This window comes from Chiloscyllium plagiosum, unplaced genomic scaffold, assembly GCF_037043375.1.
Source record: "Chiloscyllium plagiosum isolate Xiang-an unplaced genomic scaffold, Cpla_swu_hap1 HiC_scaffold_14, whole genome shotgun sequence".
NCBI classification, from domain to species: Eukaryota; Metazoa; Chordata; class Chondrichthyes; order Orectolobiformes; family Hemiscylliidae; genus Chiloscyllium; species Chiloscyllium plagiosum.
In genome coordinates this window covers 126,574,348-126,718,526 of record NW_028270152.1, presented here as the reverse complement: position 1 = coordinate 126,718,526, position 144,179 = coordinate 126,574,348, and positions in this window count along the sequence as shown.

The window sequence follows — 144,179 nt, the reverse complement described above, 5'->3', positions numbered from 1 at the left end:
AGTCCTGGTCCCTTGTCAGATTACTGAAACGCTGTGTATAGGCTTTGGGTACAAGCTCAAATTTACTTAAGATGGCTTTTCTAATCTCCTCATACTCCCCAGATACCTCCTCTGAAGTTCTGCGAACACCTCACTTTTAGAACGGGCCCCTCCTTAGATTTCTGAAATGCTGTCTATAGGCTTCTGGTACAGCTCATATTCAATTAAGATAGTTTATTTCATCTCATAATCCTAAGATATATCCTCTGAAGTTCTGTGTATATATCACTAGCCCGACATACCAGGTTGTTTTGGATGAACAAGACCCACATTGCCACTGGACAACTGCATTTGCTTAGCCAACTATACAATTAAGATGAAAAAGTCTTCCACATAATTCTCGTCAATTCTAACAAACCTTGATTATACTTAAACAGTTTCTCACTGGGCTTCAGACTACCAGGGCTTTGTTCATTCTCACTCTCTTCCACAGTGAGCCTACCCTTTGCATTTATCTACAGCCTTTTTAAGCTGACTTTCCTTCTAAAGTGTCGATTTTCGGAGTTCAAAAGCTCTGTTTTTTCTCTTCTCTCTCTTCCTCCCGTTCTCCTCCTCTCTCTTTTTCAATCTGTTCTGCTGCTCTACCAGGTTACCCTCCCTTCTGCTTTAAATCATAACTCTAGCTTTTTTCTTTCCGCTCTCCTTTCCTTATCGCTCACCTCTAACTCAAGCTGTTTCATTTATAATTGAATTCTTGCCAATGTTGTGGATTCTGATGGTTTCTCCAACAAGTGTAAATGCAGTGCTACTGCTGTAATTATCTCAAGTTTCCGCACAGACGCAGGCAGTTCCAAATCCATCTTCTCTTTTAGTTCTTGCTACTGGGTCAAATTCACCGCGTCCTCATCTATGAAACATTTCGCGACTGAAAGGGCCATTCATATCCCAAGCTTTGTCTACTCAACCAGACCAACACCCTAAATAAAGATGCTAACACCTACCAAGCGTTGTTTAAAATCCCGGAGGAGCCCCCAGTATGTTATAAACCAGACCAGACCATTCAAAACATTCTTTAGCCAGCTGCCCACATCATAACTTTGCAAGTTATGTCAGCATATGTACAGAGAAACTTACCTAGAGTAAGTTAGCGAGGTTGACTACTTGGTTTTAAAACAGACAAAATTTTATTCCCAAAATTACACAACGAAACATAAAGAACGAGATAAAGAAACACAACAGATTAATTATGCTGGGCCAACAGCAGTCTCAATAGTAAAATTCCCTCTCGAAATAAGTATAAAAGCAGCACGTGTTTAAAGATTCAAATTTAAGAGCAAGAAGAGAGATGGTGATTTTCCACGCAGCTCAGTTTTGAATTTGTCACCAGTGCTGATCATTTGCCTGTCATTATACAGGAGGAGAGAGTGAGGTCTGCAGATGCTGGAGATCAGAGCTGGAAATGTGTTGTTGGAAAAGCGCAGCAGGTCAGGCAGCATCCAGGGAACAGGAGAATCGACGTTTCAGGCATAAGCCATTCTTCAGGAATGAGAAAAGTTTGTCCAGCAGGCCAAGACAAAAGGTAGGGAGGAGGGACTTGGGGGAGGGGCTTCGGAAATGTGATAGGTGGAAAGAGGTCAAGGTGAGGGTGATAGGTCAGACTGGGGTGGGGGCGGAGAGGTCAGGAAGAAGATTGCAGGTTAGGAAGGCGGTGGTGAGTTCGGTGGATTTGACTGAGACAAGGTGGGGAGGGGAAATGAGGAAACTGGTGAAATCCGAGTTCATCCCTTGTGGTTGGAGGGTTCCTCGGCGGAAGATGAGACACTATTCCTCCAACCGTCGTGTTGTTGTGGTCTGGCGATGGAGGAGTCCAAAGACCTGCATATCCTTGGCGGAGTGGGAGGGGGAATTGAAGTGTTGAGCCACAGGGTGGTTGGGTTGGTTGGTGTGGGTGTCCCAGAGGTGTTCTCTGAAACGCTCCCCAAGTAGGCGGCCTGTCTCCCCAATATAGAGGAGGTCACATCGGGTGCAGAGGATGCAATAGATGATGTGTGTAGAGGTGCAGTGAATCTGTGGCGGATATGGAAGTTTCCTTTGGGGCCTTGGTGGGAGGTGAGGGGGGAGATGCAGGCGCAAGTCTTGCACCTCCTGCAGTTACAGGGGAAGGTGCCGGGAGTGGAGGGTGGGTTAGTGGGGGGTGTGGATCTGACGAGGGAGTCACGGAGGGAGTGGTCTTTACGGAATGCTGATAGGGGAGGGGAGGGAAATATATCCTTGGTGGTGGTGTCCGTTTGGAGGTGGCGGAAATGATGGCGGATGATGCGCTGTACATGGAGATTGGTGGGGTGGTAGGTGAGTAACAGTGGGGTTCTGTCCTGGTGGCGGTTGGAGGGGCGGGGCTCAAGGGCGGAGGAGCGGGAAGTGGAAGAGATGTGGTGGAGGGGCATCGTCGACCACGTCAGGGGGGATATTGCGGTTGTCGAAGAAGGAAGCCATCTGGGTTGTACGTTTTTGGAACTGGTCCTCCTGGTAGCAGATGCGGAGGAGATGAAGGAATTGGGAGAATGGGATGGCGTTTTTACAGGGGGCAGGGTGGGAGGAGGTGTAGTCCAGGTAGCTGTGGGAGTCAGTCGGTTTGTAGTAGATGTCCGTGTTGATTCCGTCGCCTGAGATAGAAGTAGAAAGGTCGAGGAAGGGGAGGGAGGAGTCTGAGATTGTCCAGGTGAATTTGAGGTCGGGGTGGAAGGTGTTGATGAAGTGGATGAACTGTTCAACCTCCTCGTGGGAGCACGAGGCAGCGCCGATACAGTCATCGATGTAGCGGTGGAAAAGGTGGGGGGTGGGGCCAGTGTAGTTGCGGAAGATGGACTGTTCCACATATCCTACGAAGATGCAGGCATAGCTGGGGACCATGCGGGTGCCCATGGCTACTCCTTTCGTTTGGAGGAAGTGGGAGGATTGGAAAGAGAAGTTGTTTAGGTTGAGGACCAGTTCAGTCAGTCGAAGGAGGGTGTCATTGGAAGGGTACATGTCAGTCTGGTGGGAAAGGAAGAAGCGGAGGGCTTTGAGTCCTTCGTGATGGGGGATGGAGGTGTACAGGGACTGGATGTTCATGGTGATGATAAGGCGTTGGGGACCGGGGAAGAAAATCCGCTTCTTCCTTTCCCGCCGTACCGACCAGTACCCTTCCACTGACACCCTCCTTCGACTGACTGAACTGGTCCTCACCCTGAACATCTTCTCTTTCCAATCCTCCCAATTCCTCCAAACGAAAGGAGTAGCCATGGGCACCCGCATGGGCCCAGCTATGCCTGCCTCTTCGTAGGATATGTGGAACAGTCCATCTTCCGCAACTACATTGGCCCCACCCCCCACCTTTTCGTCCGCTACATCGATGACTGTATCGGCGCCGCCTCGTGCTCCCACGAGGAGGTTGAACAGTTCATCCACTTCACCAACACCTTCCACCCCGACCTCAAATTCACCTGGACAATCTCAGATTCCTCCCTCCCCTTCCTCGACCTTTCCATTTATATCTCAGGTGACCGAATCAACACGGACATCTACTACAAACTGACGACTCCCACAGCTACCTAGACTACACCTTCTCCCACCCTGCCCCCTCTAAAAACGCCACCCCATTCTCCCAATACATTTGTCTCTGCCGCATCTGCTCCCAGGAGGACCAGTTCCAAAAACGTACAACCCAGATGGCTTCCTTCTTCGAGGACCGCAATTTTCCCCCTCCCCGACGTGGTCGACGATGCCCCTCCACCGCATCTCTTCCACTTCCCGCTCCTCCGCCCTTGAGCCACGCCCCTCCAACCGCCACCAGGACAGAACCCCACTGGCCCTCACTTATCACCACACCAATCTCCATGTACAGCACATCATCCGCCGTCATTTCCGCCACCTCCAAACGGACCCCACCACCAAGGATATATTTCCCTCCCCTCCCCTATCAGCATTCCGTAAAGACCACTCCTTCCGTGACTCCCTCGTCAGATCCACACCCCTCACCAACCCACCCTCCACTCCCGGCACATTCCCCTGCAACCGCAGGAGGTGCAAGTGTTGCGCTTACATCTCCCCCCTCACCTCCCACCAAGGACCCAGTGGAAACTTCCATATCCCCCACCGATTCACCTGCACCTCCACACTCATCATCTATTGCATCCTCTGCACCAGATGTGGGCTCCTCTATATTGGGGAGACAGGCCGCCTACTTGGGGAGCGTTTCAGAGAACACCTCTGGATCACCCGGACCAACGAACCCAACCACCCTGTGGCTTAACACTTCAACTCCCCCACCCACTCCACCAAGGATATGCAGGTCTTTGGACTCCTCCATCGCCAGACCACAACAACACGACGGTTGGAGGAAGAGTGCCTCATCTTCCACCGAGGAACCCTCCAACCACAAGGGATGAACTCGGATTTCACCAGTTTCCTCATTTCCCCTCCCCACCTTGTCTCAGTCAAATCCACCGAACTCACCACCGCCTTCCTAACCTGCAATCTTCTTCCTGACCTCTCCGCCCCCACCCCAGTCTGATCTATCACCCTCACCTTGACCTCTTTCCACCTATCACATTTCCGACGCCCCTCCCCCAAGTCCCTCCTCCCTACCTTTTATCTTCGCCTGCTGGACAAACTTTCCTCATTCGTGAAGAAGGGCGTATGCCCGAAACGTCGATTCTCCTGTTCCCTGGATGCTGCCTGACCTACTGCGCTTTTCCAGCAACACATTTTCAGCTATCATTTTCCAGGTCACGTCTGAAATATGAACACTTTTGCCTGAAGTCCCATCTGTTTTCATGTGAACCAAAGAACACTCAAAATCATTTTAATCTCTCAACAAAACAAGACCGATTGGAGCCCGACTTGGTTTATTAACCCTTTGAAAAATAATGAAGGACAGATTATCCTTGAGCCAAGTTAATGCTTTTCTAAAATAGGGACATGATTTCAGACAACATCGATTGTGTCAATCTCCTTTAGCATCCTTTGGACCTTAGTGAAATCTCCTCTCATTCTTCTAACGTGCAGAGAGTACAGGCCTGAACTGCTCAATCTCTCTTCAGAGGAAGTACTACTCATTACTTGAATCAATCTTGTAAACATCTTCTGAATTGCCTCCAATTCAACTACATCCCTCCTGCAATCAGGACATCCAAACTGTACAGAGTATTCAATTGCGATCTCACAACGACCTTGCATTTTTGCAGCAACACCGCCCTCCCTTTATATTCAATAGTGTTAGAAATAAATGACCAAATTTCACCTGCCGTTCTCATTAACTGCTGTGCCCGCGTCTGAGTTATCTGTGATATGGCCGAGGCCACCCAGATTCTTCTGCACTGAAGAACCCTGAAGTTTCTCTCTATGTCTATAATAAGTTGACTTTCTGATGCACTGACCAAAACGGATACTCTCATACATTTCGTTGTTCAGTTTGAACTGCCAAATGTTGGCTCACCTATCCATATCCATTTTCAAATCTCTGACATAGAACATAGAACATAGAACATAGAAGAATACAGCGCAGTACAGGCCCTTGGGCCCTCGATGTTGCGCCGATCCAAGCCCACCTAAACTACACTAACCCACTATCCTCCATATACCTATCCAATGCCCTCTTAAATGCCCATAAAGAGGGAGAGTCCACCACTGTTACTGGCAGGGCATTCCATGAACTAACGACTCGCTGAGTGAAGAACCTACCCCTAACTTCAGTCCTATATCTACCCCCCCTTAATTTAAAGCTATGCCCCCTTGTAATACCCGACTCAATACGCGGGAAAAGGTTCATACTGTCGACCCTATCTAACCCCCTAATCATCTTGTACACCTCAATCAAGTCACCCCTAAACCTTCTTTTCTCTAGTGAAAACAGCCCCAAGTGCCTCAGTCTTTCCTCATACGATTTTCCTTCCATACCAGGCAACATCCTGGTAAACCTCCTCTGCACCCGTTCCAATGCCTCCACATCCTTCCTATAGTATGGCGACCAAAACTGCACACAATATTCCAGATGCGGCCGTACCAGAGTCTTATACAACTGCATCATGACCTCAGGACTCCGGAACTCAATTCCTCTACCAATAAAAGCCAGTACGCCATATGCCTTCCTCACCGCACTATTTACCTGGGTGGCAACTTTCAGAGATCTGTGCACATGGACACCAAGATCCCTCTGCTCATCCACCCTACCAAGTATCCGACCATTAGCCCAGTACCCCATCTTTTTGTTATTCTTCCCAAAGTGAATCACCTCGCACTTAGCTACATTGAATTCCATCTGCCACCTTTCTGCCCAGCTCTGCAGCTTCTCTATATCCTGCTGTAACCTGCCACATGCTTCCTCACTGTCAACAACTCCTCCGACTTTCGTGTCATCCGCAAACTTGCTCACCCAACCTTCTAACCCCTCTTCCAGGTCATTTATAAAAATGACAAACAGCAATGGTCCCAAAACAGATCCTTGCGGAACACCGCTAGTGACGGCACTCCATGAAGAAACTTTGCCATCAACTACTACCCTCTGTCTTCTTCCATCCAGCCAATTCCTAATCCAAACCTCCAACTCACCCTCAATGCCATATCTCCGTATTTTCTGCAGTAGCCTACCATGGGGAACCTTATCAAACGCCTTACTAAAATCCATATATACCACATCTACCGCTTTCCCCTCATCAACCTCCTTCGTCACCTTTTCAAAGAATTCAATAAGGTTTGTGAGGCACGACTTGCCCTTCACAAAACCATGCTGACTATCCTTGACCACATTATTCCTATCTAGATGTGCATAAATCCTATCCCTTACAATTCTCTCTAAGACTTTGCCCACAACAGAAGTGAGACTCACCGGCCTATAGTTACTAGGGCTATCCCTACTCCCCTTTTTGAACAAGGGAACCACATTTGCTATCCTCCAGTCTTCTGGGACTACTCCTGTAGACAAAGAGGACATAAAAATCAAGGCCAATGGCTCTGCAATCTCCTCCCTTGCTTCCCAGAGAATCCTAGGATAAATGCCATCAGGCCCAGGGGACTTATCTATTTTCACCTTTTCCAGGATTTCCAACACCTCTTCTCTACATACCTCAAAGCCATCCATTCTACTTATTTGTGCCTCAGTATTCTCATCGACAACAATGCCCTGTTCCTGAGTGAATACTGAAGAAAAGTATTCATTCAGTGTCTCCCCAATCTCTTCCGCCTCCACACGCAACTTCCCCCTACTATCCTTGACTGGACCTATTCCTACCCTCGTCATTCTTTTATTCCTAACATACCTATAGAAAGCCTTAGGGTTTTCCCTAATCCTATCTACTAAGGACCTTTCATGTCCCCTCCTTGCTGCTTTTAGCTCTCTCTTCAGGTCCTTCCTGGCTACCCTATAACTCTCAATCGCCCCAATTGAACCTTCACGTCTCATCTTGAGATAGGCCGCCCTCTTCCATTTAACAAGGGATTCCAATTCCTTATTAAACCACGGCTCCCTCGCACGACCCTTTCCTACCTGCCTGACAGGTACATAATTATCAAGGACACTCAATAGTTGCCCCTTGAACAAGTTCCACATATCATTTACACTCTTGCCTTGGAGTCTACTTTTCCAAGCCACACATCCTAAGTCATGCCTCACCGCATCATAATTTCCCTTACCCCAGCTATAATTCTTGCCCTGTAGTACACACTTATCCCTCTCCATCACAAGTGTAAAAATCACCGAATTATGGTCACTATCCCCAAAGTGCTCACCTACCTCTAATTCTAACACCTGGCCTGGTTCGTTACCCAGAACCAAATCCAGTATGGCCTCACCTCTTGTTGGCCTGTCTACATATTGTGTCAGGAAACTCTCCTGCACACATTGAACAAACACTGACCCATCTAACGAACTTGAGCTATAGCTTTCCCAATCAATATCAGGAAAGTTAAAGTCCCCCATAACAACCACCCTATTACTGTCACTCATCTCCTGAATCACCTTCCCAATCCTTTCTTCAATGATTCTAGGACTATTAGGAGGCCTGTAAAAGACTCCTAACAGGGTGACCTCACCTTTCCTATTCCTAACCTCAGCCCAAACTACCTCAGATGGCAAGTCCTCCTCCATCGTCCTTTCCACCGCTGTAATACTATCTTTGACAAGCAATGCCACACCTCCCCCTCTTTTACCCCCACCTCTAAACCTACTAAAACATTTAAATCCCGGAACCTGCAACAGCCAATCCTGTCCCTGTTCTAGCCATGTCTCCGTAATAGCCACAACATCGAAGTCCCAGGTACCAACCAACGCTGCAAGTTCACCTACCTTATTTCGTATACTTCTTGCATTGAAGTATACACACTTCAAGCCACTTCCCTGTTTACAGGCACCCTCCTTGGAAATTGATGCCATGTTCCTCACCTCCCTACACTCCAGGCCCTGCACCCTGAAGCTACAATCTGGGTTCCCATGCCCCTGCCGAGTTAGTTTAAACCCTCCCCAAGAGCACTAGCAAACCTCCCCCCAAGGATACTGGTTCCCCTCAGGTTCAGGTGTAGACCATCCTGTTTATAGAGGTCCCACCGTCCCCAGAAAGAACCCCAGTTATCCAAAAACTGGAACCGCTCCCTCCTGCACCATCCCTGAAGCCACGCATTTAATTGTTCTCGCCATGTTCCTTGCAATTTCTCGCCAGAGTTAGTGTCAATTGAAAAAATGGTTATAACATGTTCTATCTCCTCAGATAAGTAGTAATACGGATTGCAAATAGTTGTGGCCCGCCGACTGAGCCCTATGGGTTCAAAAAGGTTGTATCACCCAAACAGAAAGTGACCGATTTATTCGACCTCACTGCATTTTGTTGGTTCGCCAATCCTGTATCCACTCTAACAAATTATATCGAACCTTATGCGGGCTTATCTGCACATTAACCTTTTGTGCACAACTTATTCAATGCCCCTGGAAATCCAAATATTAAATCTCCAGGGTCGCCATTACCAAACTTGCTTGTCACATCTTTGGAGAGCTCTAGATAATAATTGAAACGCGATTCAGTCTTTCTAAACTCATACTGATTCAGAAAGATTGTGGATTGACTTGCACATGTCCTTTCATTAATTTCTGACTTTCTGAATCACTTCGTTCCCTCCAATCCTATAGAATTGGCATGTAAAGCAACCTGCTCTGAATGCTGTTTGAGAAGCATGAGTGGCTGAATGGACTCATCCACTTGCTTTTGGAAAAGACTGATGCGCTGATATATTTCTGGTGTTCCCACGTTATCATCTAGATGGCCTGAATGTCCTCTTTCTGTTGATGTGTAGGAGGCTGAAGGGCTCATGGATACTTCCTGTTGCAATGTAACAATTTGAATTACTGAAGAGCCTCACACGACTTCATAACAGGCAGGAGATACTGAAAAGTCTCCTCCTGCATCTCTGAAATTGGACCGAGGGAGTGATTGGTCTTCTCGAGATCCATACAGTAGGCACTTGAGGTGAAGTTTTCCTCAAATCCCATAATGGTTATAATATAGTTTGCATCCTTCTCAAATTCCCGTGGGACTGAATGCCCTCCTGTTATCCTAATTCCTGAAGAAGGGCTCATGCCCGAAACGTCGATTCTCCTGCTGCTTGGATACTGCCTGACCGGCTGCGCTTTTCCAGAAACACATTTTCAGCTGTTATCCTTGTGTAGCAATCTCCAGTCACTATATGACTTCTTCCAGTTCCTGAATTACACATTTCAGAAGGCTGCTTGGACTGATCCTGTTGCGGTGAATCAGGGTACTGGTGCAACAAGGCCTACTGTGGGCCCAGTGTTGCCGGCACGAGAGGCTGATTGGCCTCCTTCTGTAACTTTTTATCAGGCTGCAGGGACTGACTAGCATCGTCCTGTTATGGTGTAACAGGGTCGAAGGCCTGAATATACCTTTGCTGTTCCTGGGTAACAGGTGGGAGAAGAGTAATGGATTACTCCATTTGCTGTGTATTTGGCTTCTGTTGCTGCTGACTCCTTCCAGTTTTCGATGTAATACGAATATCATCTGTCCTTCCTGTAAACTCAAGTGGATATTGGATTCAACCTGATAATCATTTCCTTATGAACTAATACCTTCATTTCTGAAATCAGTTGAGGGAGCTATCAATGAGCTGCATCCAGTGTCAGAAGATCCTGTCATCAATCATGACACTAAATCTATTCACAAGACTCCAGATGTGATCTCACTAAGTGACTGTACAGCAGCAGCTACACTTTGGCACCCTGATATAAGGTTCCAACCCAGGTTGGAGCAGTAACAGCTGTCTGGAGGAACGTCCATCATTGTTGACAGATCATTGTCCTTCCGTACACAACCAGCATAACGGGAGATCTGGTGAAAAATCATATTGACACTTGGGAAGGACAGATTAGATACAGAGGGATGATCTCAAAACAGATCAAAATAGGTCTGGTTGAATATCTCAGCTCAATCCACCATTCATCTCCATACAGTCCATGTTGCTCAAATTCTACTGAATCTTCAAACATCAAGAACAGACTAACTTTGTTTGGAGTTATATGTCAAAGTGAAAACTATAATACAAATGCAGGGCATGTCAAAAAAAAAACAGGAAATTGGATACACAAGTCTCTGGGTATAGCAGGAATAATTCAAAACAGAAGACAAATTCTAGTTGTTTCTAAACGCAAATAAATGCTAATACTGTCTAAAATAGATTGCGTGAGTGCATACTGAATGGTTTGGTTTAATAGTATGCTCACCACCAAGCTAGAGATCAGGCTCTTTTGGTAATGGTGTTGAGCGATCAAAAGAGTTAATTGAAAAACATGCGGTAAATGAGCTTTTGCTAATAGTGATCTCAATGTATCAGTTTTCTTTTCATGATGTTTACATACACGGCTGTTTTTGTTTTTGCTTTTGACATTATATTTATAATCCTGAATCGTACAAGCCATAAAGTCGTGTCGGCAAGCTGGCTTCAATGACTTGGAAATTTACATGAATAGGTATTTTTAAATACAGACAATGTCTGATATTTACGGAAACACCCTAAGGTTTACTATGTACATTTATCCCTCCAAGGCGAAAACAGCAAAACGGAAAGGTGACCAATCATAGTTTAAACAAGTTAATGTGACATTAGATCGAAGGAAGCAGATTTGATAAACTGGAGATATTAAAATGAAGCCATGGATTCAGATAAATGTAGGTCTCTGTAAAGGAGGAACAAGAAACTAATACGCAAGTTATAAAGAAGCAAGATTGCAAAGTAACTAAAAACATAAATACTGCAAAAAAGCTTCTTACCTGTATTTGAAAGGAAACTGTAACCGGGTTAATTGTGGAATGGCGAGTGTGCGGACAGGATAATCTACTGCTGAGAATATGGAAATTAACATGACAGTTGTGCAACTAAATTAATGGAGCAATACATAGAATCATGTGACAGATAAGCAACAAAGGAGCACAGGCTCAGAATAATAGTAGCACAATTTGATAGGTTAAGAGTAAGTTAGCAGACCAGTGTAGCAGAAGATGATTAGTTTAGAAAGACAATGCAAGTTAATATAATTGGTTATGCTAACGGCGCCAGATAAGTGTGTCAACTAGGAATGTAGAAACAGTAGCGATCCCCAAGAATAGGGTAGCAGTTGGGAAGGTATTTTCTGATTATCGCTTCTTTTGATTGCAAATAAAACTTTAACTTCAAGAGGAACTGTCTTTGTAACCTAGAGTTTCTCACAGAGCATCGAGAAAAAGTCTCCACAAGAAATCTGGCGCTGCGAGCAGGGGCGGAAAGAAACCTATACAAAAGAGGTGGCAACCCGACGGAACAACCCGGTCCATTGGGGACCCTCCTGAGCCTAACAGAATCAGGGCTGGCCACACACAAAGAGATATAAGCGTGTTGCTGATAATTCAGATTAATTCTGTTAAGTGGGGGAGGTCCTTGGGGACACAAAAGTGCAGAAAATCTTGCGAAAAACTCTCTGATCCAAAGAACCAAGAAATCCAGTAACAAATTGAAATTTGAGGAGACCCAAAGGATTAGTCAAGAAAACTGTGCAGCGACGTAACGAGGAATAGAAATTAAACATCGTCTGAAATAAAATGTCACGTGTGTTAGTAAGTCTCTCTGGATATCGTCTCGCTGGTCATGATGGTGCGCATGGGAGGGCCGATTTAGTCACTGCGGATACCACCTCAGCGGTTTGCATTAGCAGGGCAGAGTAAGACCATGTTGATACTGCCTCTACCGTTACGAGGGTCTGTACAGGCAAGGCAAACTAAGTCCCTGTGAACGCTAACTCGCAAATTGTGGGGGTCTGCTGGGAAGGGCAGAGTAAATCCCTGTGGATGCCGCCCCACCAGTCAGGAGCGTCTGCACGGGCAGGGCTGATTAGTCTCTGTGGACACCGCTTCGCTAGTCCAGAGTCTTCACGGGCAGGGCAGATTATGTGCCTGTGAATACCTCCTCACCTGTTGCACAGGTCTGCGCGGTCAGGTCAGAGTAAATCCCTATGGATACCACCTCGCTAATCGCGAAAGGCTGCATGCGCAGAGCAGAGAAATTCCCTTTTGATACCGACCCGGGCGTTTTAGGAAAAAGTCCTCGTACATCCTGCGGATATTGCCTGATTACAGTAGGTGTCTGCACAGATGGAACGAACAAGGATAGATTGTCTTTAATAATTAATTGAAACCAAGCTGCCATAGAATAATAAAAGACAAACTTCCTTTTTATCTAAATTGGTCAGGTCCCCAACCTCCTCAAACACAGAATACATGAAGCAATATCCTTTGATAAAGGGAACGGTGGAAATAGAAGGATAAATTTTATCGTTGCTGATAAAGTTAAACTGAAAATGAGAAGGGAAGAAGTGAAGGGGTTAATCAAGGGAAGGCAGAAGGAAAGGACAATATCAAGAGAGGCAGTGGAGAAAATAAAAACAAAAACACGAACGAGAATTTGGAAGAGGAACTCGGGCTACTGCGGACAGTACGAGAACAAAAGCAGTATGAGGAGATTCTAAACAATAAACAGAGAGTTGACTGGGTTCAGAGAAAAGGTGAACCATGGTAGGGGCTAAAGGAAGTAGAACAGCGTGTTCAGAGGAGGCTCCTAAGGCGGCCAGCAGGAGACCAATGGGATGCATTGGAGATGGAATCAGGGTTAGGATCGGTTGGGGACTCCCTGGAGGAGGATGACAGCAGGGACACAGAGCTACCACATGTAAAAAAATGATGCTTTTGCTCGTAAGAAAAGGGGGTGTCGGACAGTCACACTATGTTCACTGGGGGACCCAGGATCTGGAGGGGTTAGAAATGCATTGCCCCAGTATGCAAGAGGGTACAGGAAACTGGCTTAGAGCCTTTGAAGATAAGAAGAATGTTGGAAAATGTTCATCTGTGTGTGCGATGCGGAGGGAGAGAGAGAAAGAGAGAGAGAGAGAGCTGACTCAGCACTGATTCCCTGAAGCTTGAAGAAAGTATAACATTTAGTGCTCTGGATTGCATGCACACTTGTTTGTTGGTGATTGAATGTTTATTATTTGTTCCTGGATCCAGGAGTGTTTTGTATTTAATTTGCACTTTGGAAATTTGGGATATATTTTAAGAGATGTTTAAGTAACCATCGGTGAATATGAAAATAAAACATTGCAAAATAATGCAATATTAATGAAATATTAACCCGCCAGTTCTTCTTATAGACCCATGACTGCTGTACTGTTCATTTCGAACTGGTCATATTTTAAGTTTGCATGAAACCAATCTTATTTAAACTCGAATCAGTTTAATATGGAGAAAGGCGCCATTACAATTTGACATTAGTATAAACCTGCTCTCAAATCCTCATTATTTATTGCAACAATCAAAGTTCAAGTTCAACCCTTTCGACCTCACTGGACTAATCAATGATTTGATTAAGGGCAGTTATCGCAGTAGCACTGTAAATCCTGTCCTTAGCTCATTTTTTTTTTAAATTAATAACTCTGAAGTAACATAGGGGAAAATCATTTCAGGCTTTAACATTTGAACATTGAGTGGAGGTACTACATGAACTTTATAGAGAATAATTTTTGAAAAATTTCGAACTGAAAGAATAACCATGGATCCCAAATATCTCAAACTAATCAAAGCAGATTTGTTTATACTTTGTTTGTTTCGGACTGGTATGTCTCCACCCAATTTTAAGACGGTTTTGGCTCATTTGTGTTTATGAAGCGCCAGTTGTTGTTTTATTCTACATCAATTTTCCTCCCTCACTGAGAATTGATGTTTTGGTTGATCGTTGTGTTTTGAAATTCATGTACAAATCTTAATATCTGTGTCTTTAAATTCGGCCATTATTTGTGCATGATAAATATTTTATTACCATGTGAGTAGACAAGACCTTTTAATGCAGCCACAGTCATTTCACAGCCGATGCCACTGCAAATGTGAAATGACTGGTCAAAACTGCCAAAAGGTACCTAATTTGAGACTAAAATTAAGGGACTAGAACCAGGTAATTATCATGGTTTTCAGAGTTGGAAATTATGTACTTTTTTTAATCAATAATTTTACACTTTATATTCATGACTTCTAAAATGTATTATTCACTTTTTCAGTTTCCACCTCCGAATTAAAGGTATTTTTTTTAGTATATAATTATATTAACCCCTGAATCACAATATCAGAATTCTATGGCAAGACTGATTGGTTTTATATCTTTTCACACTGCCGTTGATCTGTGTCATTGCCTCGTGGTTACTTTGAAGCATTACTGCATTGATTGATTATTAATAAATAAAGGAAGGATAAAGCCGCCCGTAGACTACATGATACTTTCCTGGCCAGTTAAAGGAGTTATGCATGTGGTAGGGGAATAGTGGTATGTACAGCAGATGGAACTCACAAAATCTGGGAGATGTTAAAAGCTGAGCATGAATGGCAAGATGAAAACAAAGGGACAGTAGGAACAGTGTAAGACCACTATTTTTGAGGAATATGAAAAAGGGTTAAAGCAGCAACGCTTGAAAAAAAGAATTTGCATTCTACTCGAAATCCCGAGTCTATGTCTGGCATACCAACCCTAACTGAGGATATGGATGAGAGATTTGGATTTTATGTCCGGATACCCAATGAGCCCCGAACAATTTCGGATTCTCCCCAGCATGCCTCCCTCGTTATAAACCTTTCCTTATTTTGAAAGTGAAACGTTCAGACTTCATAGCCGATATCACTGGGGTGAGTCGCCTGAGTCATCCTAAACAGGGGCCATCCCAGATATCAGAGTAAGGTGCGTGAGCCCAATTTGCTCAATATTTTCAAAGGATGATACAGATGTACAGGCAACAAAATTCTTGGAGTGGCCTGAATGGAAGTGGCTTGTGTTATGAGATTGAAATAAGTGACCATCTCTCTCACAGAAGTGGTATACAGCCCACGAGTGAAAAATAATCGTAAAGTTGACACACCTTTGTTTAACCCTACGCTTTTGCTGTGGCTTCCTTCTTGTGTTGCCGACATGATCCAGAAAACAACATTAACTAGTTGAGGACATTACAGTCACAAATGAGGTGAACGCTGGTTTCCTTTTGGATTGTCCAGAACCAGACTGAAACACGATCCAAATGGCAGTTGAAACTGAATATGTCCATCCCCCTTGCGATCCCACAAGCCATGTGCCAGCCCTGGTAGGGTAAATTGGAACCAAGATATCCATGGTGAGGAACAAATATAAAATTCACGCCCAGCGATCATTGCTGAGCAACCTTTTCCTGAGGAGACCTTGCATGTGTGGGCAGGTAGTCCCCAGTGCTACACTTTTGGGACTGGAAAGAAGACATAGGTTTCTTCCTGTCACAATGCGATGTGTGCTCTCAGAATAATGTTAGAAAGGGAATATCAAGCTTTATAGTTCACAGACCAGTGCCCGAAGGACCGTTCAAACAGTTGCTGATCGACTATGTGAACATGATAAAGACAGTGAGAGGGAAAATATATATGCTGGTGTGTGATTGATAGATTCAATGGATAGGTAGAGGCAACACCCTCTGAAGACTCAGATGCTGGAAGGGTTGGGACATTTTTAACAAATGAACAGAGGTCAATGGAATGGGAACGGCCCAATGTAACTAAATCTTGCAGAATAAAACGCTGCCTCGTAAATGAATAATTTTACCTCACCTCTACTACCAATACACACGATTGCCCAGTTTGGTGTATGCTGTACCAGATATCTTCCCAGTATGATCAAAGTTAACCCATCTGAAAATGTATTTACAGTATTCATTGCTCTACCTTCAAAGTCAAATGTACATTACCAATACAGGCTCTTGCCCTCGGTCACCATTTGGATTTTGTTTGTTTCATGCGGCGTGGTAACGTCCTGATTGGCCAATGTGTGGGAAAGTGCACCTGGACATGGGACATCACACGTGATGTAGTGCCTGTTGCAGGCGTCTGACACCCAGATCCTACTTTCGATGCCCAGCTTATCTCGTTGCCAGATACTTGGTTGTTGTGTGGCAATGAAGAGAGATTGAGGCTAACACTTCCCCTGCAATGGGGAGGTACCTGACCTGAGTTATGCTACTACAGGAAATTGTCATCTCCCTGAAGGTTCGGTTTGATACAACACTTCGACAGATACTGCATCGCCATAGAAGACAATATGTCCCTGTCCCGACGATTCGCATTGTCAGTATAGGGCAGCCACGAAGCATCCCTAATGAATTCAAGGCCAGAAACCAGATGGCTGCGACCAGGGAAGCACTTATCCCTGTCACTGGTGTTACCAAAAATGCTGAATGGAATAATTATAGTTATTATAGCCAGAAGAAATTTACTAATTACACCGATGATGCCCTCTCAGCATTAGTTGCGCAGTTGGATGCAACCAGCAGAATGGAGTGGAAAAAATGGGCAGGCCTTGGATTGGCTGTTGACTGAGAAAGGTGGTGCCTGTGCAATGTTTGGGGAACATCGCTGAAACTTCATATCTAATAATACTAGTCCTGAAGGGTTGTTTTCTAAGGCAATGGGTAAGCGGAGAAGTCTGAGACGAGAGCTTAAGGAAAATTCAGGGATCTCCTCATCAATTCTCAGACTGATTAGCTAGCGTCTTAAATGTTGGGGCTGACTTGCTTCGCCAACATTGAATCGTTGCTGCTATAGTGTTACTTGTACATGCCATTGCGCTGTGCTGTGCTGTGCTTTAGCTCTCATTGAGTCTTCTTGAGGGTGTATCACTGCAGAGCAACTCCTGGTCTGTCCTCAGTTGTATCCCATCGCAGAAAGAGTTTCAACGCTCGATTGTGATGATCCGATCTCCACTGAAGTGCACACGTCATATGACCGTTTTAAATTTTATTTTGTTATTTTTTTCCTTAAATTATGTCTGTAAGGGTTTCTGGGTATTTTCCAGTTCGAGACAATGGGAGACGAGTGTTTGGCCCGAATATTCCATGGATCGAGGAAGAACCATTTGAGAACTGAATCCATATTTTTTCTGCCAACTTTCGAGCCAGCACCTACGTGCATTGCGTTCTGAAGATGGAGCCTGATTGCATTCTTTCTTTGTGTGAGACCAATAAATCTCAAAGGAGAAACGTATGGTAAATATGAATATATGACTAAAAAGTCGTGCATGTTCGGAGGTTGCGTATATAAAATATCTGGGTTGCAGGATCGAGTCGGCCCCCTATAACTACGGCCGGTTAGGTGACAAAAAATGAAGAAAGATGGCCATGTCAGAACGTAATGTTCTGCAGCAATCCAGAACACAATTGAGGCAGTGTCTGATTGGTGAAGGAAATGTAATGTCGGTTAGCGTGATTGGTTATGCTCACATAACGCCTGGCTTTTACTGTATTCTCACTGTTCGGAGGCTTTCGGGTTTGACTGCTCTACTGAGCACAGCATTTTTCACAAACAAAGGCTTATCATCCTCTCTGCGTCTCCTGGTCAATCCACATAGCTGCTTTCAACAGCAACACCTCTCTCCTGGTCTGACACGTTCACTCATTCTCTCACAGCCAGGTTCGCTATCTCCATCCCAGTCTTATTCGTTGGATCATTCCCTCCCACCCAAGCTTGTTAACTCTCTCCTTCCTGGTACCTCTCGTTAGATCCCTCCCTCCTGGCCTCAATTGATTACTCGCTCTTTCCCACCCATGCACACTCGGTCCCTCTTTCATGGTCTCCCTAGTTCAATCACTCTCTTCCACTCAGGCTTGCTGGCTCTCTCCCTCTTGCTTACGCTCGTTCGCTCGCACACTCCCACACAGGTTTGCTCCCTCCCTTCCTCAACATCTCACTCATTCACTCACACTCTCCCAAACAGACTCGCTCTCTCCCTCCCTGTTTGTCTATCTTTTCCGCTTACTCTCTCCCAGTCAGGTTTTCTCCCGCCATCCTGGTCTCAGTCGCTCGCTCATTCTCACCTACCCAGGCTCTTTCATTCTCTCCCTCCTGGTCTCTCTCATTCGCTCGTTCTGTGCCTCCAGGTGTCATTCATTCTTTCGCTCTCTCCAACCCAGGTACAATCGATGTCTTCCTCACGATCTCACATCGTTCATAGGCTCTCTTCCATTCGGGCTCACTCGCGCCCTCCCTCCCCATCTCACCCTTTCGCTCACAGTCTCAAACAGGTTCACTTGCTCCTTATCTCCAAATCGGATTTGTTCAGTCGCTCATTCCAAAGCAGTCACACTTCATCACTCATTCTCTCTTACACAGGCTTTTTAGCTCTCTCCCTCCCAGAATCTCTCATTTCACTTGCCCCCTCCCTCCTGGTCTCACTGATTCGCTTCCTCTCTCCTACCAAATGTCATTCACTCCCTCCGGTCTCACTTGTTCAGTCGTTCTTTCCCACTCAGGATTGCTCGCGCTCTCCCTCCTGGTCTCTTTCATTCACTCGCTCCCTCACTCCCCGTCTCAATCATTCACCTGCTCCCACCCAAGCAACGTCTCTTGCTTTCTCTCTCCTCGTCTGACTCGTTTGCACAGTCCATCCCACAAGGCTCACACGTTCCCTCTCTCCCATTCTCACTTGTCTGCTCGTTCTCTTACACCCAGTCTCATTTGCACTCTCCCAGCAAGTCTCTCTCATTCGCACACTCGCTCCCACCCAGTCTCACTCGTTCGCTCGTTCTATCCCACGCAGGTTCACTCGCTTTCTCCTTCCCATGTGCCTCTTTTGATCGCTCTCTACGATCCAGGCTCGTTCGTTCTCTCTCTCCTGAGCTCATTCGTTTTCTCACTCCCATTCACACAGCCTCGTGTGCTCCCATCTGGTGTTACTAGTTTGCTCATTCTCTCCCACCCAGTCTCACAGCCTGCATCCCTCCCAGTCTAACTCGTTCGCTCTTGGTCTCCAACCCAGGCTCGCTCACTCTTTCCATCTTGGGTTCTCCCGTTGGCTCGTTCCCTCCCTCTCTGTCTCACTCATTTGCTCTTGCTCTTCAAACACGGATCGCTTGCTCTCTCTCTCTGTCTCTCTTTCTCTCTCTCCCAGTCTCTCTCGTTCACTCAATCCTTCCTTCCTGGTCTCACATCTTCACTCGCACTCTCTAACCTAGGCTCGTTGTCTCTCTCCCTTCCAGTCTGTCACGTTCACTCGCCTTTGCACAACATAGGCTTGCTCACTCCCGCCTGGTCTCAATCTGTCTCCTTGACCCTCCCTCCTGGTATGAGTCGTCTGCTTGCTCTTTCCCACTTTGGTTCTTTCCCTCCCTCTCCTCAGTCGGTCGCTCGTTCTCTCCAACCCAAGCCAGTTTTCGCTCTCCCTCCTGGTCACTCCTGTTCACGCAGTCACTCCCACCCAGTCTCACTCGTTGGCTTGTTGTCTCCCACGCAGGCTCATTCACACTCTCCCACCAGACCTCCCTCATTCTCACACTCGCTCCCACCCAGTCTCAATCATTCGCTCCCTCTCTCCTACCCAGGCTCATTCCCTCCCCACCTCCTGGTCTCACTTGATTGTTCGGTCTCTCTCACCTAGGTTCATTCGCTTCCTCCCTCCCCAGCTCACTCTTTCACTCGCTCTCTCACATACAGGCTCCCTCCTTCCATCCGTCACGATCTCACTTGTTTGCTGTCTCTCTCCCACTGAGGCTCACTTACTCTCTCCCTCCCAGTCTTGATGTTCGTTTGTTCTATCACCCAGTTTCGCTCGCTCCTTCTGTCCTGATCTCGTACATTCGCTCACTCTCTCCTACACTGCCTAGCTTGCTCTCTCCCACCGTTCAAATCCATTCCCTCGCTTCCTCCCTTCCTCCATTCCCTCGCTTCCTCCCTTCCTGCATTCCTTCCATTCTCACCTGTTCGCTCGCTCTGTTCCACCCATGCTCGCTCCATCCCCCTTGTGTCGCTCACCCTCTCGCTATCTCCCACATCGTTTTGCTCTGTTCCTGGTTTCGCTCGATTACTCCAACCCACGACCTCTCCCTCCCACCATTCTAACCTCGTTCGTTTGCTCGCTTGCTCTCACCCACACAGGCTCGATCACTCCCTGCCAAGCTCGCTCGTTCTCTCCCTCTCTGCCTCCCTTTCTCAGTGGTTCACTCACTTTCTCGAACCCAGACTCGCGACATTCCTTCCTCCCGGTCTGGATGTTCGCTTGTTCTACCCGCAGCTTAGTTCGCTCCCTCCAACCTGATCTCATTTGCTTGCTCACTCTGTTCCACCCAGGCACTTTCGCTCCCTTCGTCCTGGTCTCGCTCGTTCTCTTGCCATCTCCCACCGACTTTTGCTGGGAACCTCCCTCCCGGTCAAACGTATTTGCTCGATTAATCTCACCAAGGGTATCTCCCTCCCTCCCTCCTGATCTCGTTTGTTCGCTCGCTCTCCTAGCCCCAGTCTCACTGACTCTCACCCACCAATGCTCGCTCGCTCCCTGCCAAACTCACTCGTTCTCTCTCGCCCTCCCAATTTCAGTTGTACGCTCACTCTCTCTCACCCAGGGTCGCTGCCTCTCTTTCTCCCAGTCTCAAGTGTTTTCATTCGCTCTCACCCACCAGGCTCGCTCCACCCTCCCTCCTCATTTCACCCGTTTCCTCGCTCTCACCCATCCAGGCTCGATCACTGTTTCCTTCCTGGTCTCACTCATTCACTCGCTCCCTCCCACATAGGCTGACTTGCTCCATCACGCCAGCCTCACTCTTTCCCAAACGCTCAGTCTCACTCATTTGGTCGGTCTCTTCCACTCAGGCTCTCTCCCTCTCTCTCTGCCTTTCTCGCTCGCAGTTTCACTCTGTTCCACTCAGGCTTATTCACTCCCTCCTTTCCCATCTCACTTGTTTGTTAGCGCTCTCCGACATTGTCTTTCGCGCTCTGTCCCTCCCGGCTTCACTTGCTTGTTCACACTTTCACATCCAAGCTCGCTACCTCCACCCCTCTCGGTCACGTTGATTCTCTCGCATTCTCCTCCACCAGGCTCACCCGGTCTCTGCCACCCACACTACTCGGTCCCTGCAGATCTCTTTGTTCACTCCCACCCTCCTGGTACCACTGCTTCGCTCGCTCTTTGTTTTCCAGCTCGCTCATTCCCACCCTGCCAGTGTCACTTGGTCGCTCACTTTTCCCTACCAAAGCTCACTCGCTCCATACTACCTGGTCTCACGAATTTGCTAGATCTCTGCCACCAAGGCTCGCTCGCTCCGTCCCTCACAGTCTCAATCATTCACTCACTCTCTCCAACCAATCTCACCTGCTCCCTCCATCCTAGTTTCATCCATTTGTTCGCGCTCTCCCACCCAGTTTCGTTGGGTCCCTCTTTCCCGGTCTCACTCATTCGCTGTCTCACTCCCAGTCAAGTTCACTGGCTCCCTCCCTCGCGGTTCTGCTGATTCTCTCGATTCATTGTCACTCTCACACTGCTTGTACACTCCTCCACCGTCATGCTCACTCCCCTGCACATTTACTCGCTGTCTCGCTCAATTCCTTGCACACTCCATACCATAACGCTCACACTCACCACACACTCCCGCAATACCATGCTCACACCGCATCACCCTCCCTTACCATCACGCTTCCTGTCCAACACACTCGGTCACCGTCACACTCACTGTTCTGCACACTCCCCCACAGTCACGCTCACTGTCATGCACAATCTCTACCATGAGCACTATCCTGTGAAGTCCTTCCCAGCTAATCCCCTCGAAATTGCCTTGGACTACATCCCTACTCTGTTCCCTGAATATTAGACAATGAGTCCCAAACAATTTGTCCCATGTGTTACAGTCGATTGTCCGTCTCCCAGTCTTTAGCCGCAGCCACAGCCTATGGCACCACGTCAGCTATTACACCCTCGTAACGGCGAGTGCTCCACTAGCAATGGTTTGGCTCAAGCCCAATGCTTTTAAAATAACAATGGACTGAATCGCCACACCAATCTCTATTCATCTAGTATCAGCCCAGAAGATCCGCACCCGTCCTCTGTTCCACCAGCAGTGGCAAGTGAGACAGGATTCGAGGAAGAGAGGTGATTGGGAGGGAGTGCAGGACAGAGAGAGAGTGAAATAGAATGTGGAAGTTGGAGTAGGAGAGAGACAGACAGAGGGACATGGTGAGAGCGAGAGGGAGTTACGCGGGGAGGAAGACAAGGGAGACAGATGAACTGTTCGAAGGCCAGATCGGATTGGGGAACTAAGAGGTGAAAGCAAAGAGAGAGTGATTTAAGCCCAACTCCTGAGCTCACGCCCGGTACCTTCACCTCCCCTGAGGACCAGGACGTGCAGCTGAGTCAATATCTCTGCAGCTCAGCTTCCTCAACGCAAAGACAGATAATCAATCTGCTGCTCAGAAGTTCGTAATGAGCATTTTTATTGTTTACAAATTAAAGTGATCAATATAGTCACTGGATAGTACCTTTTCTCATTGGCCGCTGAATTGCGAGAAACATTGAAACGTGTCCCTGAATCCTCTTCTGGTGTAAGCATGGACAAACCTGCACCACCCTCAGTCTGCTACCATAGCGACAGGCTGCTTCATCGCTGAAACATTGAACGGATGTAAGAAAATCCCAGATGCATTGATTAATGAAGGAATTTGATTGTTGATGGATTTGAGTAAGGGGGTATTTCAGCACATCCTTCAGCTGCTGTCTGAACTTAATCTGGGTCACGGCATAAATCTCGGTGTTCGTGCATCAACCGAGGAGCTGCAGCATGAAGCCCGATTCCCGCACAAAGGCATGTGGATAAGCAGAGTGGTACCCAGTATCCCACATACTATTCCATATGGAAAACTCCATTCACGTTCACCATAACAGGATGAAATTAGTTGAGATCACAAATAGTAAAACAATGCTTTTTTTTTTCCATTTCTGATTTCATTGTCAGTGTGAGTGTCCCGATTGGTGTGAGCCTGGAGTCTCAAGCGGGCTCTGTTGGTCACTAAAATTTGTCGGACGCTAAACACATTTAGCCGCAGAATCATGAGAAACGGGAGAAGCCGGGGTTAGAATGTGGTGGAGGAAATCGATTATTGTTAGTCATGGGAGAAATAAACAGCAAGTGTCACATCACAGAAGAAGGGGGCGTTAGTCAGTCGATACTATTCTGTTAGCATAAAATACCAGAAAATGTTCTCAGCACAATCAATGTCACCAGAACCACAGCCGCCATTTTCTCAATATTTACTTTGCAGCATCTGGCAACAAATGGCCACAAACCAATCAAACGTGAAAGTGACGGTGAAACAGACAGAACAGTCGGCGGCTGCATAAATACAACTGCGTGTATATTACACACGGGGATGTCCTTCAGAAGAGAAAACTGTTGCAGATAAAAAACGGGAATGTGTCTCAGAATTATTTCGAGGAAAAGGACCAGTAGATCTACCAGGCTACCAGGTAACATCTGACACATGGATACAATCCACAATCTTTACAGAGCAGGACGCAGATTGTCACAACGTTCACTGTGAAGAAGGAAAACAAATGCGTTATACATCAGCCTGGAGGCAAAATGACCAGTTTGCTGAGGGTACTGTGAAACTTTCAAATGTATCATTGTATTCATGAATTTATTATAACAATTGGAGTCGAAATAATAAATGGCAAGTTCCGAATTAATTAAAATTTGTGAAATAAAATACAAGAAACCGTCCCTCCCCAAACACAACCATCAGATCAGATATTTTTTTAGAACATTGCCACATATTCGATCAGTCGATAGCCAACACAGATCACTTCTTTCCAGTTCCTAACACCGAGGATGCAGGATGCAAACGTTTCTCTCAAGAAGGATTCTTTCCCAGTTCCTTGAAAATAAACGGAGTTTGAGAATTTCTGTCTTTTTGTCTAAATTGGGGTCGATCTTGCATCATGAAGAAATGTTAAAGCAGGGAAAATGTATACATCAGTTTAACTGCTTGAGGGAACTTCGGAACAGTGTCCCTCTGTCCCTGGAACCGGATCTCTTCCATCTTGATCTTTTGTTTAATTCACTGACGTCCGGCCGTTGACAAAATAAAAATCAGGGAAATAATGCTTTGGGTAATTTCGATTATAGAAGGTTCGAGGGAATGTTGGGTAAATTATGTTCCAGGGAATGTCGGATACAGAATGTTCTGGGAAATGTTGGTTTATAATATTCTGAGGACTGTCGAGTATAGATTGTTCTAGGGAATGTAGGGTACAGAATTTGATAGAGTCATAAAAACCTACATCACAAACACACTTCTGCCCATTAAGTTTGGTGAGACAAACTCAGCCTCACGGTGAGAATTGCTCCACAAACTCAACTCAACTGGCACTTTGTTCACAAAATGAATAAGGCAAAGATAATAGCTCAACAACTTGATGTAAGATCCTCTTTAATGTCCATGCAGTTGTCAACCCTAATTCTGCTATTTCCTCCCACCTCCTTCTCAGTTCTGTCTAACACTCCCAGCTGTAAAATGTTCTGGTATTCGGTTCTCAATATTGTTGACTCTGGAGCCTGTCTATTTAATGCCATTAAATCAGACCCATTTCTCTCAATGTATACAGTGATTTCCTCAGTCTGTTTTGAGAATATGAAACACATTCAAATAGAGTGCCTTTCAGTCAGCTTTTTAACCCATTGCTCCCTGACGCATTGTTACCTTTTTTTCTCACATTGACATGGTTAGGAAAAAGTCAGATACCTTCATACTCAAAGAATTAGACTTGATGGTTAATGTTTCGTGAAGCCCCAGCACCGTCTCTGGGTATGCCCTGTCCCAACGGCATGGCAGACTCACAAGTAATGGTGGCACCGTAGAATGCAGTTAAGAAAGCGGTTACCCTGGAATTCCCAAAATGTGATTGCAGAAACCGGAAAAATCACATGGTAACAGATCAGAGATGGTCAAAGACATCTCCTGATGGTGGACATCTACTGCCCTCCACATCACCCCTCGCTTATAATACCCCTCGATGTTGAAAACCAATCAGTGGAAGTACTCAGGGTAACAAAGACACAGGACGTATTCTGGGTGTTGTTCTTCAATGTCCATTATCAAGAGTGTCTCCACCGGCCCACCACTGACTGTGCAGGGCAAAGTCTCAGTACAGAGCAGACAGACTGTGGGAAGTGACGGAGGAACCAAGAAGACGGAAACACACTCACTAAACCACGTGTCACAGATGGATCTGTCCCGGATATCATCTGTTGGAGCGCCCAGCACACAATCCTGATAGAAGGAAAGTCTCAGCCTTATATTGAAGATACTGCCCACGGTGTGATGTGTCACTACCTCCTTTGAAGTAGGACACACTTCCAAAGGACCGAGCAAATGGAAACTGCCCAGCTATAAAGCACAGTGTTCTATCAGCTGCTGCAGTATCAATGGCTTTCCCTCCACGGTAAAATCAGAAGTGGGCTGTTCATTTATGTTTCCAAAATAGTTCTGCACCATTCACAACTACTATTCAGCCCATCAAGAGTTTTAACCAGTAACAGAATGCCATTCGAGGCTGTTACTCAGCAACTGGAGCAGATAATTTCCTGTCCCAAACCTGTTACAGAGGAAATGGAAGGGAACAATGATTTTTTTCAAAGCTGCTACACAGGAATACGGGGAGGACTGGTTACTAGACGGAAGCAGGGATAAATTAGGAAAAAATAATCTTTATCAGTTTAACACAAATTAACAACTGCAGTGGCACAGTGTCCAGTGCTGCAGCCTCAAACATTTGCAAAAAAATCACCGTTATAGATGAATGGAACAAACGTATTCTAAATAAGATTGGCAGGATGAAGTTATGAAGAGGAGCTGTAGAGCCTCTAATTGAATAAGCAATGGACAACAACTGGGCAACTGGCATACAATGTTGGTAAACGTGAACATGTGTTATTTTCCAGGAAGAATAACAGATTGTATGTTATTGAAAGTGAGAGGGAATACAGGACATGGTGAAACCGTGTGTACTGGAAGGTTTACTCTGTCCCGGTCAGACATGGGAAGTGTTACTGCATCTCACTGATGGTCTGCAACCTGATGTTCTCAGTGTCTCCATTGCTCACAGTACCCACAGGATGCGATTGCATGGCCATCGGGAGTTGTGTAGGGGACGGTGTATCAGGGGAACGCCCTTTATCCGAGGTGCTATCCTGTGTTTCTACGTGGAGATATGTAGACGATTAGAAAGGTTGACTGCTTCTGAATGCAGAGTCTGTGGCTGCTGCCAGGACAATGGTTTGCACCAGCATGATGTCATGTGCATGAGCACACTGTAAAATTTATGGAGTGAGAGACGGAGGGTACAATCACAAGAAAGAGAACTAACGGCAATGCCAGATCAGCTGAAATGGTTAGTTACATCATATTCTTAATTCCACACAGAGAACCATGAACCTTGAGGACATATCTGTTCAGCACTGGTATCTACCCAGGAATACTGGATAGATCATTGTGTGCCCGGTACAACCCAGCAATTTGTCAAGTGTGGAACAATGTGCAGACGACAGCAATGCGTTGATCTATAAACCCGAATAAGACATCTACAGTACTGGGAGCTGTGCCGACAACAGCAGTGCATTTATCTATACATCTGGACGAGATATCTGCTCAGCACGGGGAACTCTGCAGTCCACAGCAGTGCATTGATCGATAAACTCGGCCTAGATATCTGTCCGGCACGGGGTGCTAAGCAGTCCACAGCAGTGCATTGATGTATAAACCAGGATGAGATATCTATCCAGCACAGGAAGCTATGAAGACCACACTAGTGCACTGATATATAAAGATGAACTAGATGTTTGTCGAGCACAGGGAGCTTTGCAGACGACAATAGTGCACTCATCGATAATCCCAGAGTAGGTTTTGGTCTGGCACCGTGACCTATGAAGACCCCAACAGTACCACTGTATTCAGGCCAGTGTCAGTGAAGGTCTACGGAAGAGCCTACTTCTACACTTGTAAGAAACGTGTAAAGCTGCAGCTCTTGCTTGACTGCATGACGGCTCTGGAGCTGCGGATGGACTCACTGTGGAGCATCCGCGTTGCTGAGGTGGTCATGAATAGCGCGTTTAGTGAACTGGTCACATCGCAGGTTACAATTGATGTGGGAGATAGTGACTGGGTGACTAAAAGAAAGAAAAAAGTAGGAAGGCAGTGTAGGTGTCCCCGGTGGCCATCTCCCTCCAACACAGACATACCGTGTTGTATACTGTTGGGGGAGAATGCTCACAAGGAGAGCGCAACAGTTGACAAGATCATGGCACCGTGGCAGGCACTGCTGTTCAGAAGAGCGGGAAAAAGACTCGTAGGGGCAAAGTCACGGGGATTCTATTGTGAAGGGCGTAGATAGGCGGTTCTATGGCCGAAAGCGGGACACACGAATGGTATGTTGCCTCCCAGATGCTCGTGTCAGGAATGTCACCGATCGGCTGCAGAGCATTCGAAGAGGGGAGGGTGAACACCAAGTTTTCTTGGTGCCCAGAGGCACCAACTATATAAAGTAGAAAACGAGATGCGGTCCTAAAAGAAGAATTCAGGGCGCTAGCAGAGAAGTTAAAGAGGAGGACCTCAATGGTAGTGATCTCAGGATGATCACCAGTGTCACTTACCAGCCAACGTAGAAATGATAAAATAGGCAGGATGAACACGTGGCTTGAGAGATGGTATCGGAGGGAAGGTTTCAGGTTTGTTGGATGTTGGGAATGTGGGACTATTACAAATTGGACGGTCTCCATCTGAACCAGACAGGAACCAATGCCCTTGGGGGAGTTTTTGCAACTGCTGTTGGGGAGGCTTTAAACTAATGAGGCAGGGGAGTGGAAACTAGAAGAGAAAGCAAGTAGGCAGCGAGGTGGAGAGTAGAGACTGTAAGAATCATGAAGATAGCATTAATGAAGGGAAGAGTAGGCAGAGAGCAGATGAGTGGAAAAGAACTGATGGCCGGAAATGCATCTACTTTAATGCAAGAAGTATTGAGTGGAAGGCAGATGAATGAAGGCTTGGATTGGTGCCTGGGAGTATAATGTTATTGCAGTCACAGAGACTTGGTTGAAGAAAGGGTATAATGATTGCCAACTAAATGTTCACGGATATAGACATGTCACACAGGACAGGGAGGGAAGTAAAAAGGTGTGTGGAGTTGCATTGCATGTTAGCGACGATATCACGGCTGTGCTGTAGGACGATGCTATGGAGATCTTTGGTTGTGAGGCATTATGGGTGGAGCTGAGAAATAAGAAGTTACATTGAGTGTGAGGTAGAAGAACAAATACGTCAACAGACTATGGAAATTTGTAGATGCAACACGGTAGTGGTGAAGGGAGATTTTTATTTTCACAACTTCGACTGGGATACACTTCGTGTCAGAGGTCTGGATGGGGCAGAATTTGTAAGAAGCGTCAAGAAGAGCTTTCTAGAGCAGTATGTCAATAGTCCAACGAGGGACGGTGCCATATTGGACATGGCACTGGGGAACGAGTCAGGATAGTTGATAAAACTTGCGGTGGGGGATTTCTTTGCGAACAGTGAACACAATTCTGTAAGTTTTGGAATATGCGCAGATAAAGAACAGAATGGTCCGAAGAGCAGAGTACTAAATTGGGCCAAGGTCAATTATATCAAAATTAGACAGGAGCTCGGAAATGTGGATTGGACGCAGCTATTTGAAGGAAAGTCCACATTTGAGATGTGGGAGACTTTCAAAGATATGTTAAGGATAATGCAGGATAGGCAGGTCCCGTTGAAGGCAAAGGATAGGAAGGGAAAGACTCGTGAACCATGGATGACAGGAGAAATTGTACGACTAGCCAAGAGGAGAAGGAAGCGTACATAAAGTCGAGGCAGCTAAGAACAGAAAGGGCACTGGAAGAATATCAAAACAATAGGACAAGTCTTAAATGAGGAATAAAGCGGACTAAAAGGGGTCATGAAATAACTTTAGCAACTAGAATTAAGGATAATCCCAGAACATTTTATTCTTATATAAGAAGCAAGAGGGTATTTAGAGAAATGATTGATCCACTAATGGATAAAGAAGGAAGGCTGTGTGTCGAACCTGACAGAATTGGTGAAATTCTGAATGACTACTTTGCGTTAGTGTTCGCTGAGAAGAGGAACATTATGTATCTTGAGATTAGAGTTGGAAGTTTGTTTTGTCTGGATCACGTTGACGTAACTAGGGAAGATGCGTTGGACAGGCTAGAGACTATTAAGGTGGACAAATACCAGGTTCTATCTCACGTTGCTGAGGGAAGAGAGAGAGGAAATAGCTGGGGCCCTGACAGGTATCTTTGGGGCATCCTTCAACACAGGTGAGGTGCCGGAAGACTGGAGGGTTGCTCATGTTGTCCCCCTGTGGAAGAAGGGCAGTAGGGATTTTCCGGGTAACTACAAACCAGTGAGCCTGACGTCGCTGGTGGGGACGTTGCTGGAGAGGGTACTGAGGGATGGGATCTATTTATATTCAGGAAAAAATTGGGCTCATCAGCGATCGGCAACATGGTTTTGTGAGGGGGAGTTCGTGCCTTACCAACTTAACAGATTTCTTCGAGGAAGTGACCAAGTTGATAGATGAAGGAAGGGCTGTTGATGTCATATACGTGGACTTTAATAAGGCGTTTGATATGGTTCGCCATGGTAGACTAATGGAGAAGGTGAAGTCAAATGGTGTGCAGGGTGTTCTTTGTACGTGGATAAAGAACTTATTGAGTAACAGGAGACAGAGAGTAGCAGTTAAAGGGAGTTTCTCGAAATGAAAAATGGTGACCAGTGGTGTTGCATAACGGTCAGTGTTGAAGCCACTGTTGTTTGTAATCTACATAAGTGATCTGGAAGAGGCACTGTTGGTATGATCAGGAAGTTTGGACATGAGACGAAGATTGGCGGATTAGCAGAAAGCATAAGGGAATGTGAGAGAATGCAGGAGGATATAGATAGACTGGAGAGTTGGGCAAAAAAGTGGCACATGGATTTCAATCCAGCCAAATGTGAGGTGGTGCATTTAGGCAAGACTAATTCTAGAGCGCATTATGCAATGAACGGAAGAGCCTTGGGAAAAGTTGCTGGACAGAGAGCTCTGGGACTGCATGTATCCTGAAGGTTGTTGCACAAGTAAAAAGAAGGCATATAGTATGCTTGCCTTCATTGGACGGTTTATTGACTCTAAGAGCTGGCAAGTCATGTTAAAATTGTACGAGACATTCGGCCGCATTTAGAATATTGTGTACAGTTCTGCTTCCCACATTACCAAAAGGATGTGGACGCTTTGGGGAGGGTGAAGAGAATGTTTACGAGGATGTGTACTTGTACGGAAGGTTCCTGCTGTGAAGGGAGGTTGAGTAGGTTAGATTTATTTTCATTAGGAAAAAGGAGATTGAAGGGCGACCTGATTGACGTTTACAAAATCATGAAGGGTGTCGACAGGGTGGTTAGAGAAAATCTTTTCCCAGGGTGAAGGATTCAATAACGAGAGGTCACGCTTTCAAGGGAGAGGTGGAAAGTTTATGGGGGATACACTTGGCAAGTAATTCACAGAGAGGACGGTGTGCGTCTGGAACGCGTTGCAGCAGAGATGCTTGAGGCAGGCGCAGTAGATTCATTTAAGATCCATGTGGACAGATGCATGAGTAGGTGGGGAGCAGAGAGTTACAGGTTCTTAGGAATTGACGGACAGGTTTACACAGCACGTTGGGATCAGTTCAGGCCGCAGGGCCTGTTTCTGGCATGTAAATTTTCTTTGTTCTTTGTTTTATAGATTTTAATGTACTTCCTAAAAGTGTCAATACTTTTTGATCTACGCTTCCGAATTACAGTGAGAATTGATTGCAAAGTCCTAAAACAAACGGACTGAGGGTATACAGGCCAGCTTTGGTCATGTTCAACTGCTTCTGCTATTATCTCAGGAACAGCATTGCAACGAATCCGACAAAACTGCTCCAAATGTCCACCGAAATACTTTGAAGAAGGAAACAGCATGCAATGTCTTCAACTTGGCGGCAGGACTGGAAAATTCCAGGCTGAACTCCTCTTTAACTCTGTTTACTGAAGTGTTTTCCCTGTCCGAAACACTTAACATTAGAAAGTGACTCCGTCGGTTATTAAGGAGGTGATAGCCCGCTGCAGTCTGGGGTCCGGTGCCATCTGGAGACTGGTCCCTGTGTGGTCTACAGATGGAGACTGGCGCAGCCTGGAGACTGGGCCCTGTGTAGTCTGGAGACTTGGTCTGGTGATGGGTCGCTGTACGGTCTTCAGACAGGGAACGTTGCATATGGAGACTGGGCCCAGTGCCGTCGAGAGACTGGGCCCAGCGCAGTCTGGAGACTGGCCCCGGTTTGGTCTATAGACAGGGCTTGGTGTGATCTGCAGATTCGGTGCTACACGGACAGTAGCGTACAGATTGTAAACCGAGTCATTTTTTTGTCATTTTTTGTTCTCTGCTGAACTTTGATTTGTTACCCTTCCCATTTTGTATCTCATACTTAAGGATCTCTACCTCTGTATCTTGTTTCAACGATCGTGCCATAAGCGAAGATATTGCAGACTTTTTACTTCATTTGTTTGAGTACACTTGACAATACAGGCAATTCAATTCAAATGTGAGAGTGTCACTCACTTTGATGCCTTTTTGAAACAAAGCTGCTGCTTGTGCTGTGGTGTGAGCTGGCCAGCATGCATGGTATTACATCACTTTAAGCAGAAGACGAAGAGACAGACGGAGAGGGTGTGTGTGAGAGAGGAGGGACGTTGAAATGGATTCACTTCCAAAAGAACAGAAACTCAAATGCTCAGTGATGAAGATGTAGAGGAATACGCATTCATACACTGAAGCATACCCACAAGTACACAGGCAAACGCATACTCTCTCTCTCTCACGCACACACACACACATACGCACACACAAACACACACAGAGACACACACACACGTAGACGTTCGGCCCCTCATGTTTGCCTTGCCATTCAATATGACAATGGCTGAACTGATCCTGGCCTCAACTTTATTACCTCATGTGAAATAACACAGGGAAAGTGACTGAGCTGTTACACTGAGAGCATGTTGTCAACAGTGACTGCAATTGGCTGAGTTTGAAAATATTTCTGGCAAAGAATAGTCCTGGTCTACAAGTTAGCGGTATAAATTAAGGCAAGTCCCGCTTTGATGGAATACAGCAGGGACTTTCAAAATACGATTTATGGGAAGTTGTTAGCAGATCAAGGGAGATCAGGCAAGTGGGAGTCTTTCAAAAGCGAGGAAATTAGAGTTCAGGGAGAGCATGTTCCTGTTAGTGTGAATGGTAATGCGAGCAGGAGTAGGGAACAGTGTGTGACAGGGGACATTGAGGCTCAGGTCAAGAAAGGAGGATGTTTATTTCAGGTATAGGCAGCTGGGATCAAGTGAATCCCTTGAATGTACGGTATGTAGGAATACACTTCTGATGGAAATTAGGAGGGAAAAAAGGCACATGCTGTAGCTTTGAGCAGCATCTAAGGAGCAGGAGAATCGACGTTTCGGGCATACGCCCTTCTTCAGGAATTCCTGAAACATCGATTCTCCTGCTGCTTTGATGCTGCCTGACCTGCTGCGCTTTTCCAGCAACACATTTTTCAGCTCTGATCTCTAACATCTGCAGTCCTCACTTTCTCCTACATGCTGTAGCTTTGTCTGGTAAGGTTAAGAAACATTGAAAGACAATTTACAGCTTGTTAAGGGTAAAAGGGAAACTAGGGAGAGAATAGCGACTCTTAAAAATCGAAGAGCCATCTATGTGTGGAACCTGAAGAGATGAACTCGGTTTATGACGTTCATTGTCACGTGTAATCACACAACAGTGAAAAGTTAACAAGTCGCCACATGTGACACGATCGTACGTACAAAGGTAAGGACAGACACGCAGATATGTGATAAACACTTCAATGTTCCCTGAAACAGCCAGGCAATAATTTTCTCAAACTGCTCCAAAGTCTTAAAGGATAAAACCGGCCAGAAAACACAACATCAACATCGGTATCAGAAAAGGGAATAGGAAACACAGTCCTTTCGACCCTGAAGAGACATCCTTCCTCACATCTGAGAGCTTGTGACAACATTTAGCAAACTTCCCCAGGGACTGCACAGAAACATCAGGAAAGGAGTAGGCAATTAAACACATGAAGCCTCTCCCATTCTAGCCCATGGCTGAGCATCTCTCTAATGCACTTCTTCCGCACAATGGCCATACCCACAAATACCCTAAACAACTATTGGAAAAAAAAATACTTTAAATTCAGCTGTCCCTTCGATCCATCATTTTCTTCCCTCGTTCAATATGATGTCTGATCCTGTATGTTCACGCCAGAGTCCTACGCTATCTTTATCTCTTTAGTATCGAGAAATCCTTATTTATATTCAGTACCTTGGCTTCCACGGTCTTACGTTGCATTGAATCCCACAGGGTCACCAATCTCTGAGTGCAGAAATTTATTCTCATCTCAATGCTGAATGGCCTGAATGTTCCTGACTGCCTGTTCGAGATTGGGTGTCAACAAGGCTCTGTACAGCTATAGTCAGCCACGCTTACTTCTGTACTCAAATGCCCCTCAAATGAACTCAACACACTATTTATCTGCCTAACCGCTTTCTGTTCCTGCAACATTGCTTTCAGTGACTGGTGTACAAGGAGATCAAGACGTTTTCCATTTTGCAGCTCCCCAATTGTTGGGTATTTGTAAACTGATCGGTGTACCAATGCCATTCCTAAATTAACTTCTGGTGGAACTGCATGAACATCGGAGATCTGCAAAGAAGCAAACAAAAGATGCTTTTGGTTTTTTTTTTTGTTTTTGTTCTTTGTTTTGTTTTGTTTTTGCTTTTCAAATATGTCAGGATAAAAGAATGACTAGGGTAGGAATAGGTCCAGTCAAGGATAGTCGTGGAAAGTTGCGTGTGGAGGCTGAAGAGATTGGGGAGACACTGAATGAATACTTTTCGTCAGTATTCACTCAGGAACAGGACATTGTTGCCGATGTGAATAGTGAGTCACAATTAATTAGAATCGATGGCTTTGAGGTATGTCGGGAAGACGTGTTGGAAATTCTGGAAACGGTGAAAATAGATAAGTCCCCTGGGCCTGATGGCATTTATCCTAGGATTCTCTGGGAAGCAAGGGAGGAGATTGCAGAGCCAGTGGCCTTAATTTTTATGTCATCGTTGTCTACAGGAATAGTGCCAGAAGACTGGAGGATAGCAAATGTGGTTTCCTTGTTCAAGAAGAGGAGTAGGGATAACCATAGTAACCATAGACCGGTGAGTCCCAGTTCTGTTGTGGGCAAAGTCTTAGAGAGAATTGTAAGGGATAAGATTTATGAACATCTGGATAGGAAAAATGTGATCAAGGATAGTCAGCATGGTTTTGTCAAGGGCATGTCGTGCCTCACAAACCTTATTGAATTCTTTGAGAAGGTGACTAAGGAGGTGGGCGAGGGCAAAGCGGTAGATGTGGTTTATATGGATTTTAGTAAGGCGTTTGATAAGATTCCCATGGTAGGCTACTGCAAAAAGTACGGAGGTATGGCATTGAGGGTGAGTTGGAGGTTTGGATTAGGAATTGGCTGGCTGGAAGAAGACAGAGGGTAGTAGTTGATGGTAAAGGTTCATCTTGGAGTGCAGTTAGTAGCGGTGTTCCGCAAGGATCTGTTTTGGGACCTTTGCTGTTTGTCATTTTTATAAGTGACATGGAGGAGGGGTTAGAAGGTTGGGTGAGCAAGTTTGTGGATGATACGAAAGTCGGAGGAGTTGTTGACAGTGAGGAAGGATGTGGCAGGTTACAGCGGGATATAGATAAGCTGCAGAGCTGGGCAGAAAGGTGGCAAATGGAGTTCAATGTAGGTAAGTGTGAAGTGATTCACTTTGGTAAAGTAACAAGAAGCTGACGTACTGGGCTAATGGTCGGATACTTGGTAGTGTGGATGAGCAGGGGGATCTTGGTGTCCATGTACACAGATCTCTGAAAGTTGCCACCCAGATAAATAGTGCTGTGAAGAAGGCATATGGCGGACTGGCTGTTATTGTCGAGGAATTGAGTTCCGGAGTCCTGAGGTCATGTTGCAGTTGTATAAGACTCTGATGCGGCCGCATCTGGAGAATTGTGTGCAGTTTTGGTCGCCATACTATAGGAAGGATGTGGAGGAACTGGAACGGGTGCAGAGGAGGTTTACCAGGATGTTGCCTGGTATGGTAGGAAGATCGTATGAGGAAAGGCTGAGGCACCTGGGGGCTGTTTTCATTGGCGAAAAGAAGGTTTAGGGGTGACTTGATAGAGGTGTACAAGATGATTAGAGGTTGACCATAAGAACCTTTTTCCACGTATGGAGTCAGCTATTACGATGGGGCATAGCTTTAAATTAAGGGGTGGTAGGTATAGGACAGATGTTAGGCGTAGATTCTTTACTCAGCGAGTCGTGAGTTCATGGAATGCCCTGCCAGTAGCAGTGGTGGACTTTTCCTTTTTATGGGCGTTTAAACGGGCATTTGATATTCATATGGAGGATACTGGGCTAGTGTTGGTTAGGTGGGCTTGGATCGGCGCAACATCGATTGTTCTCTGTTCTATTTTCTATACCTTTTTGTACAACTTGTGATGGAGCCTTCCAGGGATCAGGCTATACTGGAATTAGTTCTGTGTAATAAGTTAGACTTCATAAATGATCTTAAAGTAAGGGAACACCTAGGAGGCAGCGTTCAGCATATGATAGAGATCATTCTGCAGTTTGAAGGAGAGATGGCAAAATCGGATGCAATGGTGTTACAGTTAAATAACTGTAATTACAAGGGCATGAGCGATAAACTGACGAAAATAGACTGTAAGCAGACCCTCGTGTGCAAGGGAGTAGAGCAAAAATGGCATGAATGTCTGGGTGTAATTTAGGACATTGTACAGAGTTCCATCCCACAGCAAGGAAAGATGATTCGGGAGGCACTAGACAGCCAACGCAAGTCAGGAAATGTATCAAAGAAAAAGACAGTGCCTATGAAATGGCCAAAAGCCGGGAAAATCAGAAGATTATGAATACTACAAAAAGTAACAAAGGATAACAAAGAGAAAAATAAGGATAGGGAGAATCAAATAAGCAAGCCAGCAATTTTCGAAATGGTATTAAAATATTCTTTCAATTCATAAGAAACAAACGAGAGTCAAAAGTAGAAATTGGGCCACTCTAAATTGATGGTGGAATGCTATTGCTGGGAAATAAGGAAATGGCTGAAGATCTTAACGAGTACTTTGCGTCAGTCTTCACATTAGAAGACATGAGTAATATACCAACAATTAGGGAGAGTCGGGGGCAGAGTTGAGTGTGGTAGTCATTGAAAAAGAGTAAGTGCTGGAATAGCTGAAAGGTCCAAAGATTAAAAGATCTCCTGAGCGTGAGTTCTGAGCGAAGTGGCTGAGATTGTAGCAGATGCACTCACTGCGATCTTTCAAAAATCACTGTAGTAAGGGAAGTCCCAGATGATTGTAAAATTGCTTTTGTAACCCCTTGTTCAAGAAAGGATCAAGAAAAAAATCGAAAATTATTCACGGATTCACCGAACATCAGTAGTCGGTATCTAGAATCCATTATTAAGGATGCGATTTCTAAGTTCTTGGAAATGCAGGGTCGGATTAGAACAAGTCAGCATGGATTATGTAAGGGGAGGTTGTGTCTGACATTCTTTGAAGAAGTAACAAGTAAGTTAGACCAGGGAAAAACAGTAGATGTTATCTATCTAGATTTCCAAAAGGCCTTTGATAAGGTGCCTCAAGGGAGGATGCTGAGTAAGAAAAGGGACCATGGTGTTCGAGGTGGATCTACTGGCATGAATTGGGGATTATTTTTCTGACAAAGAGCAGAGATTTGGAATCAAAGGTTCTTTTTCCAGAATGACAGCTGGCGACAAGTGGGGAACCGCAGTTTTTTTAATGTTGTGGACGCAAAAGTTTACTTTATATTTTAGTGAACAGGATAAAGGGACTGGGGGGAATTCTGGCGTAGTTTGCGGAAGACATGAAGTTAGGCGCACAGGCAGGTCGTTATAAGGAGGTGTGGAGTCTGCAGAAAAATTCAGACAGATTAGGAGAGATATCAAGGAAATGGCTGAAGGAATTCAACATCAGCAACTGCGAAGTCTTTAACGTTGAAAAAAAGCGTACAGGCATGGAGTAATTTTAATGGTCAAAGTTTGGGAGAAGATTTGTAGCTCGAGAGGTCGTTATTGTGGTTTTGTTCGCCGAGCTGGGAATTTGTGTTGCAGACGTTTCATCCCCTGTCTACGTGACATCCTCAGTGCTTGGGAGCCTCCTGTATTTTTAATGGGTTAGAAAATTCATAAAGCCAAAGTACAAGGAGATCTGGGAGTTCGAGTCCAGGATTCTCCAAACGTTGATTTGCAGGTTGAGTCCGTGATTGAGAAAGCAGATATAATGTTGTGATATATCTCAAGTGGGTTGGAATATGAAAGCAGCGACGTGCTTTTGAGAGTTTATAAAGCTCCAGTTAAGCCCCATTTCGAATAGTGCGTCCAGTTGTGGGCCCCAAACCTCAGGAAGGGCATACTGGCACTGAAGCGTGTGCATCGGATATTCACAAGCCCGATCCCTGGATTGGCAGTCCTAGCATACGATGAAAGGCTGAGGATCCTTGGAATTGTATTTATTTGAGTTTTGAATGTTGATGGGAGATTTAATAGAAATTTACACGATAATCCACGGCTTTGAACGCGTGGACGTTGGGAAGTTGTTTCCATTAGGCGGGGAGACGAGGACCCGTAGACACTGCTTTAAAATTAGATCGAGTCAATTTAGAATGGAAATGAGGAGATACTTCTTCAGCCAGAGAGTAGTGGGCCTGTGGAACTCACTGCCATGGAACACAGTGGAGGAATGATGTTGGGTGTCTTCAGGGCCGAAATTGATACATTCTTGGTCTGGCAAGCAATTAGGGGCTATGGGGAGACTGCGGGTAAGTGGAATAGAAAAGCCCATTAGCTATGATTAAATGGCAAAGTGGACTCGATGGGCTGAATGGCTTTGTTTCCACTCCTATGTCTTCTGGTTTTATGGAGCTAGACTCTCAAATATAGAACAACAATCTCTCTGAGTCTATACTGTGAATCTCCTGCGAATTCGCATCTTTCCATAAGGTTTTCTTACATCTTTTGAGAAAATTCTCCTATGCCAGGGATCAACCTCTTGAACATTCTCTAGACTGCCATTGCTATAATAGGTAGATGGGACAGTCAACAAGGTACAATAACGTTTCTTCCTGAGGCGGCTGAGGAAATGCGGCATGTCCAACATGACCCTCGCCAACTTTAAAAGATGCATCACTGAAAGCATACAGTCCAGTGCATTATGGCTCGGAATGGCAACTACTCTGCCAAGGGCCGTTAAAAAAAAACCACCACAGTCGGTGAGCACAGCCCAGACCATCGAATAATCCAACCTCCCCTCTCTGGACTCCATTTACAAGGCTGGCATGGTAAGGCAGCCAACCTCATCAAATACCCCTTCCACCCGGTAATAGTTTTCAACATCCTCCTCCATCAGGAAGAAGTTACAGAAATGTGAACACATTGGCGAGAATATTCAGGAATAGCTTCTTGCTTGCTGCTATTAGACTGACGAATGTTGATCCTTCTTCGCACTCGGCCTGTCTATTGTCTTCTGAATGCCTTTCTCTATCCAAGTATTTTATGTTATCTCACCCGATGATCTGCTAATTCTGGTTGCAAGCAAAGTTTTCACTGTGCTTTGTTATATGTGACACTAAAGCATATCAATCAATCAATAAAACTGTATTCCAGCTGAGATCGGAATAGTGTCTATGGGAGTTATTATGGCAGTAATGCAGTTACCTTAGTGTTGCAATGTATGCTCGGGATCACGTTACAGGGCTTCAATAACAATGGTAGTGCATTGTCATCGGTTAATTAAATATCTGGGAGATGAGCTAATGCTGAAGCTGATGGCGTTATAATATAATAGGCTAAGTGTGCTGGAGGAAATCACTGTGAAAGATAATGATAAGGTTAGAAAGACAAAACAAGTCAGCATTATTGGCTGTGATAATGTTTTCTGATAAACGAGGGAAGAACAACTGTGTCATTTGAAGAAGAACAAAGAGCTTGTCTGGAGTGTGAGAAGACATTTTTCTGGCTCTCACAGCTTTGACTTTGCAAGATTAAAGTTTAATTTCGTGTAGGACTTTCTGCATCTCCTGGTAATTTTTATAAAACATTGAGTAGTTATTCCACAACAAATATGTCATTCCAGATGGGACCTGGAAGAGACCTTTTCCACAGAAAAGAGGCTGAAATTCCCAAATATACCGATAGCTCTCATCAGACAGAAATTCTAAAACGGTTGGCCACCCTGAAAAGAAATGATAAGCGAGTTTCTGCGAATTTAGACCGCAATCTGTCAAATAAAGGCGATTATCAGGAACGCAGGAGTGCAATGAAAGCTGCTGGTGAGTCTCTCCGATCCAAAGAACCAGGAGATTGATGGTTTCCGAACGTTTCAGGAGGCACTGAGGATGATTCTGAAAATCTGCGTGGGTAGGGATGGGTGGAAAATATAGAATAAAGAGATTGAGACAAGACTTCACGTTAGCCCCTGGGGTTACTGCGGCACGAGTCGTGTGCAGGTTTCGCCGACTTTATTGTAGTCTGCTCGAGATTTTGAATCAAGTTGAAAGTGGCAGGTTAGTAGTTGATGACTGAAAGTGAAATAGTCAAGAATTGTCACACTTTCAAAGTTTTATTAGACTGTTGAATGTTTAAGGTAAGGCATGTACTTGACTTTATTGTAGAAAGGAACAAAGAGTCTGTTTAGGCTAGGTTGTGTGTGTGTGTGTGTGTGTGTGTGTGTGTGTATGTTTGTGTGTGTGTGTTTGTGTGTGTGTGTATGTATGTGTGTGTGTATGTGTGTGTATGTGTATGTGTGTGTGTGTGTGTGTGTGTGTGTGTGTGTGTGTGTGTAGCTCTGGTTTTCCAAAAGTCTTTGTGTGTCTGTGTGTGTGACAGATAGGGCAATTCTACAATTTAACCATTGTGATCTCGTGTGCATTTGGAGGGAAAGATCGGGAACAATTAACTTTTCAGTCACCAGTTATGATTAGGGGAATGGCAGAGAGCTGAACGAGCAGCTTTTGAAACCGAAGACTTTGGAAGAGAAAATCCAGGAAAGAAGATGGGAAGAATTGCAAGTTAGATTGGAAAAGGAAACTGATGAGGAATCACAATATAGCAATTTTAATCATAGAATGAAACTCACATAGGGAAGATGCTGTCATTGTTTATAAAGAGGGGAGACGCACTACCTTCTTTGGGAAACCCAGGTTCTGGAAAGGCTGACAAATGTGCTGTCCAGTTTTCAGGAGGGTGTAGGAAATTGGAATAGAACCTTTGAAGCCGAAACTACGTGACGGTTGTTGGCCATGGGCGGTTTGAAGACACTGCTAATGCTTATGGTGGGATGCCTGAAATTCGGAGACATAATGGCCTGAGCCCACCTGAAGAATGTTGTGGACAATCCGATGATTGATAATGCTGGTTTTGATCAAGTAAGACAAAGGGGTATTATACTGTTACACTTAAGGTAGGTCCAAAAGCCCTGAGCGGGGATCAGTTGGGAGATATTGAAAACCAAACAGTCTATTTCGAAAATTAGTTGAAATGGTGGAGAACTGAAACAAATCTGTGGAAGGCAGTCAACTGTTAACCACAATGTTCTGGACAGCTACTGTCGTATCACTGCCCCTCAAGTCAAACCTAAGCTCGAGGAAGCAGTGGGTGTAACGTCCGTGGCGAGCCAGGAATTCTGACGTCATGGAGTTCACGCGGTCATAAGACAATGGAAATCAAAAAGAAGCTGGCTGAGAAAAATGAGTGGTTGCAAAGACAGTCGACACAAATGCAGCTCGGATAACTTAAAAAGACAGAGAGAGTGAAAACCAAAATGCAGTTGCCAGTGACTACTCGGTTGGTTGGCACTAATGAAATGAATGACATGCTGGTGCAGGGAGAGCCCTTGCTCGCCACCTGGCAAGGGCCAGATAACCCCATGCCAAGGATAACTGTTTTTGGAGGTACTTTTCCACAGATAACATGCCAATGCAATATGAAAATAACAAACAGCCTAGACAGAACCGGTGTCACTAAGGACATGGACAAAGAGGTGCGGAGGGGTCACAGGGTATGGTGAGAAATCAGATTTAAAAAGCATCAGGAATGGTGTGTTGGTGTGTTACCAACTAGGCCACTTGAGGAGAGATTGTCCATATTAACCCTGGTGCTCCTGGCCCCAGGTTAGACCTATGAGTCAAAAACGTCTGGCTGTCCCCCCACAATTCCCTACAGGCCAACGGAGACTCTAATTTCGTACATGATGTCTTAGGGGTTCCCAGAGAACCCAGGTTGGAAGGCGCAATAACTTATGATGTCCCAGGATGCTGAACAGAAACCTATTGTAGAGGTTAGTGTAGAAGGACTTTTCACACCCATGGTGATGGACACCGGAGCTAGCTATACTTGTGTTCTACCGCATTATGCCTCCCGCCTTCGCATTTCAGTTAAATTGATTGAAACTGCAGGGTTTGTAAGTAGACCACAGTTGACGATGTTTATATATTCAGTAAGTTTGCAATTGGTAGTAAAATAGCCATTATGACTTTATTATTCTTTAAGGAGACACCAATTAATTTACTATGTAGGGACCCTTTACTGAAGTTAGAATTAGAATTGCAGTGTGCTAAAAATGAATTTAATGTGGATAGAGCGAATTCTCATTTGATGTTGCAGGACTCCGGGAAAGCCAAGTATATTGGACAGGCGACACAGATGGAAATATTTGGGAAAATGGGGAATAATGAAGGAAAGAAGATTTAGCATTCCTGCCTTTGGCTGAGATACCCTAGCCTGAGCTACATTGTACAGTGATTTTTGGCAAGATTCAGAGTGACGTCTTCAGCGACCAGTGGCACTGTGAGGTTGTCACTCTGCAGCTTTTACAGAGTACAGCGATAGTGATAGTGAGGCAAACGGGCTTCGGGAAGAGAAATGGGTCATCGAAACAGCATTGTCAGTGGATTGTCGAGTTGAGTACTGCATTGATGATGCCTGCAGAGTGAGCTATTATAAAGGGTTGGGCATACGTCATATGTGGTGATTTGTTGGTCACGGGTAATCTTGCAGCAGATGAAGTGGCTAGACTGAATTCTGGGAGTGCTTTAACTGTCATTGCGCCTCTGCTCTGTTTAGATCCGAAGCCAACCTTATCCGGCATCATTGCAATGCAAGCTGAGGCCACCTTAGCTGAGCAGCTCTTGTGCGGACGAAGGGTATTACAGATGTAACCAGGAATGCATGTACTGCTCAGATGAAGCCTTGTGGATGACGCCTACGTTTTTGTTGATCTTTCTCATCTCAGATGCACATCGATAGGATCACTGTGCAAGAGGCGAAATGCTGAGGAAGATAATGGGGGATGGCATTTGGCCACATTACTTGCAGACTTTGGTTGTTTGCACATTATGATAATGTGATATCTGTGCTCAAACTAATGTCAGAAGGGGCTGGTGACCCCTATAGGAAACATATCTGTATCTAAGTGACCATTTGCACATTTGGTGTTCGACTCAGTGGACATGATAAGGACGGTGACGAAGAAGAGATATATGTTGGTGGCTATTGATTGGTTTACGACATGAGTGGAAGCGAACAAATTGAAGGATTCAGGGGGAGGCACAGTGGTCAAGTGCTTAACAACTGAAGTTATTCCGAGGTTTGACATACCGTCTGAGATCAGTCCAGAAGGTGGTTTAGGTGGTGCTGCAGACTTTGCGGATTAAGCAGAGGTTTGGTTGTGTGCATCATCCCCAGTCGCAGTATAATGTGGAACGGTTTTATTAGCTGTTTGAAGCTGAGTTAAACATACTTTTTGCAAGTACCTATCGTACCTGTTTCAATGCACTGTTGGTGGCACAAATGGGCTAATGTGTGCAGACTAATCGCATGGCTGACATCGTGCCACATGTATGCCTATGGGTTGAACCATGCCAGTGTTTGAGAGGACGGGGCCGCATGACGGACGGAGATTGGAACAATAGGAACTTCAACATAAGCAGTGCATTCAACAGTAAACTATGATTCATGTGTCTGTCCACACACAGGAATTACTGAGGGAGCCAGTGTCTGGTAACAGGAAGGGGCCTCGAGGACTTGAAGATCAGGTGATTGTACGGTTTTCTGGAACAAAGTGGAACGAGCCGAGGGGAGAAGGTCGCTTTGTGGTAACCAGGGCGTCGCTGACTGCCATTCCTGTGTTTGGTACGATCCTCGTAATACCATTTCAGTCACTGTACCAGGGTGTTCCCACATGCACAGTTGGACTCCGGGGTTGAGGTGTGTGAGGGCTAAGAAGGGGGTACGATGATTGAAAGGGCGTGCTGGGGGCCGTTGCATCTTTATGAGGTCATGAGCAGTCGGCAAGTGCGGCTTGTCGGTTTGCTGGTGCCGCTGTGGCAGTCGCTGTTGCGTTTGTGAAAGGCGAACTTACCTCTGATTGTGTAGTTGAGGATGGGTTGGGGAGGTTACCAAAGCTCACTCCACTGTCCTGAACCTTGCTGTTCCTGTGGTGAATTGGGGGTTACTCGATTTGGCGGACCTGGCGGATTTCATTTAATGTCCTACCACAACCGAATCTGCATCGCTCTAAACTTCCCTGATCTGGCAATACACATTGCTAGTATAGGTTAGGCAAGGCGTTTTTCCACTGTATTCAAGGCCAGTAATGCGATTGCCGCGTTCTGGGTGTTGCTTATTCCTTTCATTCGTGTTAGGAAGAATGCTGAGTAGATTAGGTATATCTAGAATAATCAACAGAGATTTATTAATTACTCTAATGATGCCTGATTTGTGTTGGGTGAACAATTGGATGGGACCAGTCGGATGGCGTGGCGGAATAAGCAGGCCTTGGACAGGGTTCTTGGCTGATAATGGTGGGGTCTACGTACTGTTTGGAGATTATTGCTGCAACACTATTCCCAATAATACGAGCCCAGAGGGATCTTTAACTCAGGCGTGGGTAAGTAGCGGAACTTAAAGGGAATAGCTTACGGAGAATGTTCAGTCCGGCATTTGGGTTCTTGGCTGGTTGGATTGTGTCTTGGTTAGATCGGGGGCTTGGTTTGTTTAGATTGGGATGGTTGCGGGTATTGTGTTGCTTGTTGTTGCCTCTGTATTTTACTGTGCTATACTTCTCATTAAGTCAGTTTTTATTGCGTCTTGATGCGTGACAATTCCCTGTTGTTGCAGTGGAATCTGGCGAACTCCCCTCTTCTGCGACGGGTTTCCCACTCTACTAATACGATCTGACGTCTGCTGTATCACTGAAGATTTGTTTAGATGGAAGCGCCTAACTGGCATCTGTTGCATGCGTGTTTAGATTGTGCGGGGACTTTGGGCAATTTTTAATGTTCCAGTTATTTTGAGACGGATTCTTTGCATGTGACTCCACGTGTAGAGGGACAATCATTTGAAGATTGTATCCTGGAAAACGTTATTGCCCGCTTTTGGGGCTCGGTCCATTGATTTGGCCTTTGTGCGTCCTGCCTCTTTGTATGATTTCTCTGTGTTAGATCTATTATTCTGGCAGTTATGAAGTTTTCTTCGTGTTCCAATGTGTTCGAGGGATCATGTTACAGGCCTCCACTAATAGGTAATGGTAGTGCACTGTGATAGGCAAGTCAAAACACTGGTAGATGCGTTAATGCTGAAAATGAGCGTGTTGTCATGTGATAGGTTAAGTGTAATGGAGGGAACCAGTGTGGCAGACGCTGTTTAGTTTAGAAAGATAAAGCAAATCACCATGTCTGGCGATGCAAACGTCATCTGATAAGCGCGGGACCAACATATTTTATGAACTGGAGGAGAACAAAGAGCTTGTGGGAAAAACATTTTGCTGGCTCCCACAGCTTTAATTTTGCAATATTAAAGTTTGCATTGGCGAAGAATTTTCTGTGCCTCCCTTTTATTATTGAACATTGAGTGATTCGACCACAACACACTCACTCACACACCGTCACTGCTCCCCTGACCCCCTTACACTCATACTGTCATTGTCACGCTGCCCCTCTCACACTCACCCTCTCAGCATCCACCTGACCCTATCACATTCATTCCATCAGCCTGACACCCTCACGCTCACTGTATCACGGTCACGCTAACCACTCACAGTCATTCCGTCATTGTCTGCCTGACCCCCCAAACGCTCATTCCGTCACTGTCAGCCTGACCAGCTTAAACCCACTCCACCACCCTGACCCTGACCCCCTCACTGTCACTGCGTCTCCATTACCCTGACCCCGTCACGCTCACGCCATTACCATCACCCTGGCACCCTCACAATCACTATCGCACCGTCACGCTGTCCACTCATTCTCACTCCCTCACCGTCACTCTGACCCGCCACACTCACTCCAACACCATCACGCTGTATCCCTCATAGTCACCCTCACTGTCACCAAAGCACCCTCACACGCACGTAGTTACCGTCTCTCTGAACCCCACACTCTCACTCCATTACGGTCACCATGACCACGTTGCACTCACTCCCTCACAATCACCCTGACCCCCCACACATTTACTCACTCACAGTCATGCTGCCCCCTCATTCTCGTTCCTTCAACATCACTCTGACCCCCTCATACTCACTCTCTCTCCGTCACCCTGACACCGTCACGCTCGTTTTTCACCATCACACTGACTCTCTCACAATCACTCGCTCATTTGTGACAAGGGACTGACTCGGAACTGGCTTCCCATATCCGGTGTGTATTGCTCCTGTTGGTTTCTGTTTGTTTTTGGAAACGTGAATCCTGAACTGGCTGAACTACAAAGCCAGTTTACTTAACTGGTATTCATTTCTTTTTATTGAGCATTGATTTCAAAAGTGTCTGATCTACACAGTCAACGTGTTTCAGTTGTAAATCAGTTATCAACAGGGAATTATTGTTTCACTGGCTGGTTATAGCCTGTGTGCTACGCTTTTCTCTTTTACTTTTAAAAAAAATGTTGATTTTGTGGCAGGCGTTACCCCTTACATTCTGGTTTTCTTTCTCAAAATGTTTTCACTTTTTTGTGTTTGGACTGATCCGCTGTGAGTCAATGATAATGCGTTGCTCCTGTATGAGAAGTACTGGTCCGTTGTGGATGTCTAGGACTTTGTAATGTGTAAACACGTGTGTGTGTGTGTGTGTGCAAGTGCGCTAGAAGCCAAGTAAAGGCGGCATCCTGGAGTCGACTCTGCCTTTGAGAGTGGACTCTGTCTTTAGGAATGGACCAAAGTCCTGTGAGTTACCTGCAACTTCAAAATGTAACGTGATTCTGTGAGTGGACCTGGTTCGGTATGGATATTGAGACCTTTGTGGAGACTGAACACCTGTGTGCGTGTTTTCTGTGCGTGTATATTTGCTCCCATCAGGAATAGATGCTGCATATCAAAGTGGATTCTGTCTTTGCTTGTGAAGTCTCTCTCGGAAAACGTACTCTGCAGACTGGGGTGGACCCTGTTCCTGGGAACGGACTCGGCATTTTTAAGATAATTGCTTATGGCAATGGATCTGTGTACCAGAAAGGGCTCTGTGCATTGAATATTGACAAATTCGTGTTGCTTGTTGAGTTTGTCGGCTGTACTGCTGTGTACTTCACTGTGTCTGGCAGGACTCACTGTGAGTTGGGAAGCTCATAGGTCATCCTTAAAGCTGTAACCCCGAGAGCCGGAGGGTGGGTAGGACGTCCTGTGAACCGAAGGGTAGGTAGGTTGCCTGAAGGCCAAAAGGAGGGTAGGCTACCTTGATGCCTGTTAGCCGTGAAACCGAATGTGGGTAGGCCGTTCTGAGCACTGTCGTACCAAGAAATGGTAATCCTAGAGGTGCTGTAAAATGTGTTGCTGAAAAAGCGCAGCAGGTCAGGCAGCATCCAAGTAGCAGGAGAATCGACGTTTCGGGCATAAGCCCTTCTTCTGAGGTGGCTGGAAGGTGTGTTGCAGAGGCCAAGAGACTGAAGGTGGGTAGGGACAGGCTGAAATTCAATAGGCTTGTGGGCTGCTCTGTGCACTGTCGCCCCGTGGAGGGGTCTGGCTGCCCTCGAGGTGTCTGGAAGGTGGTCAGGGTCGTCCACAGGACGAATGTTGCATAAGGGTGCGCGATGTGCTGGTGGTACATCGGGGCGGACTGAGACCTTGAAGGCGGGTACGCCATCCTTAACGCTGTCACCCAGGGCAGGTAACAGTGCGGGCTGTCCTAGGGATGCCCAAAAGGCGTGAGAGGGCAGTTAGAGAAGCCAGAAGATGAGTAGCCATCCTGATCGTTGTAGTCTTCATGGGAGGGGTGGAAAACCAGGTCAGGCTGTCCTCGAGATGGAGGGAAGTATGTCAGGCTGGAGCGAGAGCCAGAAGGAACATGGAGCAGACCGAGAGCCAGAAGGGGCATATGGGAGAGCTGCCTTAAAGTGGGTGGTTTGCTGCGTTGCCAGCAGTGTCTTTGATACATGCACTGTTTTAGTTTTCGGTTTATTGGACTGTCTATATGTGATTGTGTTTACTGTTTCCTTCTTGACTATGTAAGGCGGGATTCGAGGTTTGTCCTCGTTTACCTGCGAACTGACTGGACGGTGGGGTCTGAGGTCTGCCCTTGCTGTATCTTTCCCCTGTCAATTGTAACTTCTTGTATTCAGCTGTTAATGTTAACTGCCTGATTGTTTGAAATTTGTACTGGCTAATAAAATAAAAATGAACAGGAGTGTAAAACGTATTGCAAGTTGTTCGCCCACGCCATCTGATTCTGATTGAATTCTTCAGCTGCATTATTCACGTAGCATTATCCTTTGATGAGAAGGGCTCTGCTTGTCACAGGCCACTTGAGTATTTCCTTTCTTCTTGATGTTGGAAATTCAATATTGCTGTATGCATTTGTTGTTTTTCACTGTGTCTCCTAGCTGGACACACACAACTTGGGGAAAAAAGAACTACGACTGTTAGAAGGTAGTGCAGGGGAAAGAAAAAGAAAGAAATATATAAATCAGTGAAACCAGAGAGTCAGGGATTTCGACCAGTTTGAAACCTGGTGTTGGCTTCTGCTTTTTTTTGAGGGAAAGCCTGCTTCCTGAACTGGCCGAATTATACAGCCAGCTTGTTAACTGGCTTTACTTTTGATTTAAGGCTGAACTGACTGATCGAAAGACAATGTGTTCCAAGTGTATTTCAGTTCTCATCAAGATACTTTTGTTGAACTGGCGCGTTTTAGCGTGTATGTTAATCTTTTATTTTACTTTGAGTGAAGAACAATGCTGGCTTTGTGACAAGGCTAAGCCCAAGCACTCTGCTTTTCATTAATTTTCATTCATGTCTTTTCCGTTTTTGCTGTTTGGACTGAGGCCTTGTGAGATAATGTACCTTTGCAGACGAATTGTTCCTCTGTGGGAAGTTTTGCGTCTTTGCGATAAGACTAGGCTTCTCCAAATGCTGTGCTTGGAGATTAGCAATTTCTAAAAAAAAACAAAAACAAATATGACAGTTAGGAGCACTGTTTACTTTCGGAACTGGCTCTGAGCAAGCGTGGGTCACTGCCAAATGTGATGCAAATAGAAATAAAATGTGACTTTATACCTGCCTCGGTGGATTTATTTCAGTTTTAACTCTGTCAGAGATAGTGATGGGGAGAGTTGGAGGTGATTCCACAGATCGGGAGGGATTTAGAAAATGGAGGTTGCACAGAAAGCGAGCTGGATGGGGCAGTATGTGCTTGCAGATTCGGGAGCGCTGTCGGGACTTGATGTACACAACAGGTTAGGCATTGGAGTCGATTACACAACGGGGAAAGCTAAAGAAAAGAGATGGTTCGAGTTATCGGTGCTAGAGAAATTTTCAGGTATAATGTTCACTGTTGTGGCTGCAGGGATTTATGAAGCAAATGTGATTTATCAGGGCAGGAGGGAGTTAGTAATGTTGTATGAACTGGAAGAGATTGCAAAGATTAGGTTTCTCTGGATGTGAGTCGTTCGGGAGAACGGGAGAGTTGTAGAGAATCGAAAATATATATTTAGAGAGGGACGATTAAATGGGCTAGACGGGATTCCAGAGAAAAAAGTTTTATATGGCCTATCTGAGTTAGAGATTCAGGAGGGCTGCATTATGGCTGATCATGTTTACATCAGCTCTTCAACTGAACTGATTACTGAGTAATGATTTCCTGCGTCGCCAATATCCTCACACATTTTATTTAATCACAATAATTCCAATCCTATCTTGCAAGTGTCCATTGAAGATTGTTACGATAGTCGCAAAGGATATCCCAAGAAAAATCGAGGAGCTGCAGGAGAGTGCACAGCCTCCGGAGGCGCTGGGTATGGTGTTAGTGCCTGATCTCGTGAAAGAGTTCGCCTCTGTAGGTAATGTTTACTCAGACAGAAGAGGGGGCTCAAGAAGTTATAATTTTCGGAGATACAGGAGCTAACCAGTCTCTAATAGTAAGGGATCGACGAATTTGCATGCTTTCTGATCTGTCACCCGTGAGAGTGGTATTTGTTGGGTTAGATGGACAGAAGTTTTACGTTCCCCCATCTGAGATCAGGTTGGACTGCCGACGAAAGACTGGGGAATTAACGTTCGGAGTGATTGACAGTGTAAGTTCCAGAAATGCAATTTGTTCTAAGGAGAGATTTAACAGAGTAGAATATGGGACTGACACACCTTGTTGTGAAGAAACCCATGGAATACCAAGAAGCTGAGGAGTTAAAACAGAAATATTGCGGAATTTCCCAGACTGTGTAGTAACGAGATTTTGCTATTGTAAGTCACAGCACAAAATAAATATGAAAGAAAAAGATAGAGATGAGATTTAGTTAGCAGACATCCTGTTCATGCAATAGTGCAGCAAAAAAAAAAAACTGAACAGGCACAGTTTCAGACAGAAGTGGTTAGTCCCGAAAAGCTAATGGACATGCAAATGAAGGACGAGGCAGTAAGAGATATATATGTTCATGTGTACTCCGAAAAGGAGGGACAGACTATTCCTGAAGGTCATTACTTGAAAGATGGCTCCTAAGATGAAACCGGAGACCACAGTTGGTTAGTGCAGAGGAGAAATGGACCGAAATGCACCAGATTGTGTTGCCATTAGCATACAAATGAAGTGTTACGTTGTGTTATCTGTAACTCAACGTAAACTCAACGTTACATGAACTCCTGTAAGAGGTCACTTGGGGCACGGAAAACTCTGGTTAAGGAAAAAGAAAAAAAATTCTAATTGGTTGCAATGCACAAAGGTGTTGTTAGCTTTACTGTACGTGTCATAAATGCAAAATGATATGTAGGTTAGAGGCAGAAACACAAACAGCACCTTCCTTAGTTACTGCCCCGCAGAATGTGGAATCAGATAGAATCACAGAAATATATAGCACAGAAACAGAATCTTCAGTCCAACACGTCCAAGCCATCCAGATATCCCAAACCCAATTAATCCCACATGAAATCCCCCAGACCATATCCCTTTAAAGCTTTCCTATTCATATACCCATTTAGGTGACTTTTAAATGTTGCAATTGTACTAGCCTCCACCACCTCCACTGGCAGCCCAATCCACATGCGCATGACCCTCTGTGTGAAAATGTTGTCCCTTCGTTCTTCTCCATATCTTGCCCCTCTCACCGTAAGCTAATACTCTCTAGTCAGAGAATCACCCACTCCAGGGAAAAGACCTTGTCTATTTACCCTATCCATGCCCCGCATGATTTTATAAACCTCAGTATGGCCACCCCCTCACTACTGGGACTCCAGGAAAAAACACCTTTTCAACCTCTCCGTGTAGATCAAATCCACCAACGATGGCAACGTCCTTGTAAATCTTCTCTGAACCCTTTCAAGTTTAATACCATCCTTCTGATAGGAATGGAACAAAATTTCACGCAATTTTCCAAATGTGGGTGAACCAACGCCCTGTACAACCACACTTGACCTCCTAACTCCTGTACTCAATACTCGGATTAATTAAATAAAGCACATCAAACGACTTTTTCACTCTCCTGAAGCTGCGCCTCTACTTTCAAGGATCCATGAACCTGCACTCGAAGATGTCTTTGTTCAGCTACACTGTCGAGGAACTTTTCATTCAGTGTAGACATCCTCCGAAGATTTGCTTTCTCAAAATACACCATCTCAAATTTATCTAAATTAAACTCCATCTGCCACTCAGCGCATTGGCTCATCTGATCAAGAACCTGTCGTAATCCGAGGTAAACTTCTTTGCTTCCAATATTGGTGTCATCTGCAAACTTACGAACTATACCTCTGAGGCGCACATTCAAATCATTTATATAAATACGAGAAGTATTGCACTCAGCATCTATCCGTGTTGCACTCCACTGTTTACAGGCTTCAGATTTGAAGAACAATCCTCCACCAATACCCTCTGTGTTCCACATTTGAGCCAGTTTTGTATCCAACTAGCTAGCTTTTCCAATATTTCATGAGATCTAACAGTGCTAACCTGTCTCCATGGGAAACCATGCCGAACGTCTTAATAAAGTCCAGAAAGACCACATCTACCGCTCTGCCCTCATTTATCCTTTTGGCTACTGTTTCAAAAAACACAACCAAGTTTATGAGACATGATTTTCCATGCACAAAGCCATGTCAGTTTTCCCTAATCAGTCCTTGCCTTTCCAAATACCTGAACATCCTGTCTCTCAGGATTCCCTCCAACAACTTGCCAAATAGCGACTTCAGACTCACTGGTTCATAGTTCCCTGGCTTGTCCTCACCACATTTCCAAAATAGTGTCACTACGTTAGCAAATCTCCAGTCTTCTGGCACCTCACCTGTGACTATTGATGATACAAATATCTCAGCAAGAGGCTCACCAATCATTTTCCTAGCATCCCACTTTGGGCATCCCTCCAAAGGCACTGTTTCAAACATCCAGATGGTATGGAACAGGAGGTACCTCAAAATATATTAAACAATGCAGATGTGCTTAGGAGTGGGATCGGTCAGTAAGATACCTATTCAGGAGCAAAGACCACAGTTGAAATGTTTGTTACAGCAGTGTATGAAGATATGCAAGAATAAGATTGCGAGAACTAAAGCACTTGTGCAGGAGGTCGATATAGGGAATGCTGTCCGGCAAAATAACACCCCTATCGGCTTAATCCTTTCAAAGCCAGACAGGTCCAGAAGAAAGTGGAGGCGATTTTCAATGAGGATACAATCGAACTGAGCCAGAAAGGCAAATATCACTATGTTGCCTGTGGATCCTGTTCAAAAAGGTACCTGTTATATGAAATGAGTGCAGCAAAAGACTGAAGAAAAGGTGACCCAGGAAAACATCCATAGAGGAAGATACAAAGGGAAGAAATAACTGACTGGCGTTGAACTTCGATTTTTTAAACAACATTTTGTCAGGGTTATTTAATGGGAACAGTATATTTTTGAAGATTGGGAGGTAGATAATCCAATCAAGCAAAGGAGGCTGACAGTACAGGCATCTTTTGTTTGATGTTTTCCTTGTACCCCTGGAGTTGAAGAATAACTTTTTTTAGTTGGATTTGATATTTCTTTGTCACTCAGACTTCAACAAGTTATGAGACACGTTGAGATTTTCCATATGTCTGGTTTAAATTAGCAGGAGGACTTAACTCACGCCGTAACAAATTGCACCTACAATGGATCCAAGAGTGTTCTAAGTATTCGCAGAGAAAGTTTTCCATGTATGCATCCACTTTCTAGTTTCGAACTAGCTTTAATCCATCTTTGAATTCACAAATCTATGAGGTATCCACAGAAGATTCTGGGACAGCTCAATTTTGACTCTCAGTTTTCTCATAATTGTAGTCTGCGATGCCATTTCCACCTCCCCTACAGCGCCTTTGCTTTCAGAATGCCTCCTGGGCTGCAATTCGGTTCTCTATCTGACACCAATTCTATTTTATTTCTTCGTCATCCAGGTAGCGTTGGAATTTACTTCCACAGCCTTTCCTATTTGAGGGACCATTCCTCGACTGGACTCAAACCATTGTTCAGTTCTTTTCTTTTCTGAGTAACTTGATGTTCCAGTCAATCCTTCCCAGCGTCATTCTTGCCCAATTGAAGGCTGTTCTAAGTCAACTATTTTTTTCCCACTCTCAATTATTGCATATCATTGTCAACCATCATCAGGAATATTACAATGAAATGATCGCTGTGCCCCAGAACGTTCCCCTATCGATTCTGCATCCACTTGTCCCACCTCTTTCCCAACTACCAGGTCCAACAGTGAATGACCTCCATGTAATCTAGGAACACCCGGCCCTCATGACCTTGCACCACCAGTATACCAAACCATATCAGTATAAGTTAAGTTTCTCAATATACCTTCTGTGTACTAGTACCATCGCTCTCATATGTCACTGCAATTTTATCTCTCCAACCTTTCCAATGGTTAGGAGCCGACGGACTACACCTCACAATGTAACAGTACACGTTTTGTTCTGGTACTCCAGCCAAATTCATTCTGTCCTTTGACGTATCCTCTGACTCTTGGACGCCTTAGCTAACGCTAATCTGAAACAATATGTATACTCTTCATCTTTTCCCGTCCCTTCCGTTGTTTCGGAGTACTTTCTATCCAACAATATTTAACAGCCAGACCTGCCATTCCTTAAGCAAGCTCTCAGTTATCAGTACATCAGGTTTACACACAGCAGTCTGCATGTGTAACTCTCCAGAAGCCAAGCGTTCACGTCCATGCAGAGTACTGAAGATTTAGAATTCCTTTCTAACTCCATCTTCCACTGAAAACTTGGTATTATAAATTAATACCAGCGGTATATCCAATTCTTTTGTGAATCCTTATCGTCTCTTCTACTATTCCTTTTCGGATCCCATTCACACGATAACTTATTTTCAAAAACTTCCACACATCATGCAACGAATACAGTCACAGCTCTGCCGTTTGTTACGCCACCGAACTTCTACATTTACTGCCTTCCGCAGAACAAGGCACAATGTCCCAGGGGTCTGAAGAACTTCCTGCTACATCATCATTCAGGTCACATTCGCAGCTACCTAAAACACCGAGTTCTGTTCTTACCTGTACACGCACTGAGAGTATTCCAGGGATTGCTACATTTGAGGCCCTGCTTGCTAACCATCCACCTTGCTCCCTAAATTCTGATTCCCCGACAATTTCACTCTTCCTACCCATGTCATTTTTACCATCACGGACATGACCTTTGACCGTTCACTGCACTCAAATGAATGTCCTGCAGACACAGTGACATTCTTGATCCCATGACCCTGGAATTACACTGACAGTGACAGAAACATCTTCTTAAATTTACTGAAGCCCCTCTGACAACTGCTCATACTTCCTTCTTTCTTCCCTTCTGCACGGTCAAGGGGCTTGAGGTCGCAGAGGCAGAGAACCTGAGAGCGAGCAACACAGAGCGGGAGCATCTAAAACAGTAACGGGAGTCGAGGGCTATTCGGACTTGGAGTTTGAGAAGCAGCAGGAAGCGCATCTAAACTAGTACAGAATCATCGAGGCTCTGACTCCATTCCCCGAGAGTCCCGCACCTTCATCAGCTTCCAAAGTGGAAAACTGAATTTTGAGTGAGAGATCAGATTATTTCTGTATTATTTGACTATTCCTCTTTGATTGACTGGACACCCAGTCACCTTCCTTCTTCCAGGCCGTCAACTCTGCAGGATAATCCTTTTTTTGCGTGTGCTATCCACACAACTGTCAGCATCTCAGATGTCCCACAGAGTCTCCAGTCACTTTGTGAACTCCAATACCCAGTGTTTATACAAAGCATCAGCAGGGGCTATGACAGACCACATTTCACATTTCACACATGCTGCTAAGTCTTATAAATACCTTAAACAACAAGTTACCTCGTCTTACTTAATTCATTACTTAATATAAATTTAATATAATTTGTTTTGCTCAGTACAAATTTAACATCAAGGAAATAATATTTAAGTCCCGCTCGAACTGTGGGTGACTCTGACAAGTTTATTATATTGACACAGACTTTCACTTATTCCTTTTATTCCGGAGGGCAATGCTTCTTTCAGTCGTTCAAAAACAAGTTTGCGAACTTATAGCAACTTACTTTCAGTCGCAAGCAACGGTATATTATCAGCCAAATATTTTTAGCGTTTTCTGTGATGTATCTTACACTTCTTTCATACTTAGTGCAGGAAGGTCCGAACAGCAGAAATGTATCTGTGCACTCCGGGTACGTGCAAGCCTCCCGCTCTCACTCCACTCGACCTCCCAATCCACCAGCTCACTCGCAGGTTCACCGTTTCTGTGACTCCCGGGTGTAACTAGACGTCACTTTGCTGCCTCTATAACTCCCAGGCGTGAGTTAACGTCAAGCTCACTCTGCCTTACATGGACAGTCCGTCTGCAAGTCGGTAGTGATTGAAAGCCAGTCTCCCCTCTTCCCCCGCTGCTTCTCCCACTACAAGCGCCAGTCTTTACTTTACTTTACTTTACTTACAGTGTGGAAACAGGCCCTTCGGGCCAATAAGTTCACACCGAACTCGCCGAAGCGCAACCCACCCATACCCCTACATTTACCCCTTTAACCTAACACTACGGGCAATTTAGCATGGCCAATTCACCTGACCCGCACATCTTTGTGACTGTGGGAGGAAACCGGAGCACCCGGAGGAAACCCACGCAGACACGGGGAGAATGTGCAAACTCCACACAGTCAGTCGCCTGAGTCGGGAATTGAACCCGGGTCTCTGGCGCTGTGAGGCAGCAGTGCTAACCACTGTGCCACCGTGCTTCGACCCTCGCTGCTGATTTATATTCTCCAGTCTTTTCTGCTCCCTTTCAGGTTCTCTGCCTTTGTGACTCCAAGCTAATGGCAGGCCTCAAGCCAAAGCTGCGATTTATAACGTCTCATTTCCCCCTGCTCCATCACAAGATCACCGTTGGAACGTGAAGAGAGCAGTAAAGTTTTGAGTAGAGGTGACAGAGGGTGTTATAGTGATTGATGGGTTGTAGCGGAGGGAACAGTTAATCAGCACAGGTCGGCACACTTGTAACGCCTAAAGGAGGTTACTGTAAGTTGCAGAGAGAGTTTCAGGCACTAAAGAAGGAAGCAGGATTAGGAGATATGGTCTCTTTCGGATGATAGAGTTCTGTAGCAGTCTAAAGGACATTTTTATGATGTGCTTATAGTGATGTGAACACGTCAACAAATGTAAAAGGAGGAGTATTGCAGGTGCTGGAGACTGTTGGATGTTACAGAGTTAGAAGACTTACAATAACTGGAGGGTCAGAGACATTTTCTCCAGCATTGGTGGTGTTCAAGGGCCCTCAGGACATGAGGAGGAACCGAGAATCAAAATATTGGAATTGTAGCGGCTGGAAGACCTGGGATTCATAAAGAGGGTGAAAAGCAACTATTTAACACATCTAGCCGCTGTAATGCATAGACATTGAAGGAGGGAAACCTTTGAAATGTTTGGTTGCAATGATAGAGAGGGTTACGAATACACAGGGTGATATATTTAAAATGAAAGATTTTGCAGGTGGTCAGAAATTTAATCAGGAATAAAAAGCATTCGAGAGATAAATTAAAAGGGAAATGAGGAGATGAGATATTGTGAGAAAATAGAAGAGTTGTAGGTAGACGAAAATGTCACATATAAAAGGAAGAACTGCATTGCCTGTACGATGTTACAGACATAAGGAATGTTGTAGCACCTGCAGGAGCGTACAAAGATAACAAGAGGTCAAACGGCTGGCGTAGTGACTCAAGAAGGCAGCTCTCCAACAACGTCTCAGGGACAACTCAAATTCAGAAAACTCATGTTGGCTCAGCCCGCAATGCTCATGTCCCATGAATAAACAAATAAATAGAATACCTGCAAAAAGACCTGGACTCACTTAGGTTCTTTCAACAGCGCTTCACAAACCCGGAAGCACGCTCACCTGGAAGGCCAGGAGTGACAGGCGCACGGGAGTACCAGCATTTCCAATGTCCGCTCCAAGCCACGCTCCATCCCACCAACACTGTACCGGCCCCGTCACCCAAATGATTGCAGTGGGTCAGGAAGGCAGCTCCTCATGTACTTCTTCATGTACTTACAGTTAGGTAAGATATGATGGCCGAGTCAGTAATGGCCAAATTCCATCAATGAATTTTAAATAAAGGGAAACCCATGGACTCTTCATGCCCTTTTCCTTCCTCCAAACAACCCGCTTTCCTACGTAGTTTGTGTCACCAAGAAATATGGAAACCTTGTTTTTTGTCCATTCTTTTAATTTATCGAATCCATTTATGAATATTTAGGGGTGAAGCTCTAATCCATTTATTCCCAATTAGTTTTCTGTCTGCTAAAGAATTCTCTATCCATGTAATGACATTTCCTGCAAACCCACATGGGCCAATCTTACTTATCCACATCTTCAGTGGTACATTGTTGATCAGTTTCTGAAACTCCGAATAAACCATTCCTCCCTTTTGTCTGTTCTGCTGTTTACAGCAGATAGAAAAATAAACAAATCCAACAGGGTGTGTAAAATGAAATCTTGCTTTCATAACAACATGTTTGGCATGTAAAGAGGGTTGGCTAATTTGCAGAAAACAGAGAGTGGGCATAAAGGGGCCCAATTTCAGGATTGCTGCAGGGCTTAATGTTGGGACGATACTGTCCATGTTATACATTAACAGTGTGAACAAAGGATTTGAGGGGAAAGGGAAACAGAGTTCCAAGAAAAATCCCAGGGATGAAATGATTGTCATGTGGGAAGCAGTTGAAGATACGGAGTCTGCACTCGAATTCAGGAGGCAGTGATGGAATCTCATTCAACCTTAGAGAATACTGAAGGACCTGGATAGACGAGACATGGGGAATACAGTTCCATTGGTAGGAGGGACTAGGGCCCAAGGGTACAGGTTCAGCGTGTCGGAGCGGCACTTCAAATAGGAGGTGTGGAGGAATTTATTCAGTCAGAGAATGATGAATCTGTGGAATCCCCTGACTCAGGGGACTGTGAAGGCTACATTTGTCAGTGTATTTAACGCAAAGGTAAATTGGTTCTTGATGAATAAGGGAATGAACGAAGACGCGGTGCAGGAGTTAGACAATAGACAATAGACAATAGGTGTAGGAGTAGGCCATTCTGCCCTTCGAACCTGCACCAACATTCAATATGATCATGGCTGATCATCCTTAATCAATATCCTGTTCTTGCCTTATCTCCATTACTCTTGATTCCACTATCCTTGAGAGCTCTATCCAACTCTTTCTTAAATGAATCCAGAGACTGAGCCTCAGCTGCCCTCTGGGGCAGAGCATTCCACACAGCCACCACTCTCCAGATGAAGACGTTTCTCCTCATCTCTGTCCTAAATGGTCTACCCCGTATTTTAAAGCTGTGTCCTCTGCTTCGGCACTCACCCATCAAAAGAAACATGATTCCTGCCTCCAGAGTATCCAAACCTTTAATAATCCTATACATCTCAATCAGATCCCCTCTTAGTCTCCTAAACTCAAGTGTATACAAGCCCAGTCGCGCCAGTCTTTCAGCGTAAAGTAGTCCCACCATTCCAGGAATAGACCTCGTGAATCTACGCTGCACTCCCTCAATAGCCAGAGTGTATTTCCTCAAATTTGGCGACCAGAACTGCACACAGTAAATTTGGAGACCAGAACTGCACACAGACTGGGTTTCAGAATGAATTCAGACATTATCTAATGTTGGAGTAGATTCGATGGTCCAAATGGCAGACGTCTACTTCACCTATGATGGTCTTAGGGACCGCGAGTATTCCCTTGGTTTTTAAGAGTGCAGTAAACACTGCTGGCATATTGTTTATCATACATTCCAGCACTTTGCTGATTATTACTGTCAACTCATGGTTTCAGATCGACGGTAGAAATCTACGCCATAGAGTAGATAACTTGGGAATCATTAGGTACAAATCTCAGAAAGGTGGCATGCAGGGTCAGCAGGTCATAAAGAAGGCAAATAGGGTGCTGGTATTGAATTCATACAGAACGAAGAAGAAAAATAGGGAAGACTAGCAGCAATTCGTGAGAGCTTCAGTCAGCCCACAACGAGAATACTGTGAAAAGTTTGGTCCCGTATCTGGAGGGATAATGTTCTTGTGATGGAGGCAGTCCAGAAAAGATTAACCAGAATGATGCCAGAAATGGAGGGATAATGATGAGAAGAGCTGGAGAATATTTGAAATTGGACTCATTTGAATTTTTAAAACGAGTCAAGTTCTTTGATTCATCGAATATTTGTGTGTTCTTATTGGTTTGTTGCTGAGTTTTTGTTTCACTGAGCACTATTCTATAACCAGATATGAAGGGGAATACAAACATTACAGAAGATTAGAGAGAAAATAAAGGTTGTAGAGACTGGAGTATGGCACAGGTTTCGAATTTTTTGAGATCACTGATGGTGATTAGAGGTCGTTGGGAGGAAAGGTTTCACGAAGAGGTACAAGGTTATCAGTCCTGAAGGTGTTACAGAGATAGGGAGGATTATAGGGACTTATGATTACACAAATAGGGGTCGTAATTGGCGCCGCAAGAGTTACAGTGAAAGGGAGAAATATAGCAGTTGTAAATTACACACGGGTGGTAGCTGGAGCTGCAGAACTTACAGACATAGGGAGGAATGTGAGGACGAGAGATTATGCATGTAGTTTTGATTGTTGGAGTTGCAGGAGTTACGGAGGTAGAGAGGATTATAGGGACTAGAGTTTACACACATAGGAGCAGTGTTTGGAGTTACAGGAGTTAGAAATAGAGATAGTTATTTGGGATTGGAAATTACAAATATATTGTTTAAAGTTGGATCTACGGGAGTTACAGTGCAAAGAAGTAATTTAGGGACAGGATATTACAGATAGTGGTGGTAGTGGAAGCTACACGAGCTACAGAGAAAGGGGGGAATTTAGGGGCTGAATATTACACAGATAGTGGTGGTAGTTGGAACTACAGGAGTTACAGAGGTTGAGAGGTCTTTAGGGACTGCAGGGTGCACAGCGAGGGGTTGTAGTTGAAGATGCAGGATTTACGAAGAAATTTGGAAGATTGGGCTGGATATTATGCAAGTAGGGATTATAGTTGCAGATATGGGAGGTGAGTTCACGAGGATTGTCGTGATGAGGGATTGGAAATGGGGTAATAGCGGTACATGAGTTAGAGATAGGAAGGGTTGTTTGGGATTGGATGTTAAGGATATTGATGATAGTTGGAGCTGCAGGTGTTACAGAAGTAGGAGCCGTTTTAGGGAATGGAGAGTGAACAGAAAGGTTTATAGTTTTGGCTGCAGGATTTACAGATAAAGGGGAGAATAAAGGGGATGGATATTACACGATCACGTAATAGTTGCAACTACAGGAGTTGATCTCGCGAGGATTGGCGTGATGAGAGATGAAACAAATAGAGGTGATAGTTAACGGTACAGGTTTTCGAGGTTGGGAGGTTTGTGTGGTGTGAATTGTACAGAGATAGGGACAGTAGTCGGAGCTGCAGGAGATACAGATATAAAGAGGTTTGTAGGGGCTGCGGCTGATAGAGATATGTTTTATAATTGGAACTATAGGAGCAATGGAGATAGGGACGGCTTGTCAGCAGAGAATATTACACAGATGGGGTGGTAGATGGAGCTGCAGGCGTTATAGAAGTAGGGAGGGTTTTAGGGACTGCAGATTTCAGAGAAAGGACAGCAGTTGGAGCTGCAGGTTTTCCAATATTGGGATGGTTGTAGGGTCTGAAGACCAAATGTGTTAGTTGGAGCTGCAGGACGATCAGAAATAGGGAGAATTGTAGAGACTGAAGACTACACTGAGTTCACAGAGATAGGGAGGTTCGAATGGGCTGGATCAGTTCACTGATCCAGGGATAACTTTAGGGAATGGAGGAGCCAGAGATACTAAGGCTTGCAGGGATGCAGGAGTTCAGATAGTTAATGATGGCTGTGAAGGCAGGTTTTCAGCATTCCGATCAGTTATACAGAGATGTATGGTGCTGTTGGGGAGAATGGTACATAAATCTGGAGGGTTTCAGATGCAGAAAGATAGTACAAAGACAGTGAGTTGGAGATTTTCATGGGGGGAGAGAATGTTTCATCAAGTTGAAGGATATGGGGCTGAAAGAGGTTACACAGATGGCGATGGCGGTAAGGTCTGTAGGCGATTGCTAAGAAAAGAAAGCTTTAATGACTGGGGACATGTAAACAGATAGAGAGAGTCCGAGTGGCAGGCAGAGTTTCCAGAAATGGGAAGGATTGTAGAGGCGGCAGGCGATTATAGAAATGAGGAGGGTTGGATCAATTGAATGGTGCACACAGGCAGCTGAGTTGCAGAGTTGACAGTAGCCCACCATGATATGATTCTGGAGTAGGTTATAGAATTTATGATAATCTCATTTCACTGAAGGCATTCAGAGAGAGCGAGAAAGATGTAAAGTCTCGTGGAGGTTCCACAGATTTGGAGTTTGTCTGAACTTGATAAAATGTCAAGCGGTTTGGCGTGACAGTAAGTCATTACAAAGAGAGCGAGCCTGTAGTTTGTTTTGCGGAAATTGCTCCCAATTTGGTGTCCAGAGGATGTTCCGCAAATAGGCACGATTGTTGGAGCTTCGGAGATATGGAGTTCACCAAGACAGGGAAAAATCTTTCGACTGGAGGATACAAAGTTGGTGATGTTCGTAGGCAAATACAAGAAATTCGGAGCACTGTAGACGCTTCAGGATTTCATAGAGATGAGGCCGATAGTAGGAGTCTGTGGAATTGCCAGAAGTAAGAAATTGGGGAGCATTCCGTGGAATTCGTAGTTTACATTACTGTTCAGTCTCGGCAGGTTTCAGAATTAAGGAGTGATTGAGCAACAGAAAGTGCTTGCACAAACATAGAGGAATATTCACTTGAAACCTTGGATGCTATGCTCGTTGAGGGTCATCAACATGAGAGTTGACCTCATTAAAATGTACGGACTCCCAGAGGAAATGTTAGAGTAGATGCCGAAAGGATGCTTCCTTCCTCTTCTGGGAGAGATAACAACGGGACTCCATTTGACAACGAGACTTCCCATATCAGATGGAGAAGGAAACTGTTTTTTTCAGTGACAAAACGAAATATACTGCAGGTCTGTTTCTCTACAGCATCTAGGAATTTGACAGTACAACCAAGATCAAGGTTTTTGTCACTGCAGGAGATAAAAGACGAAGGCCGGGCTGTAATGGCTGGAAGTGGTTAGACAGATGGGAGATTTTCAGCAGCAGAAGCGGCTTTCAGTGACGGTGTCCTGTCAGCACTAGAGAACGGAACAGGCTCATTTAATTACAGGCAAGGACCTATATGGCACAAGGACAGACACAAAAAGAAGATAGCAAGCTCGCTATCTGTCATTTACTGAGTGATCTGCTCCTAACCAGTCTGGTGCCAAGCCCATACAAAGAGCATGAGTTTTCCCTGCTCCTGGTGCTGAGGTTCCAGTGTCACTAACCTCTGATCGAGTTAGAGAGACACCATCGGATAGGTATTTATACTGTTACAGCCTGATCACAAATAAAACATCACTGTTGCATTCACATGATGAATAACGCAGAACAGAATCCATAAAAGCTCATTGCAGGGGTCAGGGTGATTGAAAAAGGTTTCAATCTTTCCACTTGGAAACCAATTCCTGCACCTCACAAAACTGCCACTTAAAATAATGAAAAAGTTCCAATCGAAGGACTCGATGAGTTGAGCACTGGTCAGTCATGCAGATTTGGCGCTGACATGAACAGCACCAAGTCATTTTCCAACATCCATACATAATGGAAAAATAGATTCACATCTGAACTCACATCCCCCAGACCGTGAATCTGAAGCTGTCGTCACACATTCTAGTAAATATCTCCAGAATCACGTCAGCAAGATCCCAAACTTGTGGATTTACAGTTACAAACTATCTTGCTGTTGAATCCCATGGTCCAATCAGAAAATTCGATGATTAGGATTGCAACATCCTGCAGGTTCCATAACTTTCTGAGTCCCGTCCTGAAGGTTCCCTGAATGCCGCTGCCATTAACCACCTGCAGGATCCATGTCCCTTCCTACATCTGTACCATCCTCCAGGTTCTGCAGCTTTTCCTATCTCCGTAACATGGCCCGGACTCGACCACTCTTCCTTCCTCTGCAATGTTTCCCAGAAGGACACTGGAGGATGGAGGAGGTTACAGAGATAGGGACGAACACCAGAAAGGGCGGACTTTGAAGATATTTGGAGAGTTTCAGTGACAAATTAAGCTTTAGTAATTGTGCGGTTTCACGGTGATGAAGGAGGTTCCTGTGGGAGGCCGTGTTGTCGGGGATGGCGGCGTTTACACAGGTAGGTGGCTAAGAGCTGGAGATGATTATGGAAATGAGGAGATGATTAGAGAGACAGGGGGAGCTTACATTGACAGAGTGGGGCTAACTATAGGAGGATGCTACATAGATAGAGTCTTGCAGGAACTACACCGGGAGAGTCACAGTCATTGGAATGAGTTATACAGATCTGGCATATCGCAGGGACAGAAGAGGATTACTCAAATTGGGAGGATTGTGGGGAAATGCACAGATTGATACTTTTATACTGAAGAAGTTATACAGATTGGGTACGATGTCGGAGCCGCAGGAGTTTATGCAGTTAGGGAGGTTTGGATGGTTTTGAGGAGTTTAGAGAGCGAGAGAGGCTTTCAGGCAGTCGCAGGTACAGAGAGAGAAGGTTGAGTGGCCTGAGAAATGTAAGAGAGTTTTTTAAGGTCTGGAAGAGATTATATAGATCGGGACTGCTCAGGAGCCTGCGACATTTCTCAAAGATAAGGTGATTTGATGAGTCCGGACAATGCACAGAAAATGAAATATGTAGGGATTGAAGGCAAATACACAGGCGTGGCCAGTTGTTTGGGAGTAATGATCTTCCAGGAGTAGGGAATGCTAGAGGGGGTTTAGGTGGGGAGGGAAGGTTGCATTCACTGGAGTTTTACGCTGACGGAGGCAGTGTCATGAACTAGCGAAGTTGAAAGAATTAGCATATGTTCTTCGTAGTAGGGGAGATTGCAAACAGAGGGTTATATGAAGTGGAGCAGTTTGCAACAATAGGCCGGGCTGTGGGTTTGGGAAGAAGTTATTGGATAGTCAGCGTAGGAATGGCGACTGTTATAGTAATATGGTGCTTTCGAGGGGGGCTGAGAAAGTGTGAGTCAAAGGTACGTTTATATAATCCAGATAATTTATCACAGGTATATGAATGGTTTTACGAATTGCAGGCAGTGACTGTGATGGGGAATGTTTGAAGAATGCCAATGCAACGATTTTACTTCATTTCTCTATTCTGAAATTAGGCATCATCCCGAGGTTTTCTCTACATAAGACGACACCCTGTGTGGGTAACGCTCTTGCACTGCAGCCGATTTTGTTACCTAGGTGTTCAAACCTCGTTAACCTTATGAATCTGATCGAGCTATAAGCGGCGAGTTAAAAGAAATTCACTCCACTCTTTGGAGTACATGTGATAATGAAGTTAATTCATTTATTCATTCGAAGGTTAGAGTTACAGGGACAACTCTAAAGGCAGGAAGATTTGACATCATATGAAGCTTTGTCAGGACTGCCGAAGCTCACCAGATGGCAAATTAAGGTTCCTGAACATTAAGGATAGGTGTTAAATGGTTTCGCAGGCATACGTGTTGGACAAATCCCCACTGCAAATCGAATGTATCCCAGGCTGCTATGAGAATTAACGGAGGAGATTGCTGGGGTCCTGGTCGATCTATATAACACTTTGCTAGCCGCAGGTGAAGGGCTGCATGGCTGGAGGATCGCTAATGTGGCTCCATTGTTCAAGAAGGGCAGCAGGGATAGATCAGTTAATTATGCAGCAGATTGCCTGACAATAATGGGATAGAAATTATTGGAACCAATTCGGAGGGATACAATGACTCAACATTCAGAAAGGCAGGAATCTGACAGAGATAGTCAGCACATATATTTTTTTAGCGGAAGGTATTTTCTGACGAATTCAGTCGAATCTTATGAAATGGTGTCGAAAAGTATGAATGACAGCACTGCGGGTGATATGGATTACAGCGGGTGCATTAAGGCTTTTAGCAAAGTTTCACGTGGAAGGTTAGTTCAAAAGGGTTGAGCCCATCGGATCCAAGGCAATTTGCAAATTGGATGCAAAATTGGTGGATGGACTTTCTCAGGTTTGAAATACTTTCATCAGCATGTGTACCAGAGTGATCTTGCAGGAAACTTTGCCGTTTATTATGTACACTAATGATTTGGCTGTGAAAGAAGACAACAACATAAGTAGGTTTACAGATTAAATGAAAGGCGAGGTCGCTGTCCACAGTGAGGCAGATAGCCTCATGTTACAGCCTGATATAAATCTAAAGATAAACTGAGCAACGAAATGGCAGATGCAATTTACATCTGATCAGTGTGGCAGGTATGAATAGCAAAGGACAGACATAATGAACGGCAGATCCTTTTGGAGTACTGAGGAATGAAGGGTACTCGGTGTACCAGTCCAGAGATTGCTGAAAGGGTCAGCACAAATAGATAGGGTGGGGAAGACACCTGAAATGCGAGCGCAGGAATCAATATCATAGATGGGAGAATTGCTGGAGGTTCTTGAGAGGAATTAAAGTAGTCTGCGAGGGTGACGCCAGAAAGAAGTTTGAGGCAGATAGACGTGTTGAAGAGAGTGATTTGAATAAACAAGGCAGGCAAGACCCCTCAACCAATGAGGAAATGTGGGCCTGACAGCTAAAGCAGTTAAATTCAGTGCATGGCCGGAAATTTGGGATTCGGTTACCACAATTATTGAAGAAACACAGCTGAGGGAAGGACAGGACAGGTAGCTCAATGTTCCAGGGTAAAGACGATACACGAAGGATAGAACGGGAGGTAAGAGAAGAGCAGGGCGAGTGGGTTTCATCGGATGAAACACTATAGCACAACTTAGAAAGGATACACATGCAGGATGGTCCAGTGAAGCTACGTTACCTGAACTGAGGAATAAAAATGGGTCTTTGTTAAGATTGTACGAGTGACTCCTAATATTTAGTGGCAGATTGAGGATCAAGCATGTCAAGAGACCTCAAATTTCTCTAGGAATAATATGGCTGTAATGGTAGAGATTTTTAAACTTTCCAAACTTCGACTGGGTCTGCCACAGTGTTAAGCGTTCGAATGGGAGGAATTTGCAAGGTTTGTGAAAGTTAGTAGCTTAGGTTGAGGTTTCGGGTGTAGGCTTGCTCGCTGAGCTGAGTTTGATATCCAGACGTTTCATTACCTGGCTAGCCAAAATCATCAGTGGCGATTCCAAGTAAAGCGAAGCTGTTGTCTCCTGCTTTTTATTTATAACTTTCTCCTGGATGGGGTTCCTGGTGTTTGTGGTGCTGTCATTTCCTCTTCGTTTTCAGAGGGGTTGATAGATGGCATCAAGATCTATGTGTTTGTTTATGGCACTGTGGTTGGAGTGCCAGGCCTCTAGGAATTCTCTGGCATGTCTTTGCTTAGCCTGTCCCAGGATAGATGTGTTGTCCCAGTCGAAATGGTGGTGTTTTTCATACATGTGTAGGACTACGAGGGAAAGAGGGACGTGTCTTTTTGTGGCTAGCTGGTGTTCGTGTATCCTGGTGGCTAACTTTCTTCTTGTTTGTCCCGCATAGTGGTTGTGGCAGTCCTTGCATGGACTTTTGTAGATGACGTTGGTTTTGTCCATGGATTGTACATGGTCTTATAAGATGGTGGTGCCACTGATGATGTTACCTAGCCAGGTAATGAAACGTCTGGATATGAAACCTACAGCTCAGCGCGCAAACCTCCACCCTAAACCTCAACCTGAGCTACAAACCTTCACTAACCTTGCCATAACCTATGGGCGCCTCACGTTATAACTTGCCCGAATATGGGAAAGGAATGCCATCTGAGAGAGTTCCACCCGTGAACAACTGTAGTTTCTGCATGAATGTTTAAGAAAACAGGTACTGCCAAAATGTCTCCACTATAAACCGCGGATAAAAACACCTCAAGCCAGAGGTTTAACAGAACAAAACGGCCGCAGAATGCTCCGGGAACTAATCAATGACGCCCACCACAGACTCCGATACTACAACGGGAAATTGCGCGCCAAAAACCGTTATTCAAACAAGCAACAAATCAAGAATGGGCAGACGTGGTAGAACGAGCCATAAACACCAAACAACGACAAACACAGATAAGAAAAATCGGGACCTGAAGAAAAAAACTTGACAAACTCACAAAAAAGACAAAACTGATAACACAGGACCATGGATAAAGAACTTATCAGACCGGACTCTATCAGACACAGAAAAAGCGGTAGTAGTCAAAGGATTAAGTTTCAATTACCGAGACGCTGACAAGAAGGATTTCGTAGCGGCATTAGAAACCACATTGAAGGATAACATTCTCACGGAAGGAACACAACCAACGATCAGACAGACAATTGCACCTACTCTGAGCTGAAAGAGGGAAGGAAACAAACTGAACACATAATAAAAGAAACCCAAGAAAACTTGAAAAAAAGACAAAAACATCGTTATATTACTTGCAGACAAAGGTCGGCTCACAGTCATAATGAACAGAAGGGACTGCATGGAGAAAGTCAATGCAAACTAGCAGCCACCAACACCTACCAACAGGTGGCGCTACACCCGGCCCAAAACTAGGAAACAAAATTGCATATCTCCGAAGAAAATTACACAATTCCGGACAATTAAACAAGACAGAATTCCAAAAAATGAATACCGATGGGCCAACAACTCACGATTGTATGGACTACCAAAAATCCATAATCCAGAAGCCCCCATCAGACCTATAGTCTCACGACCCGGAAGAACAACTTACGGACTGGTCAAAGACCTACACGTAAGACTTAAATACCTAGTAGAACAGTCACAGCACTCCATCCACTCCTCCCAGGAATTCCTATAAATCATCAAAAACACCAAAATGGAGGAAGACGAAACAATGATCTCATTCGACGAAACAGCACTGTTCACCTCCATCAACAACGACCTGGCATAGGAAACACCATTTAGAAGAGACCATCACACACACACCAACCACCATCAATCACATTACCAACGAAAACATCATGAAGCTAGTGGACCTGCGCCTCACCACCCACTTCACTTGCAACAACATAGTTTACAAACAAACAACGGCACATCGATGGGATCTCCGCTGTCAGGATTCATAGCAGAAGCAGTAATGCAAAGACGAGAACAAACAGCCCTATCAACAATCAAACCAAAAATCTGGATCCGCTACGTAAATGACACCTTTGTCATCACAAAACGACACAAGATAGAAGAGACATTTAACATTATCTACAACACCCTCACAGACATAAATTTCACAAAGGAGAAAGAACCCGACAACAAACTCGCATTCCTGGACGTCACAGTCGAAAGAAAGAACAATGGAGAAGGACAAACCTGCGTATACAGAAAACCGACAAACACTGACCAAATACTCAACTACACCAGCAACCATCCCAACACACAGAAAGGAAGCTGTATCAGAACACTATTCCAATGAGCCACCACACACTGCAGCACAGACGAACTTAAGAAAACAGAGGAGAACCAGCTAAACAACGTATTCAAGAAGAATAGATACTCAAAAAATACAGTGCGCATAATCTTCAAGAACAAGCCACGACAAGCAGACCAAAAACAGTCAGATACCCTAATCACCTTACCATACATCAAAGAAGTTTCAGAAATGACAGCCAGACTACTAAGACCCCTCGGAATCCTAGTAGCACACAAACCCACCAACACTCTCAAACAGAAACTAACAAACTTAAAAGACCCAGTACAACCCATGGACAAAACCAACGTCATTAAAAAAATTCCATTCAAGGACTGCCACAAACACTACGTAGGGCAAGCAGGAAGAAAGTTAGCCACCAGGATACACGAAAACCAGCTAGCCACAAAAAGACACGACCTTTTCTCCCTCGTAGCCCTCCACACGAATGAAAAAAAAACAAACCATTTCGACAGGGACAACACATCTATCCTTGGACAGGCTAAGCAAAGACATGCCAGAGAATTCCTAGAGGCCTGGCACTCCAACCACAACGCCATAAACAAGCGTATAGATCTAGATGCCATCTGTCAACCCCTCAGAAAACGAAAAGGAAATAACAACACCACAAATCCCAGTAACCCCATCCAGGAGAAAGACACAATTAGAAAGCAGGAGACAACAGCTTCGCTTCACTTGGAGGTCGCCACTGATGATGTTACCGAAACGTCTGGATATCAAACCTACAGCTCAGCGTGCAAACCTACACCCTGTGAAGAATTTGTTAAGTGCTTTCAAGAAGATTCCCAATCAATGTGTAAGCGGCCCGAATGGGGAAAGCGGCAAAACCTGCCCTCCATTTAGGAAACAAAATATGGAAATGGACTGAGGTGTCATTGGGAGAACACTGGAAGACTGATCACAGTTCTATGAGTTTGAAGGTACTAAATGAAAAGGACCAGAATTTAAATTATAAATTGGGGCAAGGTCAATTTTGATAGTATTGATCATGAACGTTTAGAGATTATCTGCAGGTAAAGGGAGGTCGTAAGTGAGAATTGTTAAAACTGAGATAAAAGGAGTGTTCAGAGCCAGCATTTTTCCTGTTTTTCTACAGATCAATGCTGATAGAAAGGAAACACTGGCTGACAACTGAGGCTTTGGTCAAGGAAAAGAGGGCATACGTGACGTAAAATGAGCTGGATCAAGTAAATGCCTTGAGAAGTATATGGGCTGTGCGAACACACTTTGGATGGAAGTCAGGAATGCAAAAAAGTGACATGAAATAGCATCAGCAAAGAAGGTGAACAAGTATCCAAAATGATTGTACAAGTACATTAAGAGCAACCAATAACCCGGGAGAAAATAGCAGTCTTTAATAATTATTAACGCCATTGATGTGTGGAACCGCAGGAGACTGTTTAAGATCGTCAACAAATTTTTTTCACTCCAGACGTTACTGTGGGGAAAGACTGGAGAACCCAGGGAAATAAAGATGATAATTTTGGACACTGTTGGGAAACTGAGTGCGATTCCCTGATATCAGAAGGATGCGATGAATGCAAGAAATATACTAAAAAAGGTAGGTGAACTTGCAGCGTGGGTTGGTACCTGGGACTTCGATGTTGTGGCTATTACGGAGACATGGGTAGAACAGGGACAGGATTGGCTGTTGCAGGTTCCAGGGTTTAAATGTTTTAGTACGGTCAGAGTTGGGGGTAAAAGAGGGGGAGGTGTGGCATTGCTTGTCAAAGATCGTATTACAGCGGTGGAAAGGACGATGGATGAAGACTCGCTATCTGAGGTAGTTTGGGCTGAGGTCAGGAATAGGAAAGGTGATGTCACCCTGTTAAGAGTTTTTTACAGGGCTCCTAATATTCCGAGAAACGTAGAAGAAAGGATTGCGAGGATGATTCAGGAGAAGAGTGAAAGTAATAGGGTGGTTGTTATGGGGTACTTTAACTTTCCTGATATTGATTGGGAAAACTATAGCTCGAGTTCGTTCGATTGGTCCGTGTTTGTCCAATGTGTGCAGGAGGGTTTCCTGACACAATATGTCGATAGGTCAACAAGAGGTGAGGCCAGACTGGATTTGGTTCTGGGTAACGAACCAGGCCAGGTGTTAGAATTAGAGGTAGGTGAGCACTTTGGGGACAGTGACCACAATTCGGTGACTTTTACTCTCGTGGTGGAGAGGGATAAGAGTGCACTGCAGGGCAAGAGTTATAGCTGGGGGCAGGGAAATTATGATGCGTTGAGGCATGACTTAGGATGTGTGGCTTGGAAAAGTAGGCTTCAAGGCAAGGGCGTAATTGATATGTGGAGCTTGTTCAAGGAGCTACTATTGAGTGTCCTTGATAAGTATGTACCTGTCAGGCAGGGAGGAAAGGGTCGTGTGAGGGAGCCGTGGTTTAATAAGGAATTGGAATCCCTTGTTAAATGGAAGAGGGCGGCCTATGTAAAGATGAGGTGTGAAGGTTCAATTGGAGCGATTGAGACTTATAAGGTAGCCAGGAAGGACCTGAAGAGAGAGCTAAGAGCAGCAAGGGGGGACATGAAAGGTCCTTAGTTGGTAGGATTAGGGAAAACCCTAAGGCTTCATATATGTTTGTCAGGAATAAAAGAATGACTCGGGTAGGAATAGGTCCAGTCAAGGATAGTAGTGGGAAGTTGCGTGTGGAGGCTGAAGAGATTGGGGAGACATTGAATGAATATATTCGTCAGTATTCACTCAGGAACAGGACATTGTTGCCGATGTGAATACCGAGTCACAATTAAGTAGAATGGATGGCTTTGAGGTATGTAGGGAAGACGTGTTGGAAATTCTGGAAAGGGTGAAAATAGATAAGTCCCCTGGGCCTGATGGCATTTATCCTAGGATTCTCTGGGAAGCAAGGGAGGAGATTGCAGAGCCATTGGCCTTGATTTTTATGTCCTCGTTGTCTACAGGAGTAGTGCCAGAGACTGGAGGCTAGCAAATGTGGTTCCCTTGTTCAAGAAGGGGAGTAGGGATAACCCTAGTAACTATAGACCGGCGAGTCTCACTTCTGTTGTGGGCAAAGTCTTAGAGAGAATTGTAAGGGATAGGATTTATGAACATCTGGATAGGAATAATGTGATCATGGATAGTCAGCATGGTTTTGTGAAGGGCAAGTCATGCCTCACAAACCTAATTGAATTCTTTCAGAAGGTGACTAAGGAGGTGGACGAGGGGAAAGCGGTAGATTTGGTGTATATGGATTTTAGTAAGGCGTTTGATAAGGTTCCCCATGGTAGGCTACTTCACAAAATACGGAGGTATGGCATTGAGGGTGAGTTGGAGGTTTGGATGAGGAATTGGCTGGCTGGAAGAAGACACAGGGTAGTCGTTGATGGTAAAGGTTCATCTTGGAGTGCCGTTACTAGCGGTGTTCCGCAAGGATCTGTTTTGGGACCATTGCTGTTTGTCATTTTTATAAATGATCTGGAGGAGGGGCAAGAAGGTTGGGTGAGCCAGTTTGCGGATGATACGAAAGTCGGAGGTGTTGTTGACAGTGAGGAAGGATGTGTCAGGTTACAGCGGGATATGGATAAGCTGCAGAACTGGGCAGAAAGGTGGCAAATGGAGTTCAATGTAGCTAAGTGTGAGGTGATTCACTTTGGTAAGAGTAACAAAAAGATGGGGTACTAGGCTAATGGTCAGATACTTGGTAGTGTGGATGAGCAGAGGGATCTTGGTGTCCATGTACACAGATCTTTGAAAGTTGGCACCCAGGTAAATAGTGCGGTGAAGAAGGCATATGGCGTACTGGTTTTTATTGGTAGAGAAATTGAGTTTCGGAGTCCTGTGGTCATGTTGCAGTTGTATAAGACTCTGGTGCGGCCGCATCTGGAGTATTGTGTGCAGCTTTGGTCTCCATACTATCGGAAAGATGTGAAGGCACTGGAACGGGTGCAGAGGAGGTTTACCAGGATGTTGCCTGGTATGGTAGGAAGATCGTATAAGGAAAGGCTGAGGCACTTGGGGTTGTTTTCATTGGAGAATCGAAGGTTTAGGGGTGACTTGATAGAGGTGTACAAGATGATTAGGGGTTTAGATAGGGTTGACCATGAGAACCTTTTTCCACGTATGTAGTCAGCTATTTCGAGGGGGCATAGCTTAAAATAAAGGGGTGGGAGTTATAGGACAGATGTTAGGGGTCGGTTCTTTACTCAGCGAGTCGTGAGTTCATGGAATGCCCTGCCAGTAGCAGTGGTGGACTCTCCCTCTTTATGGGCATTGATGCGAGCATTGGATAGGCATATGGAGGATAGTGGGCTCGTGTCGGTTAGGTGGGCTTGGATCGGCGCAACATCGAGGGCCAAAGGGCCTGTACTGTGCTGTATTCTTCTATGTTCGATGAATCTCAAAAGGGGCACGAGAGATTGACACGATCTATCTAGGGTTGGAATGTTTGAGCTGTCGTGAGAGGCTGAATTGGCTGTGGATATTTTCCCTGGAGCATCAGAGGCTGAGGGGTGACCTTACAGATGTTGATGCAACATGAGGAGCATGGATAAGAAAATAGTCAAGGTATTTTCCAAGGTGTTATGGAGTCCAAAACTCTTGCGCATAGTTTTCACGTGGGAGGGGAAAGATTTAAAACGGACCTCAGGGACTTTTTTTCACGTACATCGCGATGCGTGTATGGAATGAGAGAGGAAGTAGTGGAGATTGACACAATTGCAATATTTCTTGTGGTTATATGAATAGTACTGGTACAGATGGATATTGGCCAAATGCTGGTATATGGGACTAGATTTATCCAGGTTATCTGATCAGCAGGAACGAGTTGGACTGAAGGGTGTGTTTGCATGTTGTACACCTATGTGCCTTGAAAAGAGTTCATGTTATAGAAGAGGTAGTGCTGGAGGTTTTAAAACACTAAAGTAGATAAATGCTTAGGACCGGTTCAAGGGTATCTCAGGACATTGTGGTCAGCTGGGGAAGAAATTGCGGGGACCCTAGCAGAGATAGTTGTACCATTGACACTATGTATGATGTGCTGTAAAGCTGGAGTGGCATAATGGACAGTGAAGGAATCTTTCTAAGACTACAAAGGGATCTTGATGAAATGGGTGAAGTAGCTGAAAACTGTCGATGAAGTTCAATCTGGATGAATGCGTGGGAAGGCATTTTGGTTCAACCAGCAAGCATCGTGCTTATACATTTAATGATAGGGCCTTTGGTAGTGTTGTAGACCAGAGGGACGTCGGGTATCAGATACATAATACATTGAAGTTTACATCACAGGATCGATAAGATGGTGCTTCGCATGGGTGACGACTTCGATCTTCCCATTGTGTAAAGGAGTTCAGATCTCAAGTTGAGGGTGTACAGGACGTTGAATCGATCTCTTATGTCATACTAAGTCCAGCTCTGAAGCCCAGTTATAGGAATAATATTATTAAGTTGCAGAATGTTAACACAAAATTTACCAGGATGTTGCTGGGTTTGGAAGAATTGAGTCATGATGAGAGTCTGAATAGGCGAAGTATTGGTTTTCAAGACAACCTGGACATTGAGACACGACCATATAAAAGTTTATAAAATTATCCGTGGTATAGATAGATTTAATTTCAGTTGTCTATTTCCCCAGAATAAGTGTGTTCAAGAGGAATAGCCACATTTTTTAAGATTAGAAGAGAGAGATTTTTTAAAAAAGGATATAAGGGTTAAAAGTTTTACACAGTGGGTGGTTTGCGTGTTTAATTACATTCCCAAAGAAGGGATGGGTGTGAGTACAGCTTTTGCAAGACATTTGGTTAAGTACATTAATTAAAAGGGTTTAGAAGGATTTGTACCAGGAAGAGGCACAAATCGACCAAAGTGTGTGTTTCCATGCTGAATGCCACTTGACTATGTCTGTGGTGCTGTTCCATTTTCTAAGAAAGTCTGTGGATGTAAGCCAGGGAAGTAAAGATCAACTGGCCAGATATCAGTGGTGGTAAGTTGTGGAAGTAATTCTGATGACACAAGTTATATGCATTTGGAAAGGCAAAGATTGATTAAGGATCGTCAGCACGGCTTTGTGAATACAAAGTCATGTCTAACAACGGAATTGAGTTTGTTGAAGAGGTGACCGTACGTTGCCGTACTGACTTCAGCAGCGCCTTTGACAGGGTTTAGCATGGTACACTGGTTAGCAAGGTTCGATCATATGGGATCAGGGAGACCTACCAACTGGATTTAAGAATTGGCTTGAAAGTCGGAGACAGAGCGTGGGGGTAGATGGTTGTTATTCAGACTGGAGATCCGTGACCAATGGTGATTCGTAAATATCGGTGCTGGGTTACCATTGATGATCATCAACTTCAGAATTGATTTGGTTGAGAATACAGGATTCCTTGTTAGTAAGTGTGTGCGTGTCAAAATTAATGGCATGGTGGGCAGTGCATACAGTTATCAAAGAGGATCTTGATCAACTCCAGCATTGACCCAAGGAATGAAAGATGGAGTTTAATTCACGTGTTGGATTTTGTTAAGATAACAAGGGAAGACTAACACCTTTAATGGTAGCGGCCGGAGCAGTCTTGTCGAACAGAGAGATACCAAATGGTGCAATTACATTGTTCCTTGGAAGTGACATCACAGGTGTTTAGGGAAACGAAAACAACATTTGGCACACTAGGCTTCATTGGTCAGAGCATTGAGTACCTGAGGTGGAGTTTTACGCAACTTTGTCTTCCATATTTCCCGTGGACATAGGAGATTACGGGGTGACATTATAAGGGGTTTTAAATCCATATGGGGCCTAAGTAAGGATAATGGACGAGGAAAGGTGAGTCAAAAATTAGAGGGCATATAAATGAGATGAGAGAGCAAAGATTGAAAAAAGGACCTGAGAGGCAATATTTCACACAGCGGATGGTGAATAGATACAATGGACTACCAGAGGAACTGTTTGAAATAAGTACAATTCCAACAGGTAAAATAAATTTGGACAGGTCCATGGAGATGTGAAGGTTTGATGGGATATGAGCCAATCAGAGGCAAGTGCGACTTGTTCAGTTTTGGAAAGCCAGGCAGCATTGATGAGTTAGACCATTGGTCTGTTTCTTTGCAGCATGACTATATGTCTCGAGTTATTGGAGGAGGAGACTATCAAGGTAAGGCTTGTTGTAGAAACTGAAACAAATTACAGAGATACGGATGGTAGTCTGGATTGGAGCAAGTATGAACTATTCGTTCAGACTGTAGAGAGGGGAGGATACTACCGAGGTAGGAACTGTTGCAAGAGTTAAAATGACTGAGGGCACTGATCCATTAGACATGCCATTGATACAATGTTGGAGAGGGAACGGAGAACAGAAAGATGTCAGGCTGCATTAACATCCTCTCATAGGAGGCCTGCTTTTACCGCTGTGAAAAATATGCTCACTAAGACAGCAGAGTCCTGAATTGATACTGTCAAATACCTAATATGTCATAGTACAACAAAACTTGAAATTAAGGTGGTGATTCAGCTTCGGGTATGTCTGCACTGTGCTCTCATCCAGCATTGTATCTATGTCATGTCTTATTATCCGATGATTGGAACCCTCCCATTGCTCTGTGCTCTGTTCAGCTGAAGTGATCTTACTTCTCTGAAGGATTTATTAAAGGCTCCAGATCTCCGTGCCCTTTGTCTCTCTGACTGACCAACTATCTTCAGTGAGGTGATGAACGAGACAACCAGCGGTTGGGACTTCTATTGAGTCAGGAACTTCCGAAGTACCGACAGGAGACAGAGAAATAGACAAAATTGGAAATTAGCCTGACCCAGTCAGCGTTACACATGGAGAAAGGCATGAAATCCAACAGAGGTCTAGAAAATCCCAGTGTCCATTGTCCTGTGGGGCCTCATCTCCCTGGAGTGGAGAATACTGTTGGCTCTGGATCGGACGCAGCTGCACAATGTGCTTACAGAGGCAGCAATTAGACCCAGACAATGAGGGATACCACGTGGAGCGTTACTGAGTGATATCACCAGAGTACAGGAGGATTTCAGAATCAATCAATTGTGTGGGAACAAGATGTTCAGATTCATGTTGCAATGGTATCAGTGCTTAAAGATGGGAAAATTGTGCGCAGACGAAGTGATGTTGTTACTATAGGATTTATCGAAACCTCAACTGATTTTTGATTCCCACGATTGCAAAATTAGTAAATTTTAATTAAACGCTTCGAAAACCCTATATAATTAACAATTAACAAAAAAATAAAGAATTAAGCAATTGCAAAAGTTAAGAAAAATCTACCTGACGCATTCATATCTTTAGTAAAGGCTACCGCCCAAACTAACCTAGTGTGTGACTCCATACCCTCAACAATGGAACTGCCTCTTTGTTACCCAATGAAGCAGCCTAGCAAATCACTCCGTTAAAGGGTGGGCATGATGTCCTGGCAAGCCAAAGATTCCACATCCCACTAGTGAATAAAAAGATTCCTGTTGCACTGGGCGCCAGTGGAATCGTTAGGTTCAGTGTCCTGACCAATCTTGGAGGTATGGTTATGGGTAGGGCTTCAAGCTGACAGCGATGATATAGGGGCAAGGTTCAGGTGAAAGTATCTTTCCAAATCTAAAGAAGTTGCAAAGGTAATGCATTGGACCAGAATGTAGATATAGTTGAAGCTTAGCAGAAAGGATCCGGATGGGACAGAGTTTAGCTAAAACTGTACACCTGTACAATAGGTTGTACATCAGAATAGGTTTGTGACAGGAAATTCTGGTCAAAAAAGAAAATTTCCATGCTCTCTTGGAATGTACAAAATATGTGGAATAAGATAGATGGAGTTGTCACACAAGAGACATAGAGTGTTTGTTACAGTTTGAACAAAACGTGAAACACAAATATTCAGTTGTTGCAGAGGTTCAGGCAGAAAGGGATTGCAGGATGGATAAACCTGGCAGGAATGGATAGAAAAAGCATTACTTAGAAAGTATTTAGTCTCCTATTGTGCAACATAATCAGTCTGAATGCAAATCTTGGGTAATACGTGTCCTAAATTCAAGCAGGTAACTATTTTTAGGCTGCCTAACTACACGTCAGTGCTGAACACTGCATTAACCATGAATTCATTGGAATTTGTAACAAAGGCAGTATGATAATTTTTGGGAAACGTAAATTTTATATGGTCAGGGACAGTCACATTGGAAAGGGTCATATTCGAAGAGGAGATCTAAGAGTGTTTTTGCCCGTGTTGCTTTGAATGACACATCATGCAACTGGCTAGTGACATACCTATCTCAGTTCGACGTTTGAATGATGAAGCTGAGTGAATTAGTGATAGCCCACTGAGGGATCCTCCGGGAAATTGTGATGAAGTGAAATTCAAATTGAATTATGAGATTTCAAAGTGACTGGAGAAAGGACAGACCACATTTGGAAATAAAAACTAAGCCAATTACATGAGTTGGTGAGAAGGACTGACCAAGTTAAACAAGGTAAATCAACTGAAATCTGTGTCTGTAAGTGAACGCTGGAAAACATTTGAAGGAACAGCATAAATCATTCAACAAAAGAGCATTCCATTGTTACAGTCAAAATCTCAACCAGAAATTTCCCACTTGGCCTTCACTCAGGACGGAAAGAATCACATTCGATTCAGAAAGGCTAAGAAGTCATTTTAAAATATGCCTAAACAATTTAAAAATGAAATTCTGTTTTATTTTAATGGACAACGGGGGACCAAAGTATGAAAATCGTTGCAAAAGGTAGTGCAGGGTATCTCCAAGCAGGAGAAGCGCAATAGGGAGATGAAACGTTATCGGATTTAATGTGATGATAGGAACAGGGAGAGTTGAAGGTGCTGGAGAAAGTCGCAGAGAGTGTCTTAGAGTGGTAAGAGCCTGAACAATGTTACAAAGCCAGTACAAATTGCTACAGCTGGAGGTATTTACACGGGTAGCGATGGAAATATGTCCTTGTATATATTTATTCATAGCGTGAAGTTATTAATGGATGGACCAGAAAACATTGCTCATCACTAATTGCCCAGAAGCATTTCAGAGGCAGCCACATTGTTGTGGTTTGGATGTCACGTGTAGGCCAGACGATGTATGATTGTCAGATGTCGTTCACTAAATGATATAAGAGACCCAGTTGAGTTTTTGTTTCCCACAAAATCAACAGTGCATTTATGGCGGCCTTACCGACATTTTGTACAGGCAGAACATGAAATCCCAGCATTTATTCTCAATTCTCTTACTGAAGGCAAGAATGACAAATGTCTTCATCACCTCCCTGTATAACTATGACGCTCCTGTCAACAAACTACATACCTGCAGCTCTGGGCCTCAGTATCTAACAACACTAGGCAGGACCAGACCATGAAAGATTGATGGCCTGCCCTCTTTTTATTTCCAGATTAGAATGCAAAAATGTGTATTTCTCTCAAATAAGCTTCATCTGCTTTCCCCAGCTCACTGACCCAGCTCATCAACATCCCCTTCGATTCCCAGAGAACCTTCTTCACTGTCTACTATTCCATCATTTTTTGTGTACCCCACAAACTTAGTGACCATGCCTGATATTCTCATCCAAATTATTTATATAAATTTTGAACAACACTGCACACAGCACTGATCCCTTTAGCACATCGCTGGCAGATGTCTCATATCAATACAACAAACCTATCCCACCACCCTCTGTCTATTACAAAAAAACTAAATTTTGTACCGAATTGGCGAGCACTTCCTTGATCCCATGTGACCTAACTTAAACAATCAGACTGATGTGTAGAATCTTGTCAAAAGCCTTGCTGACGTTCATGTAGACAACGTCAACGAGTCTGCCTTCATCTATGTCTTGACCACCTCCCCAGACACATGAACAGGTTTATGAGACATGACTTCCCAAGCACAAAACAGTGCTGACTGTGCTGAATCAGGCTTTCCATTTCCAAATGCATGACAATCCTGTCTCTTAGAATCCCTTCCAAAAGCATCCCCACACCTGAGGTCAGTCTTACTGATCTGCAGAATTTTTTTTCGTTTCGTTGCAGCCCTTGAGCAATGGGATAACATTGACAGTCCTCCACACGTCTGCTACCTCAAGGTGATTGTCAGTGATGAAAATATTGCTACTGGAGAGCTTGCAATTTATTTCCTAGTTTCCAACAATGGCCTGGGACACACTTAATCACAGCCTGAAAGTTTATCTATTTTTATGTATTGCAATACCTGCAGCACCTCCTGTTCTCTGTTGAGGACTCTGTTCCAAGACATCACTATTTATTTGCTCAATTTACAGGTCTTCCACGTGTTTCTCCAGGGCAAATACTGAAGCAAAGTAACTGTTCAGGATTTTACACATCTCCTTGTCCAACACATGGGCTGCCTCCTTGATCTTTAATGAACCCTGTGATCTTCCCAGTTACTCTTTAGCCCTTGTTGAAACTTATCCAAAGATTTCTGAAACTTCAAGTAAAACACATCCTCCATCCACCGCTCGCCTACCCCACATTCATGTATTTATAAATTTAGATTAGATTTGATTAGTTTAGATGACCTACAGTGGGGAAACAGGCCCTTCGGCCCAACCAATCCACACCAACCCTCCAAAAAGTAGTCCACGCAGACTGATTTCACTCTGACTAATGCAACTAACACAATGGGCAATTTAGCACGGCCAATTCATCTGACCTGCACATCTTTGGGCTGTGGAAGGAAACCGGAGCACCCGGAAGAGACGCACACAGACACGGGGAGAATGTGCAAACTCCACACAGATAGTCGCCCGTGGCTGGAATCGAACCTGGGACTCTGGTGCTGTGAGGCAGCAGTGCTAATATCAACACCAACATGTAAAATCCAACAGGCTTACAAAAAGCATTTTTTTTAAAAAAAGAAATGTATTTTATAAAATTGTGCGTCTTCACTTGCTTCTATGGGTCCAGTTATAGCTATTGTCATAATTAGAGGAACTAATATGCAGGACGATTGGTGAGAATTGCCAGAATAATACGGTTCTTAAAGTAAGGGATTTTAATTTTCCTGACTGAGACTTGGACTGGGTGAGCGTTAAGAGCTTTGATGGGGTCGGAATTTGTTCAATGTGTTCAGGAATGTATCCTCAGGCAGTATATTGAGGTTCCTACTCGGGAAGGGGCAAAACACAAATTACTCTTTGGAAATAGCACAGGCCTGCTGAAGCAGGTGACAGTGGGATAGTACTTTGGGACCAATGGCAATCGGACTATTAATTACAAAATGCTTACAGCGAAGACAAAATTGTCAACACGTTCAAGTTGTAAATTGAGGTGAGGGAGATATGTTCGTGAGCAGTAAGGGGATCAAGGGGTGTGGGAGAAAACGGGAGAATGGGTTTGACAAACCTATCAGCTACGACTGAATGGCAGAGCGGGCTCGATGGTTGAATGACTTAATTTCTGCTTCTACTTCTTATGCTCGTAAAGTGTGGCGCTGGTAAAGCACAGCATCTTAAGCAATATATGAGGGGTAGGATAATCGTAGTTTCGAGTTTAAGCCATTCATGAGGAATGTCCTTATGCTTAAAATGATCATGCACCTCCTCCTCGGAAGCTGCCTGTTCGACTGAGCTTTTCCACTGCCGCACTTTTCGACTCTGATATCCGAAATCTGCAGTCCTCACTTTCTCCTATGGTCTTTTGGTCTCAGAAACATTTTGATGAAATTAGACAGAAGCTTGAAGAGTTTGATTGGAGTAGTCTGTTCGCAGGCACTGTGACATCAGCAAATAGAAGTTTTTACAGTGAGATAGCTAGAGATCAAGATCTGTATGTTTCTGTAAGAGGGACGGACAAGATTCGAAGGAGTAGTGAAGTCAGATGTCAATAGGTATTGAGGCTTTGACAAGGAAAAAGAGCAAGTGTGCCTCAGGTACAGACACCTGAGATGAAGGGAATCCTGAGTGGAATATGGAAGATAAAATAGTTATTGAAGAAGGACATCAGCAGTGCAAAGAGGGGGCACGAGATAGATTTGGCTGTGAAACTTCTCGTGAATCCATAGAGTTTCTTCAAACATATTAAAGAAAAAAAAATCGAGAGAGAGAATAGGGCACCTCATGGACCAAAGTGTTGTGTATGTTCATAACCGCAAGAGATGCACGAGGTCTTCCATGGGTGTTTTCCTCTCTGTTTACCGTGAAGAAAGACATGAACACTTTGGGCAATTGGGGAGGTTAGCCGTGATTTCTTGGCGACAGTTCATTTCACAGTAGAGTTGTAGAAGTATTAAAATGCATGAATGTGAATAAATCTCATGGCCCTGGCCAGATATACTCAAGAAGACTGCAAGAGACTAAAGAAGAAATTGTGGGCACACAGGCAGATATTTTTGCGTGATCGTTAGTAAAAGGAAGACTGGAGGCAGCGATTGCCGTGTCCTTATTCAAATAGGGCTGCAAAGAAAAACCTGGGCACTGTACACCAGTAAGCCTAACATCGGTGCTAGGTACGTTACTTGAGAAGATTTTAAGAGTAAATTTATGCCTGCCGTTGGAAAAGCAGGGTTTGATTAGGACGAGTCAGCTTAGCTTTGTAAATGGGAGATCATGCCTCACACATTTGTTAGAGTTAATTGAGGAAGTGACCAAGAACGTTGCTGAGGGCTGGGTTTTCGATGTAGTCTACGTGGAGTTCAGTATAGCCTTTGAAAAGTTTCACAAGTGACAGGCGCATTGGAAGGTGAGATCTCATGGATTCCAGGGGGACCTCTGAAATTGTATATACAATTGACTTGATTGATTGAAGCAGAGTGTAAAAGGGGAAGAATCCAAATCAGATTGGAGGCCTGTGAGTAGAGGAGTGTCTCAGGGGACAGTGTTGGGAACATGACCGTTTGTTATCAATTGTTTGGACGATAACGTACAAAACATGTTTAATAAGTTTGCACATAACACTTAAATAGGCGGTATCGTGGACATTGAAGAAGGTTATTAGAAATTTCAGCAGAACCTTGATGTCCAGAAAGCAGATCAAGAAATTCCACATGCATTTTAATACCGTTAAGTGTGCGATCTTGCATTTTGAAAAGTAAAATCGAGGCAGGCGTTTCATGGTGAAAGGTCGGGCCTTCGGCAGTGTCGTGGACCAGAACGACCTTGGGGTTCAGATGCTTGTTTTCTAAAAAGTAGAGTCACTTGCAGACAAGGAAGGAAAGAACGCTTTTAGAACACTGGCCTTCACCAGTCAGGGCATTGAATAAAGATGCTTGCAAGCTATTCTACATTTGTACAGGATGAGGGTGTAGCTTTGCTCGCTGAGCTGTAGGTTTGATACCCAGACGTTTCATGACCTGGCTAGGTAACATCATCAGTGGCGACCTCCAAATGAAGCGAAGCTGTTGTCTCCTGCTTTCTATTTATATGTTTGTCCTGGATTGGGTTCCTGGGATTTGTGGTGATGTCATTTCCTGTTCGTTTTCTGAGGAGATGGTAGATGGTATCTAGATCTATATGTTTGTTTATGCCGTGGTGGTTGGAGTGCCAGGCCTCTAGGAATTCTCTGGCATGTCTTTGTTTAGTCTGTCCCAGGATAGGTGTGTTATCCCAGTCGAATTGGTGTTTTTTTTTTCATCCGTGTCTAGGGCTATGAGGGAGAGAGGGTCTTGTCGTTTTGTGGCGAGCTGGTGTTCGTGCATCCTGGTGGCTAACTTTCTTCCTGTTTGTCCTACGTAGTGTTTGTGGCAGTCCTTGCATGGAATTTTGTAGATGACGTTGGTGTTGTCCATGGGTTGTACTGGGTCTTTTAAGTTTGTTAGTTTATTTTGAGCGTGTTGGTGGGTTTGTGTGCTACTAGGATTCCGAAGGTTCTTAGTAGTCTGGCTGTCATTTCTGAAATGTCTTTGATGTATGGTTAGGTGGTTAGGGTATCTGGCTGTGTTTGGTCTGCTTGTCGTGGTTTTTTGTTGAGGAATCTGCGCACTGTACATTTTGAGTATCCGTTCTCCTCGTATATGTTGAATAGGTGATTCACCTCTGTTTTCTGAAGTTAGTCTGTGTTGCAGTGTGGTGGCTCATTGGAATAGTATTCTGATACAGCTTCGTTTGTGTGTGTTGGGATGGTTGCTGGTGTAGTTAAGTATTTGGTCAGTGTTTGTCGTTTTTCTGTATACGCAGATTTTTAGTTTTCTGTTGTCCTTTCTTTCAATTGTGACGTCCAGCAATGCGAGTTTGTTGTCGGTTTCTTCCTCCTTGGTGAACTTTATGCCTGTTAGGGTGTTGTTGATGATATTAAATGTCTCTTCTATCTTGTGTCGTTTTGTGATGAAAAAGGTGTCATTTACGTAGCGGATCCAGATTTTTGGTGTGATGGTTGGTAGGGCTGTTTGTTCTAGTCTTTGCATTACTGCTTCTGCTATGAATCTTGATAGCACAGATCCCATGGGTGTGCCGTTGGTTTGTTTGTAGACTATGTTGTAGAAAGTGAAGTGGGTGGTGAGTCAGAGGTCCACTAGCTTCATGATGTTTTCGTTGGCAATGTGATTGATGGTGGTTTGGGTATATGTGATGGTCTCTTCTAAAAGTGTGGTAAGTGTTTCCTTTGCCAGGTCGATGTTGATGGAGGTGAACAGTGCTGTTACGTCGAATGATATCATTGTTTCGTCGTCCTCGATTTTGGTGTTTTTGATGATTTTTAGGAATTCCTGGGTGGAGTGGATGGAGTGCTGTGACTCTTCTACTCGGTATTTCAGTCTTCAGTGTGGTTCTCTGGCCAGTCTGTAAGTTGGTATTCAGGGTAGTGAGACTATAGGTCTGATGTGGACTCCTGGTTTATGGATTTTTGGTAGTCCATAGAATCGTGGGGTGTTGATCCCGTCTGGTTGCATTTTCTGGAATTCCGTCTTGTTTAATTTACCGGAATTGTGTAATTTTCTTTCGAGATGTTTAATTTTACTTCCAAGTTTTAGGGTTCAATCCAGCGCCACCTGTTGATAGGTGTTGGTGACTCCGAGTAGTGAATTGACTTTCTCGATGTCGTCCCTTCTCAGGATGACTGTGAGCCGACCTTTGTCTGCAGGTAATATAACGATGTTTTTGTCTTTTTTGAGGTTTTCTAGGGATTTTTTTTCTTGTGTGTTCAGTTTGTTTCCTTCCCTCTTTCGGCTCAGAGTAGGTGCAACTGTCTGTCTGATAGTTTGTTGTGTTTCTTCCATGAATTTGTTGCCCTTCAATGTGGTTTCTAATGCCGCAATGAAATCCTTCCTGTCAGCGTCTCGGTAATTAAAATTTAGTCCTTTTACAAGTACCGCCTTTTCTGAGTCTGATAGGGTTCGTTCTGAAAAGTTCATTATCCATGGTCCTGTGTTATCGGTTTTGTCGTTGTTTGTGAGTTTGTCAAGTTTTGTATTCAGATCCCGATTTTTCTTATCTGTGTTTGTCGTTGTTTGGTGTTTATGGCTCGTTCTACCGCGTCTGCCCATTCTTGATTTGTTGCTTGTTTGAATAACGGTTTTTGGCGCGCAATTTCCCCCTTGTAGTTTTGGAGTCTGTGGTGTGTGCAATTGATTAGGTCTCGGAGCATTCTGCGGCCGTTTCGTCCTGTTAAACGTCTGGCTTGAGTTGTTCCAATCTTCTGGCACTACTCCTGTAGACAACGAGGACATAAAAATCAAGGCCAATGGCTCTGCAATCTCCTCCCTTCCTTCCCAGAGAATCCTAGGATAAATGCCATCAGGCCAAGGGGACTTATCTACTTTCACCCTTTCCAGAATTTCCAACACCTCTTCTCTACATGCCTCAAAGCCATCCATTCTACTTAATTGTGACTCAGTACTCACATTGACAACAATGTCCTGTTCCTCATTGAATACTGACGAAAAGTATTCATTCAGTGTCTCACCAATCTCTTCAGCCTCCACACGCAACTTCCCACTACTATCCTTGACTGGACCTATTCCAAACCTAGTCATTCTTTTATTCCTGACATACCTATAGAAAGCCTTAGGGGTTTCCCTAATCCTACCAACTAAGGACCTTTCATGTCCCCTCCTTGCTGCTCTTAGCTCTCTCTTCAGGTCCTTCCTGACTACCTTATAACTCTCAATAGCCCCAATTGAACCTTCACGCCTCATCTTTACATAGGCCGCACTCTTCCAATTAACAAGGGATTCCAATTCCTTATTAAACCACGGCTCCCTCACACGACCCTTTCCTCCCTGCCTGACGGGTACATACTTATCAAGGGCACTCAGTAGTTGCTCCTTGAACAAGTTCCACATATCAATTACGCCCTTGCCTTGAACTTACTTTTCCAAGCCACACATCCTAAGTCATGCCTCACCGCATCACACTTTCCCTGCCCCCAGCTATAACTCTTGCCCTGTAGTGCACACTTATCCCTCTCCATCACTAGAGTAAAAGTCACCGAATTGTGGTCACTGTCCCCAAAGTGCTCACCTACCTCTAATTCTAACACCTGGCCTGGTTCATTACCCAGAACCAAATCCTCACCTCTTGTTGGCCTATCTACATATTGTGTCAGGAAACCCTCCTGCACACATTGGACAAACACTGACCCATCTAACGAACTTGAACTATAGCTTTCCCAATCAATATCAGGAAAGTTAGAGTCCCCCATAGCAACCACCCTATTACTTTCACTCTTCTCTTGAATCATCCTCACAATCATTTCTTCTACGTTTCTAGGACTATTAGGAGGCCTGTAAAAAACTCCTAACAGGGTGAGCTCACCTTTCCAATTCTTAACCTCAGCCCAAACTACCTCAGATGGCGAGTCTTCATCCATCGTCCTTTCCACAGCTGTAATACTATCTTTGACAAGCAATGCCACACCTCCCCCTCTTTTACCCCCACCTCTGACCCTACTAAAACATTTAAACCGTGGGACCTGCAACAGCCTGTTCTACCCTGTTCTACCCATGTCTCCGTAATAGCCACAACATCGAAGTCCCAGGTACCAACCCACGCTGCAAGTTCACCTACCTTATTTCGTATACTTCTTGCATTGAAATATACACACTTCAAGCCACCTTCCTGTTGACAGGCACCCTCCTTTGAAATTGATGCCATGTTCCTAACCTCCCTACACTCCACGTCTTGCACCCTGAAGCTACAGTCTGGGTTCCCATGCCCCTGCAGAGTTAGTTTAACCTCCACCCCCCCCCCCACCCCCCCGCCACCAAGAGCACTAGCAAACCTCCCACCAAGGATACTGGTACCCCTCAAGTTCAGGTGTAGACCATCCTGTTTATAGAGGTCCCACCTTCCCCAGAAAGAACCCCAGTTATCCAAATACCGGAATCCCTCCCTGCTGCACCATGCCTGTAGCCACGCATTTAACTGTTCTCTCTCCCTATTCCTCGACTCTCTTTCACGTGGCACGGATAACAAACCAGAGACAACAACTCTGTTCGTTCTAACTTTGAGCTTCCAACCTAGCTCCCTGAAAGCCTGCCTAAAATCCTCAGCACTCCTCCTACCTATGTCATTGGTGCCAATGTGGACGACGACTTCGGGCTGCTCCCCCTCCCCCCTAAGGACCCGGAAAACACGATCAGAAACATCACGTACCCTTGCACCTGGGAGGCAACATACCAAACGTGAGTCTCTCTCGTTCCCACAAAACCGCCTATCTGTACCCCGAACTATCGAGTCCCCAATTACTATTGCTCTGCTCTTCTCCACCCTTCCCTTCTGAGTAACGGGGACAGGCTCCGTGCCAGAGGCCTGAGCCCCGTTGCTTACCCCTGGTAAGTTCCCCCCCCCCCCACAAGTATCCAAAACGGTATACTTGTACTTGATGGGAACGGCCGCAGGGGGTCCCTGCACTGGCTGCTTCCTCCCAGTCCCCCTCACTGTCACCCATCTATCTGCCATCTTTGGAGTTACTACTTCCCTAAAGCTCCGATCTATGACCCCCTCTGCCTCCCGAATGATCCTAAGTTCATCCAACTCCAGCTCCAGTTCCCTAACACGGTCTTGGAGGAATGGAGATGGGTGCACTTCCAGCAAGTGTAATCAGCAGGGACGTCCATGGCATCCCTAACCTCAAACATGTTGCAAGAGGAACATTGCACTGCCTTCACTGCCATCCCTCTGAAAGTAACCTTTTATATAAAAAAAATTGGGTCTAAAGAATACAACAAGCAAAATGCAGCACTTACCTACTTACCACAATGGGTCTTATTATTTAGGTTAGAGGAGGAGGGCGGGTGGGAGACACTACCTCTGTAGTGCCTCGGGCTATTCTCCTGCGCGTTTTTAAAGGGAAAAAAAACCTACCCGGCTGCCCCTCTGGTCTTCGTCACTTCCCCCTGCTGCTCCCGCTCTTTCTGTAAAGAGAGAAAAAAACACCGCTGCTCGCTACCGGTAAGTAATTTTAAAACAAACTGTCTTACCTTAGCTGCTGCTTGCACTCAAAATGACCGTTGGGGTCGAAGGTTAAGTATTTATACTCACTGCTTTCCTTCCCGGCTGCCCCTCTGGTCTTCGTCACTTCCCCCTGCTGCTCCCGCTCTTTCTGTAAAGAGAGAAAAAAAACACCCCTGCCCGCTACCGGTAAGTAATTCTAAAACAAACTGTCTTACCTTAGCTACTGCTCGCACTCAAAGTGATCGTTGGGGTCGAAGGGTGAGTATTTATACTCACTGCTTTCCTTCCCGGCTGCCCCTCTGGTCTTCGTCACTTCCCCCTGCTGCTCCCGCTCTTTCTGTAAAGAGAGAAAAAAAACACCGCTGCCCGCTACCGGTAAGTAATTTTAAAACAAACTGTCTTATCTTAGCTGCTGCTCGCACTCAAAGTTAAGAACAAAATTAAATCTATGGCACTGAATGACATAGCGTCGGATGATGTGGAGTCTGTATGGGTGGAATTGAGGAACCACAAAGGCAGAAAAACCATAGTGGGAGTTATGTACAGACCTCCTAACAGTGGTCAGGACCAGGGGCGCAACATGTTCCGGGAAATAGAGAAGGCATGTCAGAAAGGCAAGGTCACGGTGATCATGGAAGACTTCAATATTCTTGTGGACTGGGTAAATAATGTTGCCAGTGGATCCAAAGAAAGTGAATTCATGGAATTCTTACAGAAAGGCTTTTTGGAACAGCTTGTCATGGAGCCCACAAGGGAGTAGGTTATTCTGGACCTCGTGCTATGTTATGAACCAGACTTCAAAAAAAATCTTAAAGTAAGGGAACACTTAGGAAGCAGCGATCATAATATGGTAGAGTTCAGTTTGCAGTTTGAAAGAGAGAAGGCAAAATCGGATATAATGGTGTTACAATTAAATAAAGGCAATTATGAGGGCGTAAGAAAGGAACTGACGAACATAGACTGGAAGCAGAGCCTAGCAGGGAAGACAATAGAGCAAATATGGCAGAATTTTGCGTGTAAAATTGAGGACACTGTACAGAGGTTCATCCCCAAGAAGAGAAAGATTATCCGGGGAGGGATTAGACAGCCATGGCTGACAAAGGAAGTCAGGAAATCTATCAAAGAAAAAGAGAGATCCGATAAAGTGGCCAAGAGCACTGGGAAATCAGAAGATTGGGAAGGCTACAAAAACAAACAGAGGACAACAAAGAGATACATAAGGAAGGAGAGGATCAAATATGAAGGTAGGCTAGCCAGTAATATTAGAAATGATAGTAAAAGTATCTTTCAATACATAGGAAACAAACGACAGGCAAAAGTAGACACTGGGGCACTTCAAACTGATTCTAGAAGCCTAGTACTGGGAGATAAGGAAATAGCAGGAGAACTTAATAAGTACTTTGCATCAGTCTTCACAGTGGAAGACATGAGTAATATCCCAACAATTAAAGGGAGTTAGGGGGCTGAGTTGAGTATGGTTGCCATTACGAAGGAGAAAGTGCTATAAAAGCTAAAAGGTCTTAAAATTGATAAATCTCCTGGTCCCGATGGCCTATATCCTTGAGTTCTGAGGGAGGTGGCTGAGGAAATAGCGGAGGCGTTGGTTGAGATCTATCAAAAGTCACTGGAGTCAGGGAAAGTCCCGGATGATTGGAACATCGCTGTTATAGGCCAATTAGCCTCACCTCTGTTGTTGGTAAAATTCTAGAATCCATCTTTAAGATTAGGTTTCTAAATTCTTGGAAGAGCACGGTCGGAGGAGAACAAATCAACATGGATTTAGTAAGGGGTTCTTTGAAGAGGTGACAAGTAGGTTAGACCGGGGAAACCCAGTGGTTGTGGAATCCCAAGACTTCCAAAAGGCCTTTGATCAGGTGCCACACGGGAGGCTGCTGAGCAAGCTGAGGGCCCATGGTGTTCGAGGTGAACTCCTATATGGATTGAGGATAGGCTGTCTGACAGAAGGCAGAGAGTTGGGATAAAAGGTTCTTTTTTGGAATGGCATCCGGTGACAAGCGGTGTCCCGCAGGATTCAGTGTTGGGGCCGCATCTGTTCACATTATATATTAATGATCTGGATGAAGGGACTGGGGGCATTCTAGCGAAGTTTGCCGATAATACAAAGTTAGGTTGACAGGCAGGTAGTACTGAGGAAGTGGGGAGGTTGCAGAAGGATCGAGACAGTTTGGAAGAGTGGTCCAGGAAATGGCTGATGGAATTCAATGTGAGCAAATGCGAGGTCTTGCACTTTGGAAAAAAGAATACATGCATGGACTACTTTCTAAACGGTGAGAAACTTCGTAAAGCCAAAGTACAGACAGATCTGGGAGTGCTAGTTGAGGATTCTCTCAAGGTAAACATGCAGGTTGATTCCGTGATTAAGAAAACGAATGCAATGTTGTCAATTTTCTCAAGAGGGTTGGAATATAAAAGCACTGTTGTGCTACTGAGACTTTATAAAGCTCTAGTTAGGCCCAATTTGAATACTGTGTCCAGTTTTGATCCCCACACCTCAGGAAGGACATACTGGCACTGGAGCATGTCCAGCGGAGATTCACACGGATGCTTCCTGGAATGGTAGGTCTAACATATGAGGAACGGCTGAGGATCCTGAGATTGTATTCATTGGACCGTGGAAGCTTAAGGGGAGATCTAATAGAAACTTACAAGATCATACATGGCTTGGAGAGGGTGGACGCTAGGAAATTGTTTCCGTTAGGCGAGGAGATTAGGACCCGTGAACACAGGGGGTAAATTCAGAACAGAAATGCGGAGATATTTCTTCAAACAGAGAGTGGTGGGCCTGTGGAATTCATGGCCGCAGAGTGCAGTGGAGGCTGGGACGCTAAATGTCTTCAAGGCAGAAATTGATACATTCTTAATGTCACAAGGAATTAAGGGCTACGGGGAGAATGTGGGTAAGTGGAGTTGAAATGCCAATCAGCCATGATTGAATGGCGGAGTGGACTCGATGGGCCGAATGGCCTTCCTTCCACTCCTATGTCTTATGGTCTTATGGTCTTACAAAATACCGTGCAAGGACTGTAACAAACACTGCATTGGACAATGAGGCAGAAAGCTGGCCACCAAGATGCATGAACAACAACTCGCCACTAAACGACATTATCCTCTCTCATTCGTATCCATACATACAGATGAGGAAGGAAACTACTTCGACTGAGACAACACATTCATTCACGGACAAGCCAAACAGATACACGCACGAGAATTCCTAGAAGCATGGCATACCAACCGGAGCTCTATCAACAAACATATCGAGTTACACCCTATCTACCACCATCTGAGAAAAACAAGAGGAAATAATATTACCACAGGAAATGACATCACCACATGAAATTACATCACCATCCCGAAGAAACCCAAACATATAAATAGAAAACATCACTTTTCAACAATGCTTCTCTCGGATGCCCACTGACGATGTTACCTATAGGGTGACGAAACGTCTGCAAATTGACCTTCCAGCTCAGCGAGCAAACCGAAATCCATTACGTATGTATCCATGTCATGCATGCTCAATTTTTGATGACTAATCCACCGAAGGAGCACATTTATGCACTATGAGAAGAGACCAGAGAAGGCACTGAATGTGGTTGGAGGTAAGTAACCTTTTCGTAACCATTAGAAGGCTCAACGAAAGCGAAAATGGTCGGGAGTGGACAGGGTTAGAGATTTTGCGAAGCTTCAAGTGACTACAGTACATTACACAAAAGGAGGGTTGTTCGGGAAGGCAGTTTGAACTTCAGGACTTTGTACAGCTCTGCATTTTGGGAGGTTAGAAGTGATGAGTTGCTGCATGACAAGATGCAGGAGTGCTGTGGAGACTGTAAAGGTTTCAGTGATGTCATGTGCTGGAAAGGTTGGATGAAGGTACAAAGATGTTAAGTTTGGGAAGGGCTGGATGTTACAGACAGAATTGTCTGTCGGGTTTAGACAAGATGATAGACAAAAGGACTTCTGTCGTTTTTTTTTTGAAGACAAGTATACTTTGAAAGTTTTGGAAAGACATACGGCTAATGCAGAAATTGAGTGTCCAAATTTGGAGAAGCATCTTTATCATTAGATAATCACCAACAATACGCATCTTCTCTATGATCAAATGGGATCTGGCAAACGTTGACTCGGAGGAACTGCTTGCAATTAATATTCGGAAATAGCAAGTATTTCAATGCGATAGAGTGAGAATTCCGTGCCAGTCTGAACCAGGAAGAGGGAATAGCAAAAGCAGTAACTCCAACGAACACTGATCAAGTGAAATCGTGAGTTTGAAAAAGGAATTACAGTGCAATAAAAAGAGGCAAAACCATTTAAAAGTAGAAAGGGCAAGGGGGTCCTTAAAAATGAGGGACAAACAATGGCCATGAAATATCATTGGTAGATATATTGAAGAAAAATCACAATGTATTTCATGAGTATAGCTGGAGTAAGAGATTTCCAAGCTAAGGAGCAGGGCCTGTTCGGAAAAAGAGGAAGTAGGTGAGGTATTAAAGGAAAACTGATTAAGTAAACTGCATTGATTGCAATACCCGAGGTCCGACAGCTGAGGCAGCTGACCTCAGGGCATGGATGGGAACGTGGGGCTGGGACATTATAGGTATTATATAAACACAGCTGAGTGAGGGATGGGACTGGCAGCTTAATATGCTAATGTACAAATGGAACAGGAAGGATAGGACAGAAGGCAAGAGAGGATGAGTGGTGTTGCATTTGGCTGCATGAATCATCACAGCAGTACGTTAAGCGTATATTCTTGTGGGATGGCCCAGTGAAGCTATATTAACGGAACTGAGAAATAAGAATGAGCATCGCGTTAATACAATTGTACTACAGACCCGGAATAATCGCTGGTAGTTTCATGAAGACATATGTTGCGCGATCCCAAATATAAGAATGCAGAAAAGGCTTGTAATGGTAGGCGTTTAAACCTATGCAAAGCTCGACTGGGACTGTCAGTGTGTTAACCGTTTGCAAGGGAGAGGTTTGTCACGTGTGTTCCAGAAAACTGCCAAACAACATGTAAATAGCTCGACTAGAGAAAAGGACAAAACCTGAACTCCCGCTGCAAAACAAGGTAGGAAAGAAGACTGAGGTATTGTTGTCGAAGCACTTTGGCAAAGTGACCTCAATACGATTACTTTGAAAGTGGCTATGCGAATGGACAGGCCTGGTCCACAACTTAAAGTTTTTTAACTGTGGCAAGACCTATCTTGATAGCATTAGATGGGATATTTCAAAAATTGATTGGGGAAGCGATGTGCATGTAAAGAGAAGTCTGGCAAGTGGGAATAAATTAAAAGTGCGAAAAAAGAGCTTTCAGAGCCAGCATGATCTTGTTAGTGTTCAGCTCAATGGTGATAGAATTAAGAAAACACTGACTGACTGCTCAGGCTCTGGTTAAGAAAAAAGGTGCACGTGGCTCTTGTAGCCAGCTGGTTCATGTGAATGCCTTAATGATAATAGGTATTGTAGAGATACATGTTGTGTGGAAATCAGGAAGACAAAAACGGTAAATGAAACAGCGTTGGCAGAGACGTTTGATGACTATCCAAAATGATTGTGTATGTATGTTAAGGGCAAAAGAGTAATGGAGAAGAAAATAAGTTCCCATACAGATCAAGGAAGACATCGATGTGTGCAACTACAGGAGATGGATACGATTATAAAAATAAATCACTTCAGAACTTACTCTGGACTAAGTTTGTAGAACTCAGGGAAATAAACCATGATGAAATAGGTCAGTTCTGGAATACCCTGTGCAATTCTGCTCTCCATGCTACAGGAAGGATGCAATTAAACTTCAACGGGTTCAGAAGAAGTATTTATAATAATCTTCCAGAGAGGCAGGGTTTTAGCTATAAGGATAGGGTGAAGAGGCGGAGGAAATTTTCCCTGGCGCATTGGAGTCTGAGAGGTGACCTTACAGAGTGACAATGATAGGTTAAATAGAAAACATTGTTAAATCGAAAACGAGACCAAAAACTGGACCACACATGTTTAAGGTGAGTGGGGCAAGATTTAGATTAGATTACATTACAGTGTGGAAACAGGCCCTTCGGCCCAACAAGTCCACACCGACCCGCCGAAGCGAAACCCACCCATACCCCTACATCTACCCCTTACCTAATACTACGGGCAATTTAGCATGACCTGCCAATTCACCTGATCTGCACATTTTTGGACTGTGGGAGGAAACCGGAGCACCCGGAGGAAAACCACGCAGACACGGGGAGAACGTGCAAACTCCACACAGTTAGTCGCCTGAGGCGGGAATTGAACCCGGGTCTCTGGCGCTGTGAGGCAGCAGTGCTAACCACTTGCCACGAGACCTGAGGTACAACTTTTCGACATACAGGGAGTTGGTTGTGTGGAATGAGCTGAGGGATGAAGGAGCAGAAACTTATACAATTACAACACTTAAAAGGCACCTGGATGTGGATATGAAGGATAAGTATTTAGATAATGTTTAGAACTTCTGACAAATGGGTGTAGATTTATCGATATTATCTGGCTGCCATGGACTTATTTGACTGAAAGGTATGTTTCCATGATCTTAAGCATTATGTCTTGAAAAGAGTCCACATTATAGAAGAGGTGTTGCTGGAGGTTTTTAAATGAATGGTACGTAAATCCCGAGTACCTGATGAAGTGTTAGCTCAGGACACTGTGTGAAGCTGGGGAAGAAATTGTGGAGCCCCGAACAAACAGATTAGTACCATTAAGAGGCATGTGGCGGGCTGGATGATTCGAAGGTGACATTGTGGACACTGAAGGAGTTTGTCTAAGACTACAAATGGATCTTCATGAAACGGGTGACATGGCTGACAACCAGAAGTCGGAGGTCAATCTGGTCGAATGCGAGATAAAGCTTTTGGTACAGTAAACAAGGGTACAGCTTTCACAATTAATGCTAGGGGCTTTGGTAGTGTTACAGGACTGAGGGATCTCAGGGTTCAGGTTCGCAATTCTTCGAAGTTTAATCATATATAGTCAAGATGATTGAAATGTGCCTGGCATGCTTGACTACAAGGCTCAGTATTATGAATACAGCATTTCAGAAGTTGTGTTGAATTTCCATAGAAAATTGGATAGAATACGGTGTCTCGTTCTGGTTACACTGTAATAGGAGATATATCATTAAGCTGAAGTAGGTTCAGAAGAGATTTACAGGATATTCTGCTTATCGTACGTTTTAGTTAAACAGAAAGGTTGGATATGATGGGACTTCGTTCATTGGAGCCTGGAGGTTAAGAGATTACTGTACAGACGTTTATTTAACAATGAGGGGGAAAGATAGATTTAATAATCGTTTTATTTTTCCTGACGATGGGTGGTTCCAAGTCGACGGGCCACATTTTTAATGTTTGAGGAGAAAGATAAAAAAAAAAGAGACTTGACGGCAAATCGTTTCACAGAAGGTAACTTGTGTGTCGAATGAACATCCTGATGAAGGGTGGATGTGAGTGCAATTACAATGTTAAAGAGACATTTGGATAAGTTCATGAATAGGAAAGGCCTGGAGATAAATAGGCCAGGAACCGGCAGATGGGACAAGTTTATTTTTATTCTATGATTGGAACCAACCTAAGGGTCACTATCGGAGCTCCATGACTCTATGGTTATAAATGTAACGTCGTTCTGTGTTTTTAAGAACGGCTGCAAGGGAAAATCAAGGGACTAAAGACCAATTAGCTTCACGTCATAATGGGTAGGTTGACAGAACCGTTTCTGAAAGACAGGATTAACATGGATTTGGACAGGCAAGGATTGATTGAGAATACTCAGTACTACCTTGTGCATACCTTACAATCATGACTGAGTTCGTTGAAGACGTGACTACGTCGATAGATGAAGGCAGAGTAGTAGACATGATCTACACTGATTAAGTAAGGCCTTTGACAGGACGTATCACGGTCCACCTGTTAGTAAGGATACATCATATAGGATCAGGGACAGCTAGACAACTGGATGCAAAATTAGGTCAAATGTCAGAGGAAAAGCATGGTGGAAGAGGGTCGTTGTTCAGACTGGAGGCCTGTGATTAGCTGTATGCCCGTAAGAATCAGTGCTGAGAGGATTGATGTGCATTATTTATATAATCGATTTGGGGCAGATTATACGATTCACGTTAGTTATTTTGTAGATACTAAAATTCGTGTATAATGGCCAGTGAATACAGCTTTCGAAGGGAATTTTGATCAACTGGTCCATTGGCAAAGGAATGGAAGATGAAGTTTAATGCAGTTGTTGGATTCTGTTAAGACCAGCCAGGGCGAACTAACAACAGTGAATGATAGTGTACTGGCAGTGCTGTGAACGGAGAAAGAGCAGGGATGCCGTGGCATTGTTCTTCAGAAATGGCATCAGAGATGGACAGGATGGTGAATGCAGCTTTTTGTACACTTGCCTTTATTGGTCAGAGCACTGAGTACGTGAGTTGGAGATATTTGGAACATTGATCCCAATAATTCAGTTAGACATAGAAGGATACGGAGTGGCCTTATGGAGGTGTATGGAACCATGAGTGGCACAGGTAAAGTGAATAGGCAAGGGGCTAGAGACCAAAACTAGAATACATACACGTTAGGTAAGACACCAAAGACTAAAAGAGGGAGTGAGGCTCAACACTCTCCACAGAGGATGATGCATATATGGAATGAAATGCAGAGGAAGTGTTCGAAACATGTACAATTAACACGTGTGAAAGCCATTTGGGCAGATACATGGAGAGGAGAAATTTTGAAGGGGTATGGGCTAAACGCAGTCAAATGAAATCATTCCGTTTCGGAAGCCTGCTCAGAATGGGCGAAATGGACACAAGCGTGTAATTCCGTGGTGCATATCACTATATCTTCCGGTTTTGGATGAGTAGACTATAGAGATGAGCCACGTTGTAGAGACTGAAGCACGGTAAAGAGATAGGGATGGTTGGCGAATTGGAACAGGTTTCAAAACTGTGAAGAGATTGCATTGATGGGAGAAATTTACAGAGCTGGGAACATTAATAGGATTCAGAATGATTGAGGACACCGCTTATGAGACATGCCATCGATACAGTGTTGCAGAGAAAACACAGAACAGATAGATACAAGGCGATAATACTGCCATCTCGTGGGAAGCCTGCTTTCTGTTCTGTTGCTCTGATGCTCACGAAGACAGCACAGGCCTGAATTCTTAACTGTGAAATCCCTGTGCTGCTTTCGTGCAACAAAACAGAAAATAGAGATGGTGTTCGATCCTGGGATATATTTGCACTGTACTCCCTTTTCAGCACTATATCTGTGTCATGTTTGTTGACCAATGATTGGAGCGCTCTCGTTACTTTCTGCTGTGTGCACTTTGACAGATCTTACATCGCTGCAGGATTTATTGAAGGCTCCAGATTTCCCAACTCTTTGTGTCTCTGGCTGACTAACCATCTTTAATGAGGTGACGGGCAAGAGAACCAAAGGTTGGAAATTGAACTGAGTCAGAAACTTACTGATTCCGTGCAGGAGACAGAGAAATAGACGGAATCATAAATTCGTCTGATTCTGTGAGGGTTGCACACTTATAATGTAAGTAAGTCCCACCTGATCTGGAAAATGTAACTTACAAAGCCTGGGCTGTGCTCCCTCGTCTCTCTGGAGTGGATAATTCTTTTGGAGTTCGATATGAAGCAGCTGCACAATGCGCTTAGAGGCTGCAACTAAAGCCACACAGTGAGGGATACCACGTGGAGAGATACTGAGTGATATCACCAGAGTGAAGTAGGACTACAGGTTTGGACAAAGGTGTGGGAAGTAGTGGTTTTGTTTCGTCATGCACTGGTATCAGTGTTCAAGAATGCCAAAACTGCAATCAGGCGAAGTGGTGGTGCAGTGTTATTATTACTAGACATTTTTATCTAAAAACGCAGCTCATGTTCTGGGGAACATGGTTTAAATCCGGCCATTGCAAATGGTTGCATTCGAATTAAATGCTTCTAAAACAATATACAATCAAACATCTGGAAATGAGAAGTAAACCATTGCTCATATTATAAAAAATCCCTCTGAAACATTCCTGTTTTTAAAGAAGTATATCAATCATCCTTACCTGGTGTGTACGTCCTAGTGTGACTTCATGCTCAGAGCAATTTGGTTGACTTTCAGCTCTCCTCTGAAACGGTACAACAAGCCACTCATTCCAAGGTATGGGCAAGAGATGCTGCCCAGCCAGAGCCATCCGACGAATGAACAATAAAAGAAATGTCATTGCAAAATCTGGACAAGTAATATTTCCAGTTTTATAGGTCAATGCACTGATGTTCTCAGCACATGTGCCCACGCTGGACACACATTAACCCCGCTGATTGATACGGTTTCAGTGTCCTGTATCTTTCGGTTTGGTATGGTTCACTCGGGAACATCGAGATCCCCCTTTAAGAAGCTCAGATGTTTTCAAAGTTGAGCTCACGTTTTCTCTTACTTCGCCGCGTCCTGTGCGGTATTTCATGTTGGACAGTAGGTTTCATTATCTTTAAGGCACATTTTCTTACTCTGTTCTGTCCATTGCAAGCCTTTTCTCTTCACTTTCTTTGCTGGTCATGTGCTCACTAACATGAGGCACCCCTCCGTGATTACTTTTTAGACCAGGCTTTGAAATTGTAGTTGAGTGCCGTTTGATTTAATTCTGGTATTTAACAGTTTGTGGGGATACTGGGGTTATTTTCCTGGTAGTTGTGTATTCAGCTGCTGTGGACATTCAGGAAGCTCGGAGATTTTGGTGACTCACTTGGATGAGACATGATAAGCTAGTTACAGCATCTGGTTCCGTAATATGACTAATAAATAGAGCAGATGGTACAGAGAGGGGAAGTTTTCTGAAATGGAACGAGGAGTGCAAATCGAATTAGATATGACCTTTCATCACTGCTGAATAACATGCTACTTCAACCTGTTCATATACTTCCGTTTGCAACAAACCAATTCTCGTTCTCTCCCAGTGTATCACACTTGTGGGGAATAAGATTTCTCTCCGTATTGTTGGAACATGATCCTCGGGACTCACTGGCCTCCAGATATTTCTGTGTGCCAAGTCTGCGCATTTTACTGACACTCTCCTGTTCCTGTGTACCAGATTTGCTCCTGAGTAATAGGCTCGAATAGCTGTGTGGTCACCTGCTGCTCCTCAGAAATAGCACCAAGGGACACAATTGCTTCTTCCCAATACCTGCAGCTTCTATTGCCTTTCTCTTTTTTTGTGCAACATCGTCAATATTAGAATGATGGATTTGTGTTTTATTTTTCTCCATAATTGCACAAGTAAACTAATACATTTGACAGATTTAAAAAAGCTGAATTACATCCCACTGTTACTTTCAAACGGGTTTCAGAGGCTGAATGGCACTCTCCGTTTGCTCTGCTCCAATCTCGAAAGGCTGAATGGACACCTCATCTCCCCGTTACAGAATCAAAAGGCATAATGGCCTCATCCTGTCAAACTTTCCCAGAAACGAAACGCTGAATGGCCTCCTCTTGTGCCTCTGTAACAATCTCGAGATGTTGCTGCTATTTATGTTCTGTTATGTTATTATGTTATAAATGTTATGTTATATTATGTATTTCGTGGTCCTGTGTAAAGAACTCAAGAGGCTGAATGTCCTGCTCCGGACTCACTGAAATCGGCTGGAAAAAGTAAATAAAATAGCAACCCGTGTATTGTGAGCAGCCATTAAACTTTATCTAATTGGGGTCCCTCCCTTTTCAGTTTCAATGACACAAACAACAAAATGTACTTCAGGTGGCCTCACAGTGAGACCTCGTACAACTCTAGGAACAATGCTTTATGTGTTGAATCATCCCCATTCCAAAATGTGCCAACATTCCAGCTTTCTGCGTCTTCAAGTCGTTGTAGGCGAGGGAGGGCTGACTGGCATCCCCCTATCCTTCTGTGTCAGTCACTTGGAGACAGAATTGCTTCCTGCTGTTCCTGAGCAGTAGCCTCAGTATTCTGACCGATGTCTCAAAACTGGGAAATAATTTGATAACATAACAAAGAAAAATGCGAAAACACCATTACACAAAGTTAATGAGATGGAAATATTGCTATCTTGTTATTTCGTCCATAGAAATTTCACTAATGGTCATTTTATGTAGCCAGTCAAATGTTTTAATTCTTGTTTCATTTTGAAAACAGCATGGGACATATGCAACCTTGCAGTTCTTTCTCTGTGACACCATATACACGAAAAAAAAATTAAAAGTTTGAAAGGTGTATGTTTCATTCCTCAGCAACCCTGATTCAAGTCGTTCAGACTGGGTAAATATTCCCTTTTATAGTGATATGAACGACCACGTAAGGAAGGGTTTAATCGAAAATGTTTGTTCGGAGACTGTGATCACCGACAGTCTCCATGGATTTTAATTATCCAAGTGGAGTGTTTCACTCTTTTAATTATAAATGTATTCCGTTAATTGTGCTATTCAATGATATGAGCGGAGCATTATACATAGCACTAACAGTGATCAGCAGCTCTCTCTCGAGTGAGGGGGAGGACAGATCAGATTCTGACACCACTTGACTAGAAAGATAAAGCAATGGATCAGAATCTCAGAACAGGAGACTGGAATGTTACAACATTGGACAAAGTTGTATTCGAGGCTGTTTGATACATTTCAACATTTTAGAAACAATGTTCGTTAGTATCACGGGTTAGAATTTCACTTTTGATTGTGCAGTATATTTATTATCCTATTCTGGCTATCGTTGGTGTCCCGGGTAATTCTCACTGTCCAGTTAATATTGCGAGAATCCATGTTTAACTGTATTGCAGTTCTCTTCATTTCCTCTACACAGTCCTCCCAGTTATTATTGTTCGCGCTGAGAGTTTGAATCCAGATATTCATTTTACAAACCACTGCAGACTGCATCTGTAAAATTGTGTATTCTGTCTCTTGCTCTTTGCTTCTGGCAATGTTCCTCATGTGTCTCCATGCTGACTTACTCAGTTTCATCTGTGAACCATGAGTCATTGTATCACCGCCCTGCTTTGTAAAACTTCGGGAGCATGAAAGTCACTGCCATCTGTTCTGTTTCCAAACTCCATTTGCTTCCTCTGACTCCATCCTATTCCTGGCCAATATCTGAGGCTGAAACAGACGAAACAGAAATGTGGTGATCCCTTTAAACATTAGTGGATTCCAGACACGATACCATGACTATTCCTAACTGTAAGTACTAAAACTTTCAGAAATTAATTTATTGGATCATCCCATGTACGATTCGAAACTTGAGCAATGAAATAAGGTATTAATGATGCCAATAACACGCTGCTGATCTCACAAACTAAAACCTGAAAAGCAAATCTGAGTTGATAACCAACGGTTCGAATCTGAACACGTACGAATATTCCATCCTTCTGTCATTCATGTGCGCATTGATTGAGTTTGTTTTTGGGTATGTCAATGTTTGTATTTTAATATTCTCTAGCAATTGATTGCATGTATCCATTAAACGCCCGTCCGCATCTGCTCGGGTATCTGTGAATAAATGCCCCAACATGACCTACGGCTGCCCATGCATAATGGAGTAAAACATTGCTGATAATAATTAGGATACTTAGGAACCTTCCAAACAGAACAATAGTAATTTCTGTAATGTCACTTTCAGTCGCACTTTTGACGCACCAGTTAAAGATAAGAACATTTCACACTAATTAATTATTCCCTTGAATTACCTAATCAATCCATTACAATATTACGAATATATTTCAGTTAAGATTCTTCAGATAATCATAGGGATGGAATTCAATTTCGTTTTCTATCCACATATGAATCAAATCACTGAAGCATGAGTGGGAAATAATCAAATCAATTTCAGACACAGAGAAATGAATTTGGAGACATTGGAACGTGGACTAGAACACAGCGAACATAGAACATAGAACAGTACAGCACAGAACAGGCCCTTCAGCCCACGATGTCGTGCTGACCACTGATCCTCATGTGTGCACTCTCAAATGTTTGTGACTGAATGAACACATTGAGACACAGGTTGTTTGCTGAAAAATTTTAAAACTACAGTAATTACATAACTTTATTGGGACTGATCAAAAATCAATGTTCTTTTGAAACTTAAGTGATAGGTAAGGGTGCAATGCATTGGCAGTTAACGCGGTCAGCTGAAAAAAAAACGCGACATGAATTCATGAAAAAGCCTCAAGAAGAAGATAAGAAAGTCTGAGAAAACATTAAGAAGCAGCGGGAGTGATCACAATCGTGTCCATCTCAGTGATTAGCAAGCTGGAAATATGAAAGATGCTATACCAGACAGCCAATTACAGTCAGTTAAATTGTCACCTGCTGATGCATAAGAAAGGAACAAGGGCAGGTGTCAAACTATTATTCCTTGTCTTAAAGTGTTGCGATTCTCTTGTTGGGCCGTATTAGCTATTGGGTCGTAGAGGGCAGATTGCCAGTGATTATCAGTCCTGGGCACTCTACCACTTAACGTTCATTGATGTAAATAGTGGTATGGCCTCCTCTTTGTTATCTGATGTTAATGACATTAGTTTTGGTGATATTAAGGGAATGAATATTACCTTTAACATCACCAAACACTCCATATTGTTTCGTGTCTTCTGTCTTGTCATTGTTCGATATCCAACCTACAATGAACTTGTCAATGGAATTAGAACGAATTTTCTGCCAGTCAAGTGTGTACAGGGTGTAGAGTGCGGTGCTGATGACACAGTCTTAATGGGCATGAGTGCTGAAGATTATCGTAGAGTAAATGCTGTTGGCAATCCTCACTGATCGTGATCTGTAGTGAGGAATTTTCAGTTGTAGACTGTGGAGCAGACAGGTACGTCTCTGCGTGTTAAAACTGATTTGGTTGAAATTATTATGTTGAAGACGGTACTGCAGTCAATAAGTTGAAAAATGATGGAGATATCCTTGTCATTCACACGTGTTAGGGATTGCTAGTATTGGGGAGATGGTATCTGCAAAGCATCTGTTGCGCCAGTAGACAACTTACAAGTAGTCAAGTCAGGCTTGGAGACGGGAGTTAAAATGAGCCTATACTAACCTCTCGAAGCTCTTCAGAATGATGGAGGTCAGAGCCACAGTCCATGAGTTTTCTGTGGTACAAGTACAGTGGGGGTCTTCTTGAACAAGGTGAAGACTTCAGATTGTACAAAACAGGGGTTAAGGCTGTCATCGAATATCCCGCCAGCTGGTCGGAACAGAATCCAGTTAACGGCTGGAGAGTCCATCTGGAGCAATCGGTTTCCATCAGTTCAGTGTTAACAAATGGAATGAGATGTCTGCAGCAGTGATTGAGGGTACAAGTGACTCAGTTTCACTGACAAGTGGAAAAGGCATGAAGTGTTCTGGGGCAGGGATAGGGAGTAAGGGGTGGGAGGGCCACAGGATGGTGATCATGTATTTTTTTCGGCCATTCTGTTCTACTTCAAGTTGCCTACTGTTGTCTTTTCTTAACCTCAACAAAAATAAGGGACGAAAGTGTGGGACAGTGGCTAGTGGTTAGCACTGCAGACTCACAGCACCACGGCGGTGGGTTCAATTTCAGCCTCGGATGACGACCTGTCCGGAGTTTGGGCATCCCCCATGTCTGCCTACTTCTTTTTTTCCGGGTGCTCTGGTTTCCTCTTACAGTCCAAAGATGTGCAGTTTAGTTGAATTGGCCATGCTAAATTGCCCCGGTGTTAAGTGCATTACTCAGCGGTACATGCAGCATAGGGGAATAGTTCTGGCTGAGTTATTCTTTGGAGGATTAGTGTGGACTTGTTGTGCCGACGGTCCTGTTTCATACTATAGGTAATCTATTCTAAGTATGATTAGTTTGAGTCTTTAACTGAGTCCAGTATTTCCTCTTGGCTTCGCTCATGGCAATTTGGAAGTTGTATCTGGAATTCTTGTGAAAGTCTGCTTCATCTGACTTGAATGCTGCACAGGTAGTGCTCAGGATGCAAGGTTTCCTTTTGGAGAACAAAGATGGCCTTCTTTGACATGCAGTCCTGTAAACAATTGTTACAGAAAACTGTGTTGTTAGTGACGTACTGATCTATTTTGACCATTGAATTCTTGCGCATGGACCAGTGCACTGCTTGCAAGCAGACCTGCAGTAATGCTACAGCTGTTTCAAGGAGGAAGTGCACTATTTTCGTCACAGTGTCTTCAGGTTCCTTCTTCTGCTTATGAGCTGAGAGCAATAACTCAGCATCGCGGTTTGAATTTCCAAAGAACAGATGGAGCATGGGGTAGTGGGCATCTTAAGTAAGTGTAGTCGTGATCAATGATGTTTAGCCCTCTTTGGAACAGAAGACATGTTGACAATATTGTGATAGTTCTGTCATGATGTTGGCCTGTCTGAAGTGACACGCCATGATAAGGCATCGGGTATTTCATCTCAAGTCCAATTATAGTGATGTTCATTTCATTGTTCATTTTCGCATGGGATGGAATATAGGTTGCTGTCAGTTGGTGGGGGATGAACTTGGGCAGCAGTAGTCGGGACGGCATTTCACTCTAAGATCTGTTCAGACCAGGGGAACAGCAACTCGCCAAGGTCACCATATCTGAGGACGCAAATCCCACCACTCCTTGTCGTAACCTGAGGCACCGTGCTGTCTATGTGATCGTACATACAGCATGGAACATTACAGTGCAGTACAGGTGCTTCGCGCATGGATATTGCGCCGAAATGTGGAAACCAATCTGAACATCATCCATTCGACACATCCCATGTTCATCCATAAATTTATACAATGATCACTTAAATGCGATTAGAGTAGGTGGGTCGACTACGGTTGCAGGAAAGGCATACCACGCCCAGACTAATCATTTAGGAAAGAAACTACGTCTGCCATCCGTCCTATATCTAACACCCCTCAAATTGTAGCTGCGTGCCATCATGCGAGCCATTCACCATCCCAGGAAAAAGATGCTCACTGTTCGTGCTATCCAAACTTCTGATTATCTGATGTCGCTCAATAAAATTACCTTTCAACCGTTTTCACTCGAACGAAAAACACCACAAGTCTCTCAAATTTTCCACATAATACATTCACTTTATACCAAGCAACATCTGAGCAAATCTCTTCGGAACTCATTCCAAAACGTCCACATCATTCCGATAACATGGTGACCATAAATGTACACAACAATTGCAGTGTGGCCGCACTAGAGATTTGTACAGCTGAAACACGAACGCATGGCTCCAAAATTCAATCCTTCTACCAATAAAATTTACCACACCATATGCTTTCTTTATATACATATCAAACGGGTGGCGATTTTCAGGGACCTACGTGCCTGGACACCAACATCTCTCTGATCATCTGCACTACCAAAATTCTTCCCATTAGCCCAAAATTCTGTATTCATGTTGCTCCCTCCAAAGTTAATGCCTCATGCTTTTCCACATTAAGCTCCATTTGCCGACTCTCAGCTAAGCTCTGCAGCTTATCTATGTTGCTGTGATTCTGTTCGCGGAGTTGAAAGTTTTTGTGGCAAACGTTTCGTCCCCTATCTCGATGACATGCTTAGTGCTTGGAAGCCTCCTGTGAAGCGTTTCTGTGGTGTTTCCTCCGGCATTTATAGTGGCCTGTCCCTGCCCCTTCCGGTTGTCAGTTTCAGCTGTCCGCTGTAGTGGCCGGTATATTGGGTCCAGGTCGATGTGTTTGTTGATGGAGTTTGTGGATGAGTGCCATGCTTCTAGGAATTCCCTGGCTGTTCTTTGTTTGGCTTGCCCTATAATGGTAGTGTTGTACCAGTCGGATTCATGTTGCTTGTCGTCTGCGTGTGTGGCTACTAGGGATAGCTGGTCGTGTCGTTTCGTGGCTAGTTGATGTTCGTGGATGGGATCGTTAGCTGTCTTCCTGTTTGTCCTATATACTGTTTTGTGCAGTCCTTGCATGGGATTGCAGAAATATACACACAGACAAGGAAGAAACCATGGTCTCATTCGACGTAACGGCACTGTTCACCTCTGTTGACAAAGCCCTAGCCAGAGAAACAATAGCCAACCTGCTGAACAGACATAACAGACAACAGGACGTTGAACCCATCAACAAAGACGGCATACTTAAACTACTGGACTTGTGCCTCACAACACACTTCACATTCAACAACCAGATATACGAACAAAATAATGGAACAACCATGGGCTCACCGATCTCGGGACTCATAGCAGAAGCAGTAATGCAAAGGTTAGAACAAGCAGTCTTACCACAAATTCAACCCAAACTCTGGGTCAGATATATAGATGATACCTTTGTAATCATTAAAAACAAAGAAATAGAGAATACACACCGGATCATCAACGCCACACTCACAGGAATCCGAATCACTAGAGAGGAAGAAAAGGACAACCAACTCCCATTCCTGGACGTGATGGTACAGAGAACACCAAACGGAGAATTCACTACAAAGGTACACAGGAAAGCCACACACACAGACCAAGTCCTGAACTATGAAAGCAACCACCCCAATACACACAAAATAAGTTGCATCAAGACACTATTCAAAAGGGCCACAACACACTGCAACACGCCAGAACTGCAAAAAAAGGAAGAGGAACACCTATCCCAGGTATTCGCCAAAAACGGATATCCACGCAATTTCATCAACAGATTCCTAAGGAAAAGACAACGGAACGAGGACATGCCGCACCCCAAAGGACTAGCCACACTTCCATACATCAAGAACATCTCTGAACTGACAGCCAGACTACTGCGATCACTAGGACTTATAACAGCACACAAACCAACAGCCACACTCAGACAACAACTCACCAGAACGAAGGACCCGATACCCAGCATGAGCAAAACTAATGTAGTGTACAAAATCTAACCCATCCTTCTACGCCCTTAGCCAGGAAATTTATTTTTAAAAAAGACAGTCTTTGTTGGTACTGCATACTGAAACTACTGGACCTGTGCCTCACAACACACTTCATACTCAACAATCAAATATATGAACAAATCAGCGGCACACCCATGGGCTCGCCCATCTCTGGAATCATAGCAGAAGCGGTAATACAAAGTTTAGAAAAACAGTCTTACAGCAAATTCAACCCAAACTCTGGGTCAGATATATAGATGATATCTTTGTAATCATTAAAAACACAGAAATAGAGAACACACACGGGATCATCAACGCCACACTCAAAAGGAATCCGATTCACTAGAGAGGAAGAAACGGACAACCAACTCCCATTCCTAGACGTGATGGTACAGAGAACACCGAACGGAGATTTCACCATAAAGATATATAGGAAAGCCACACATACAGACCAAGTCCTAGACTACGAAAGCAATCACCCCAACAGACAGAAAAGAAGTTGCATCAAGACACTATTCAAAAGGATCACAACACACTGCAGTAGATCAGAACTTCAAAAAGAGGAAGAAGATCAACTATACAATGAATTCGCCAAAAACGGATACCCCCGCAATTTCATCAACAGATGCCTAAGGGAAAGACAACGGAATGAGGACATACCACAACCCAAAGGACTGGCCACACTACCATACATCAAAAATATTTCTGAACTGACAGCCAGACTACTGCGACCACTAGGACTCATAACAGCACACAAACCAACAGCCACTCTCAGACAACAACTCACCAGGTCGAAGGACCCGATACCCAGCATGAGCCAAACCAATGTAGTGTACAAAATCCCATGCAAGGACTGCACAAAACACTACATAGGACAAACAGGAAGACAGCTAATGGTCCGCATCCATGAACACCAACTAGCCACGAATCGACATGACCAGCTATCCTAAGTAGCCACACAATCAGATGACAAGGAACATGAGTTTGACTGGGACAACACTACTATTACAGGACAAGCCAAAGAGAGAAAAGCCAGGGAATTCCAAGAGGCATGGCACTCATCCACAGATTCAATCAATAAGCACATCGACCTGGACCCAATATACCGGCCACTGCAGCGGATAGCTGGAACTGACAACCGGAAGTGGCAGGTACAAATCACGATAAATGCCGGAGGAATCATAACAGAAGCGCTTCACAGGAGGCTCCCAAGCACTGAGGATGTCATCTAGACAGTGGACGAAATGTCTGCAACACAGATTCCCAGCTCGGCGAACAGAACCACAACAACGAGCACCCGAGCTACAAATCTTCTCCCAAACTTTGAATTCGCCAAACTGCGTTGACTGTCCCAAATCAACATATTCTGTCGAGATGTTTATAAATCCTGTCTCTCATTACCTACTCCAGTACTTTCCCCAAACCGAAGTAAGTGTCAATGGTCATTATTTGCCATAGTTGTCCCGAAAATCCTTCTTGTATATTGGGGCAACATTTGCTATCCTTCAGTTTCTTGGCATTATTCTGTAGACAATGACGACACAAAGATTAAAGCCAACGGCTCTGCCATCTCAACATTCACATCCCAGGGAATCGGAGAAAAAGTCCTTTTGTGCTAGGGGTCTGATCTATTTCTCAATTTCCAGAATTGCTGCCTCGTCCTCCTCGTGAACTTCAATCCCGTCTGAAGCTAGCAGCATTTATCTCAATAGTCTCCTCTACTACGTTGTTTATTTCTACTGCTAATGCAGACGAAAAATACCTTTTCAGCGCGTCTACAATCTCCTCAGACTCCATGCACATTTCCAACGACTGTTCTTGATTGATCCTAATTTTACTGCACTGACTCATTTTTTCCGGGATTTATTTGCAGACAGCATTGTATTTTCCTTGATCATTACTGCCAAGGAATTTTCATGTCCCCATCTGCATCTCCACAGCTCTCTCTTTAAGTCCTTCTTGGCTAGATGGTCACTCTCATGCGCCAGAACTGAGCCTTCATTTCTCATCCTCGCAAATGGCCACGTCTTCCTCTTGACAAGGTATTATACTTTCTCAGTAAACCACGGTTCCCTCGCTCGAAAATTTCTTCCCTGCCTGACAGGTGCAACCTTGTCAAGGACACTCAGGAATTATTCCTTGAATCAGCAGAAAGGAGTGTCACCGTGCCTCTCTGGTCAGCACTGTTGCCTCAAAGCACTAGCGTCTCGAGTTCGACTCCAGCCTCGGTAGACTGTCTGAGTGAAGTTGGCATAATTTCCCTGTGTTTACATGTGTTTCCTCTTGGTATTCTGTTTTCTCCTATAATCCAAAAGATGCGCAGGTTAGCTGAGTTTACCATGTTAAATTGCCATTCGTGTTCAAGTCTATTCAGGATTGATAGATTCGTCACGAGTCAATGTAGAATACGTAGTTTGGGGTACTCGTCGGAATCTTGGTGTGGAATTCTTGAGCAGAAAGACCTTTGTCCAATTTGTAGGGATTCCTTGGTTCTATATTTTAAATTGTACCCACCATATTCACTTTCTTTTCCTGTCCTTTGTGTCCTAAATCTTGCCTCATCGCATCGTAATTGGTTTTCCCCAGCTATAAATCTTGCCATGCATGACATAGCCATCCCGTTTCATCGATTCATTAAACATAACCAAGTCGTGGTCACTATCGCCAAAGTGCTCACCTACCTCCAAATGTAACACCTGTCCGGATTCATTACCCAGTACCAGACCAGCGCAAATCCATACGGAATACCATTGGTCACATGACTTTAGTTCTAAAAATAACCATCCACTACCACCCCCTGTCTCCTACCATAAAAGTAGTTTTGTTTCCAATTGGTAACCTCTCCCTGAATCCTGTGTGATAGAACTTTAATCATAATCTAACACGCAGAACTTTATCAAACGCTTTACTGCAGTGTATGTGGAAAATGTCTACGTCTCTGCACTCATCTGTCTTCGTGGTCACATTCTCAAAAACATCAACCAGTTTGTAAAACACGATTTCCCACGCACAAGCCATGCTGACTATCTCCAATCTGTCCTTTCGGATCTAATGCACATATACCCGGTCTCAGATTCCCTCAAAATAACTTACCAATTACTGATGTCAGATTCACCTAGCACTGGTTCACAGGTTTCTCCTTGGAAGCGGTCTTCAATAATTTCATAACATTTACTTGATTCCAGTTCTCCATCCACTCACATGATACAAGCCTCTGAGCTAGCATCCTCACAATTTCTTCTGTAACTTCCCAGTACGTCTTGGGTGTGTATGGGTATGGGTATTATAATCTTAATAGGGTTGATGAGGACTCCATGGGACAAATGAACGTAGATTCTCCTGCTTTTCCCATGCTGCTCGACCTGCTGCGTTATAGTATGACCACAATCCTGACTCTCGATGGGACAAATGTTGTGCTTCCAAACTGTCGGGATTCTCTGATGAATGCATCTACCACCCTTGTACACATCAAGACATTCACTTGTTCGAAATTATCCACCTCAAATATATCTCCTTCCTTTCCTTGAACAGAGCATCATCATCTTTATTCATCAATTTTCCCAACACTTCACAGCTTGCATTCCACCGAATTCCCGTTATCTCAGTTTTGAAGTCCTTCCACTAAACAGTCGTCCCTTGACAAATTAACAGAGAATGTGATAGCAGTGTGATCATTCAGGCATCTTCTGCAGCACAATGGGATTCATTTTGCACCAGTTCCAGTTCAAATAAGACAGCAGATTGTCCCTGATATCGGAAGCTGATCTTTAAAATTGCCTGAATTTATATCATCAAAACAGCAAAATAATTTCGATCACAGAATATTGAGAGACCTACAAGGGAAAAATATACACTATTTGATCAATATGCTGGTTTCATGCTATAAAATCAATTTTAATTGAGGGCTACATTAATTTTGAAATCGAATAAAAATACAGGTTTAATAGCGAAGTAATGCCTCGAACTTGTAAAATCTGAGTTTGCAATGGATGAGAAATTAAACTGCTGAAAGTACTATATTCTTCCTGAGATTGAGAAATATGTATGTTCAAAAAAAGTAAGGAAGTTGGTAAATGTGGACGTTTTCATATTGTTGCAAATGTTTTCTGGCAAAGTGACAATTTAATTTACCTGGTTGAGTGAATGTGACAATGGCAAAGAAATAGCAAAGACTAAACTTTGTGTCTTGCTATCAGAAGATGATAGTGCTTTCAATTTCTGAAAGTTGTTACCTCATATACCTCATGTCAGGTTCCAGGGAGATAATTGCTTGCTATGAGATATTGCATTAATTGTTTACAATAGATCAACACAGCAACTGTTTTACTTATCTTCATGCTATGAAGGACATCAATGTTTTGTGATAACTGATTGGGTCGCAATTGTTACAAAGAGATAAAGAGAATATATAGAATTATCTGAGTTAATTTCATTATCATTGATCGACAAGGCTGCCTGAATATTGCACACAGAACTTCGCAACGTCGAATGACGAACCGTGCTGAGAAATGCACATTTTCTTTGGAAAAGTCAGTTTACTTCTCCTTCAAACTAATATTGTTTTTCAGTTGGATAATTGAAGAGGTGCATTACTCTTCCAAGACGAAATAACAAAGAACAACGTTAATTTCAGCACAGAAGCAATCCATTCAGTCCTTGAAGCGTGCGCCTATCCAGAGAATCTACCTAAACCTGTAGCTCCCTTCTCTAGGCGACTGTATCAATCTGCTCACTTCCCATTCACTTATCTTTCCCGATACATTTTAAATGATGCTATCGTGCCCACCTTTAGCACCCCAACTGGCAACGTGTTCTAAGTATCCATCAACCTGTACATAATGAACTTTCCACGCATATCGCCACTCAACTTGCCCCCTCTCCCCTAGTACATAACTCCGCTAATCTGCTAGAAAAGCATCTTGTTAATCATTCTGGCTATACATCTCACGACGTACATCAGAAAGAAAAATCCGAAATTGCTGGCGATGCTAAACATGGCTGGCAGCGACTGTGAATAAAAATCAGAGTAAATTTTTCGGATCTAATTTTCTTTCTTCAGAAGTATGATCCAGCCATGACATATTTTTGAATTTTTTACACTGCTAAAAATTGACCAGTAATTGCAAATAACAAATAATATGTCAACATGCAGCACATACATTCAAACGGATATCACAAAACAGATTATGTAATGGACACAAAGTGGCTGAAGTGTTTTAAATATACAGACAAATATATTGAAGGTTCATTTTGGATGTACTTGGGCTACTTTAAAGTTCCTACAACTCAAGCATCATAACATAAACATTGAGAGATAATTCAGCCTTTCTAGCATGGTCAGCAAATTTTTTTGTTATCATGGCTAAACTGGTCTTATGGATGTCACTCTGGCAGTTCTGCAGTTAACTTAGTGATCTAGTACAGGTCCCGAATGATATTACAGGGGTCCAGTGACAGTGACAACCGCCTCCGCGATCGCCATGAAGACAATCGCCAGCAGATTCGCGACCTCCGCGACTCTGGGGAATAACTCTGTCTCTGTGGTTGCCGCAGCCACTTCCGCCCCCAGTGACGTCACTAACCTACACGCCCACAACGCCGCATGTGTCTCCGCCCGCACGCCGATCTCCACGCCTAACCCCGCCCCAACGGCGGGATCCGTCACCACGCCAAACCCCGCCCCCACGACGTTTTCGTCTCCACGCCTAACCCCGCCCCTTCGCCCATCTACGACTGCATGCCTAACCCCGCCCCCACGCCTATTTCCGTCACCACGTCTAACCCCGCCCCTTCGCCTATCGCCATCACCACGCCCAACCCCGCCCCCACGCCGATCTGCGTCCCCGCCCCCAGGCCTAACCCCGCCCCCACACCCAGCTCCAGCCCCACACCAGGTCCGAGGTCCGAGCTCCCAGCCCTGCCGAGTTTTCACCGTCCCTCCAGACCTACCCCTCTCTGAGGACGAAAGATCAATCCTCAGCAGAGGCCTCACCTTCATTCCCCTACGCTCTCGGATTAATAAGTTCAACACACGGCGTGACATCGAACAAGTCTTCCACCGCCTTCGCCTCCGTGCCCACTTCTTTAACCAAGACTCTCGCCCACCCTCTGACGACTCCTTCTCCCGCCTCCAACACACCCCATCCACCTGGACACCCCGTGCTGGCCTCCTACCTGCCCTCGACCTCTTCATAGCCAACTGCCGCCGCGATATTAACCGCCACCTGAACTCACCCACCCCTCTCACCCAGTCCAACCTCTCACCCTGGGAACGCGCAGCCCTCCACTCCCTCCGTTGCAACCCCAACCTCACTATCAAACCAGCAGCCAAGGGAGGCGCGGTAGTAGTTTGGCGGACCAACCTCTACAAAGCTGAGGCCATACGCCAGCTCCTACTGCAGATACCTCCTCCTACTGCCCCCTTGAACATGACCCCACCCTCCACCACCAAACCATCATCTCCCAGAACGTCCATAACATCATCACCTCGGGGGATCTCCCATCCACCGCCTCCAACCTCATAGTCCCACAACACCGCACCGCCCACTTCTACCTCCTGCCCAAAATCCACAAACCTGACTGCCCCGGCCGACCCAGTGTCTCCGCCTGCTCCTGCCCCACCGAACTGATCTCCGCATACCTTGACACCATCCTGTCCCCCTTAGTCCAAGAACTCCCCACCTAAGTTCGGGACACCACCCATGCCCTCCACCTTCTCCATGATTTTCGCTTCCTCGGTCCCCAACGCCTTATTTTCACCATGGACATCCAGTCCCTGTACACCTCCATCCCCCATCACAAAGGACTCAAAGCCCTCCGCTTCTTCCTTTCCCGCCGTACCGACCAGTACCCTTCCACTGACACCCTCCTTCGACTGACTGAACTGGTCCTCACCCTTAATAACTTCTCTTTCCAATCCTCCCACTTCCTCCAAACGAAAGGAGTAGCCATTGGCACCCGCATGGGCCCCAGCTGTGCCTGCCTCTTCGTAGGATATGTGAAACAGTCCATCTTCCGCAACTACACTGGCCCCACCCCCCACCTTTTCCTCCGCGACATTGATGACTGTATCAGCGCCGCCTCGTGCTCCCACGAGGAGGTTGAACAGTTCATCGACTTCACCAACACCTTCCACCCCGACCTCAAGTTCACCTGGACAGTCTCAGATTCCTCCCTCCCCTTCCTCGACCTTTCTATTTCTATCTCAGTCTACCGAATCAACACGGACATCTACTACAAACCGACCGACTCCCACAGCTACCTGGACTACACCTCCTCCCACCCTGCCCCCTGTAAAAACGCCATCCCATTCTCCCAATTCCTTCGACTCCGCCGCATCTGCTCCCAGGAGGACCAGTTCCAAAAACGTACAACCCAGATGGCCTCCTTCTTCGAGGACCATAATTTTCCCCCCGACGTGGTCGACGATGCCCTCCACCGCATCTCTTCTACTTCCCGCTCCTCCGCCCTTGAACCCCGCCCCTCCAACCGCCACCAAGACAGAACCCCACTGGTCCTCACCTACCACCCCACCAATATCCATGTACAGCGCATTATCCGCCGTCATTTCCGCCACCTCCAGACGGACCCCACCACCAAGGATATATTTCCCTCCCCTCCCCTATCAGCATTCCGTAAATACCACTCCCTCCGTGACTCCCTCGTCAGATCCACACCCCCCACCAACCCAACCTCTACTCCCGGCTCCCTCCCCTGCAACCGCAGGAGGTGCAAGACTTGTGCCCACACCTCCCCCCTCACCTCCCTCGAAGGCCCCATAGGAAACTTCCATTTCTGCCACAGATTCACCTGCACCTCCACACACATCATCTATTGCATCCTCTGCACCCGATGTGGCCTCCTTTATATTGGGGAGACAGGCCGGTTACTTGCAGAGCATTTCAGAGAACACCTCTGGGACACCCGGACCAACCAACCCAACCACCCTGTGGCTCAACACTTCAACTCCCTCTCCCACTCCACCAAGGATATGCAGGACTTTGGACTCCTCCATCGCCAGACCACAACAAAACGACGGCTGGAGGAAGAACGCCTCACCTTCCGGCTAGGAACCCTCCAACCACAAGGGATGAACTCGGATTTCACCAGTTTCCTCATCATCCTCCCCCCACCTTGTCTCAGTCAAATCCATCGAATTCAGCACCGCCTTCCTAACCTGCAATCTTCTTCCTGACCTCTCCGCCCCCACCCCAGTCTGACCTATCACCCTCACCTTGACCTCTTTCCACCTATCACATTTCCGACGCCCCTCCCCCAAGTCCCTCCTCCCTACATTTTATCTTAGCCTGCTGGACAAACCTTCCTCATTCCTGAAGAAGGGCTTATGCCCGAAACGTCGATTCTCCTGTTCCTTGGATGCTGCCTGACCTGCTGCGCTTTTCCAGCAACATATTTTCAGCTCTGATCTCCAGCATCTGCAGATCTCACTTTCTCCTCCAGTGACAGATAATAGTAATGCATTGAGATAGGCTTGTTAAATCAATGGTAGATGAACAAATGCTGAAGACAATGGTGTTGTAATATGTTAGTTTAAGTGTAATGTAGGTAACCAGTGTGACAGACGACGATTAGTTTTATTTTTCCAGATTAGATTACCTACAGCGTGGAAACAGGCATTTTGGCACAACAAGTCAACACCGACACTTCGAAGAGTAACCGACCCAGACCAACTTTCCTTTGACTAATGCACCTAAAACTTTGGGGAATTTGGCATGGCCAATTCACCTAACCTGCACATTCTTGGACTGTGGGAGGAAACCAGAGCACCTGCACGAAAATCACGCAGACGTGGGGAGAACCTGCAAACTCCACACAGACAGTCGCCCAAGGCTGGCATCGAAACTGGCACCCTGGTGCAATGAGGCAGCAGTGCTAACCACTGAGCCACCGTGCTACCCAGTTTCGAAAGACAAAGCACGCCATCATGATTGGCTATGTGAGCGTTATCCGATAAGCATGGGAACACAGCTGTGCAAACTGAAGAGCAAAGAGCATGTCAGGGAAGATATGTTGCTGGCTGTGACAGCTTTGATTTTGAAAGATTAAAGTTTAATTTGATGAAGGATTTTTTTGCGTTTACTGGTAATTCTTATAGAAAATTGAGTGATTCTTCCACAACAAAATTGGCACTCCAGATCGGACTGGGAAGATACTGTTTTTCTCTGAAAAGAGGCCGCAGCCGCAGGGCAATTCCCAATTGAACCAAGCGCTCTTCTGAGACAGACAGAATAAACGGGTTGGGCACCCTCAAAAGAAAGTGTCAGCGTTTTGCTGTTAATTTAAAGTATATTCGTTCAATAAGGGAGGTTCTCAGGAACTCAGAAGTGCAAAGAAAGTTGCTGACGGGACTCTCCAATCCAAAAAAAAAGAGAAGTTGGATGGTAAGTTACACTTTGAGGAGACCCAGAAGATAATTAAGGAAATCTGCACAGTGTGTGAATGCTTATAGAATAAAGAAAGTGAGACAAACTTCCACGTGTTGTTTTTAAGTTTGTGTGGATACCGCCCTATTTGTCAGAAAATAAAGAAAGAAAAGACAAAAACACATTGAAATACAGGGGACTGCGCGATCAGAAACAGATAAGGATTTTTATTTTGTTAGTATTAGCGATTTTGGATGAAATTGAAAGCTGGCAGGTTGTTAGTTGATGATTAAAACTAAAATAATAGAAAATAGTCCTCGTGTTAAAGTGTTACCAGACTGTTGAATGTTTAAGGCAAGCTCTGCATGATAATTAGACTGTACTTTTAGAAATGAACAAAGCATCTATTCTGGGAAGGGTGTGTGTGTGTGTGTGTAAAACTCTGGCTTGAAGAAAGGATTTCTCTGTGTGTGTGAGAGAGAGAGTGAGAGAGAGAGAGAAAAGGTCTGGCTTGCAGAAAGGCATTTTTGCGTGCCTGTGTGTGTGAGAGAGAGAGATTGTGCAGTTTAACCATTGTAATCTGGCATGGATACACAATTGCTTGTTGGTCGTTAAATATTTGTACTTTGTTCCTTGCAGTTGGAGATCCGGGAGTGCTTTAATTTTATGTTGACCTGGAGGAATTTAAGAAAGTTTTTTCTTCAGGAGACGTTTTTTCAAGGAACCATCATTGGTAAGTGCATTGTGCCGAAGCAATCCGGGAATAGTATAGGCAGAACGAAACTGAATGCACTTTTTTTGTTCATTGGTTGAAGCCAAGGATGTTTAGAGACTGATCGATTGGTAAGTGACGATTGCAAGTTGTAGCTTTAGGGAAATACATATCATAACTGACGAGGCACTATCGGACTTCGAAGGCATAAGTTTGAGAATTGTTAAAACAGAGTCAATAGATTAGCTGGTCTGAAATATATGTCAGGATGAATAAAGGGAATGCAGGTGGAATATTGAGTGAGACATTTCCTGTTGCAAGAAGGGATATCACAAAAATTTCTGTAAAATGGGAAACAAAAACGAATGACCTATTAATGAAATGGCCTTTGGTTTCAATAGTAACGAAGGTATCATTGGAATAAATATGTGCGGTGAAATTGAAGGGTTAATTAACAATTGCTGGCCGAAGGATAAATCAAAGGAGAGTATATTCAAGAGGGAATATGAGGTGAAAATTGGAAACCTATTTCGTGTTGAAGGACAGGATTTGTGGAAGGTTTTTCAGGCAACAGTTGCAACTGATGGGGATGCTTTCGAAAAGAATAAGGAGTTTCTGTACACAAAGACTGGGGGTGAGAACATCTTCACGTGCTTGGTGCCGAATAAAGAGCCTTCATGTATGAAGGTCCAGCAGGGGACAAATGCTATGTATCCCAGTTTGTAAGACTTGGAAACCCCACCTATCCCCATTTAAGTGGAGAAAATGTAACACATTGTTCTGAATAAAGGGTGACAGTAGAGATAGAGAGAAATTGAATTGTGGTGGAGCTGGTCCAGAAAAGAATGCGTTAAGGATTCAAAAAGACAGGCAGGTTATGCAGCTGCAGTATTGCACAAGAGACGGGTGTAGTGGGAGTTAAGCAGTCTATTGCATGTTATCACACCAGATAGGATAAAGTGGCTTAGGGGTATCCACCTTGTTATCATGGGCTGGCAGTGGTTTACTTTGCACATGAAAAGGCATCCTCCGTAACGATGGTCTATCCTGTGATCGTGTACACGGACAATAAGTTTGCAGAACTGTTAGAAAGAGGGCAATCTGTATTGACGACTGCCCGGGTAATGACATACCAGATATTATTGACGTTTCCAGGAAAAACTATACAAAGATGCGCTCCAACGAACTTGCTGGAGCGAGAACTTATGCAGTACATGCAACAGCTTACAATGATGCATGAGTCTATCCACACACAGGATAAACTGAGGGTGCTGGTGTCTGCCTGGGAAGCCGTACCTATTAAACATGGAGATCAGGTCTATGAACGAGTTTTCTGGAGGAAGTGGAACGAGCTGGGAATGCAGGGACCCTTCAGGGTAAACAAGGCGTCACGAACTGCCATTCAAGTGGAGGGACGATCCACGAGCTGTCATCTCAATCATTGCACAAGAGCTGGTCCCACAAAAGTAGACAGATTCCGGAGCTGAGGTACGTGAAGGCAGAGAAAGTGCAGTCGTGTCCTGAAGGGATGCACTGGGTTTGGTACGACCTCTTGTGATTTTGAGCAATCGGTGAACGGGATCTTCAGAGATACTGGTGCCTCCAGGTCAATCAGTGAAGAGTCCGTGAAATGCGTATTGTGTCCTGATTTTGTAGCTGGTGAGGGGTTAGCGGTGGTCACTGATGCCCCCTTCCCTCGTGCTGAGGCTTTCTACCCTTGTACAAACTTAGGGACGATCAATTTGGCAGACCCAGCAGATCTCGCTGATTAGTACTAATGCCCTGTTACAACCGATTTGCATTGCCCTAATCTGGAGTATGTCCCTGATCCGGTAATATCCAACGATACCCAAGGGCATCCTCAACGAGTCCAAGGCCAGGAATGAGATTGCCACGGGGGAGGAGACACTTTTGCCTGCCGCTGGTTTAAGCAAAGATGCTGAATGAATTAATTGCACCCATTACAATCTGCAGAGACTTATTCGTTGCACTGATGGCGGCAGTGGGCAGCACGTTGTCACAGTGATTCGCACTGCTGCTTCACAGCGCTGGAGACCTGGGTTCAATTCCCGCCTCAGGCAAGTGTCTGTGTGGAGGTTGAATTTCTACCTGTGTCTGCGTGGGTTTCCTCCGGGTTCTGCAGTTTCCTCCCACAGTCCAAACATTGTACAGGTTAGGTGAATTGGCCATGCTAAATTGCCCATACTGTTCGGTGAAGGGGCCTGCTATTTAGAGATTCGGTGTGGACTTGTTGGGCCGAAGGGTCTGTTTCCAGTGTAATGTAAGCAATATTTGTTGCTGTCCTCTTGGCGTTAGTTGAGCAGTTGCATGCAACCAGTAGGATGGCATGGCCACATAGGCAGGCTTTGGACTGTATGTTGACTGAGAATGGTGGTGTCTGTGTAATGTTTGGGGTATATTGTTGTACCTTTATATCCAAAAACGCTAGCCCAGCGGGATCTCTCACTATGGTGATGGATCAGCTGAGGAAGTTATGGAAGGAGTTTAAGGAGAATATGCAGTCCGGCCATTCGTTTTTTTGTTTGGTTGGATAGTGTTTGTTGACAAAGGGTGCGATTGTTGCATGTATCATGCTGACATTTGTTGGATTTGGCTTTTGCTGGGCTGTACCTATTATTTATTTTTTTAGTGCGTCTTGCTGCACGCCAGTTCCCTGTCGTTCCAGTGGGCACTGGACCAATCCGCTCTTCTGCAATAGTTCCAACGCTATATTGAAATGATCTGACGACTGCTGAAGCCTTGTCCGGATGAAGACGCCTTAACTGCATGTGTTACTTGGCGCTTAGATGGTGCGAGGTCGTTAGGTCATTTTTCCTGTTATACCTATTGTCAGACGGGTTCCTGACCCTGTGACTCCAGGTAGAGACAGAAAATCCATTGCGATCTGGATCCTGGAAATAGTTTTTGTCGGCTTTCGGTGCTGTAGCTACCGAATTGGCCTTTGTGCGTCCAGATTCATTTATTTATTCACGAGGAGACCCCAGTATGTCTCAAAGTGTGGACATATATGGAAATTAATTTGGAAGTTATGTCGTTAACTGAGTGTCGTAATGCATGCACAGGATCATATTACAGGCCTCAAGTAACAGATAACGGTAGTGCACTGTAATAGGCTAGTGAAATCACTGACAGATGAACTAATACTGAAGACGATGGTCCTGTAATGTGAATGGTTAATCATAATATAGTAATCCAGTGTAGCATAAGATGATTAGTTTAGAGTGACAAAGCAAGCTACTATGATTGATTATGCTAATACTGTCAGATAAACGCCTCAACTTGGCCTGTATAATCTGCAGAAAGGCAAAGGACTGGTGGGCAAACAGGAAACCACCTTCCGATTACCACAGCTTTTTTTTTCTAACAAATGTTTAATTTCATAAAGGTCTTTCTTCATCCTTTGGCAATTCTCAGAGTGATTGATATTTCCACAAAAGTAGAAGAAGCCCGTCTTACATATTTCAATAGGCTTACTTTTGCCCAAATAAATAATATTTAGTTGTTTTGTTCTTCCTTCACAAGTTAATGATGTCTCATTTTCCCACATTGAACGCTATGGACTCCAGTTGTGATTGACTTTTTGATGCGAAATTATGTCAGATGTGCCCATTATTCATTGGATGAATCATTGATGGTGTTTTCGTTAGACTATTAACCCGGAGAATCAGATAACGTTCTGAGGACCCGAATTCAAACCCTGTTCCAGCAGAGGATGTAATCTGAATTCAATAAAATCTGAAATTTATATTCTAAAGATAACCACAAACATCTTATCAAGAAAGCCCCATCTGGATCACGAATATCCTTCAGGGAAAGGTTCTAACTTGACCTGGTTTCCATATCACTCTATACCTACAGCAATAGGGCTGACTCCTAACTAACCTCTGGGCAATTAGCGACAGGCAACAAATGTTGTCCTGGCCATCCATATCCTTATCCCACGAAAGAATCAAAGAAAAAATGTCACCAATAATTCAACAGTTATTCTCGTTCATTATTTCTCATACAGAGTTCATTTGCCATGCTTGAATTAGAGCTAGGATGATGTCAGGAGCTGAGTGGGCTATGGAATGTCTATTACTGATTAAAAGTGCAGACTCTTAACATTGCATTTCTGTCCCGTTCCAACATTTTTTTGATGATTGAGAGTAGACCGATGGGTCCTTAATTTACAGACAAAAGGTTCGAGAAAAGCTCAGAAGTTTTCTATAGTTATTTTAGAAAGAAGAGAATGACGAGAGTAAGATTCGACCCAAACAAGCAAAGTTGTGTGAAGTTGTGCGTGGAGTTCGAAGAGATAGAAGAGACTCGAAATGAATGCTTTTCATCAGTATTCATTCTTGAAAAAGACAGTGTTGTAGAGGAGAATACTGAAATGCTGGCTACTAGACAAAATTGAAGTGGTGTTAAAAAAGAGGAGTTGGTAACTCTGGCAAGTGTGAAAGTTCACTGGGCCGGATAAAATTTATCCTACGGTTCTCTGGAAATCAGTTTGTGGCGAGATTGCAGAGCCTTTGGATTGATTTCTATATCGTCACTATTTTCAGGAAGAATGCCAGAAGACTGGAGGATAGAAAATGTATTCGTTTTTTTCAAGCTGAGGGGTAGATAAAATCATGGTACGTAACGACCAGTAGACTTATTTCGGTTGTGGGTCAAGGGTTGGAAAATGGTATAATAGGTAGGAGTTATAATCATCTAGAAATGAATAGTTTGATTATGGATAGTCAACGTAATTTTGTGAAGAGTAGGTTCTGCCTTACAAGCCGTATTGAGTTTTTTTTTTATTTGAAACGTTGGCCAGTAGATAGATGAGGGTTTCAAAAGAATTGTGCAATTACAATCAAAGCCGCACACACATCTTTTGAAGTTGACTAATACTGATTTATTTCTCACGATATCATGGGTAGGAAAAATGACTGAACTGACGCAAAATGGACACTTGGTACAGTTAAGGCAAGGATTCTCCTCCACAAGCAGTTGGTGCAGTCAGTTTTTCACGGTTACAGCAATGTAATGTTAATTACAAAACAATTCAGTTTCGATTTCAGTTGGCATTGATTGTCCATCAGGACCCAACGTAAACAATTATAACAGGAGGTTTAGCGACCCTGCAGAAACAGGTGGCTATCGTTACCATTCTGGCTTCGATATGCCCCGAGCTAGTGTTCATTCTTGTCAAGTATCTTGGTGACACGTACTCGGCGTGGGCTTTGTGTGGATTGGGTAGCTCGCGAGAAAGTGCATGCCCTTGGGGCTTCAGGAGCGGTGATACTATTCTGGGGTAGCAAAACTAGTTAGCAGATCATCTAGGAACTGTATTCCTTAAACTGGGAAATTGCTTAGGAAAAGTCTCATTTCCCTGTGATTTCCGAGCTGAATGCGGTCAAGTTGAGGTACCAGTAGCATTTTGGGTAAGCTCTCTGTGTCTAAAAACAGATATTGTTTCTGTGAACAAAGTGTGTGCAGCAAAGTGCTGTTCTTTTGTACGCCAAATCTCTTTTCTCGTATATGTTAAGGTAGTGATCGGTCACGAGTTATGGGGAAAGGGGAATGGAACTGGAGCCAGGACAGTTATCTGGTGTGGGAGGCTCAGAATCAGTGGGGGAGTATTTAGAGTTCGAGTGGGAGTCTGAATTCTCCCATTCAAGGGCAAAATTATGGCAGTATACGTTCACGTGTTGGGTGGCCAGGGAGGCAGGTGTAGTAGCAGTGAACGCAACGATTTACAACACTTTTTGATGATTATATCAGTGACTGCAGTAAGGACAATGATGGTAATGAAGGCAATGAGTCCCTGCATCAAGTCTCTGCCCCAGGAACCTAGACAAGAGCCCTTCCAGCTCCACAGGTCCCACTATATTCTGGTAGTGCAGCACAGTGCCAGCTTCTTAGATATGTCAAGCTACGTTAGTCAAATTTTCACTGGGGCCAGGAATATACGAGCCACAATCGGAGGCAATGAGGGCGCATGTGTCCCCTTTTTTGGCCAGCGGATAGTCCAAAAGCCATCCTGTTTTGTAAAACTATGGTGCGGATGGCTCTGCATTCAGCTGCGTGAGCGCTATGGCTGTGGCTTTCGCAACCTCTAACAATGTGTGAGCCAACTATGGGTTCCTATTTACAAACGGATAGCTGCTTAGGTAGGTGAGAAGTTCGAGCGAATGTGGTCAAGAATGGTGAGTGTTCGCCTTCTGCAAGTTAGTGGTTTCGTGAAGAAAGAGGACTGGCAATGAAAGCGAAATGGGACCAAGTACCAACATTGTAGCTCCCAGTCCAAGAAAACTAGCCAGGGTTATGCTTTATGGACACAAATGAATTATGTGTCATTGTTGATCCGTGGATTGTTGATTTGGGTTCCTGTCCAGGGGGTGGTGAAAGTGGCATTCAGGCTGACCTCCAAGTTTAATACTCTACCTTATGATGTGGACCAACTCGCTGATGGGGTGAGGAAGAGGGGCTAAGCACACCTGCTGTTTGCAGCATTCCATCTGGCAGATTTCTGATTTTGAGACAGATGGAGACGTTGAGGGGACCCTGTCCATGAGGAGTAGGGCTGGGGGTTCATGGGAGATATTGCACAAGTGGTAGAATCAACTCTTACATTTCTTCAGTGGGTACCCTGTTGATTTGCAACAGGCCAGACAGTTACCGACGTATTTTCCCATTTCAGCTTTTCGACTGAGAGTGTATACTACGGGGGACATGTCCCGTTCCCACGAACATTCAGCTCTCTCTAATTAATTAAAGGGGATGTATTGTAGAGAATGTGCCCATGGGAGTGTTTGGGGACCTGAGAACAAATCCAGCAGCTACTACGATTGATCTTTTGAGTAATGTGTCAATGCGAAATTCACGAATGATTAAGTTCTCCAATGTGTGCCCTCGAGTATAGTCATTTGGCAGTAGCGTAATAGTGTAAGAGGAAACAGGATGTCAGCTACGACGGTCAGCTGGGACTTTCCTAAGTGTGGAGAGATGTTGCTGCCTGTACGTCTTGCTTGTGGTCTTTCAGGTGCGGAGCTCGCTTATATTGGGCTCTCTTGCAATTGCATCTCCCTTCTACTATGGCAGCTGTCCAGGGTTGCTAAATGTACCAGGGACAGAGAGTTTTATAGAAGAAAGAGAAAGCCTTATTCTAATGATTTGATCATTACATAGTTCCCGTGTTGGAACGGGTGAAGAGACTCATGTTGGTTTCTGGGAATGGCTGCTTCCACCAGATCATTATTAAGGGATATAATTTTACTGAGTGCTAGGACGGATTCCAGCAGAGTTCTTTGTGTCTGAAGTAGCGCAGTATCTGTAGAGAGTTTGGCGGGGCCGGGTCCCTGTCGACATTGGTCTACCCATATGAATTTCGAAAGCGGTAAGCACCGTGGTCCACTTCTCTTGGCTCGGTTAGGTTTGCAGGGCCAAAGGCAAGGCGTCGAGCCATGCTAGCCCTGTTTTCCAAGTCATTTTGGCAAACGTGGTTTTAATTGTGCCATTATTCCGTTCCACCCTACCTGATGACTGGGGCTAATAGGGAATGTGTCATTTTAACACAATCCCAAGTGATTTACTAAAGGCCGCAGTGATGGTTGTGGTGTAGTGAGTCAATTTGTCAATCTCAACCTGGGAATACCATCCTTCATTTGACACTTAACCACTGTTCTATCGTCATTCGTTTTTTTGTGGTGCATGTTCCACCCATTTTGAAAACATGTCAAGGACTATGAGGAAATATTTGAAGCCCCGCTTACCTGTAATGTGAGCCACATTGATCTGGAGGTGGGTGAAGTATTCCTTATGGTTGGACAAGTGGTGGTACATGGATATTGGTTTGCCTGCATTTATATGCTCGCATATGACACAGCGTTATCGTAGGGCTTTGGGCAGCAACTGCAAATCAGACTTGTCTCAAAGATGTGTCATTCCCTCTTCCCTGTCTGCCGAATGCCATGGTCTGTTAGTGCCAGGACATTTAAATGGGCTTTGGGACAAGCAGTCGTAAAGTGGGAGGGGTTCCTTTGTTCCCAGGTGAAACCAACTGCCCGTATCTACTTATCGAGCAGCTGCCCATACCCCTTCTGCGATGTCAGTATTCTCGGGATTTGCTTAATATATGTGGTGAGATTTAAAGCAGATTGTTGAGCCTCTGCATTAGCGCAAATATTCCCGCGGATGACAAGGTCATTGCCAGTGGAGAATAGCTACAGTAGAGGGCAGGAGCTTGGCTTCTCGGAAATTGCCAACCAGTTGAGAATGGTGCAGAAGTCATAAATCCCCTCTATTGCCAGATAGTGCCAAAAACGTGGACGAATCGGAAATGATACCTGGAGTCTTTGTAAACATGAGCTGAATTCCCTTCAGCGATAATGCATTTTCAAGTGAGGACAAATAGCTCCACAGCTTATGCGGATGTTCCATCCGACAGCATAGCATTCTCCAGGGTCTAAAAAGCGGTGTACACCACCTATTCTATTAGTGATTGTCGGTTTGAGGATTTGAACAATGACCCGTCTATTAGGCTGTTCTGGTTAGGGATGTGGAACGGTTTCTGATAAACGTAAGGGCGCGGGTTTTCAGCTTGTTGAACTAAGTGTCAGTATCCATGGTCCTCCTGGGTGACAGAAAGGAGGGTGGCAGTGTTTATAGCAGGGTAGTGCTAAAGGGACAGGTTGACACGGGAGAGCAATTCAACCTTGTAGCCTGTTCTCCGACTGGCTTGAAAATGTTGAGTTGCTGACTACTTAAGCAGAAGGGAATCAGAATGGGGAACCAAAACACAGCATGGATAATCCAGCACAATTGAGGTCGACTTCTTCACCGTCACCTTGGTTGCCACCACAGATCGCAAACAGGCCGGCATTCCCCTTACACAAGTTAGAAATTGTACAGTGTAGACGGTGAAAGAACGTCGGAGATCCCCATGCACTTGTGTCAAAATGCTGAATGCAGAGCACTGTTTCTCAGTCACATGGAGTTGAAAGGGCTGCGTATAATCAGGGATCCCGAGAGCAGAAGTGGAGATTAACTGTTGTTTGAGATCTGTGAAAGTGTAATCGATTTCGGGAGTGCCGCGTAAGTTTGCTGGGTGTTTCAGCAAGGATGCTTCGCGTAGGGGTGCATCGTAGGCACAGTGGCAAGGAATCCACTGCCTGCAATCTTTAATCATGCCCAAAAAAAGGTAGCAGCTGAGTTCGTGTGGAAGGGAGGGGATGACCTTATTAATGGCTATTGTCTGCTCCCTGGACAGTTCTCAAAGGCCATGCAAGAGTTCCTCTCTGACGTAGTGTATTTTCTATTGACAGAGTTGCATTTCCTCTGTGGAGAGTTTGTGTATATCTTGTGACAGGCAGTGAAGTCCGGCAATAGTGTCTTGTATACAAGCATCATTGGATTGGAGGCCACTCACAAATCATCGGTGAACTGAAGCAAGATGCTTTGACATGGCAGGTGGAGGGTTCTGAGCGTCCAGTGTATTGTGGAAGCAAATACAGTGGGGGTCTCCATGTACCATTGGAGAAGCCGTGTTCATGTATAATGGCAGCCAGAGTCAGTAAAGACAAACAGGCCGTGGCTGTTTTCGGACAATTTGATGGTGGAAATGTCTGAACAGAGGTCAGTTACAGAGAAACAAATGGCTGAGGCAGGGACACTGTTAAGGAGTACCCAGAAGCATTGATGGTATTGGTTGCCCGTATGTCATGAACGAAACGTCATGTCATTGGTCTCCGGATCTTTGGAATGGGCAGCTTAGTTGGTATTGCAGGGGCTGGTCGTTCGTACTACGATGCCCTTTTGTAAAAGGACGTTGGTAAGTGCTTGATTCCCCCGATGCTGCTGGTGAAAAGGGGTACTGTCGTACTGATGACAGCACAGCTCTCTGCTTGAGTGTGACTACATATGATTGGTAGATAGTAATAGACCTGCATGATTTGAGAACTGTGCCAACTGCAATGCTGGACATTTGGCCAATAGGAAAGTTGTTTTCTCAAAAGGGGGCAGTTGCGTTCCTTAGTTTAGTGAAAGTGCTCTGTACCAATATGGGAGGGCAGTGCATGTGGAGCTCATTCTGTCCTAGCTGGGCAACCTTCGTTGAGAGCGGACATGCAGGGTCAAGGGTCGCCAAATGTACTGGTCATTGTTGTAAACGCGCTATCACAGATCCATTCTCCTGGGGAGCCAAAGGCTCTTGACGATGATGGGAAAATGTGGCGTCGAGTCCGGGCCGTGGAAGAGCAGTGTCGCCTGTTCTGTGCTGGACAGGACTTCTGAAGCTATGCCTTTGGAGCCCACAAAACACAGTGCAGACTGCGCCGGGTGGGGAGGTTAGTGAAAGATAGTGATCTGCAAGCGCGTTCTAGGGTGATGCCGGTTCCGGGGGGCCTGAGGCAGTGCAGTGAAATTGACAAAGGAAGCGTCATGTCAATAACAACCAGCGGAAGAAGGACGTAGTGGGAATGGAGAGGCGTGTCAAGTGGAAGAGGAGGGGGTCACGTAGGACACACACAAGTGTGTGCACCCATGATCAGATACAAATGTTATTGGGTGGGGTTGAAGACTCGCTGTTACTGATAATGGCTGCCTGCAGCATGGAGTAATAAGGGTCAGGAGTTTCTACGATGACGGCCAAGGGAGCAAATTGAATGCTATCGTTTAATTCACACAATGTTTATCGGGCCGATATGGCAACTGGGCATGATGAGGACATCATTGTTGTATCAGGGAGAGTCATGGTTCCGATGCCAAAAGTAACTGGGTTTGATCGTGGTTCAATCATGTGCACTGCGGAGACATCTACAGTGTGAACAGATTGGGTTGTGGGGTAAGTTCTCCAAAGGCAGGCACAGACGAGTGAGTGGCCCTGGAGTGCATCAAAACTGAAATGAGATAACACCCATCTCCACGGTCAACATTTGTTTTAGGCTGTCACCGTGGAGTGACCCGATTTTGTTGTGTACTGGAAGGATGGGGTAGGTTGTAAGCATTCTGCTGGTAACGAGTGACTGTCACCCAGCAATCTTTTGCCGATTGGCCTCTTTTGCCGTTGACTCTGTATTGATACCTAACATTGTAACTACTCTTCTGCATCTGCCTGCAACTGCTCCGTTGGATATCAGGCTGTATAGGCGTTGGGGGGTGGGGTGCGGGGGGGGGGGGGGGTGAGGGCTGGGGGCGTATGCTTCCTTCTCTTCCTGCACCTCAAGAAATCCCTGTATGCCTAAATTACTTAAAATAGTGAATGTGTTCCCCCGTTCTGTTGTCTACCAGGTCAGATTCTGTGATTTGAAACTTGAGCATGTCTCGGCAGGAAATGGCTAACAAGAGTTTAAGCCGCCACCTTCTCGTTCTCTAACAGGGTATGCCTGCTGAGGAGTCCCAGACATCCTTGAAGCCGGTGATAAAGTCAAGAATGGGTTCATCTGAATTCTCCAGGCAACGGGAAAATTGCCCAAAATCAGCCTACTGCCTCGCAGCTATTTTAATGGAATCCAGTAATAGAGTTGTACAGCATGGAAACGGAACCTTCGGTCCAACAAGTCCATGCCAACCAGATATCCCAAAACAATCTCGTCCCACCTGCCAGCACTCGGTCCACTTCCCTCCAAATCCTTCTTATTCAAATACCCATCCAAATGCCTTCTAAATATTGCAATAGTGGCAGCCTCCACCACTTCATCTGGCAGCTCATTCCATACATGTACCACCGTTTGTGCGAAAAAATATCCTTTTGGTCTCTTGTATCTTTCCCCTCTCATCCTAAACCTATGCCCTCTAGTTCTGGACTCTCCCACCCCAGGGAAAACACTTTATCTATTTCGCCTATCCACGCCCCTCATAATTTTTGAAACCTCTATAAGGTCACCCGTCAGCCTCCGAAGATTCAGGTAAAACAAGATCGGTGTTCAAATACTCCTTATATATCAAATACTCCAATCCTGGCAGCATCCTTGTAAATCTTTTCTGAACCCTTACAAGATTCACAACATCTTTCCGATAGGAAGGAGACCAGAATTGCACGCAATATTCCAACAATAGTCTAACCAATGTCCTGTACAGCCGCAACATGACCTCCCAACACCTCCCAAGTCCTGCTAAGATTTGCTTTCCCAAAATGCAGCACCACGCATTTAGCTGAATTAAACTCCATCTGCCACTTCTCAGACATTTGACCCAACTGTTGGATATCCTGTTGTAATCTGAGGTAACCTTCTACACTGTTCACTAAACCTCCAATTTCGGTGTCATCTGCAAACTTACTAACTGTACCGCTTATGCTCGCATCTAAATCATTTATATAAATGGCAAAAAGTAGAGGACCCAGCACCAATTCTTGTGACACTCCACCAGTCACAGACCTCCAGTCTGAAAAACAACAATCCACCGCCATCCTCTGTTTACTACTTTTGAGCCAGTTCCGTATCCAAATGGCTAGTTGTCCCTGTATTCCGTTAGATCTAATCTTGCTAACCACCCTTCCATGGGGAACCTTGTCGAACGCTTTACTGAAGTAATCTTTGTTATTTCTTTAAAAACTTAATTAAGTTTCTGAGACATGATTTCCCACGCCCAAAGCCATGTTGACTATCCCTAGTCAGTCCTTGCCATTACAAATACATGTGCATTCTGTCCCTCAGAATTCCCTCCAACAACTTGCCCACCACCGACGTCAAGCTTACTTGTCTGTAGTTCACTGGCTTGTCCTTACCACCGTTCTTAAATAGTGGAACCACGTCAGCTAACCTCCAGTCTTCCGGCACCTCACATGCGACTATTAAGGATACAAATATCTCAGCAAGAGGCCCAAAAATTCTAGCTTCCCACAGAGTTCTAAGGTGCACTTGATCAATTCCTTTTTGCCAGGTATTGGGCTCACGCATCATGTCCCACAGGTCGGTGGAAAATTAACGGAGGGACAATTGCCTGTGGTTTCCACAAGCCAGTTTTGAAAGGGCTTTTAAAAGGTTCTTGCAGTCTGCAATTATAAATAGCACAAATTTGAAATAGACAACAGTGAAACGTATTCGTGCGGTATCGTGGGTCTAGGGTATCCTGGAACATGGCCTGAAACTCAGTGTGGGTCAATAGATTATCAAGGAGAGTAGCGCCTGTCATAATATGGGGTGGTTGGAAGTGGTGATCAGGTCTTTGCAATTTAATGCCGACAGATCCACTCTGCGTCTGTTGATCTGAGTGGGGTCGGGTGGGGTTGGTAAATCAGAGATGTCTGCGCCTGTTGTATACTCTTGTCGCTCTGTCTGAGGTTATGAAGGAACAAACGTGGCCTCTTCATTTGTAAGTGCGTCTGTTTCTGAGGTCTGGAGAGCACATTTAATGTACTGGGGGGTGTACAACTTCGGCGCAGTTGGCAAGGTATTTGGGCAGAGAGTAGTATCTGGGGCCTGACGGCGCTCTTTAACTCTTGATAAAGATACTTCATGATTCCTTTCAGCCCTCTTAATTCGTCTTTTCAGATTGATCCTGTATTCCCGATATTCTTCCAAATCTTCGTCTGTCTTCTGTCATCTAGACCTCATGGACGCTTACTTCGTCCTTTGAGCTAGTCTCTCAACTTCACCCGTCGTCCACGGGAACGTAATCTTGCCATTTCTATCCCTAATTTGTTATAGGAACATGTCTCTCCTGCACTATAAGCAATCTCGTTTTAATATCCTCCCACATGTCAAAAGTGGATTGACCTTCAAACCGCTGCTCTCAATCTGCTTTCTCCAACTTCTACCAAATATTGTTACAATTGGTCTTATCCCAGTTTCGCACGATTCCTTTAGGATCTCTCTTGAAATTATCGATGAATATTCGAAAATTTTACGAATTGAAATCACTATTCGCAAAGTTATACCCTCGTGGAAGTTCAACTACCTTGTTGGAAGCATTCGCCAACACAAGGGGCAGAATGGCCCCTTTTGAGTTGCCAATTTACGTACAGCTCTGTAAACACTCGGATTTAGATTAGATTAGATTAGATTACTGACAGTGTGGAAACAGGCCCTTCGGCCCAACAAGTCCACACCGACCCGCCGAAGCGCAACCCACCCATACTCCTACATCTACCCCTTACCTAACACTACGGGCAATTTAGCATGGCCAATTCACCTGACCTGCACAGCTTTGGACTGTGGGAGGAAACCGGAGCACCCGGAGGAAACCCACGCAGACACGAGGAGAATGTGCAAACTCCACACAGTCAGTCGCCTGAGGCGGGAATTGAACCCGGGTCTCTGGCGCTGTGAGGCAGCAGTGCTAACCACTGTGCCACCGTGCCGCCCACTCCTAGATGCTTCTTTCAAATTCTACACCAAATGTTGGGAAAACAATCATTTTTCATATTTGTTCATTTATTTCACGCTCGTTGTTAGGATGCATGTACTGCAGTCCCAATATTCTTTACCACAACCTTCCTATTTGTAAAATCCGGCCATACTGCCTTACTGCTCGAGTCTTTCGCAGTGCCCTTCTTCAGCATTGCTGTGGTAACATCTCTGACCAGTAATGCGAATCCTCCCCATTTTACCTTCCTCTCTATCACGCCTCAAATATTTACATATTGTGATTTTTTTTTGCCAGTCATACTCTTCCCTCAACCAACTCAATAATTGTAATAAATTAATTTCCCCAGGTTCTGATGAAAGCCCAATGTTCATCTGCCTGACTTTCAACAAATCCTGCATCCTGTACATCAGGCCACCAGTCCCTATGCGTTCATCATCTGCTCCCGGCCTACACTTACCATTTGTCAAGCTAGCATGAATGTAGAGTTCCTTACAGGTTTCAGTTAATAACTCCTTCCTGTCCAGGAACCTCTTCATTTGGTTCCCGTCCCCCACCACATATGTTTAAACTCTTTCCAACAGCGTTTGCTAAAGCACCCCACGGACATTAGTTCCAGAGGTAGTGGGTGTGATGGATGACAGTTGTAGCAAGGGATAAAAAACGCATATACATTGAAATAAGTTGGTTATCACTAAGAGAGATAGAAGAGGTCGGCAGATAATGTCGGCGTCTTCTGTGGTTATTCCCATTTCAAACAAGTATGCTGTTTTCGAAAACGTATAGGATGATGGACGCTCCAGGACACGTAGCACATACAGCCAAGTTTCTAATTTAAAGACCGGCTCTAATGTCATGAGAGGTATGTAAGGCTCCAAGCAATCGATTGTGTTGGGGGAACTCTCCAGGCAGAGGTACAGAAAGACGTTTCTGTAGTCAGTAGCAAAAAACAAACAACCAAAAAACAATGCCGTAATCCTCCCTGATTCCAGAATCAAGATGCATTAGACAGAGCGCAGACTGTTCTCAACGGGAATAGGGACCAGCAGGACGTCATTGTATACGATGGCCACAACGATATATGAAGGGAAAGAATGATATTCTGAAGGGAGAATACAGAGAGTTAGCCAGGAATTTGCTAAAGCAGGTCCTCAACGTTTGATATGTCTGGAGTACTCCCGGTGCTACAAGCTACTGAGGGTCTCAATAGAAATATAGTGCCGATGAATGTTTGGCTGAGGAGCTGGCGCACGGGAGAAGGTGTTGACGTTTTTTTGGGTTATTGGAATTTGTTCTGGGGAAGAGATGACCTCGACAAGAAAGATGCATTGCACCTGAATTGGAAATGGACAAAAATAATGGCAGGAATATTTTGCTCGAGGTTCTCTGGAGGATTTAAACTTGTAGGTTGGGAGGGTGTGACACAGGGTGATAGTGAGGAAACGAATCAATCTGAGAATGGTACAGTTGGGAAAGAGCTAGTCAAACAGTCAGGGAAGGCAGGGACAAAGCAGAGAAAAAGTTAGGACTGATAAATTAAACTGCGTTTGTTTTCATGCAAGAGGCTGAACAGGAATGACCCATTTGGGGATATGGGAATGGGATATTAGAGCAATTACAGAAGCGTGGCTCAGGAGTCGATAGGACTGTCCGGTTAATATTCCAGAATGCAATTGCTTTAGGAGGTATAGAAAGAGTGGCATGTGAGGAGGGGCAGTGGCGTTTTTAATCAGGGACAGCATAACAGCTGCACTGAAAGAGGATATTCTAAGGTATACATCCAGGGAACGTATTTGAGAGAACTGAGATATAATAAAGGAATTGTCTTTTTTTTTCGTTTATATTGTAAACCGTTAATAGTCAACACAAAATTAAGAAACACATTAATCCGGAGATTTTCGATGCCTGTAAGAATAATATGGTGGATATGGTCGGGGAGTTTATCTTTCTAAAGATAGGCTGGGACTGCCATCGTGTTTAGGATTTAGATTGAGATAAATTCGTTAAATATGTAAAAAAAGAAAAAAAGTTCTGATTGAGTACATAGATTCACCGATTTGCGAAGGTGCAAAACGGGGTTGATTCTTGGGAAAGAGGTCAGGGAAAGTGACTGAGAGGTAGTTTTTTGGGCAGCGACCATAATTCAGCTTTAAAACAGTGAGGAAAAAGAATAAACCCGATTTAAAAGTTTAATTTCTATGTTGCCAGAAGGTCAGTTTTGACCTTATTAGGCGAGAACTTTCAAAAGCTTATTTGAGGCAGATATATGCAGGGAAAGGGGAGGCTGGAAAAATGAGAGGCCTTCAGAAATTAGATAAGAAGAGTTCAGAGACAGTTTTTTTTAATTCCTGTCAGTGTGAAATTAAAGGCTGGTAGGCGTAGCGAACATTGGATGCCTCGAGAAATTGAGGCTTTGGTCAAGAATAAGAAGAGATAAAGAGAATTCTTCGAAGCGTATCAAGTCAGAAGTTGTATGCAAAGGGAAATCAGGACGACAAAAGGAGGACGTGGGACAGCTTTGGTCAACAGGGTTAGGATAATCCAAATGATTTTTTTTATAAATGCTTTTAGGACAAAAGGGTAACTTGGGAGACAATATGACCCCTCAAGGATCAGAAAGGTAGCCTATGTGTGGAAATGCAGAGATGGTGAAAATACTAAACGAGTAGTTTGAATCTGTATTTGCTGTGAAGGGCAAGGACGACATAGAATGTGGAGGAATAGACTGTGACAACTTGAAAAATATCAAAATAACATGGGACGCCGTGCTGGACGTCGTGTAACACATCGAAGTATAAAATCTTCAGTGTACCCGAGAACTCTGCGGTAAGCAAGATAAGTGATTGATGGCCCAGTTGCTGAGATACACGTATCATTGATTATCACAGGTGAAGTGCCAGAAGACTCGATGTTGACTACTGTGTTGCCACTATTTTCGAAAGATGGTAAAGAAAAGCCAGGGAACTATAGAAGGCTGAGCCTGAAGTCGATGGTGGGCAAGTTGTGGGAGGGATTCCTGAGGGCAGGATTTACATGTATTTGGTAAGTCAGTGAGTTATTAGAGGCAATCAGAATGGCTTCTTCCGTGGGAAGACATGTCGCACGAATTGGTTCAGTTTTTTGTAAAGGTAGAAAGCGGGTTAATAAGGGCAGAGTGGTGGGCATTATGTATATGGATTCAGTCAGGCGTTCGAGAAGATTACCCATGGGAGACTGGTTAGCAAGGCGTTGTTTCAAGGAATGCAGCAGAAGCAGTATTTGGCTGCACAACTGGTTCAAAGGTACAGGACATAGAATGATGCTGGAGGTCTGGAACCAGTGCTGTTCCGTGTTTTTCAGACTGGAGGCATGCAACCAGTGGATTGGCACAAGGATGGGTGCGGGGTCGCTACTTTTCGTTAATTCTAGAAATAATTTGAATGTGAACATAATCAGTAAGTTTGCAGAAACCACCAAAATTGGATGCGTTTGAAGGTTAACTCAGATTACAATAGAATCTTATTGAGATTGGCCAATGGGCTAAGGAGTGCAGATGGAGTTTAATTTAGATAAAAACGAGGTGTCGTGAAAGCAAATCTCAGCAAGATATATACACATTTGGGTAAGGTCCTAGGGCGTGTGCTGAACAAATAGACCTTGGAGTGCAGGTGTGCAATTCCTTGAATGTGGAGTCTCAGATAGATAGGTTAACGAAGAAGGTGTTTGCCATGCTGTCCATTATTGGTCAGAGTAATGAGTATAGTAATTGGGAGGTTTTGTTGCGTGTGTGCAGGGCAATGATTTGGCCACTTTTAGAATATTGCATGCAATTCTGTTCTGCTTCCTATTGGAAGAATGCTGTGAAACTTTAAAGGGTTCAGAAAATATTTAGAAGGATATTGACCCCACATCTATCAAAGTTCTACCTGCACATCCCAAAAGGAGCCTTCCACATCCAAAAAGGTTTTACCTGCACATCCATTAATATCATTTATTGTATCCGTTACTCCCGATGCGGTCTGCTCTACACTGGGGAGATTGGACGCCTCCTTGCAGAGTGCTTTCGGGAACATCTCCGAAACACCGGCACCAATCAACCAAACCGCCCCGTGGCCCAACAGTTCAACCCCCGCTCCCACTCTGCTGAGGACATGGAAGTCTTGGGCCTCCTTCACCGCAGTTCCCTCACCACCAGACGCCTGGAGGAAGAACGCCTCATCTTCCACCTCGGTACACTTCAGCCCCAGGGCATCAAAGTGGACTTCAACAGTTTCCTCATTTCCCCTTCCCCCACCTCACCCAAGGTCCAAACTTCCAGCTCAGCACTGTCCCCATGACTTGACCTACCTGCCTATCTTCTTTTCCACCTATCCACTCTACCCTCCCCCCGCCCCCGACCTATCACTTTCATCCCCTCCCCCACTCACCCTTTGTACTCTATTCTACTTTCTCCCCACCCCCACCCTCCTCTAGCTTATATCTCCACGCTTTCGGCTCTCTGCCTTTATTTCTGATGAAGGGCTTTTGCCCGAAACGTCGATTTACTGCTCCTCGGATGGTGTGCTGTGTTCTTCCAGCACCACTAATCCAAAATCTGGTTTCCAACATCTGCAGTCATTGTTTTTACTTAATCTGAAGCCCATCCCACCTACACTATTCCATGTACGTCCATATGCCTGTCCAATGACGATTTAAATGCACTAAAACTTGTCTACAACAGCAATCAGTGACACCTGAGACAAGATATGGTGCAGAGGAGGATATGGAGCGAGGAAGATGGAGAGGGAGAGAGAGATGGAGAGAGGGAGAGTGAGAGGGAGAGAGATAAAGAGAGAGCGAGAGAAGGAGAAATCATAGCTTCTGAGTAGAGAATAACACATTATAATACTACAGCATTCTATTGAAATTTGGCAATGATAAGTTGGACACATGAAACGCTGAATTCAAGTCCAAAAATAATAGACTGGTATAGGACAACAATGGATTGAGATGTCATAACAATCGATTGGAATGATATAATGATGGATTTACAAATTACAGCAAAAGACTGGAATGTTTCGACAATGATTCAAAATGGGAGATCTTCAGTTTAGAATGGTACAACAATGTGGAGAGTTTTCTTTCAGGTATTGAGGAATGCTTCTACTGGATTTGATCGGGTGCCAATGGAACATCGCATTCGAACGGTTCTTTGGATCATTGAATTCATTGGTTATTATATTCTTACTATTGTTGCAGATTCTGGTAAGTTTGTTTGTATTCCTATAAACTCTCGTATTCCGCTGCAACCCTCGTTGATCTTGTATTCTTCCTTCTCTGTTGCTAATTCTGCAAATCACTGATAAGAGTTGTATTATGCCTGGTATTTATTGTCATATTTACCCCTCCTTGTTAACATCTATGACCCACTATTACGGCCTGTAATCTTTACTGACTGAGTCTTTTATGAAATACTCACTGATTCAGTATCCATGTATTCATGGACTCCGTCCACATGCAGTTGAGTTATTTGATTGATTGAAACTTTCGTGTCCGCTTCCAATTGTAAATGTCTTTGTTTATTCATTGTATCTATTACAGACATACATTAAGGTAGCGCCTTTTAGATTGTACTCATTTCAAATTTTCATTCATTGGCATATCCGTTCTACCACGCGCCAAACCCTAGCCATCACTCATGCCCTTCATATATCATTCTATCGTTCCAACAGCAAGCAGAAAGAGATCGAACAGCCCAGCAGATTGGTGACATCTGTAGAAAGAACCAGTTGACATTTCGACACAGATACGAATAACTCGCCATTTTAGCAGTACCTCATAACGGACGTAATTTTGCTACACTGTCCTGCACATTGAAGACAATGGTTATTGTAAGGCTGGATGCAAAGACACTAGATCAGAGAAATCAGAAGCTTTCAGAAAGGATTGATATTAAAAACAGAAAGAACAGTGAAAGCCATAAATCAGAAACAAAACTGAAGTTTTGGAAAATTTGTCTGACAGCATCTGTGGAGACAAAGAAGTCTTAATACTTTGGACTGAGTCACTCTTCCTCAGGCGCTCAACCCAAATCGTTTACTCAGGTTTCTCTCCATAGACGCTGCCAGGCCTGATGGGTTTTTATAGCAATTTGTTTTTTCGCTGATGTCGGTCATTGGCATGTTCTAATATACCTACTGTACTTACCGTTTAAACAGTAGTAGTCAAACATTAAAAGGTTGGTATCTAAGGAATCCTGTTGAGCTGCTGCAGTACAACTGACGGATGGTGGACCGAGTAAGAGTTTCATGTTTTAGCTGGATATTAATTGGTTGGACCAATTTGTGTTGGATTTTATCTATCACACCACTCACTCGAAACGTTTGCATTGTCGATGGTGAACAGGCCTCATGTACAAAGGTGGTGAGTTAATTTGTGCGGGATTCCAAATAACTTCAGTGATAAACCAGTCACCAATGGACTTCTCAGTATCTTGTTGTCCCCTTGGCGTGACTTGTACAAAATCCTTACATCCATTGACCAAACGCAGTCTTTGGCTGTGCAAAATACAGCTCACCACAATGAACACAGGGAATAGTAAATATTGGCACAGTCACTGAAAGTTACACCACTGAACGAACGATACAACTAAGTCCTATATAATACTATAAGTACTCTCAACAACAGTTTCTGGTGGAGAAGAAATCGTGGAAACTGATTAGCGTGTTTGTCACAGTGCAGCACAGAGTCATGGCGGACTCAACAGGGTTGGGAATGCCTGTTGAATTATCCACGAAAACCCAACAGTGTTCTGAAATTATCAGGAGAGAATAGCCCCGCCAAACGCACATGAACCAGAAAATGTGCACATCATTAAGGCTGGGACACAAATCCAAGTTGGCTGATTTCAGTGCTCTCTTCCCCAAATTATCTGACATGCCGTGGGAGCTTCTATGATGGTGCAAACTTCATTGCAGCAAAAATGATCATTCCAGTCAACAGCAATTTTATCTGTTTTGATATTTCCATTCTGTGCTCCTTTCATTGCATATTCAAACTTGAATCCAGCAAGTGACCTTCCTGCTGTTACAATCATTTGGTACAGTCGTCGCTTTCGAAAAATATTTGCACCGCATAATTTGTTCAGAAGACTAATAATATTATGAGAAGGTGAAAATGTGAGTTGTTTGTTTCACTTCATTACATCTAATACATTGATATTTGTCATCCTATTGTGAAGAAATTGTTGTTTCTCCCAATGTGTCACTCACGACCTGATGGCCATGATAATGGCAGATCTCTTGCTAATCATCGTTGACCTCATATTGCGACACCTTGCATTTGTCTACAAGGAGGACCATCATTTGTCCAAAAATATCCCGTGAGCAATATTCATGCTGTCCTGCTGTATGCAGCCACTGACTGTTCTGTATGGTTCATTGTCACTTTGATCGATTAGTGGCCATTAATGCCCAAATATGAAATGTAAATATTGAACTGTGAAAACAACGGCTGTTGGTCTTGGAACAGTGATCGGAATGAACTGTCCAAAAACATTTTCGAGTATTTTATGTTTACAAGTAAGTAAAGATTTAGGAAAAGACCCTGGTTTTGCGCGCTGAAATAGAAGATCCAGTTTTCACCGGTCTGGGGGGCAAGTAAGATTTTTTGTTATATACTAACTCCGGAGTTGTCTTTATTCTCATTCTGCCTCTCAATGTTTTAACGGTCAAACTCTTAATTGTGATCAACAAAAGCCTGAGGGAGACTCAAGCTTCCGCGCAACAAAAACAGTAACAAGGATCCAGAGATGAAGAGTCATAGAACAGAGAACATAGAACAATACAGCACAGAACAGGCCCTTCGGCCCACGATGTTGTGCCGAACATTTGTCCTCGCTTAAGCACCCATCCATGTACCTATCCAATTGCCGCTTAAAGGTCACCAAAGATTCTGACTCTACCACTCCCACAGGCAGTGCATTCCATGCCCCCACCACTCTCTGGGTAAAGAACCCACCCCTGACATCTCCCCTGTACCTTCCACCCTTCACCTTAAATTTATGTCCCCTTGTAACACTCTGTTGCACCCGGGGAAATAGTTTCTGACTGTCTACTCTATCTATTCCTCTGATCATCTTATAAACCTCTATGAAGTCACCCCTCATCCTTCGCCGTTCCAACGAGAAAAGGCCTAGCATTCTCAACCTATCCTCGTACAACCTATTCTCCATTCCAGGAAACATCCTGGTAAACCTTCTCTGCACCCTCTCCAAAGCTTTCACATCTTTCCTAGAGGGAGGCGAGCAGAACTGCACACAATACTCCAAATGTGGCCGAACCAAAGTCCTGGACAGTTGCAACATCACTTCATGACTCTTGAATTCAATCCCTCTGCTAATGAACGCTAATACACCATAGGACTTCTTACAAGCTCTATCCACCTGAGTGGCAACTTTCAAAGATCTATGAACATAGACCCCAAGATCCCTCTGTTCCTCCACCTCACTAAGAACCCAACCGTTAACCCTGTATTCCACATTCTTATTGGTCTTTCCAAAATGGACAACCTCACACTTGGCAGGGTTGAACTCCATCTGTCACTCCTCAGCCCTGCTCTGCATCATTTCTAATTCTCTTTGCAGCCTACAACAGCCCTCCTCACTATCCACAACTCCACAAATCTTCGTATCATCTGCAAATTTACTGACCCACCCTTCGACTCCCACTTCCAAGTTATTAATAAAAATTACAAACAGCAGAGGACCCAGAACTGATCCCTGCGGAACTCCACTTCTAACTGGGCTCCAGCCTGAATATTTGCCATGTACCACCACTCTCTGACTTCGACCGGCTAGCCAGTTTTCTATCCAATTGGCCAAATTTCCCTCTATCCCATACCTCCTGACTTTCTGCATAAGCCTACCATGGGGAACCTTATCAAATGCCTTACTAAAATCCATGTATACTACATCCACTGCTCTACCGTCATCCACATGCTTGGTCACCTCCTCAAAGAATTCTATCAGACTTGTAAGATAAGAGCTACCCTTCACAAATCCGTGCTGGCTGTCCCTAATCAAGCAGTGTCTTTCCAGATACTCATAAATCCTATCCCTCAGTAATCTTTCCATTACTTTGCCTACCACCGAAGTAAGACTAACTGGCCTATAATTCCCGGGGTGATCCCTATTCCCTTTTTTGAACAGGGGCACAACATCCGCCACTCTCCAGCCCCCTGGTACCACCCCCGTTGACAGTGAAGACGAAAAGATCATTGCCAACGGTACTGCAATTTCCTCTCTTGCTTCCAACATAATCCTAGGATATATCCCGTCAGGCCCGGGGGACGTGTCTATCCACACGTTGTTCAAAATGTCCAACACATCTTCCTTCCTAACAAGTATCTCCTCTAGCTTACCAGTCCGTTTCACACTCTCCTCTTCAACACTACGGTCCCTCTCGTTCGTAAATACTGAAGAAAAGTACTCATTCAAGACCTCTCCTATCTCTTCCGACTCCATACACAGTCTCCCACTACTGTCCTTGATCGAACCTACCCTCATTCTCGTCATTCTCATGTTTCTCACATACGCATAAAATGCCTTTGGGTTATCCTTGATCCTATTCGCCAAATATTTTTCATGCCCTCTGTTAGCTCTCCTAATCCCTTTCTTCAGGTCCCTTCTGGCTACCTGTATCCCTCCACTGCTCTGTCTGAACCCTGTTTCCTCAACCTTATGTCAGCCTCCTTCTTCCTCTTTACAAGACATTCAACATCCCTCGTCAACCAAGGTTCCCTCACACGACCATTTATTTCCTGCCTGACAGGTACATACATATCAAGGACACGTCGTATCTGTTCCTTGAAAAAGTTCCACATTTCCACGACATCCTTCCCTGACAGTCAATGGACTTCTAACATTTTGTTGTTTCTTGTCTCAGGGAACTTTTTTCTGTTATGGTCAGTGTCAAAAGTATATTCCATAAATTCGAGAATGGACAATTTGGGATCGCAATCTCTATATCTCCCTCTTTACGTAATGAAACTGGGTTAAATGTTCCAGATGTTCAGTTGTTGCACAAACACTGCGACTTACGTTGTGACACACCCTATGTTCAGAGAGCGGTTGAAGATTACAGTAAAACATCCTTTTACTGTAATTGTCAAATGTATTAATTATTGATACTGCCTGAACGAAGAACTGCTTGATTAGGGACAGCCAGCACGGAATTGTGAAGGGTAGGTCTTCCCTTACAAGTCTGATTGAATTCTTTGAGGAGGTGACCAAGCATGTGGATGAGGGTAGAGCAGTGGATGTAGTATACATGGATTTTAGTCAGGCATTTGATAAGGTTTCCCATGGTAGGCTTATGCGGAAAGTCAGGAGGCATGGGATAGAGGGAAATGTGGCCAATTGGATAGAAAACTGGCTAACCGGTCGAAGTCAGAGAGTGGTGGTAGATGGTAAATATTCAGCCTGGAGCCCAATTAGAAGTGGAGTTCCGCAGGGATCAGTTCTGGGTCCTCTGCTGTTTGTAATTTTTATTAATGACTTGGAAGAGGGAGTCGAAGGGTGGGTCAGTAAATTTGCAGATGATACGAAGATTGGTGGAGTTGCGGATAGTGAGGAGGGCTATTGTCGGCTGCAAAGGGACTTAGATATGATGCAGAGCAGGGCTGAGGAGTGGCAGATGGAGTTCAACCCTGCCAAGTGTGAGGTTGTCCATTTTGGAATGACAAATGAGAATGCGGAATACAGGGTTAACGGTAGGGTTCTTAGTGAGGTGGAGGAACAGAGAGATCTTGGGGTCTATGTTCATAGATCTTTGAAAGTTGCCACTCAGGTGGATAAAGCTTAAAAGACAATGCAAGAATACTCTTTCGCAATTCCCCCTAGAAACATATTTAACACCTGCATCCTTCTGAAGGAAATGGCCTCCAAAGGGGAAAGTAGAAACTGTCAATTTTGAGCCAACCCCATTGGCTTTTTAGAACAGAGTAAGGACGAAGCCAGTGGAAGTACAATAGTAATTTAATTATATGAAGAATTTAAAGGCATTTCTGAGACAAAAAATGACTCCGGGATGCCATGATGCTTCTGTCGTGTCAGCATCAAGGAAGTCTCAGAATGGCTATAGAACGTCCTGAACGGGAAGAGGGAATAACCTGTGATTATGGTACACTTTGGTAACAACAACATCCTTACAAAAAAAGAGACGGGATTCTAAATACAAACAATTGGCTGTTACGAAGCACGCTAAACGTAGGGCGTCCAAAGCTGGGAATTCAAGTTTGCGACCAGTGCAACATCGAGTGAACGAGGAGATCACAGAAAGGACCAAATGAACTCGTGGCTAACACTGATTCGGTGAGGGGGAGGTTTTCAGATTCATCCTGCATTAGGAGTTCTGGTAGACGTGGGAATAGCAAAAACTGGATTGGCCCCACTTCCGTTCAGAGTGAGTGTCAGTGTATTCCAGGTGGCAGTGATATGGTGAGTGTCAGAGGGTCAGAGTGGCAGTGGCACTGTTGGAGGTTTGTGTGAGAGGGTCAGGCTGACGATGATGGAGAGAGTATGAAAGGTTCATGGAGACAGTGAGTTAGTGAGTGTGAGACGGTATGGGTGACTTTGAAGGTGTGAATTTGTGACCAGGCCAGGGTGATATTGACAGAGTGAGTTTGAGGTGGTTGGGGTGAGAAGACGGAGTGAGTATGAGGTGGCCAGCATGGCAATGAGGGATTGAGCGTCTGGGTGATGGGGACAGGGTGAAGGTGAGTGGATTCAGGGTGGCAGAGATGGGGTGAGTGTGAGTGGGTCAGGTTGACGGTGATGAAGTCAGAGTGAGATGATCAGCGTGACGGTGACGGAGATAGAGTGAGAAGGTCATGGAGGCGGCGATGGAGTGAATATGAGAGTATGGTGTCAGTGTGAGGGGGGTCAGAGTGGTGGGCATAGCGTGAGTGAGAGGGGGTCAGGAAGGTGGTGACAGAGTCATTGTGGGAGGGTCAGTGTGACAGTGATGGAGGGAGTGTGAACGGGTCATGGTGGCGGTGATGGAGTCAGTGTGAGGTGATGGTGAGGGAGGGATTGCAAGGAGGTCAACGTGTCGATGAGGGACCAACTGCAAGGGGCTCAGCGTGATGATAACCGAGTTATTAAGCGTTAATAAGTGTGCAAGTGTGAGTGTGAAAAAGCTGGGGTGACAGTGAGACGGTGTGAGGTGTGAGTGTGAGGGAATCAGCATGACAATGACAGAGTGAGTGTGAAAGTGTCAGGGTAATGCTGATGGAACGTTGTTAAGTTCTTTGAGAAGGTGACGAATCAGGTGGATCAAAGTAAAGAAGCTGATGTGGTGGGTTTCAGGAAGGCGTTTGATAAGGTTCCCCACTGTAGGCTATTGCACAAAATACAGAGGCATAGGATTGTTTGTGATTTTCCGATTTGCATCAGAATTGGCTAGCTGAAAGAAGGCAGCCGATGCTGATTGATGGGAAATGTTGATCCTGGAGTTCAGTTCATAGTAGTGTACACCAAGGATCTGTTTTGGCTCCACAGAAGAGTTTCATTTTTTATTAATGACTTGGATGAGGGCGGAGATTAATAGTCAGTATATTTGGGGATGACACTC